The sequence below is a fragment of the Delphinus delphis genome, chromosome X (genome assembly GCF_949987515.2).
Source record: "Delphinus delphis chromosome X, mDelDel1.2, whole genome shotgun sequence".
Lineage (NCBI taxonomy): Eukaryota > Metazoa > Chordata > Mammalia > Artiodactyla > Delphinidae > Delphinus > Delphinus delphis.
Window position 1 is genome coordinate 110,367,574 of NC_082704.1, and position 120,660 is coordinate 110,488,233.

The following is a 120,660-nucleotide window of genomic DNA, read 5'->3' on the forward strand; positions in this document are numbered from 1 at the left end:
TCACTGTTGTGGCCTCTCCCGTTGCAGAGCACAGGCTCCGGACGCGCAGGCTCAGCGGCCATGGCCGCTGGGAGGATCCCACATGCCGCGGAGCGGCTGGGCCCATGAGCCATGGCCGCTGAGCCTGAGCATCCGGAGCCTGTGCTCCACAACGGGAGAGGCCACAACAGTGAGAGGCCCGCGTACTGCAAAAAAAAAAAAAAAAAAAGATGTAAAAACCGAGTATGTTCATCATCATCATCATCATCATCATCATTCTAGTTCCTCATCCCACTCTTTTGCCTTGCACCCAAGTCCCATGTTCTCTTTGTGCTCATTTCCCTTGGGAAATAATGAATCTGTTTGAGGCCATTGTGTAGTGTATTTTTAGACTAGCCACAGGTAAAGTTGCATTTCCGGTTCTAAGGAGAGAGCTGGGCCCTGAGCACTGGCGAGCTGTCCTCCTCTGCCACCTCCCTTTGCTGCCCACATGAAGGGGTCCAACCAGTGGAAGAGGGCAATGAGACAAGGACTTATGCCCTCCCCACTCAGTCTCTGCCATGTTTCCTGACCAACCGATGTCTGGGGATCAAACTCTATCACTGGTTCAAAGACCTTGTGGGGCAAGAGCCAAAATTGCCCGCTCTCCAATTGCTGGGACGTCAGCCCACGGGCTGTGGATGGTTTAGCCGCAAATCCTAAGCGGCCACGGCCTTCCTTCATGTCACCAGACAGTGCCTGTGTAGGAAGCGTGTGACCAGGGCCCCCTCTCTCGGAAAAGGCAGAGAGCCCCATGGCTGGAGGGGCCCCTCTTCAGCCCCAGCCTCTTTCCTCTTCTGTTGATCCTGATGGCAGAGTTTTGTTGATCTGAGCGTTTGTCAAGGAGAATGAAAGTTTGCCTGGAAGTCCATCAAAATAGGAATTTAAGTTTTAGGCAGTATCTCATTTGTGTATTTTAGATATAGTTCCCCAAAGTGCCTTTTTTTTAACGGCCAGGTTGTTTAAAGGAAAAGCATACTTATTCTGGTATTGCTGTTTAGAATTTCAAGCAACTTTTTTTTTTTTAACATCTTTATTGGAGTATAATTGCTTTACAATGGTGTGTTAGTTTCTGCTGTATAACAAAGTGAGTCAGCTATACATATACATATATCCCCATATCTCCTCCCTCTTGCGTCTCCCTCCCACCCTCCCTATCCCACCCCTCTAGGTCAAGCAACTTTTAATATGAGCTCTACATATATTAACTTTTTATTGAAGTAGAACATACATAGAGAAAAGTACACATATCATAGGTGAGCAGCTCAATGAATTTTCACGAACTTAACAGATCCATGTAAGTAGCACCCAGATCAAGAAACATTACCTGTACCCCATAAATCCTTATCATCCTTATAACTGCTTCCAGTCATCAGCTCCCCAGTGACCACCATTCTGACTTCTAACTTCACAGATCGGTTGTGCCTGTTTTATACTTTGTATAAATGGAACCACACAGTATGTATGCTTTTGTGCCTGACTTCCTTCGCTCAACGTTGCTTATGAGGTCCATCTACACTCAGCGTGGCAGTGGCTTGTGCATTCACTGTCTGGTATTCCATTTTGAGACTATACCACTGCAATGTTTTCAATCCATTCTACTGCTGATGCACATTTGGGGAGCTTCCAATCTGGGGCTATTACAAATATATGGCTATGAACATTCTCGTTCCTTTCCTCTGGTAGACATAGGCACTCATTTCTGTTGAGTATATACCTAGGAGGGGAATCGGGACATCAGGTAGTTGTGTGCTCAGTTTTAATCGATTCTGCCGAATGGCAGTGTATGAGATTTCTGGTGGCTCTACACAACATGAAGTCTTTTCTAACATATGCAAGTGTTAAGTTAATGCCAATGGAAACAATTTAACCCTTTGGAATAGCATTCAATCTATTTATTAAAATATACTATTTTACTCTTCATCACAATTCTGCCTCCAACTTGTTATGTAACCTGGGTGAGCTTCCTGCCGTCCACTCCCCCTTAATCCAACCCTTTCCATTCATTTATCTAGCTAGAATGTTGTGAGTGTTAATAAACTGGTGTTTGCAAAACAAAATCAACCCCCTCCTGCAAAGCGGAGTATACATCTCACGGGTGTTGTGTTTAATATGGCAGAGCCAGACAGGGGTGTGCTCTGTAGATCTGCACTTTATAAACATCCTCTCCAAAGCTCTGAATGCAATTCAGAATCTAGAATTTTGTTTTACTGGTAAAGAAAAATGGAATATTCTCCTGTAGATTTTAACGAAAGAAAGAGAATGGTGCTTTGAAAGTGATAAAGCATCTTGCAAATATTGGAGTTAGTTGACTACAAAGAGGAGGGCTGGAGAGGGTAGTGTGGGGATGGTGTAAAAGGGGCCAGAGAGGGAATTCAGAGCCCTTTTCCCCCTGGCCTGTACAATCAATTCTTATTGTAGAACCGAGCTAAGTTCCCCTGGGCCTCGGTTTTCCCATCTGTAACATTGGGTACTTTGACAAGCTGGTTAGGTGATCTGTAAATCTTATCCGGATCTAGTTTTTATTCTAGAATGTGCAGAGGCAGGAGATGCTGACAGAAAAGGTAGAGGGGACCAGGGACAACTCACTTCATATACTACCCCCCACCCCCCAGCAGTCAGAGCGCTGGGGATCCCAGTTTCTAGGTATCCGGTGTGCCAGGTAACCATGGAACCGAATTCGTTATCAGGACCCTTTCCTTTTACCGACCTCTGTAAATCCCCCTCCAAGCGGTCTGACCTCTGCATCAGGAATATTGTGGCAGAGGGGCGACCTCGGGGTTCCCACCCATCACAGTACACGGTGCTGAAAGTGGTGGGACACGCATTTGGGTAACAGGGCGACCCCTAAAGGTGAGCGGCTGGGTCTGGAGACTGGAGGCCCCTAGGAGCACGCCGAACCGGACGCGGGGCAGCGGAGGTGCTCGCGGTCCAGGGAGTCCAGAAGCGCCACGCGGGCCTCTGCAGGGTGGTGTGGGCCGCTCGGCCCGCGGCCCCTACTTCTCTCCCCGCCCCGCAGCCTGGAACTCCCCCCGGCTTCGGGCGGCCGAGCTACTCGCTCACACCCTCCCCCCTCCGCGCCCCGCCCGCTCCCCGCTAGCTCCCCACCTCCGCGTCCAGCCTCGCAGCTGCCGAGCGACGGACGCGCCGGACGCGCCATGCCGCGCTGGGCCGCTGAAGAGCAGGCCGGCAAACCGTCCGGGAGCGGCGGGGGCGGTGCCCAGCCCGCGGGCGGGAGGAGGAGGGCCGCGGCCCGAGCGAAAGGGAAAAAGGAGGGCTGGAGGGCGCCAACAGCCAGCCCGTCGGCGGGGACCGGCAGGTAAGCGCGCGGCGCCGGGATGGGTCTGTCTTTCTCGGGTTCCTGAGACCCGGCCGGGGAGCCGCGGAGCTGGCGACCAGCGTGGGCGGCTCGGGCGCAGCGCCTGGACCTGGAGTGCGACGGGACGGCGGGGCGAACGCTCCCTCCGCCCGACTGCGGCTCTGAGCCGGGGCCCTGGGCCGCCCTAAAAGGCGGAGGCTGAGGGCCGAGCTCCGGGAGCTGGCACCCCGACAGTGGGAGAGGGCGCGCCGTGGGAAAGGGGGCTCTGGCGACGCGTTCTCCGAGGGAGAGGGGCGTGTGTATCCAAAAGCTTAAAACGGGCTCCAGCTCTCCCCAACCCTCCGCGAAAAAGAGCCACGAGCTTTGTTCGCGCGGGCGGTCTTCGAGACCCGACTGGTGGGGACTCAGTTTGCCGCGCCGCGCGGTGGGTGCGGCGGAGCCTGCGGAGCGCGGACGCGACCTGGGCCCCAGACGACTTGGCGCGGCAGCGTCTGGCTGGACGCAGAGCAGGTGGCTAAGGGCGCGGCGGGATGGAGCGGCAGCCAGGAGCCTGAGGCTGGGGACAGGAGAATGGAGGTCTCGGGTGAGCGCTTTTCGACAGGGACTTGCCATTTCAAGGCTCCGGAGTTAGATACGTTTCAGGTGAGGAGAGGGAGCGCTGACGGTCTCCTGAGAGCCAGATGAGGCAGGCAGCAGAGGTTTTCCGTGGCTGCTTCGACAGTGACACTTATTTGTATGTACCGTCCACACGACTTCCCTGGGGATCTTGTAAAAGTACAGATTCTGATTCAGTAGGTCCGGCTGGGGTGGGGCCCGACAGTCTGCATTTCTGACAGGCTCTCAGATGCTGCTGCTCCATGGATCACACTTTACACCGCAGGCCCTGCAGAAGTACTTTTTGTCCAACAGGCTGAAAACCTTAGGAAAACTGGGACATTGGGAGAGGAGGTCCTAAGACTTTACAATCCCACCTCCACCCCAAATACACACATTTAAACGATTGCTACTCATTTAGTAGCAAAATGCTTTACTCTTCTTACTGGGTTACCAGCCAACTACATTATCTGATAGTAGAGCTGGCTTCATGGGCATGCAACCTGTATTTGGTTTAATGTTCTGCTGTTGCTGTCGAAATTCTGAATAATTTTTGAACAAGGGACTTCGCATTTTTATTTTGCACTAAGCCCCACAAATTATGTAGCTGATCCGTAGGCAGAAAAAGGACCCATTTCTTTCTTTGTTTTTTTTTTTTTTTTGGCTGTGTTGGGTCTTCGTTTCTGTGCAAGGGCTTTCTCTAGTTGTGGAGAGCGGGGGCCACTCTTCATCGCGGTGCGCCGGCCTCTCATTGTCGCAGCCTCTCGTTGCGGAGCACAGGCTCCAGACGCACAGGCTCAGTAGTTGTGGCTCACGGGCCCAGTTGCCCCGCGGCATGTGGGATCTTCCCGGACCAGGGCTCAAACCCGTGTCCCCTGCATTGGTAGGCAGATTCTTAACCACTGCGCTACCAGGGAAGCCCAAGGACCCATTTCTTTGATCCGTGTTCAGAGCTGGTGGGTGATGGAGAGTGAAGGTTTATTAAGCAAAGACAAGCTAGATGTTACAGTTCCTTCCATCTTTCTCAACTTCTTTTCAGTTATTTTAAGAGATAAGCCTATGAGTATAATTTCAGTTCTACATGGTATGACAATATTTATTTTAAAAATAATATTAATAACCTATTAAGAGCTTAATTATTAATACAGTTAAGTTCGATGTTGTAATAGTTTGTGAATTGAGTGACAAAGGCGTGTGCTATTTTCAAAGGATTTGGAGAGTTTTTATTTAGTGTCCCAAAGTTTTGCTTACTTAAGATCTAAAATGAGCTGGACATTGCTAAATTGGCTGCTTTTTTCAGCTCAAATGCAAAGCTGGAAAATAAAAAGTGGCCAAATTTTGAAGCTGTTCAGGGGTATTGCTTTACAGGGCCTCAGTGCGACGCCAGCCCCTATCGGATTCCCTCTGCTTTTATCATTCCCACATCCCTGCAAGGTGACTTTCATTAAAAGGGGGATAGAGCAGACTTTGCTATTGAAAAACACTGAAGAAATGCAGGGCCAGCATTAGTGTTTTCTGTGAATAATTCTTGCCCCAAACCCACAGACTGCAGGTGTGTGTACTTTTCTAGAGAAAAAATAAAAAATGTTGGAGACAGAGAAAAGAAAAAAAATGGAACTTTAATCATGGATATGATTTTGTTCCGCAGAGGGAGGAAAAAGCCTGGGAAATGGCATTTCATTGGCGGGTTTGGCAGGCAAAGGAGAGCTGCTGTGTTTCTGGTACCATGAACAGCCTTCCAGAAATGGCAAAGTGAGTTTGCTCAGGTGTTAGGGAGAGCCAGTAAGGAAGCTGCACTTCCACGGCTAATGTGGTCATTCTGGGTGCTCCAGTGTGGCTGTGGTGTGCCTGAGGCTGGTTGGGGACTCAGCGAGGGGGACATCACCGTGAGGTTCCTAGTGCTTTCACAGCGTACATGAAACTGACAAACATATTTTTCCATTTTGTTGCCTGAGAGTGCCAAGATAGTTCAAATACACACTACAAACTGGGAAGAGCACCATTACATTGAAAAGAAAGAGCTGGGGGTCGGGGAGAGGGGAAGAATGCATTTCTGTGGTGGTAATAATTCTGAAGATAGAAAGGAGAGATTCTGCCTTTAGTAAAAACCTGGGAGCTGCCTTTTATGCCTCACTGAGAAAGGCCTTCGCTACCTCAAGATAGAGGAGAACAATTTTTCTGCTAAAATGTTCATGGTGTTAAAAATACATGGGTCTTTAATCCACATGGAAATTATCTGGGGGTTGTGGTGTGAGGTGGGAGATGTTGGACGTTAAGAAATGGGGTAAACATTTGGGAAAAATTGTCATAAAATAAATCCCCTCAATCAAAGTCTGTGAACACTGTGTTCCATTTTATTTATTTATTTTATTTATTTTTTTCTTTTGCGGTACGCGGGCCTCTCACTGTTGTGGCCTCTCCCGTTGCGGAGCACAGGGTCCAGCCGCGCAGGCTCAGTGGCCATGGCTCACGGGCCCAGCCACTCCACGGCCTGTGGGATCCTCCCGGATCGGGGCACGAACCCGTGTCCCCTGCATCGGCAGGCGGACTCTCAACCACTGCGCCACCAGGGAAGCCCCTGTGTTTAATTTTATAAATCTGCTTAACTCTTGAGCCGATTCCATGTTTTAAAAATTGAAGTACAATTGTAAAGCAATTATACTCCATTAAAGATGTTAAAAAAAATGAACTACAGTTTATTTACAATAACATTCACCTTTTTTAGTGTACAGTTCTGTAAGCTTTGACAAATACATGTAATCATGTAACCACCCCCATGGTCAAGATATAGAAGAAGTCCATCACTCCAAAAAGTTCCTTGTTGACGCTTTGTAGTCAACCCCTCCCACCACTCTCAGCCCCTGGCAACCACTGATTTGTTTTCTGTCCCTATAAATTTGTCTTTTCCAGAATGTCCTGTGAATGGATTCATACACGATGTAGCCTTCTGAGTCTGGCTTCTTTCACCTGGCATAATGCACTTGAGATTCACCCGTGTTGTGTGAATCAGTAATTTGTTCCTTTTTATTGCTGAGTAATATTCCACAGTTTGTCCATTTACCAACTTTTGGTGATTATGAATAGGGCCAGTGTAAACGTTCACAAACAGCTTTCTGTGTGAACATAAGTTTTCATTTCACTCCAGTAAATACCTAGAAGGAGGATTGCTGTATTGTGTGGTAAATTTAACTCGATAAGAAACTGCTGAACTTTTCCGAAGTGGCTCCACCAGCGTGCACTCCCACCAGTGATGTATGAGAGGTCCTGTTGCTTGGCATCCTTGCCAGCCCTTGGTATTGTCAGCTTATTTTATTCCAGCCATTCCAGTAGATTTGTGGTGGCATGTCTGTCGTTTTAGTTTGTGCTTCCCTGATAACTAATGATGTTGAGCATCTTTTTGTATGCTTTTTGGTCATTTGTATATCTTCTATGAAATGTCTGGGTTTTTTTTTTATTGTATTGTGTGTCATTATTGAATCGTAAAAGTTCTGCGTACATCTGCACACAAGTCCTCTGTCAGATATATGTATTGCAAACATTTGCTTGTAGTCTGTGGCTTGCCTTTTCATTTTCTTTATTTTTTAAAAAAATTGTGGTAGGAATACCTAACATGAGGTTTACCCTCTTAACGAATTTTGAAGTGTCCAATACAGTATTGTGAACTATAGGCATGGTGTAGAACAGCAGATAGCTAGAACTTTTTCATTTTGCATGACTGAAACTTTGTACCCTTTGAACAGCAATTCCCCATTTCCCCCTCCCTCCAGCCCCTGGCAACCACCATTCTACTCTCTGTTTCTGTGAGTTTGACTCTTTTAGTTGACTCATACCTCATATAAGTGGAATTAATGATTTTTTTTTTGAAGAGCACAAGTTTTAAATTTTGAGAAGGTCTAATTTATCAGGTTCTTTTTCTTCTATGAATAGCACTTTTGGTAACCTGTCTGATAAATCTGTGTCTACCTCACATTTACCAAGATTTTCTCTTGTGCCACCATCTAGACATTTTATAGTTTTATCTTTTGTATGTAGGTTTATGACTTCATTTTCTAAAATTAATTAATTTATTTATTTTTGGCTGCATTGGGTCTTCATTGCTGCACGCGGGCTTTCTCTAGTTGTGGTGAGCGGGGGCTACTCTTCATTGCGGTGGCCTCTCTTGTGGAGCACAGGCTCCAGGTACACAGGCTTCAGTAGTTGTGGCATGTGGGCTCAGTAGTTGGGTCTCGTGGGCTCTAGAGCGCAGGCTCAGTAGTTGCGGTGCACGGGCTGAGTGGCTCTGTGGCATGTGGGATCTTCCCGGACCAGGGCTCGAACCTTTGTCCCCTGCATTGGCAGGCGGATTCTTAACCACTGTGCCACCAGGGAAGTCCCACGACTTCATTTTGAGTTAATTTTTGTATGCGTCAAGGTTCACTCTTTTCCATATAGATAGTTGCCAGTTGTTGCAACACTATTTGTTGAAAAGACTATACTTTTCCCTCATTGCATCCCCTTGGCCCCTTTGTCAAAAATGAATTTACTGAGTATGTGTGGGTTTAATTTTGAACTCTCTTCTGTTCCATCGATCTGTACATCTGTCCTTATGCCTATACCACACTGTGTAGGTGTTACACATTCTTTTTTTTTTTTTTAATAAGAGGGTATTTTGTTGTTGTTTTCTTTAAAAATTTTTTTGTTTCTTTTTTTATTTTTTGGCCGCGCTGCGTGGCATGTGGGATCTTAGTTCCCCAACCAGGGATGGATCCTGCGCCCCCTGCGTTGGAAGCTCGGAGTCTTAACCACTGGACTGTCAGGGAAGTCCCACACATTCTTGTTAGGTGCATTCCTAGACTGTTTTGTTTGTAATTTGTATTGCTTTTAGAAATTGTATCCTTTTTTGCCCATTTCATTTTATTTTTATTATTTATTTATTTATTGGCTGCTTTGGGTCTTCCTTGCTGCGCGGGCTTTCTTTAGTTGCGTTGAGCAGGGGCTACCTTTGTTGTGGTGCGTGGGCTTCTCATTGCGGTGCGGTGGCTTCTCTTATTGTGGAGCATGGGCTCTAGGTGCACGGGCTTCAGTAGTTGTGGCTCGCAGGCTCTAGAGCACAGGCTCAGTAGTTGTGGCGCACAGGCTTGGTTGCTCCACGGCTTGTGGAATCTTCCCGGCCCAGGACTCGAATCCGTGTCCCCTGCATTGGCAGGCGGATTCTTAACCACTGCGCCATCAGGGAAGCGCCCCCCCCCATTTTATTTTGTTGTGACTATACTATTGTATAGACAGGCTTTTTAATTTTTTTGTAGGTCTAGCATATTCAAGCCATGTTACTGAACTTTCATTAGTTCTCATAGTTTTTCAGTCAGTTTTCTTGAATTTTCAAGGTCGACAATCAAACGGGCTGCAAATGGCAATGGTATAGGGGTCCCTTCCCGCCCCCAATAGTTTTTCCTCAGTTTGTCTGGTCTCCTTAGTGGCTAGGCTGCCCTGTTAGAGCAGTGTTGAGGAGTAGTATCTGACTCAGGTGGGAACGCTTCTCATAGCTTACCACTAGGTATTCTTCTTGCTGTGGCGTTCTGACAGTTACCCTTATTAGTACCTTCAGGGGGTTTTCTTTCCATTTTTAGCTTTGAAATGTTCTAAAATTTAATTTAAAAATTTCTTGTTCTGCTTGGTTTTTTGTTTTTTCATTGAAAGCCTAACAGTTTAGAGGTGAGTCAGTCTTCCCAGCTTTGGGAGGTCATATTTTGACCTTCTTCCCTGGAGAAGAAGATAGTGTAGCAGAAGTCAATTCATTTTATTTAGACTAGGAAGAAACTACCTTTGGAGCTTTTTTTTATAATGTTCTCATTTGCGGGGGATGCCAGGTACAGCGAGGAAGGGAGAGAATAAAGGAACAGTTTATATATAAATAAATATCTTAAGTATAAATAAGATAAGATAGCTTTTTGTAGTGTTTTTCAAACTTTCCTGCCCACCATTCACAGTGAAAAGTATAGATCTCAACCCAGTATGAACATACCTGTATATAATTGAAACAGAATCTCATGAAGTATTATGCATTTTTCCTCTGTGCAGTGTATTCTGAAAATTTCAGTTCTCTTCCATCTGTTCTACTTCATTTAAGAATGATGATCATGACCCTCTGCATTGATCTGACACTCTTTCATATAACCCTGTTTTATAAAACTGTTCATTTAGGTTCTAAGCCCCCAAACTGCTGAACTGTGTCCAGGACAGATTCATTTTATATCAGATCCTGTTATGATACAAAGTGAGTTCATTCTTAATACCCTGAGATAGTGGTAGCTACCCAGATTTTTCTCTTGAATTAGGATATAGCCTCTAACCCAGTCTCCCAGCACCCAGTCTTGACCCCAGAGAATTGCCAGTAAAGGCAGTCTTGTAAATCCACTGCTCAAAACCTCTAACAGCCTCTACCACATTTACGCTAAACCCCCAGCTGCTCCCTGTAGCCTCTGAGGCCCTATATGACTTTTATCTCATTCTTCCCACACTTCTCCAGATATACCAGCCTTCTTGCTATTCATCACCCAAGCCAAGCATTTTCCTGCTTCCCAGCTTTAGTATTTGTGGTGCTACCTGCCTGGAGCACCATTTCACCAGGTAATCACATAACTTGTCCCTCTGTTTCATTTGGGTCTTCTCTAACCCTCATTCTAAATCAGCATTCCTCACCTACCACTACAAATGTCCACCCCTCATTCCACTTTTGTTTTCTTGTAACACTGTTATCTGCAATTATATTATTTAGTTATTCGTTCACTGATTCCGTGTCCTTTTTTTCCCTGCTAGAATATAGGAGGGCAGGGACTTTGTGTATCTTGCTCACCGTTGTATTTTCAGGACCTAGAACAGTGGGACATAGTAGGTGCTCAATAAATATTTGTTGAATGGATGAATGAGTGCACCTAGAATCTAGAAGAAATCAGACACTAATCCTAAGAGAAATTCAAATTCAGTTTTGGTGTGGAAATTTCTTTAGGTTAAGCATAGAGTATATTTTATTTGTATTTTTAATTAACTTATTTTTAGAATATATTTTAATGTAAGTCATTAATCAACAGACATCTGGTATCAACTACATTTCTGACTCTGATAATAATAATGATAACTAACAGCTAATATTTATTGGGCAGGCAGTGCTCAATTTACGTATATTAACTCATTTAACCCTCCCATCCTCTTGGGGCAGGTACTATTATTATCATTTTACAGAGGAGGAAACCGAAGCACAGAGAGGTTAAATACTTTGTCCAAGGTCATACAAATGGTAAGCAGTAGATCCAGGGTTTGAACACAGACCATCTGATTTCAGAGCCTGTGTTTTGTTTTTGTTTTTTTATTGAAGTATAACTGATTTACAGTATCAGTTTCAGGTATATAACATAGCGATTCAGTATTTTTATAGATTATGCTCCATTAAAAGTTATTACAAGGTAATGGCCATAATTCCCTGTGCTATACACTACATCCTTGTTGCTTATCTATTTTATACGTAGTAGCTTGTATCTTTTAATCCCATACCCCTAACTTGCCCCTCCCTCTTCCCTCTCCCCGGTTGTAACCACTAGTTTGTTTTCTATATCTGTGAGTCTTTTCTGTTTTGCCATATACATTCATTTGTATTATTTTTTAGATTCCACATATAAGTGATATCATACCGTATTTGTCTTTCTCTGTCTGACTTATTTCACTGTCCATCAACAGATGAATAGATAAAGAAGTGGTGTGTGTGTACACACACACACACACACACACACAGGAATATTACTCAGCCATGAAAAAGAATAAAACTCTGCCATTTGCAGCAACGTGGATGGACCTAGAGCCTGTGTTCTCAACCACAGTGCTCATAGGAACAAGGAGCATACACAATTCCTGATCTTCATAAACATGTAATGTTATGGTTAGAAGTAAAACAATAACTTTCAATGTTGATAAGGAGACCAACATTTGGTAAACAGTTCAGTTGAATTAGTAGGATGGATCTTACAAGCCTGATCCAGTTTCTTGGGTCATCTGCCTATCACTGCTGTTGTCTTCTTCTTGTCCTGATATGGGTATCATTTGGGGGTCAGCAGACCTTTCTATATATCAGTCCAATGCAAAGGCCCTTCTTAAGTGGGAAATATGAATTCAAGAGTCAATTCCCTTCAGTTTCTCTGCGTATGAGCTAGTTAATAGCACCTGATAAGGGTCCTTTTATCTAGGTTGGAGACAGTCCTTTAAATGATGCCTTTTCCAGTATGCATAATCTCCTGGTTGCAGGTCACGGGGCATCTGATCTTCATCCAAAGATAGATTGCTGTGATAAGCTTCAGAAACAAACTTTCAGTGTTCTTTTAATAATTCAATTAAACTTTCCAATAATATAACTTAATAAGGAGCTATCTGGGAAGTGAGTCTTAAGCAGTAAATACAGACCTCAATTAACAAACCTAGAATTTAATACTCACTGAAACGATCTTTTTCTCTCTAAAATTACCCTCATTTCTACCAAATATAGCCAAATTAAGACTGATTTGTTTGCAGAATAAGTCTGGCTAATTGACCAAATAGGCTCTTTTAAATTGGCTGTGCTGGAACTTTTCCTAAGGAATCTCGGGTCGAACTTTTAAAAGGCCTCTCCAGGCTGGGAAATCCATGGCAAGGGCTAGCCAGATTCCGCCTGTGATATGTATAGATTTGGGTGAATTCCTTTCTTCTTGAGGTCCACCAAACATCTTGAGATTCTTGTACATGTCAGGAGGTGACCTTCCGTATTCACCTGATAAGGCATCTGGGAACCTAAGAGTTTCCAATTTCTGGAGGGATTTGGTAGAGAGAAAATATAAATGTTTCGATTCCACTTACAAAGGTATAATTTACCAAGTTGCTGTATGCCGTAATTACCCTGAGGGGAAAGGTTTCCTTATATCTGGAAAACACAGATTAAAAGCCAGTAATATTTCAGACAAAAACCATGCAAATTATAATCATATTCACCAGTTCACTCAGTCCAATGTAACGAATCCTTTTTGTTAACAGTTTGGGAAGCCATCAGGTTTTCTGTTAGGATTCTTTAAATTTCTTACCTTGTTCAGCAGTATGGTCTGAAAGTTATTAGAAACCTGTACTTGCCAGAAAGTCCTTTCTATGAATCTTGAAGATGAAACATTTTTGCAAAAGGATCAGAGTAAAACAATAACTGTCTATGAATGACAAAAAAAACTTAAAAAGGCATGGTTAAACACATGATTACAATGCCATTGACAAAGAAACTTGATTACTGCTGTGACATACAACATTTTAAGATGATAACTAGAATTACGACTGATACCATTTTACTAGGATGTATTCAAATTTTAAGAATTCCATATAATTTCTAGTATATCTATATTAATAACATTTACCCATACAATATAACTTAAGGTTTATCCCTCATTTGACAATGCTTCCTATGTAATTTAACATACCAAGCAAGCCTAATTAGTTTAATATTTCTCTTTGATATGCCTTAGGGGCTCTTTGGAAAACTCAAAGTTAGCTAGAGGTCAACGGACTTTAATTAGAATTTGATCTTTGGGAAGTTTGTCAAAAATATCGAAAAGTTTCAAAACACTTGGTCAAACACATAGGTCACTGGGAAACAATACTTGTTCACTTAACCAAAGTGACAAAGATTTCAAAAGCAAATACAGAATGTAACAACAAATTACTTAAAAGGTAAAGAAAATTTACAATCTGATATCAAAAGCAGCTCAATAGTCCAAAAAACTTTGTTTTCTTAACAGAGGGAAAACCAAATTCCAGTCTTGTACCAGCTTACTTTTAATAACAAAATCAATTTACTTAATTAAATTCAATCTAATCTTAGCCAACCCTGACCATGCACAAAACACTTTTCTCAGGGTTCCTTTTTTACAAACCTTCCACAACTTTTTGTATCCGTATTAATTTGTCCCTTATTTTCTTTCCCATCCAGAAACAATTAGCTCTAGGACAAAATTACCACTTTTTTCCCTTAGCAAAATGTATTTCTATTCCTCATACCTTCTTTTACTGAAAACACACATCCTACTTTCCTTGCATACTGAAAAATTTCCCTTATTATTTCTAGTAGCTCTAATTACATATATATTAAAATTTTTAAAAATTTTTATTCATTGTGAACTTTTTTCTTATAAATTTATTTATTTTATTTTTGGCTGCGTTGCGTCCTCGTTGCTGCGCACGGGCTTTCTCTGGTTGCTGTGAGCGGGGGCTACTCTTTGTTGTGGTGCACGGGCTTCTCATTGCAGTGGCCTCTCTTGTTGCAGAGCACGCGCTCTAGGCATGTGGGCTTCAGTAGTTGTGACACGCGGGCTCAGTAGTTGTGGCTTGCAGGCCCTAGAGCACAGGCTCAGTAGTTGTGGTGCACGGGCTTAGTTGCTTTGCGGCATGTGGGATCTTCCTGGACCAGGGCTCGAACCTGTGTCACCTGCATTGGCAGGTGGATTCTTAACCACTGTGCCACCAGGGAAGGCCTATCCTTTCTACTCTTGATAGGCCTTTGGTTTGTTTCTAGTTTCTGGTTTTTATGAATAGTGTTGTGAGGATCACCCTTGTACATATCTTTTGATAAACACATATGTGCATTACTACTCGGTAAATGCTGTATTCCCTCTACCCTTCTAGGTTCTTGGCTGAGACACCCCTGTAATAAAAAGACATTAACAGGAGAGAAACAAGCACGTTTAGTAACATATATACCTCCTGTATGCATAGGAGAGACCCACGAAAACTGAGTAACTCCCCCAAATGGCCCAAGCCCAACCACCTTCAACACCATCTTCAGCTAAAGACAAAAGAGGATTTTGCGGGGGTGGTGGTGGAGGAGGCCAATTATAGGAATTATCAGGAAAAATACAGTAAACAAGGGTAAGGTTGTTATACAGATTTAAGTCCCCGCCTTCTCCATTGACAAGAGTTTCTAGAGATTTAGAGTCACCCTTCTCTTCCTGGTACAGAAAGGGAGACACCCTTAAAGTGGAGATTTCCCTTATAAATGTAAATGTCTCTTACAAAAGGGTAACTTCTACTCGGTTTTCAGAGCTTCTCCTTTGTGTGCCGTTTCTTAAAAATAATCAGCCTCAAGATAATTCTTATGCCAAAGAGACATTTTGGGGTGTCATATTGTGCTCCCCTTCAATACCTAAAAGAACGCTTCAGATATATTTCTACTCATTTTCATGGTTGTCAGTTATTTTCTTCTCTGAATGCAATTAGGATTAGTAACCACCTCTGCATAAACTTCCATATCTGTATCTATATACAGTGTTGAGGCTTTTTATTCATAACTTGAATTGTTTTAGCATCAGTTGTTTTTCTACTTCAGTTTTTTTCTAAGAGTGTTTCTATGTCCATTTATTACTTTACCAGCTTACCTATATCAAAATGTCATTTTTAAGTATCTCAAGAATTTTGACTTTTTCTTTTCCTGTGAGACACACACACACACACACACACACACACACACGTAATTATTTTGAAATGAAAAACACTCCTGGAACTGTCAAATGTATTTTGCAGATATTGAGGCAAAGGTTTACCCCACCTGAATAGTCCTGGAGTGGTACAGGCTTATTAAGCACTGATTCCTAATTTTGCCAAGGGGGGAAAAAGGGAAGAACAAAGTGAATGAAAGCGGTTTTGAAAAACTAAAGTATGCTTTATTGTGTTGTGATTACACCCAGGTCCGCAGGTTGACATTATTATCTCCCTTTGTGCCAGACTGCATTAACTTATTCCATTCAGCAAATCTGAAGTTAACTCGACAAACTGAATAGAGCAAATATAGCCTGAAATCGAGCAAATACCTTCCATCTGATTTTGGTAGGAGTCACAGCCGCCGAATGTACTCTTTATGTAGAGAACACAGCGAACACTATTATCTACGGCACTGCTTTTCAGATGTACACATCAATCAGCTGGGGATCTTGTTGAAATGCAGATGCGGATTCTGGGGTTCTGGGATGGGGCTGGAAGATGCCTGCTTTTTGGGGGACCACATTTTGAATAGCGAGGCTTTAGAGCACAGCCGGGTTTACATGAGACCTTGGTCGGTTGCCCATTCAGGGGTCATCCCTGCCCCAGTGCCTCTCGGGTTGGCCTCCCAGTGCGGGCTGAAGAACCAGGTGTGTGCAGTCCCCGTTAGAGCCACAAAAGCCCAGTGCTCTTTGGATGTTTCTTTAAATCTCAAGTAGCAACTCCTTTCTATCTCCCCTCACCTAGTCTCTCCTCAAACATTCCGAATACCTGAAGAAAAACGACTGCACTCCTCAAAAGCACGCCAAACCAACATACACACCCACCCACACCCCAACCCCCGCCCTTACGCGCGCGCGAGCACCCTTAATCCCAGGTACTGACCTGGAGGAAGAAGTGGGGCAGGGCAGGCACGAAGCCGCTCTCTTCTCCCCTGGCTTCAGTGCTTTGTACTTCCTTGTTCATTCCACAGAGACTGGGTGTCCGTTTCAACATCCCGGTGCCGAGCACTGCGGTACACACCAGCCCCCTTCCAGCCACTAGCTGTGCATTTCTCTGCCCACCCATGTGGCAGCCTGGAGGGCTGGGGAATTAGCAATCCCCAGCCCACCCCGGGAGCAGCCCTCAGCCAGCGCCTGATGAAAGCTGGTAGATAAAGAGCCCAGTTCTTTGCCCATGAGCAGGACCACTGAGATGGATGGATGGTCTGCGCTGGCTCCCAGAGCTCCCCAGGACTGAGACTCAGCTGCCCCCAGTGGTAACACCTGTATTAGCTGCCTTCCTGCCTCCGTCCCTCTTCCCCATTCTCCTGTGTCCTGGGATCACATCCTAAATAAATTGCTTGCTCTTGAATCTTTGCCTCGGAGTTACCTTCTGGAGGAACCCAAACTATGGCAAGGCTCTTTGAGGCCAACAGTCAGGAAGTACTTTTGTTTGTTTTAATAAGACCCCATTACAAGGAAACCCAGGAGCCCCTTGGGTTTGTCCTAGGGGGGTTTCACCACTGTCTAGTTACTTTGTTGGCATGACACCAACCATTCAGATGGCTGGAAATAAGCCCGATCATGGAGAGCGTGCTTCCGTGTTCCTGGACTGTCAACAGAGTTGATATCTGGGGTTCCTAGCAGAGCTGATTCTTGTCTTTCTGACTCCTGACCAGGGGCATGTATCTCTGAGTTCTGCCTCAGAGCCCTGAGCACATCCTGTGGCCCCTGCAACCCTCATCCTGGCTGCCTCCTACTTCCATGCTCCTTTCCGTAGGCCTCCTTCCCTGGGGTTCTCTGTTGTGAGTTCTCTGCCCAGCCCTTTGGGACAAGGAGTCCTTTCTTGGACCTTCAGTTTACTGCATGGAGGCTCCTGACTTTAAGTTTCAGGGACGTACCACCCCTGTCCTCCAAGCTTTGCACCAATGATCAGTGCTTCTCATAGCCGTGCCTTTAGCTTGTCCCCCTCCTCCTGCCTTCTTCCCCAGACTGGAAATGGATCCAAACCTTGGCATAATTTAAACTTCTGAGTGCATTTTAGAACTGCCTGTACCCAAATGGGGGATCTTAGCCCTTCTATATGTTCAGAAGTGCGCCTTTTCCCCTCAAGACCTTGTATGCAGCACTCCGCTTTCTGTGGTTCCTTGTATGATGGGAACCCCCACCAGGCAGGGATATTTGGGAGGGTAGCCTGACCTGGCACTCTAGAATGGATTGCTCACAATCTTGCTGTACCCCTGCCAGGGTACATTGCCCACCAGGCTGAACACCCATGTCTTTGTTTGGGCCTCTTGGGGTTCCTGATTAGAGACCCTTGTTCCTTTGGATTTGGTATTTTAAGAGTACACACGACATCAGTAGGACTGTCTTTAATGTAAACATCCATGAAAACATCAAGGATGGATGGCTAGGTGACTGCTTCCCTGAGAGAGAGAGGGGCGGGGGGGGGGGGGAAGAGGGAGGGAAGGAGGGAGGGAGGGAATCTGTCTCTTCTTATAAGGCCACAGCCCTATTAGATTAGGGTCCCACCCTTATGACCTCATTTAACCTTAATTATCACCTAGAGACCCTGTCTCCAGATACAGTCATGCTGGAGGTTAAGGTTTCAACATATTAATTTGTGGGGGGAGAGACACAGTCCAGTCCATAGCAGTAACTGTGCCCAGCTTCCCCCCCAACCCCTCCATTCATCTAGCTGTATCCTGAAATTCCACAATTTGAGATTCATTTCTTTGGTTTAAAGAGTTGTTAAAATGTAAATGGGCACAGAATTTGGTTGATGTGTCTTGATATGAGGTCGGCTCCTGAGAGCAGGTAGGGTTCAAAAAGTAGGAGGCCACTGGGTACCTGCAAGTTGGGAATGGGCCCCATCTAGAGGAGAGAAAGGGTACTAAAATGAAAGTTGGTTTTCTCGGAGCAGTGTCTTTTTGTTAACTTTGCCAAGGCCTGTTCAAATCCTCAGAATTATTTTATCAGTTCCTGCAAAATAACCCTTAAGATCAAAGAACTGAGTACTTAACGTTGCTTTCTTGGATCTATGAACAATTTGAAAGACATCGCCTTTTATTTTTATTTATTTATTTATAAATTTATTTTTTATTTATATTATTTATTTTCGGCTGCGTTGGGTCTTCATTGCTGCTCTCAGGCTTCCTCTAGTTGCAGGGAGCGGGGACTACTCTGTTGCGGTGCGCAGGCTTCTCATTGCTGTGGCTTCTCTTGTTGCAGAGCAACAAGAGAATGTTTAAATGTTGCAGCCAAAAATAAATAAATAATAAATAAAATTTTAAAATAATGATAAAGAGGGAGTCTTATTGTCTCTCTGCAAAGGGAGAATTAGAAGTACAACCTCTCACTGGTTTTTCCAGCCTTCTCTCAACACTTTTTTTTTTTTTTTTTTTGCTGTACGCGGGCCTCTCACTGTTGTGGCCTCCCCCGTTGCGTAGCACAGGCTCCGGACGCGCAGGCTCAGCCGCTCCGCGGCATGTGGGATCTTCCCGGACCGGGGCACGAACCTGTGTCCCCTGCATCAGCAGGCAGACTTTCAACCACTGCGCCACCAGGGAAGCCCCTCTCAACACTTTTTATTAGCCAACAAATTATGTGTAATGACAACAGCTGTTTGTAGTAAAGATTCTTATGTGTCATTGGAGCCTAAAGTACTTTTTGAATCATCAAAGATTAAGTTATGTATGGGATAATTTTCATATTAACTGTGATATTGATGAAGTCTTTTTTTAAAAATTTATTTAATTTAGTTTTGGCTGTGTTGGGTCTTTGTCGCTGCGTGCGGGCTTTCTCTAGTTGTGGCGAGCGGGGGCTGCTCTTCGTTGCAGTGCGCGGGCTTCTCCTTACAGTGGCTTCTCTTGTTGCGGAGCACAGGCTGTAGGCGCGTGGGCTTCAGTAGTGGTGGCACGCGGGCTCAGTAGTTGTGGCTCGCGGGCTCTAGAGCACAGGCTCAGTAGTTGTGGTGCATGGACTTAGTTGCTCCGCGGCATGTGGGATCTTCCGGGACCAGGGCTCGAACCCGTGTCCCCTGCATTGGCAGGTGGATTCTTAACCACTGCACCAGGGAAGCCCCGATATTGATAAAGTCTTGGTTACTGCTTGTTACTGAATGGTAATCCTTTACCAACCAGGATATTTCCATTTTAGTACTTCATCCTTCTCCCACGCTAACATCAAAATGGTACCTGAGGTAAAGTGAGCCCTTTTCGTGGCTTCTTATTGCTGGGATTGGCTGCTTGTGGATAATTAGCTCAGCTAATCAGCACATTGTGTATGAGTCGGGCATATGGTTTTGACCCCATGTGGCCTTTGCTCCTAGGGGGACCCATAGAGGGTGGGTCAGTGCTGTTTCAGTTCTGCTAAGGAAAGTGCATGGAATTCCATCTCCTTTGGACCTGCTCCATCAATGGTGTCATCTAGAAGTCTTTAACCCTGGCTGTACATTAGCTTTAAAAAAGTGCACAGAGGTAAGCACTGTCCTGAAACTGGTGTTCATTTTCTCATATATTTCTTTATACTTATATATGAATATGTCCCTAAGCAAGAGAAAATGCTACTTGCATGCTTTTGAACTTTATATGATTGGTATCTTTTTTACCCTCATATTATTCTGCAACTTTAATTTTCAGTGTCTTTTTTTTGTGAGATGTGTCCTCGTTGCTACATGTAGCTCTAGCTAATTTCTTTTTCTTTGCTCTGTAAGTAGTCCGTTGTGTAAATATATAATCTATTTGTACATTCTTCTATTGATGATCATTTAAATTGCTTCAGATTTTGTTGTTAAACATGAAGCTGCTATGAACAGCCTTGAACATGTTTCCTTGTGCTAATATATAAATGTTTCTGTAGGGATTATATTCAGGAATGGGAGTACTGGGTGGTAGGGTATGTGCCTCTTCAACTGTACTAGTTGTTGCCAGATTACTTTCCTAAGCAACCGTGTAAGAGACTTCCTGTTGCTCAGCATCCTTGCCAACACTTAGCATAGTCAGACTTTTGAATATCGCTAAGATGATAGGTATGATATTTATCTCTTTTTGTTGTGATTTGCATTTCTCTCAGTACTAGTGTTCACTGACTAAGTTTCATCTTCGTGAAATTCTAGTTCAAGTTTCTTACCTATTTTTCTCTATCAGTTTATCTGTATTTTTAAAAATGGATTTGTAGATGTTCTTTATATGTTCTGGATACTGATTTTTAGTGATATATGTTATAGATAATGTCTCCCAGTCTGTGGCTTATTTTTCACTTTTTATGGTGTTTTCTGATAAAGGTCTTTCAATGTAGTCAAATTTCTTCTTTTTTTCTTTTATGGTTTGCACTTTTTTTTTTTTTTTTGCGGTACGTGGGCCTCTCACCGTTGTGGCCTCTCCCATTGCGGAGCACAGGCTCCGGACACTCAGGCTCAGCGGCCACGGCTCACTGGCCCAGCCGCTCCGCGGCATGTGGGGTCTTCCTGGACCGGGTCACGAACCCGTGTACCCTGCATCGGCAGGCGGACTCTCAACCACTGCGCCACCAGGGAAGCCCTATGATTTGCACTCTTTGTGTTCCTATCCCAAAGACATAAAGATATTCTTCTCTATTGTCTCCTAAAAGTTTTAAATGTTGGCTTTTGAAATAATTTTAGTCTAATTGGAATTGAGGGAGGAAATCTGTGTGTGGATTGTTTGTCCATGTGGAAAACCAGTTGTCCCAGGATCATTTATTGAAGAGTTGATCGTTGCCCTCCCTGAGCTGCATCTACCCTGGCACCTCCTTTGCTGTATCAAGTGCCCATATATGTGTGAATCTGCTTCCAGGCTCTCTCAAATTTGGTTTCCTGGTATATTTTTCAAACCCTGAGTGAATACTACACAGCCTTGATTGCTGTAACTTTCTCAAGAGTCTTGGTATCTGGTAAGTCAAGCCCTCCTTTGTTATTCTTTGTCAAATTGTCTTGGCCACTTTGTTTTACATACACATCTTGCCCTCCATATCCATTGGTTCCATATCCGAGGATTCAACCAACTACAGATTGAAAATATTTGGAAAGAGAAATTCCAAAATGTTCCCAAAACCAAAACTTGAATTTTCTGCAAGTCGGCAACTATTTACATAGCATTTACATTGTATTAGGTAGTATATGTAATCTAAAGATGATTTGAAGTATACATCCTTTGTAGGTTATAGGCAAATACTATGCCACTTTATATAAGGGAGTTGAGCATCCTTGGATTTTGGAACCTGTGGGGGTTCCTGGAACCAATCCCCCATGGGTGCCAAGGGACGACTATACACCTTAGAGTTACCATCAAGTTCCATAAAGAACCTCATTAAGATTTTGAGTGAGGGCTTCCCTGGTGGCGCAGTGGTTGAGAGTCCGCCTGCCGATGCAGGGGACATGGGTTCGTGCCCCGGTCCGGGAAGAGCCCACATGCCGCGGAGCGGCTGGGCCCGTGAGCCATGGCCACTGAGCCTGCGCGTCGGAGCCTGTGCTCTGCAATGGGAGAGGCCACAGCAGTGAGAGGCCCGCGTACGGCAAAAAAAAAAAAAAAACAAAAACAACAGACAAAAAGATTTTGAGTGAAATTACCTTGAATTTGTAGCATTATATATATTTTTTCCAAATTCCTTTGATATAGATGATCTCATTTGTGTCTTGCAACAACTTGAGAGGTAGGTTAATATTACCCCCATTTCTCAGATGAGGAAACATATTAAAGAAATTAAATGCCTTGTCCACAGCTCACAAAGCTAGTCGATTGCAGGGCCTGGTCATTTTTTGTTTTTAATATCCCTCTCTTCTTTTTTTTGTTAAGAAATAATTCACATACCATAAAATTCACCCTTTTAAAGTGTACAATTCAGTGGTTTTTAGTATATTCACAAAGTTGTATAGCCATCACCACCATCTAATTCCAGAACATTTTCATCACCTGAAAGAGAAGCCCTGCACTCATTAGCGGTCACTGCCCGTTTTCCCCTCCTCCCCACAGACGCTGGCAGCCACCCATCTACTTTCTGTCTCTGTGGATTTGCCCGTTGTGGAGATTTCATGTAAATGGAATCGTGCAGTATTTGGCCTTCTGTGTCTGGCTTCTTTCACTTAGCCTCATGTTTTCAAGAGTCTTCCATGTCATGAATCAGAACTTCATACCTTTTTCTTCCCCTTCTTCATTTTTTCTTGGGTTCATTTCCTTTCTTCATTTTCATGTTCTTTCTTTTTTCATTCTATTCCTTTTCCTTCATTTCTTCAGTCCTTTAGCCAAGTCTTTTGACTCCAAATCCAGTGCTCTTTTTACAGTTACCATGTTAAATCAATCAGTAAGTGGAAATTCATTTCTTTAAGAAGTTAAGGATGAAATGAAATGATTACGCGTGAGCCTAACAACGAAGTTCTTCAGCCTCACTCCTTGCTGGCATGCGTTAGGCACTCAAACATTGAGCTGACTGCACCGGAATAGAGGGTTCAGCATCAGAGTTCTTTAGAAGAGTCTTGCCAGTGTTGTTTACGCTAAGCCAAACTTTCGCTAAGCACTGTGCCTGGGAAGTGGAATATTGTTTAGGTTGTGAGCTGTGCATTAGATATGCAAACTTGCTTTTGTAGAAGAGAAGTCGTATTTTCTTCTAGCAAACATCAGGTTGTTCAGTTGATTGTGTTACATAGATCTTGATTTGAAAGACAGCATAAAGCACTGTATATAAAGAACCCTTCTCTCTTTAAAAATGTACTAATTCAGTTAATCAATATTTTGACGTTAACCTTGAGCTTGAGTTGAACTATGAAGAAAAATCAGAAAGAATGACACTACAATTTGCCAAGCCCTGAACTAAACTAGGGACAAATATGTATGTTTCCCTGCCAAGTCTGCTGAATTAATTCCTTACCACTCCCCAGACCACTCCCAGTGAACAAACTGAACCCACATTTGGCAGGGTAGTGGAAGAGGAGAGATTAAACATGCACACACATGCACACACACACTCACACACACTCATAATTAGTTGATCTGCAGCAAACCTCAAGCTATTCTCTTAACTAAACTTAAATCAAGCCAATAATTCATTTAGATTTTAACCAGCTCTTTTGAAAATTGTTTTGTAAGGCTTTAGTTCTTCCAAATGTTCACAACCCACAAAATTGGTTTTGGAAATAATCCTTTTTCCCTTTGCCTACAAGGAACTGCAAAGTTGAGTTTGAGTTCATTTGCAGTAGTTTTTCTTTCCGTAGGTTTCCAGATATCATCCTTTTTCTCTGTTTCCTTTTTTAACTTGCCATGGATTTTCCCTTCTTCCCCAATAGTATGTCCAACTCCTTCAAAATCTCTCCATTCATTCATCCATGTACTCTTTCAACAAGTATTTCTAAAGTTCCTACTATGTGCCAGGCAACCTTCTAGTCACTGGGGACTCAACAGTGAACCCAAAGGACAAAACCTCAGCCTTCAACAAAGCTTATTTTCTAGTGGGCAAAGCAGATAATAAGTAAATAAAATACACATTATGTTAGATGGTGATTAGTGCTATCTATAGAGGAAAATGAATCAGAAAAGAGGCACAGGGAGCATTGAGGGGCTTCAGTTTTAAATAGCATTTCTCTAGGTCAGGAGTTGGCTAACTTTGGCCTGTAACCTTCCACCTTTTCCTGTGAATAAAGTTTTATTGGCACACAGCCACACCCATACATTTAGATGTTGTCTGTGGAGTTCATTAGTTGGAACAGAGACCATATGGGCTGCAAATATTTACTATTTGGCCCTTTGCAGAGAAAGTGCAGATTTTTATATATGATAACTTTTTAGAATTAATATGCATGTCACACTTTTCAGCTTCCAAATCATCTTTACAAACGCTGCCTCATTGGAGTGTGGTAGAGGTGTTGGGAGAGGTCTAAGTAGCTTTGTTTTATAGGTGACTGAACTGGAGAGGTTACTGAGGTTGTCCAGGGCTGCTGCGCTTGTAAAGTGGTGATGTTTAATTCTAAAAGCTGGTGCTTTTTCCAGCCTAATCACCTGCTCCTGATGATAAATAAAACCCAGCTTTTTAGCACCGGGAGCTTCCTAGCGTACACAACACAGAAAGGCAATACTACGTAGGCATCAAGAGTGTGGGCTGTAAAGCTTGGCTGCCCAAGTTCAAATCCTCACTCTGCCACTTACCTCTGTGACCTCTGTGCCTTGTGACAGTTTCCTTTTCTATAAAGCAGTTATAATAATATGCCTCTGGGTACGGGGGTGATACATCCCAGTTTGTCTGAGGCAACCCTGGTTTATGCCTATTTTCTCTGCGTTTATTAATAGTGTCTCATTTTACTCTCAGGTGCTCCAGTCTGGACATTAAATTATATACGTACCCTAGCCAGGGTTGTCACTGGGATTGAGTTAGTACAAATAAAGGACTTAGAATCCTGCCTGACCATAGTCTGTGGCAGTGGTTTCTTATCTCAGTGTTGTGCCTACTCATCACTTAGTTTTCTTCTGACTCATTTTTTGATTCCATTAAGTCCAGACTGGTTGCTGTCTGAAGCGACTTTGTCTGTCTGGGTTAACAGGTGATGGAGGATCCTCCTTCTAGGGCACAGAGCCCTCCATCTGCAGTGTTCATCCCCCCGCGAGCCTCCTGGCTCACTCCCTGGTCTCCTTTGGCGGGTCTTTGCTCAGATGTCATCTTCTCATGATGCTTTCACAGGCCACTTCTCTAATTTGCCATGCCCTCCCATACACTTCGTGTCTACTTCCCTGCTTCTACCTACCTAGTTTTCTACCTAATACTTACTACTGATAACATGTAGATTTTATTGAGCGGCTAATAATATTTTTAGTGTAGTTTTGTTTTGCTGTTGGATAGAAAGAAAAAAAAAACAAATACACTATGCCTGTGAGATTTATTTTTCTGTTTTTAAAAATAGTGTAGCTTTATTGTTAAAATTTGAGAAATTACAGAAAACCACAGTGAAACAAATATAATCCACCCATAGCCCCACCCCTCCCCCAGGGTTGTCATTTTGGGGTGTATTAAGAAGAAAGCAATTTTACACCAGCTCTAGAGGGAATGCATTTTCTAGTCTAATCATAGAACTTTAGCTAAACAACTTATAAGCAAATGAAGATTTCCTATGTTCTGTAAGTATTATAGTTTTGATTCCTTTAAGATAAACTTTTCTTCATATTTTCATCTGAAACTGGTCTGAGAGAAAATATCAAAGCAATACTGGTCGAGCCTGGTCTCAGCCCCAGAAGTAAAGAAAAAAACATGGCAGGGCAGCTGAGTGAGACGGCAAGTTTCCCCACTTGGAATTAAGGTTTCCTGGCGTGTTGGCAGTGCGTTAGTCCGACTCTTGCCAATGTAAACGCCTTAATAGAAAGGGTCATGTGGTGGCGTACTTTTTATTTGCTGACTTCCTTTATAATATAGAGCAAGTTGCACATTCTTTGTGTGTCACTCTCTCCCCCAAGAATATAATTCAACTCCGTGTTTGCTCCACAGCCCTCTTTAAAACTTGTAATTGTTTCATATATTTGTTCGTTTACATTTTTATTTGAGTGCCCCACCAGCATGTAAGTACCAGAAGGGCACAGTTGTATCTGTCTTGCTCACCACTGTGTTCCTAGTGCCTCACGTAGTGCCTTGCACATGGTACTCACTATACATTTGTTGAATGGGGAGTCCACTGAGCCTGGCGGCACACACTCGCCCACCGCGCAGGGGTCCAGGATGGGGACGACCCGTGTGCCGGGTTCTCAGCTGTGAGAGAATGAAGCCCTAAAAGATGGCCTTGGCCCCACAAATATCATCCTCACTTTCTCCCTCAGGCCGCCAATTCCTTTAACAAATGGCAGAGTCATCAATTCAACCATCTGAGTTGGTTTCAAGTACCAGTGCCTTTTGAGACAGGAAGCTCATTAAGATCTTCACACTCGGAGATCAAGAGGGATGTTAGCTGCGGTCTTGGGGGTAGGGGGTAGTGGTGATAGGGTGGGGATGAGGAGAAGAGCACAGGGCAGGGAGGGGGAAGAGGGCCTGCAAGGTGGGATGGCCAGGGAGGAAAGAGCGCAGGAAGGGCAGCGTGCCCGCCGCCCAGGCTTCTCTAGTCTCTGCTAGAGAAGCTCGTTCAGTTTCACGTGCCGCCCAGGCCGATGAAGCAATCAACCGAGTGCCTGACACACCTGAGCAGTGGATGATGGCAATAAGGCAATAGCTACATTTTTTGAGCATGTACTGTGAGCCATACTCTATGCTGAGCACTCTTCCTGTACTTACTACTCCTTTGCAAGAATTTTAGGACACAAATATGATGATTATTCCCATTTTATGGATAAGGAATCTGAGGTGGTGAGGCATTAAATATCTGAGATGACTTCATCCTGCAGCTTGTGGTAGGCTAAAATTTCATATTCATTCTCATCAGGACTCAGTAAAAATGTCTTGCTGTCCCCGCCCTCCCCCCCCCCAACTGTTGCTTGAGGTCTGGGTGGCAGAAGGACTTACAGGAGCTGCTTCTGCAGAGTGGCCTTTCTACTGTCAAGTTTGCTGACCCCTCATAGAGTTCAAGGTCAAACCAACTGGCCCACACATGATATCACATGGCTTTCCTTGAAGTGTATTAGAGAGTTACAGACCTTATAACAGGCAGGCCCAGTGTGCCTCATGGTTCAAGGAGACTTTGAGGTCTGGTGGCAAGTGAGTAGCTTTGGGACCACTCATGTGGTCTGCTCCAGTTTTCAGAAAATATCCGGGGAGTTAGACTCTTGCTGCAAGGGAAAAAAATAATACTCTCTCACCACTTGGAACACCTTGGTTTTGGAAAAATCATTAAAAAAAAAAATACTGCAAAGCCCCCGAGGCTGCATGATTGCTGGAGGGTCATTAGGGAAGAGGCAGTGTCCAGACACTTGTGGGAGGTAGGATTTTTTTATAGGCTGTTCGTGTGTCCAGTTTTGCAGTTTTTGGAGGAGGACTCCACTGGGGCTGTGAATGAAAACCATTGAATCTGTCACATTGTTGTTAGCCAGGTCACCTGGAAAAACACCCTGACAAATTGCAGCCCTGGGCGGGTCAAAGAGGGGAACACTAAAAAGAGAAGAAGAAAGAGCATGGCCCTGCTCTGGTTTGAGGCCAGGGCTCGGTGTCATAGCAAAATTCCCCAGTGAGAGAGGAGTTTCCACCATCGGAGGCTTTCCCCACCCTACTTTACACCATTAGTTTTTACAGTCTGAAAAAATAATTCCACTTCTGGTGGAGCCAAGTAGAGTCACTTGAAGGCAATGTAAACAAAAGGAACAGGTAGTGTTGATGCTTTAAGAGAACATCCTGATGAGGGAGGGAAAAAAATGAGAAGACCAGCTAGCAAGTGGGAGGTTTTCCTGGATGTAGGAGAGCTGCTTGGAATGGCACTGACTTCTGGTTTCTAAGGACCAGCCCAGCAAACCTAAACCTATAATGTAGGCAAAGCCTCCTTGGGGGTCTCTTCCCCATCCCTCTCCCTTTGCCCTCACTGAGCTAACAGCAGGTTCCCAGCTCAGTGCCCCCGTGTTGTCTGTGCCTGACCTCAGTGGGCTCTCCCCAGTCATCCCTGCCTGTGGGATCCCTACTCACCAGCAAAGCTGATCTGATCAATGGAGCCACACTCGTCTGTTAATGACCACAGTCATTGAAATTTGCATCTTTAATGGGTTGCAATGCCTTACAAAAAAAACAAGCCTTGAGAGGTGATCTTTTGGTTATTAATCAGAAATTAAGAACTTTGAGGGTAGGAGAGGAGTCCTACTCTAGGCAAGCTTTAACAGGGCATCCTCTCCTTCAGTCCCTTTGATATGGAACACATTTCTCTGTCTTCCACTTCCCAAACACAAAAAGAGTCAGTCACTCCCATCTTTGTGTCCTCAAAGCACTGCTCTTAGGACTAGAGCGCATTTTATAACACTGTTCATCTGCGCATAGGGGTTGAGTGAAGATGTTTCTTGCCTTCCCAGAACATACCCCTTTATCCTTTCCCTGTGCAAATGTGGACCGGCCTCCATTTAGAAGAGAGTCTTAATTAGGAGCCACAACTTCCTGTAGATGATGTGATCAAACGTCCAAGGCTGCTGACAGGAGGATTTAGCCTAGGACTGAGAAGTGACTGCTGGGTTAGGTGAGGTGGGAGTCCCGGGCGACCTTGATAAGAGTAGCACAAAAGCCTATTTGAAATCAGTTCGAGAGAGGCTGGAAAGAGAGGAAGTGGTGATCGTGAGTACGGCCAAGCCCTGAGCAGATTCAGTTAAAGACTAGTTACAAGGAAAAACTTTGCTTCCTTCAAGGATTGTGTTTTCTCCTCTTCATGGATGAGTTCGGCGTGGAATGTGATTCCTTTTCTCTCTGGGCACCAGAGAGCCATGTTTGTGGTTTGATATTTGATAATACAAATGTGAAGGCCTTATGACCGTGTTATTTGTTTTCTAATTCCCCTCCTTGGTTTTGATCTCCTTTTCTAATTTATATTCTCCTTGAACCTGCTTTCCTTTGTGTGGGGAGGGGACTACAGAATGCCATTTTGTCATCTGTGGTCTTGGTGGTTGATTACCTCTTGGCCTTTTGTCTACCATAAGTCACCATACAAATGGAAGGGATTGTTACTATCAAGAACAGATGAGAAGGAGGGCAAATAGTTCTCTTGAAATAGGGAGGTTCGGGCTTCCCTGGTGGCGCAGTGGTTGAGAGTCCGCCTGCCGATGCAGGGGACATGGGTTCGTGCACCGGTCCGGGAAGATCCCACATGCCGTGGAGCGGCTGGGCCCCTGAGCCATGGCCGCTGAGCCTGCGCGTCTGGACCCTGTGCTCCGCAAGGGGAGAGGCCCGCAACAGTGAGAGGCCCGCGTACCACAAAGAAACCTAAAAAACAAAAGAAAAACAGGGAGGTTCTATAGACAGTTTTGGAACATGGGAAGGGAGATATTGGAAGACAGTTGAGGCAATAAAGTCTTCCTCTGCTCTTCCAGAAGATGGCATTGAGAAATCGAGAAAAATCCTAGAAATGTGTTCCAGAGGGTATACTTTCGATTTATTCTTGTTGATGGAAGCCATTAAAATCTCTGTACCTGACAGACAGTTGGTGGTCAGTTTCAAAATACGTTCACACATGCACCTAGAGAAGAAGTGAACTTGTGCAGGGAGTCCTAGGGAGAAAAGAGTTCCATTTAAAACACCATTAAAAAAAAAAAGTGAACCTTTATCCAACCCTGACATCTCATTTGCCCTTCCTAAACATTAATGTTGTAACCACAAACAAATGACAGGTTCCAGGACACCAGGGAAAAGTAAGCTTTTAAAAAGTCTGAAAAAACATCATTCAGGGGAAAAAATAAGTTAGAGTGGGAATAAAGTACGGACTATAAATGTGGAAGAGGAAAGAAAGCGTTTTAAGAAATAACCTTCTGGCTTCTGAGTTGTACTGAGTGCTTTGATGTCATTAGCAAGATGATCCTATTGATTTTCTTTTATTCATATAGTAAAGAAATGGAAATCTAACCATTTTACCACTCACAGTGCGTTGTTTCCTGTAGTTATAAATGTATCTTCCAGTCGCTTAGGCTGGGCAGCCAGGTGAGGGAAGGGGGTTTGGGCTGTGCCCCTTAAACCTTGGGTGTCTGGCATGAAAGGCCTGTTTTCTTATTGTACTTCCCGTCTGGTTGCAAGGAGTTGACCGGTCAAGAGCGGAGGGCTAGAATGCTTCAGTAGTCTACTCAGCAGGTCACTGTGATAAATGACTCTCCCAGGGAGATTATCACCAACAAATGCCCGGAGACGGACTGCAAGCTCTGCCAGGAGTCCACCCTCTTGCCTGGCAGTCCCCAGAAACATCTTGCTGAATCACTTTATGAGTGAGTCCCAGAGACCGTGTCTATAGACTCTGCTTATGCGGGCTTCAGAGGGAGTGGGCTAGAAGGAAATGAGGCCTTGAATTTGAACTAGCCCGGGCCAGTGTCTTTTGTACCCAGTGGGTCCTTAAACGGGTACTTGTAGTACTTGCAGAAGGAAAAGAGGAAAGCAAGAAGCGTGGGGGGGATAATGAAAGGGAGGAAAGGTAGGCAGAGAGGAAGAGAAAGAATGAAGAGGATGGAAAGGAAGAAGGAAGGTACATAAGTTAGTTTTCTCTGTGTAACAAAACACCCCAACATTTGGTGGTTTAAATAAAGCCACAGCCATTTCATTTGTTCCCAGTTCTGGAGTGTGCAGTGTGGGCTGGGCTCAGCTGGATGGTCCTGCTGGTGTCAGTTTGCTCACTCACACCCCTTCAGTCCCCTGCCAGTCAGCTAGATGACTCTGTTCTGGGGGTTGGAACAATGGTGGTGACTGGGCACGTGCCTTTCACCATCCAGCAGGCTAGCTCAGGCTCGTTTCCCTGTTCACAGAATGGCTCGAGGTTCCAAGAGCAGCAAGAAAGTACAGACTTCCGCGGTCAAGCTCTTTTCGAGCTTCTGCTTGTATCACATTTGCCAGTGTCCCATTGGGCAGAGCAAGTGCAAGTCCGGCCCACATTCAAGGGGTTGAGAAGTAGACTCCGCCTTTTGCTAGGAGGAGCTGAGGTCACATTGCAAATGGACAGGCATATTAGCATAGGGAGAATTTTTGGCCAGTTTTGCAATCTCCCACAAAGGGAAGGGCTAGAACTTTATTTTGCTGGCAAGGTTGGCAGAGACACAACAGTATAGAGGCTGAGTTTGAGGCCCTCACCTTGAATTTTATTTTATTTTATTTATTTATTTTTAACATCTTTATTGGAGTATAATTGCTTCACAATGGTGTGTTAGTTTCTGCTTTATAACAAAGTGAATCAGCTATACGTATACATATATCCCCATATCTCCTCCCTCTTGCATCTCCCTCCCACCCTCCCTATCCCACCCCTCTAGGTGGTCACAGAGCACCCAGCTGATCTCCCTGTGCTATGCGGCTGCTTCCCACTAGCTATCAGTTTTACGTTTGGTAGTGTATATATGTCCATGCCACTCTCTCCTTTGTCACAGCTCACCCTTCCCCCTCCCCGTGTCCTCAAGTCCATTCTCTACGTCTGCATCTTTATTCCTGTCCTGCCCCTAAGTTTTTCAGAACCATTTTTTTTTTTAGACTCCATATATATATGTTAGCATACGGTATTTGTCTTTCTCTTTCTGACTTACTTCACTCTGTATGACAGACTCTGGGTCCATCCACCTCACTACAAATAACTCAATTTCGTTTCTTTTTATGGCTGAGTAATATTCCATTGTATATATGTGCCGCATCTTCTTTATCCATTCATCTGTTGATGGACATTTAGGTTGCTTCCATACCTCATTGTAGTTTTGTTTTTTTTTAAATTTCTGCATTCCATATCAACTGACCTTTATTAGTAAACAATCACCATCCATTGCTATAAGAGGTGTCCATTGAATTCTGGAGTTCAAAGAGACCCAATAATTTTTTATTTTTATTTTTTTACTCACAAATGACCTGTATATGTTTATTTATTAATTTTCTTATTAGTCATCCATTTTATACACATCAGTGTATACATGTCAATCCCAATCTCCCAATTCATCCCACCACCACCCCGCCCCCCACTGCTTTCCCCCCTTGGTGTCCATACGTTTGTTCTCTACCTCTGTGTCTCAATTTCTGCTCTGCAAACTGGTTCATCTGTACCATTTTCTAGGTTCCACATATATGTGTTAATATACGATATTTTTCTCTTTCTGACTCACTTCACTCTGTATGACAGTCTCTAGATCCATGATGTCTCTACAAGTGACCCAATTTCGTTCCTTTTTATGGCTGAGTAATATTCCATCACATATATATACCACACCTTCTTTATCCATTCGTCTGTCGTTGGGCATTTAGGTTGCTTTCATGACCTGGGTACTGTAAATAGTGCTGCAATGAACATTGGGGTGCATGTGTCTTTTTGAATTATGGTTTTCTCTGGGTATATGCCCGGTAGTGGGGCTGCTGGATCATATGGTAATTCTATTTTTAGTTCTTTAAGGAACCTCCATACTGTTCTCCATAGTGGCTGTATCAATATACATTCCCACCAACAGTGCAAGAGGGTTCCCTTTTCTCCACACCCTCTCCAGCATTTGTTGTTTGTAGATTTTCTGATGATGCCCATTCTAACTGGTGTGAGGTGATACCTCATTGTAGTTTTGATTTCCATTTCTCTAATAATTAGTGATGTTGAGCAGCTTTTCATGTGCTGCTTGGCCATCTGTATGTCTTCTTTGGAGAAATGTCTATTTAGGTCTTCTGCCCATTTTTGTATTGGGTTGTTTTTTTTTTAATATTGAGCTGTTTATATATTTTGGAGATTAATCCTTTGTCCGATGATTCATTTGCAAATGTTTTCTTCCATTCTGAGGGTTGTATTTTCATATTGTTTATGGTTTCCTTTGTTGTGCAAAAGCTTTTAAATTTCATTAGGTCCCATTTGCTTATTTTATTTTTTTTTATTTCCATTACTCTAGGAGGTGGATCAAAAAACATCTTGCTGTGATTTATGTCAAAGAGTGTTCTTCCTATGTTTTCCTCTAAGAGTTTTATAGTGTTCGGTTTTACATTTAGGTCTCTAATCCATTTTGAGTTTATTTTTGTGTATGGTGTTAGGGAATGTTCTGATTTCATTCTTTTACATGTAGCTGTACAGTTTTCCCAGCACCACTTATTGAAGAGACTGTCTTTTCTCCATTGTATATCCTTGCCTCCTTTGTCATAGATTAGTTGATCATAGGTGCGTGGATTTATCTCTGGACTTTGTATCCTGTTCCATTGATCTCTGTTTCTGTTTTTGTGCCAGTACCATATTGTCTTGATTACTGTAGCTTTGTAGTATAGTCCGAAGTCAGGGAGTCTGATTCCTCCAGCTCCGTTTTTCTCCCTCAAGTCTGCTTTGGCTATTCGAGGTCTTTTGTGTCTCCATACAAATTTTAAGATTTTTTGTTCTAGTTCTGTAAAAAATGCCATTGGTAATTTGATAGGGATTGCATTCAATCTGTAGATTGCTTTGGGTAGTATAGTCATTTTCACAATATTGATTCTTCCAATCCAAGAACATGGTATATCTCTCCATCTGTTGGTGTCATCTTTAATTTCTTTCATCACTGTCTTATAGTTTTCTGGATACAGGTCTTTTGTCTCCCTAGGTAGGTTTATTCCTAGGTATTTTATTCTTTTTGTTGCAGTGGTAAATGGGAGTGTTTCCTTAATTTCTCTTTCAGATTTTTCATCATTAGTGTATAGGAATGCAAGAGATTTCTGTGCATTAATTTTGTATCCTGCAACTTTACCAAATTCATTGATTAGCTCTAGTAGTTTTCTGGTGGCCTCTTTAGGATTCTCTATGTATAGTATCATGTCGTCTTTAAAGAGTGACAGTTTTACTTCTTCTTTTCCAATTTGTATTCCTTTTATTTTTTTTTTCTCTGATTGCTGTGGCTACGACTTCCAAAACTCTGTTGAATAATAGTGGTGAGAGTGGACATCCTTGTCCTGTTCCTGATCTTGGAGGAAATGCTTTCAGTTTTTCACTATTGAGAATGATGTTTGCTGTGGGTTTGTCATATATGGCCTTTATTATGTTGAGGTAGGCTCCCACTATGCCCACTTTCTGGAGAGTTTTTATCATAAATGTGTGTTGAATATTGTCAAAAGCTTTTTCTGCATCTATTGAGATGATCTTATGGTTTTTATTCTTCACTTTGTTAATATGGTGTATCACGTTGATTGATTTGCATATATTGAAGAATCCTGGCATCCCTGGGGTAAATCCCACTTGATCGTGGTGTATGATCCTTTTAATGTGTTGTTGGATTCTGTTTGCTAGTATTTTATTGAGGATTTTTGCATCTACAATCATCAGTGATATTGGTCTGTAATTTTCTTTTTTGTAGTATCTTTGTCTGGTTTTGGTATCAGGGTGATGGTGGCCTCATAGAATGAGTTTGGGAGTGTTCCTTCCTCTGCAATTTTTGGGAAGAGTTTGAGAAGGATGGGTGTTAGCTCTTCTCTAAATATTTGGGAGAATTCACCTGTGAAGCCATCTGGGCCTGGACTTTTGTTTGTTGGAAGGTCTTTAATCACAGTTTCAATTTCATTACTTGTGATTGGTCTGTTCATATTTTCTATTTCTTCCTGGTTCAGTCTTGGAAGGTTATACCTTTCTAAGAATTTGTCCATTTCTTCCAGGTTGTCCATTTTATTGGCATAGAGTTGCTTCTAGTAGTCTCTTAGGATGCTTTGTATTTCTGCAGTGTCTGTTATAACTTCTCTGTTTTTATTTCTAACTTTATTGATTTGAGTCCTCTCCCTCTTTTTCTTGATGAGTCTGGCTAATGGTTTATGAATTTTGTGTATCTTCTCAAAGAACCAACTTTTAGTTTTATTGATCTTTGCTATTGTTTTCTTTGTTCTATTTCATTTATTTCTGCTCTGATCTTTATGATTTCTTTCCTTCTGCTAACTTTGTGTTTTGTTTGTTCTTCTTTCGCTAGTTCCTTTAGGTGTAAGGTTAGATTGTTTATTTGAGATTTTTCTTGTTTCTTGAGGTAAGCTTGTATAGCTATAAACTTCCCTCTTAGAACTGCTTTTGCTGCATCCCATAGGTTTTGGATTGTCGTGTTTTCATTGTCATTTGTCTCTAGGTATTTTTTGATTTCCTCTTTGACTTCTTCAGTGATCTCGATACCTCATTGTAGTTTTGATTTGGCAGTTGGGATTGATTTAATGAGGTGGTAGTTATCTAAATTCAGTTTTCCTGGTGAAATGTTTTCATACCAAAGGAAAAAAGTTCACCTCTAGTTAACTTCGTATGAATACAGCTTAATATAAGACTGTCATTAAGAAAATCCAGTAGATAAGTGTTCTGTTTTTTAAAAAATTGTTTATTTATTTACTTATGGCTGTGTTGGGTCTCCGTTGCAGCGCGCGGGCTTCTCATTGAGGTGGCTTCTCTTTTTGCGGAGCACAGGCTCTAGGCACGTGGGCTCAGTAGTTGTGGCGCATGGGCTCTAGAGCACAGGCTCAGTAGTTGTGGCACACGGGCTTAGTTGTTCCGCGGCATGTGGGATCTTCCCAGACCAGGGCTCAAACTCACGTCCCCTGTGTTGGCAGGCAGATTCTTAACAACTGCGCCACAAGGGAAGCCCAATAGGTGTTCTTTTTGTGAAATAGAAAATTAATGTTCTGAGAAAGAATTCATTGGTATATTTATTTATTTATTTGGCTGCGTTGGGTCTTCGTTGCTGCATGCGGGCTTCCTCTAGTTGGGGCAGTGCACGGGCTTCTCATTGTGGTGGCTTCTCTTGTTGCGGAGTGCAGGCTCTAGGCATGTTGGCTTCAGTAGCTGTGTCGTGCGGGCTGAGTAGTTGTGGCACACGGGCTTAGTTGCTCTGCAGCATATGGGATCTTCCCGGACCAGGGATTGAACCTGTGTCCCCTGCATTGGCAGGCAGATTCTTAACCACTGTGCCACCAAGGACGTCCCAGCATGGCCTAAGTTTTGAAACACCTTTAGTTCCACCATGTTGGGTTGAGGCCTGTGGTAGCCTCACCCAGAGGGTTGGGTCTGCTGATCAGGGTCCTTCGAAACTGGGTCCCTCACTGTGTGCTCTTTAATACCCTCTTCTCCAGCTCTGGGCAGAGGTAACCAGCAGTATTCTATCCCCTGGGATACATTTGGGAAGCCTTAAGCTAGGTAAGGGGAGGGAAGGAAAAGAGGGAAACTGGGATCAAGGAGAGCAGAAGGGAAGAGAGGACGAGAAGACTGGAGAGAGGGGAGGAGAGGAAAGAAAGTGTTCAGTGCTGCAGAAAAGTAGCATCGGACCAACAGTTGCAAGAGGTCCACCAGCTCCTTTCCCTGGTCTGGTTCATTCCACCTCTGACGCAGCCTCATCAGGGTGACCAAGAGGTCATCTTCTTAGATGTTTCGGAAAGCAATTCCAAAAGCTCTCTTCGTCACTTCTACAGTTGAACAATGCTCCGTATCAGGACGTTCTTCCTCTTGTTAATTTAAATCCCTTGGAATGTAGTTCAAGCTACCTTTTAGACATCACCTTGTGCCCATGGCAGAGACGAAAACCACCTCGCTGCAATGGTTCTTTCTCAGAGGGCCTTGTATACATCGTGGATATTATTCATAATCCATCGTAACCTCCACCTGGACATGCAATGGGGATTGTTCCCAGTCTATTCACAGATTAAAATTTTAATACATTCCATCGGTTGTCTGCTCCTTTCCTCCAGGTCCCTTCTGGCCATTCTCTGATTTGCTTGTTATGCTTCAGCAACGTCAAGCAGATTCTAAGCCCTGCCTACTCCATGCCAGTCTTTGACTCTGTGTCTTGGTTCAGGTACTTTCCTCTCTTTGGAATGCCCATTCCCATCGCTTCACGTAAAGGGCGTTGCACATCCTTTAAGATGCAGCATGACTGTTATCTCCTTGAGGAAACTCTCCCAGATCCGTTTCCCTACAACAGGTTAGGTTCCCTTCCTTGGAGCTCCCGCTGTGCCTGTGACAGAGCCCGCTGCCAGTTCATCTGTGCTTCCAGAAAGCCTGGCCATCTGCATTCAGCCTCTAATGGTCCTCTTGGCCAAGTGCCCTTGGCACACCCAAACAGAGCGGCCCTGTTCTTTGGCACACAGTAGGCATTTGGTAAAGTTTTGTTGAATTAATTATCTTTGAAGTCTTTCAGAGCCATCTCACAATTTAACTCCTCTTGAATGGTGGCATCCAGAACTGAACAAACCAGTCTGTGCAGGTAAAGGTCCTTTTAGACGGGCTCCCATCAGTAATGGGGCCACCACAAGGCTTGAGAACCATTCTTGTTTGTTCCTCGATGGCCATACCTACCACTCTACAGCCAAGACCTGCATATCCCTGACCTTCTCCTGTATATGCCCACAAGCCTGACCTTCACCATTCTCTCCGTCTGTGCAATTTGCTTTTCCTACTAGTGTGGAGAAGCTTCTCCTTGCTTATTTCTACTCTCATTTTCAATTTATCAAGGCCTTTGTCCTCTGGTTCTTTCTTCCGTGGTGTTGGTGTCACTGCCTGGAAGTGTGAGCCACTCTCTGCCCCTCAGTCTGGGCCAGTGATTAATCATTAGGTTGTAAATGAGGCGCCGAGCCCTCAGGATGCTGCATGTCACTGGGTTTTGTTTTGTTTTGTTTTGGTTCCTCCTTGGACCAGCATCACATTACCCAAGAGGACAGTGGGAAACTGTCTGGGGCTGCTGTTACCTGTGCCCTTTGCCCGTTGTTTTGCTGATTGTTCCAGGATGTGTGGGCCCTGTGGTCAGCACCCAGGGCCCCTGAGCAGGCTGTGAGCACAGGAGTTCTAATTCCTGGATGCAGCCTCTCTGAGAGCTTCCTCTGTGCTGGAGCAGGGCTCTAAGTTCATACAGAGATCATTTCCTTCCCACCCAAACCACTTGTACAGTCTGCTTGCTTTTTTCTTTTTTTCTGGTTATGCTGGTATTACCCTGGGTTTTAGCCAGCTTGATAAATAGAGGAAGTTGGATGCCTTTCCAGACTTCCTGATGTCATGGTTTGGTGGAGTCTGCAGTTGTGGGAGGTTTCAGTTAATCCTAGCAATTGGTGAGTTTGCTGTTCTTCTCTGAGAAACTTCTCTGTCCTGTGCCATGTCTTACATAAGTCAATATGGCTCCTTTTGTGACTTGCCTTTTCCTTTCAATGATGTAAGAAGCCCAGACATTGGCAGGCACTCTGTCCTGCTCAGTTCCTCGCGGAGATAAAGGACGGTGGACGTGCTGTGGCGATAGTGGCAAAGAGGGATCCAGAGGCCGACGGATGCACAGTTCTTTAATTAAGTTTAGGCCTCTGTGTCCATCAGCCATTTTCACATCATAGCTTTTGACATTCTCTTCCACAACTTACTCAAGTGAGTTCTTGCTCCCTGGCTGGGAAGCTGGTTTCTTGGCTCTGAGACCAGAAGTCTGTGCTCTCAGTGGGGCCTTTCTAATTGTGTTAGAGCAGGGCCAGGGGAGGCGGTGTCCAGCTGAACAAGTGATGGCATTACCTCCTAGTGAGCCCCCCTCCGAGCTTGATTTACGAGTTCTGTTTGGAGAACCTGGATGGCTTGGCCCAGCCTCCCTCTGTTACGCATTTTCCTAGAAGAAATACATCTAATTGTATAAGTAATACATGAACATGTGCCGGTGTTCTTTTGGGCTTCGTCCTTTCCCCCATCACACGCCTCTCTGTGGAGGTTTGGTGGGTTTCCTTCCAGGCTTTTTTGTATGCAGCCATACTTGTCACTATATAAATAAGCATATATATGTATAGCTTTGTTTGTTTCTTAACATATCCTAGTATCTATATTATTAAGAAATTTGATTTTATTCACTTGACTTATATGTATTGACAATCTCTATGTGTCAACACATATAGATCAACTTCATTTTTTTTAAGCCTTGTATAATATTCCAGAATATGGATGGACCATCATTTTTTAACTGTTCATCTACTGATGGAGACTTAGGCTTTTCCCCCTTGTACAAAGCTGCAATGACAGTATTTGTTTGTATATTTTTGTGTATGTATGTCACTATTTCTGTAGGGACAATCTCCGGAATTAGAATTTCTGGATCAAAAGGTATGCACATTTAAAAATTCAAAACATAGCTAAACTGTTCTCTCAAAGTTTACATTGCCACCAGCAGTGTAAACAAGAGTTCATTTCCCCACATGCTCTCCAGCTTTGGGTATTATTAGGCTTTTTAATTGTTTCATTCAGTGGGCAAAACAGATTTCACTGTTGCTTGCCCTATTTTTCTACCTGAAAGTGTTCCAAGGGAGCAAAGAGAGCCTCATGTTGTTTATTAATAAACTTGGTTACCAGGAGCCACTCAGCATGCTTTATCGTGGTTATCCATAAGGTTTTGGAAGAGGCAATGTACTTGAATTGTGAAATTTCATCAAAAACCCCTATGTAGAAAATTCTCATTTGCACAAATACGAAGTGAAATTATTTCCATACTTGAAGTCACAGTTGATCTGTTTCCTTGTTTGATTATTTTAATGTTTTTCAGTTGTTGATCCTACAGTCATTCCACGTTGAATATTGGTACATGTGTTTGTAATTTGCTCATCCTAGGACAGGACAACATGCTCGGCTTTCATTTTTGCCTTCTTTAAACATTGCTTAATGAGGTTTTCCTGACATATTAGGCTTTATTAAAAACTACTTCTTTTTTCCTCTTAAAGAGCATATAATCAATAGAAACTCACCATGACTCCTTATTTCCTCTTTGAATTCATATTCTGGATCCTCCTTGAGCATTGAACTTCTGTCTTCACGGCTCATTGACTGAAGCCAGGAGTAGGTCAGTTGGTTCCAAGATCACCCTATAGATTGTTAACCTCTTGCACCTCTTTATCTTTATGTCTGTATTTCACATGAGGGGATATCATAGTGTGAAGTGACTGTCATCTTTGAGCTAAGAGCTGTACTGATGTTTTGGTTTTGAAGTGAAGCATGATGGAATATTCTTGAAGATACAAGTCAGGTTGTCAGCAGTGCTTTCTGTCCTGGGTGGGCACACAGTTTCCTTTCCCCAGCGTGCATCTGCCTTGTCCCTCACTCAGGTCATTGCCAATGCCTCTGCCTCCCCCTTCCAACTCTGAGCCAAACATATCAGTAGAGAGTTATTTTTTTAGCCCCTCCATGGAGAAAGAATTCTGCCTCTGGCTTTGGGGATACAAGAGACATAAATGACCGAATCCTTGATATCAAGGAGTTTAGTTTCTAGGGAAGTTAAGTCACAAAAACTGAAGAAATAGCTAATGAAGCATGGTCTCTAGAAGAGACCATCCCTCCTCAGATCCGATCACTTCATTGTCCAGTGCCCCTGTGATGCAGTTAATGAAACCTGAGACTGAGCAGTAATACATGCTACTAAAACATTAACAAGGTCAGCCCCCAAGCGGGCTTTGAGCTTGTCTTCCAATTTGTAATAAGTTCCTTAGGAGTTGTTGCGGTGCGCGGGCTTCTCATTGTAGTGGCTTCTCTTGTTGCGGAGCACGGGCTCTAGGTGCACGGGCTTAAGTAGTTGTGGCGTGCGGGCTCAGTAGTTGTGTCTCGTGGGCTCTAGAGCGCAGGCTCGGTAGTTGTGGCGCACGGGCTTTGTTGCTCCGCGGCATGTGGGATCTTCCAGGACCAGCGCTCGAACCCGTGTGCCCTGCACTGGCAGGCAGATTCTTAACTGCTGCGCCACCAGGGAAGTCCTCCTTATGCTAGTCTTGTTAGCCAACACTTATAAATCAGTGTGAATATCTCAAAGGCATAACATTTTCTAAAACACTTAGGGAGCAATTATCACACCTCTTGTTACTCAGGTCTAAAATATTGATAATTGCATACATCATTGCAGCCATGGTATAATCAGATTACATCAGTTAACCTGTGGTAGCACAGAATGACCCTCACCCAGACCTGCTCTGCAGTGGTATCAAGCTATTTCCCTCCTTTTAAACTTTATTCTATACCTAGATGAAGTTAGATTTATCATTTATTACCATTCAAGATTGCACCGATGGTCTACATTTTAAAAAATATGATACTTGTACTATTTAATGAAATTGAAGAGCTCCAGAATAATTTCTTGGAGTGGTACAAGCGGGGCCATGGCATTCAGTCATGTAGCTTATGTACTGTTCAACCCTAGGGGTTGCCATTTACATCAGAGTCTACAACCACAAAACATGAACGTGGGGTAATCGTTAATGAGTGGTTATCTAGTGTCAAGGTCTAGATTTTACTGTTTAAATGCTAGCAAATAGTTTTCTTTGTAATGCATGCTATCTCACAAGCCATCCTTAGCACCTTGAAATTTTGCTAAGAACCAGTGGCTATTCATCTTTGCTGTTGACGTAGATAGCATTGAAGCAACCCAACTTGCACCAGAAGATGAAGAGAAGTTCCAGCTGAAAAAGATAAAAATGACTTTTATATATAATGAGTAAGGGTTTCAAAATCTATAGATTTCCCTCTTTAATCAGTGATCCCAGAGACGTCATGACCCAGCAGGATGTCCTCTAGTTTATGCAGAAGGCAGTAGGAGTGGTTACTATTTTAAATACCATAACACTTCTTCTCCTATTAGGAAATATATATTCAGCCTTGAGGAAACGTATTCCAGGCTTGGAATATGGACAATGGAAAGCAGTCTTTTCAGTGGCGCCAGGTCTGTAGTAAGTTCTTCCTGAGCCATATTCTCTTTTCAGGATGGTTACTGGAATCACCCTTCGTTGTGCCCTTTCCTGCCGTCATCTGGGAGCTGAGTACAAGCTCTCTTCAGTGGAAAAGCATGGTTTATTTTGATCAGAGGCCCAAGTCACAGCACATATTAACCAGTCACCCAGTGCCATGACTAACTTAACTTTGACCATATCTTATACACCACTTAGGCCCTACCCTAGAAGTTGGCAAAGCTCAAGAATGGGTTTGCAGAAATTTTGAAAATTCTATAATAGCATTTTGAGTTTGTTGATTTATGTCACCTGACGAACTCAAAACAGTTTACTTCCAAGGAGATCAATTCCCAGGAGGCCAGCATTGTGGCCTGGTAGAAAGAGTAGGAGTCCCACCAAACAGCCAGATGACCTTGACCCATCCCCTAGAACACGCTGGGCCTCTTTCTACATCTGTAGAATAAGGGTCTCAGCTAGGTGAATTCTGAATTCCTTTCCAGAAACAGACTGCTCTGATACTCTTTCCAGAACTAAAATTAGATACTTGTGTAGTAAATCTTCTAAGTCAGCTCTGTGAATTCCAGGTAGAGTCAAACCTGAGGCATTTGTATAGGAGGGTTTTTTTGTAGAGGTTCATTAAGTATAGCTTAAAAAGAAAAGGGGGAATACTTTTGGAGGGGAGCTGAGTTAAAAACTAAAAATAGATTAATTTTTAAACTTTATATGAAAATTTCTCTTTTTTTGTTTTTTGTTTTTTTCGCTGTACGCGGGCCTCTCACCGTTGTGGCCTCTCCCGTTGCGGAGCACAGCCTCCGGACGCGCAGGCTCAGCGGCCATGGCTCACGGGCCCAGCCGCTCTGCGGCATGTGGGATCTTCCCGGACCGGGGCACGAACCCGCATGCCCTGCATCGGCAGGCGGACTCTCAACCACTGCGCCACCAGGGAAGCCCTATATATGAAACTTTTTATGACATATATATTAGTGTATAATTCAATGAATTTCAGAAACTGAACACACCATGTAACCAGCACACAGAATATTACCTGAACCTCAGAAGCCGCACTGAGCCCACTTCTAATTGTTGTATCCTCTGCCCGCTTCCAAGGATAAACATGCTCCCACCCTCATTCCATCGATTAGTTTTGCCTGCTTTTGTTCCTCATCTGAATGGGATCATGGACAACATGCATTCCTTTATGTCTGGCTCCTTTATCTAACATTGTATTTCAGAGATTCATCATTATTATTGTGTGTAGCTGTAGTAGACACTTAAATTTTCCTCCAGAGAGACGTTGCTTTATCTTTGCACGACGACGTTATCATTCAAGTGACTCATTCGGGAGGGTCGGTAATATGCCATTATGAACAGAGAGAGGATGAAAGTGCTGGAGAGAAACCAGAGGCACTTTATAATTTATTAACATAGTGTGTTATTAATATATAATACAATTTACAGTATTGATTTTAAAAATAGAAGTCCTCTTTGGAAGGAGAAGGATTCACTTCCTGCTCTAAGACGTTATCATGCCTTGTCCAAGGAAAGAATCATTCCTCTGGTACCGGCAATGGCTGTTAAATTATAGGATTCTTAAAGATTGCCAGCTTTTCCTGGAGACTGAGAAATCGTGATTTATTCCCACCTTTCTGTGTCCTTATCCCTGCAATCCCTGCACTATCTTACCCTGCACATATGAGGTACAAAATAGCTATTTGTTGGGCTTCCCTGGTGGCACAGTGGTTCAGAGTCCGCTTGCCGATGCAGGGGACACGGGTTTGTGCCCTGGTCCGGGAGGATCCCACATGCCGCGGAGCGGCTGGGCCCGTGAGCCATGGCCGCTGGGCCTGCGCGTCCGGAGCCTGTGCTCCACAACGGGAGAGGCCACAACAGTGAGAGGCCCGCGTACCGGCAAAAAAAAAAAAAAGCTATTTGTTGACTGACTGAAGGGTCTAGCTAGCATTTATAGTGCCTTCACAGTGCCAGCCCCTGTGCCCAGATCTCTTGTTTACTCACCACAGCGACACTATCAGGCTGGTGCTATTATCACAGTTCGCTAGATGGGGAATCTTGGCCATCGGAAATAACTTATCCAGAGTCCCTCAGACATTGTGTGGCAGAGCCAGGACCTTTGATCCCATGCTCTTTAGCCTTCACCGCGGTGCCTGCACACTCTATCTCAGGCCAACAGAAGCTGCGGTGGTGGCTAGGTGCTTGGATGCCCTGTGGCCAGGAGCTCTGCCAGCTGAGAACACGCGGCCTGGTCTGTCCCGGCCCCTTCCCCTGTGGCCATGTAGAAGGAGCCTGCTCCGTGGGCTCTCACTGCCCGAGCCCCGTGGGTGGCGTGTGATTTCCTCGCTGGCTTCTTCCTCCCTCAGTATCCCCCGCCAGCGCCTGCTGCTGGTGCTGACTGCCTGTCACGGGGTTCCGTTGGCCAACTCCTCCATCGGGAGAGGAACGGACGCAGCCTTAGCATCTGCAGTTTTCTCCACGTGCCGAGCTCCTCTCAGCCTCTGCCCCACCTCCCCCATGTGTATTTCATCTAGTTGCTGCCTAGTTAACCCACACATCTCATCTGGTATATATTGGCCCTTGATGATTATTCGTTGGAATGAAATGAATAAACGAATGGTAAATGAGACTTAAAAATTCAGTATTGATATAAATTTCACTTTTTGAAAAACGTTGACTCTGCCCTCCCCACTACTAAAAATGTAAGCGATGATAATGAATTAACATACAATAAAGAGGAAATGCAACACACCCATCCTTTTACGGTATGACATAAATGGGGATAGATCATTTATAAGATTCTGTGACCTCTTCTGATTCTTAGCATAGTTTTTAACCAGCCTTTATGTAGTGGTAATCATTATATATACGCAGCATTTTGTGTTTTTAAATTCTTTTCTTGATATTTTGCATGTGTTGATGTTTTCCATAAATCTACATGGACTACCTTGCTTATCATTTTTATTATAATATCCCACTGGATGGGCCTCCCGTAATAAACATGGGTTTTGCTTTTTGTAGCCAGTGCCCACCTGGCATTGCCAATTCTCTGGACTAGAGTAATTTAAAGGAAGCAGGTTGCAGGTTGTCTTGCTTGAGGAACTGGCCTTTTGGGCATTGTTGTGTCGTGATTATGGCAAAGCTGTGATGATGTGTCCCCCTATTTTATTCCAGGATGCTTTTCTCTGGCAGGCAGTGTGGCCATGTTGGGAGACCTGAGGAACTTTTACTGACGTTCAAGATATTCCTTGTCATCATTTGTCTTCATGTCACTGTGGTTACATCCCTGGAAGGTAAGGTGCCCATTTTCCTTCATCTTTTTCCTATTTTATCTGTGTGTGTGTGTGTGTGTGTGTGTGTGTGTGTGTGTGTGTGTGTGTTTATTTGGGATTGTTTTACTGTGGTAAAAAAAACATAACATAAAACTTACCATTTTCACCATCTTTAAGTATATAATTCACTGCCATTAAATGTATTCACAGTTTTGTGCAACGATCACCACTATCCAGTTCCAGAACACTTTCATCATCTCAAATAGGAACTCTGCACCCATTAAGCAATAACCTCCCTTCCCCCCTCCCCCCAGGCCCTGGTAACCTCTGTTATTTCTGTCTCTATGATTTTGCCTATTCTAGGTACCTCATGTAAGTATAAGGAATCATACAATATTCATCCTCTTGTGTCTGGCTCATTTCCCTTAGCATGTTTCCAAGGTTCATCCATGTTGTAACATGATCCAGAATTTCATTCCTTTTTAAGGCTGAATAATGCTCCATTGTATGTACATATTTTGTTTATCTCTTCAATGTTGATGGACATTTGGGTTATTTCCACCTTTTATAAATAATGCTAGTGTGAACATTGGTGTTTAAGTATCCGTTTGAGTCCCTTCTTTCAATTCTTTGGGGTATATATACCTAGGAGTAGAATTGCTGGGTCATATGGTAATTCTGTGTTTAACTTTTTGAGGATCTGCCAAACTGTTTCCCACAGAGGCTGCACCATTTAACATTCTTACCAGCAAGGCACAGGATTCCAATTTTTCTATATCCTCACCAACACTTGTTATTTTCTGTTGTTTTGATAATGGATGTGAAATGGTATCATTGTGGTTTTTATTTGCATTTCCTTAATGATTAGTGATTTTGAACATGTTTTCATGTGCTTATTAGTCATTTGTGTATCTTCTTTAGAGAAATGACTATTCGAATCTTTGGTCCATTTTTGAATTGGGTTGTTTGGGGTTTTCTGTTTTCATTGAGTTTTAGGAGTTCATTATATATTCAGGATACTAATCCTTTATTATATATATGATTTGCAAATATTTTCCCCCTTCTGTGAGTTGTCTTTTCACTCTTTTTTTTTTTGGCTGCATTGGGTCTTCGTTGCTGTGCATGGGCTTTCTTTAGTTGTGGCAAGCGGGGGCTACTCTTCATTGCGGTGTGCGGGCTTCTCATTGTGGTGGCTCCTCTTGTTGTGGAGCACGGGCCCTAGAGCACGTGGGCTTCAGTAGTTGCAGCACATAGGCTCAGTAGTTGTGGCACACAGGCTTAGTTGCTCCACAGGATGTGGGATCTTCCTGGACCAGGGATCAAACCTGTGTGCCCTGCATTGGCAGGCGGATTCTTAACCACTGCGCCACCAGGGAGTCCCTTTTCACTCTTTTAATAGTGTTCTTTGATGCACAAAAGTTTTTAATTTTGATGAAGTCCAATTTGTCTATTTTTACTTTATTGCCTGTGTTTTTGCTGTCATATCCAAGAAATGTCATGAAGATTTTTCCCTATTTTTCTTCTAAGAGCTTTATAGTTTTAGACCGGGGCACGAACCCGTGTCCCCTGCATCGGCAGGCAGACTCCCAACCACTGCACCACCAGGGAAGCCCCTATTTGTTTTTAAAAGTACCTACTCGAAGGCACTTCTGCATGGAAATTTAAGGGAGATAGAGAATCACCCTAATGAAGCAGCATCCATTTCAGAAAAGAGGATCCTTAGAAGCTTATGTGGGAATGGGAAAACGTACCTGAGGAAGGCGATAAAAAGTCCAGAAACCCCAGGGCTGCAATATCTTTGAGTACAACTGCCAAAAGAATACAGTGCTATGCAAATATAAAAAATCAGTATTTAAGAAGACATTATTAAGGACATACAGAGAAATACCTTACTTATTTAGAAGAGAGTTGCAAGACCAAGGAATCTTTGTTGGATAAAGCAAATATCTACTAGCAGCAAACAACAGCATAAATACAACAGACACACAGATGCACACAAACTAAATGGAAAACTTGCAACAGATTAAAACACAGTTGAGGGCTTCCCTGGTGGTGCAGTGGTTGGGAGTCTGCCTGCCGATGCAGGGGACACGGGTTCGTGCCCGGGTCCGGGAGGATCCCACATGCCGCGGAGCAGCTGGGCCCGTGAGCCATGGCCGCTGAGCCTGGGCGTCTGGAGCCTGTGCTCCGCAACGGGAGAGGCCATGGCAGTGAGAGGCCCGCGTACCGCAAAAAGCAAACAAACAAACGAAAAAACACAGTTGACAGTCCTTCAAAAGTAGGCACTGGGGCATATTGTCAAGAAGCCATGATACTTTACACAAAGAAATAAGAGCTAAATGTGTATTGACTGCTTACAATGTGCTGGGTTCCTATGTGCTCTATATACATCCACTCTCTTAAGCTGCTCAACCAAATCTATTAAGGGGAGATCCTAGTCTTAGCACCATTTCTCAGATAAAGAAACTGAGGCTCAGAGAGATAAGTAACTTGCTCAAGGGAGTGGCCGAGCTGGGAATTGTACCCAACTTGGAATTTCGTGCTCCTAACCGCAAAACCAGAGTTCTCAAACTTGAGTATGCATCAGAATCACCTGGAAGGCTTGTTAAGCCAGATTCCTGGGTCCTTCCCTGAGAGTTTTTGATTTAGTAGCTCTGGGGCGGGCCCTGAGAATTGACATTTCTAACAAGTTCTCAGGTGATGTTGATGTGACTGGTTCAGAGATGATACCACTACCTACACAACTGGCAGAAGACATAAGTAGGGAGAGAAAACTCCTCCAGATATATATCATGGGATACAAATTCTTTTATGGCCATGTGATGTTCATGTAAGCTGTGCTCAGACACATCATCTCCTTGGGGCATTAAGACACCACTGTGGGGGCTTCCCTGGTGGCGCAGTGGTTGAGAGTCCGCCTGCCGATGCAGGGGACACGGGTTCGTGCCCCGGTCTGGGAAGATCCCACATGCCGTGGAGCGGCTGGGCCTGTGAGCCATGGCCGCTGAGCCTGCGCTCCGCAACGGGAGAGGCCACAACAGTGAGAGGCTAGCATACCGCAAAAAAAAAAAAAAAAAATTATGAAAATGGGGCAGGTAAACATGAGAGTTTCATGGCTCTGAAACCAGCCTGAGTAGGGAAAACCTGTGTGGATGCTAAGGTCGCTGAATGTATTTCTTGCTCTGGCTCTCTGATGAATTGATTTCTTAAGGCAGTGGTTCTCAGAGTGTGGCCCCCAGACAAGCAACATCAGCATCACCTGGGAGCTCTTTAGAAGTGCAGATTCTCAGGCCCAGCCTAGACCTGCTGAATTGGAAACTCTGAGGGTGGGGTCCAGCAGTCTGTGCTTTAACCATCCCTCCAGGTGATGCTGATGCATTCTCAGAGAGCCACAGTCTTAAAGAATTGGCTGAAACATTACTGTGCCCCATGATATAGTAGAAAGGTGGTGAGATCTAGAGTTAGAGCCCTCCCCGTGCCTGCCACCTGCTATTTGTATGATCTCTATTTGCCAGTAGACTGACATGGGACTCTATTTCCTCATCTTCAAAATGGGTGTAATCCTGAGCTCCCCCAGTGGGCTCTTGTTTTTTGTTTTGTTTAAACATTATTTATCTTTTATTTTTTTAAATATTTTATTTATTTATATTTGGCTGTGTTGGGTCTTCTTTGCTGTGCACGGGCTTCCTCTAGTTGCGGCGAGCGGGGGCTCCTCTTCCTTGTGGTGCACAGGCTTCTCACTGTGGTGGCTTCTCTTGTTGCGGAGCACGGGCTCTAGGTGTGTGGGCTTCAGTAGTTGTGGCACGTGGGCTCAGTAGTTGCGGCTCACGGGCTCTAGAGCACAGGCTCAGTAGTTGTGGCGCATGGGCTTAGTTGCTCCACGGCATGTGGGATCTTCCCAGAGCAGGGCTCGAACCTGTGTCCCCTGCATTGGCAGGTGGATTCTTAACCACCGCGCCACCAGGGAAGCCCTGGGCTCTTGTTAAGGCTCAATATATGTTTTAAAAAAAGAACCTCCATGATGGCAAAGGTTTTTCTTTTTCTTTTCTCTGTTTCTTTTTCCAGCTTTATTGACATATAACATTTAACATTGCATATGCAAAGGTTTTTCTGAATGAAGTGTTTTGGGATCTGGAAAGGGCTAAATAGGAGTTCGTTATTGTCTTTCAGAACTCCAACTAAGAGTATTCATGTTATTTAATAATCACTTTGATAATATTTACCTGTGCCAGCCGCTGTTCTTTGAAGTAGGCACTAGCATTAGGCTCCGTTTTACAGACTTACAGGAAACCGAGGCGCAAAGAAGGTAAGCAACTTGCCCTAGGTTAAACATTTTGGTTGCAGAGTTGCAATTCGAACTCAGGCCATCTGACCCAAAGTTTGTGTGTTTAGCCACTACGCTGTCCTGTCTTCAGCATTCTTAACCTCTCTGCTACACTAGGTTGTGTACTGTGCTTGGTGGTTGTGTAGCTGTAGGTTAAACGTCAAGGTGGAATCCACTTCTGGACTGGATATTGGACTGGATCATCCAGACGGCTTATAGGCATCATCTCTCTGAATAGCTTTGGACTGAGGCAGGTTCTTTTCGGTTCAGGATGGCTTAGGTCTGGTCTTTGATGAAGGCCAAGGGGACCTGCTACTTCTACATTGGATAATCAGTTGCGTGGTAATGAGTGCCTGCTGTGTGCCTAGCATTACTGGCTGCTGAGAGGACATCATCTCTGACTCCAGGAAATTTACACTCCAGTTGGAGGGACATGACTATGACACATGAGAACAGTACAAACTGTAACTAAATCCTGAAGCGTGAGTCAGTGCTATGGGGCTTTAACATATGGCCTTCGGCCAAATCCGTGGGTGAGTCTAGTTAAATGTTAAGCCACCTGTAGCAGATGCTATTGGTGCGCTGCCCATCTCCCTTGGCCCACCCAGAGGTCACCTAGAGACGGATCCTGCACATGCTGGTGGCTCCCATGTCTCCCTGACTGAGAATGATCTGTACCCATGCACCCATGCTTGGCCTGTACATGGAACAAGCTAGTAGTGCCGGGGAGTTAATACCCCAAAGCAGTGAAGAATGGGAGTTCGTGTTTACCTATGCCAGCTTCCTTGTCCCTTGGTGGGACAATGCTAAGGTGTGTTCTATACACCTAGGAGATTGTTGGATTGGGCCACAGTTGCCCATAGTAGCAGTGTGCTAATTAATGTACCCATTACTGGCTTTACTCTCTTCCCTACCTCACTCCCCTACTCCCTCCCTCTGCTTCCTGGGATCATCCCCATTTGGAAACACACTCATTTTCCAAGTCTAGCCCAGTATTACTGCCTCTATGAAACCTCCCCTCACGTCTTCATAAGAATTAAATCTCTTCTGCCAGTGCTCCCTTTTCTGTTTATCCATGTCTTTTTATGCTTGTCACTTTGTATCATGTCATGATGTACTTCCTTTGCATCATGAGTCGTTTCAGCACATGGTCTGTGCCAGGTGAGAAGGGAGAATGAAGGTTTGGCAAGGTGGGTGGGAAACTAATGGGGTGAAAGCAGGCAGAGGGCCTGCTCTGGGGCAGGCCATGATGTAGATCATCTCATTTAATCCTCACAAAAACTCTTTATGGTAGATATTTTAAGTCTCAGTTTGCAGATGAAGAAACTGAGTGTCAAAGAGAGTAAGTCGTTTGCCCAGAGTCACACAGCTTGGAGGATCCCCCATTGGAATCAGTAGCCCGTACTGTTCATACTATACCAGGTTGCCCAGTAAGTGAAGACTGAATGAACGTGGCACTGAGGCACGGAGAGAAGAGGGAGAGGGAGCCTGAAGGACTGCCAGGGAGCAGCCGTTGCCCCTGGCTCTGGGGTATCTGGACTGCAAACACAGTAGCTTCGCCCTGGAAGCCTGAGAGATGACTCAGTGGCTCTTGACAGTGAGGAGGGATCGGACTGGCACTCCCTTTTTTTTTTTTTAACATCTTTATTGGAGTATAATTGCTTTACAATGTTGTGTTAGTTTCTGCTGTATAACAAAGTGAATCAGCTATACATATACATATATCCCCATATCTTCTCCCCGGACTGACACTCTCTTGTTAGGCCACTGACCAATAGAGAAAACCGTTAGACCTTGACACTTCCAGTTGTGTAATTTGGTGATGTTCGAGGGAGTCATTCGTGGTCTACCAGAAGCCCAAATAAGTTTTGGCGGGTAACTTACCTCTAGCCTCTAGCTCTCTTGGGCTGTGCCAATACCTCTTTTCTTTTCTTCCTCCCTCCCTCCCTTCCTTCCTTTCTTCCACTGCTTTTTTTTTGTCTTCCAAGAAGGTCTTCTTTTAGGTACAACTGTTTTCCAGAGCGTGAGATGACATATTAGTGGAAGATGGTTATAATTTCATTCTTGCAGAGTTGTCGTCCCCATTTGGAAACAAGTACACATTTGAGCCAGTTTGGTGACCTCATGAGCTATAATCCCAACTTACTGTCTTTCTGGGCTGGATCTAGATCTTTCTGTGCTGAAGGCATTTCTAGTGATAGATTTCTCTCTAATTCCCCTTGTCCAAGGCCTCACTGGCTTGTCTCCTCTTACCGTCTCATACTTTGTCCATCCAAGTCTTTGTTCTTCTTTCCAAACCCAGTGCTGGTCTCCTTGTCTCTCACTTTTCTATCTGTAAAATTGCGATTATAAATACCATAGTGCTGATCTGATACTCAGCCAATTTCCCAAGCCCCCAAAATTCCACACAGGCATGAGGTCACTTCTGCTGGGCCCTGACTCTTTCCCTGGCAGGTAGAAGTGGTGACAAGGAATGATAGAGAATCTAGATGGGTTGAGGGGGAAACTGAAAGCAGAGGACATTGTGTCCCACTTTCCACTTAGAACTCCGGATGAGAACCCCTCACAGTGGACTGTAAATCAACGTGGGGCAGTGGCAGAGATGAGAAATGGTGGCACAGTGTGTTTAGGCAGAGTGAAGGCTGGAGGTGGTGTCCTCTCCAGGTCTTTCTCATCTCTTGTGTGACAGGGAAGGGATTCAAAATTGCCCTCGTGTTCCTAGTGGGTAGCTCTGTTGAGAGCCAGGGGCAGGGACAGGGCTGCAGAGATGACGGTGTGGACAGCTGAGACCAGGGGCCAGATGGAGGATGTGACAGACACCCAGTGGTGAGAGCTGAGAGGACCTAGGTCAGCGAGAGAGGGACCCCCCAGGCCAGGGTGGGATTCTGAGAGACTAGAACATGGGGTGCACTGGACACAGCCTTCAGCAGTGGATGCCAGCTGGACCCCCAGGAACCCTGCAGGGTGAGGGAGATCCCTGGAGAGACCCTTGAGAACCCAGTGCTCAGCACGAGGTGATGTAGGTCCTTTCTCCCTGCTGTGCAGAACACTGGCACCCCATTCCTAACCTGGAAGCCATCTTGACTACCAGAAGGAAGAGGAGGGAAAACGAAGATTGCGCATTTATCTGGAAGACATTGAGTTACCTAGAGACCATTTTAGAGCGGAAGAGAGAGCTACCTTAAATCATCAGGTTTAAGGATCCCTTTCCTGTACCTCTGGAATGGAGGCTCCAAAACAAGATGGAGTCATCCTAGACATCAAAGGAAAGCTCAAGGATTTCTTTTTAATTTGTTTATTGTCACTATTGTTTGTACATCTAAATTATGTCTATACATTTTATAAGATTTTTTTAAAATTATTTATTTATTTATTTTTAGTTTTGGCTGTGTTGGGTCTTCGTTTCTGCGCGAGGGCTTTCTCTAGTTGCAGCGAGCGGGGGCCACTCTTCATCGCGGTGCGCGGGGCTTTCACTGTCACGGCCTCTCTTGTTGCGGAGCACAGGCTCCAGACGCGCAGGCTCAGTAGTTGTGGCTCACGGGCCCAGTTGCTCCGCGGCATGTGGGATCTTCCCAGACCAGGGCTCGAACCCGTGTCCCCTGCATTGGCAGGCAGATTCTCAACCACTGCGCCACCAGGGAAGCCCCGTATGTCTATACATTTTATACTAACTCTAAAACATCCATACCGAACAGTTAGGATGTGTCAGGACACTGCTAGCAGTGGTGAAGGCCATCATGATATCCTGAATTCTGCTCCTCCTCCTGGTTTTATCTTTGCAGGTATGAAGGAATATCTGGTCAGGTCCTGTCTATATCCTCCATAGTGTTAGCACATAGTAAGTGCTCAATAAACTGGCTGGTTGGTTGGTTTTGATTTGCGGCTCTAGTCTAAAGCCTAGAGATACACTAAAACATGGACTGCTCTCCTCAGCTTACACCACCAGCATTATCCTTATCTGAACCCAATGAGTTCTGATACAACATATATTCCACTAAACTTTTGTGTAGACCTCAGTGAGGTGGCTGTACATTGGCTCCAATTACCCTTAAGGAATGTATTTCCTTTCCTCCATGTGATGAAGGGGCTCGGCTGATTGCCTGTTAAGAGTCCTTCACACTTTGACATTGTGAGTTCGATTACCCAGTAGGATCAGTCTTTGGATTCCTGATTTGTTGTCCTGGGATACCGGGGATCCTTGAGGTCTGCCTCGAACTAAGAACCACTCATCTCTGCAATCCCATTTTAAGGCTGCTCTCCTATTCAAAGTTCCTTATATGAAACTGGAAACAATTTAAAAGTCCTATTTTCTCCAGACTACTTTTTTTAACTTGACGTGATTTCGAAAGCTCTTAGAGTTACTGTGAAGCCAGTGAATCTCTTGATTTCCATATTGATAAAAGCTCCAGACATGGCTTTTGCTGACTGGTAAATCTCCCAGTTGCCAGTGCTATCCTTGCCTTGTTGTACATGGAAAAGTCCCAGTGTCTCTTCGTAGGATCCAGTGGCAACAGCACATAGCACTGAACATTAAGAACAGCGGTAGCAACCCATCTGGACATTTCTGTAGGTCTTCATGGTCTACAGAGCGCCTTGGCATATACATCATCTCCTCATGTCCCCCTGAGGTGGGTGGAGAAGTTTGTATTATCCCCACTTTGCTGATGAGAGGACTGAAGCGCAAAGCAAAGGATACTTTTCTAGGTTACCCAGCAAGAGACAGTATCAAGGTGCTGAAAGCAGCTCTCCAGAACTCTTTCTTGTACACCAGCCTGCACGAAGTGCTTGCTTTTGGTTATAGGAGTATGTTTTATCCAAGATCTTTAACAAGGGTGACTTTAACCATGAGGAATGTCCCTCTAAATGAGGAGTTGGCAAACTTTTCTTTAAAGAACCAGATAATAAATATTTTGGCTTTGTGATCCTTATGGCCTCTGTGACAACTACTCAACGCTGCCCATGCAGCTCAAAAGTGGCCCTAGACAATATGTAAATGAATAGATGTGGCTTTGAGCCAGTGGAACTTTATTTGCAAATACAGTTGGTGGGCTGGATTCGGCCCATGGACTGTAGTTTACAGACTCCTTCCTGGTCTAGACAGTGCAGAAGTGGTGCGGCACTTACTACTGATCATTTATATTACACCCATTCCTTGCTTTTCTTCTTGCTGGCTGAGCCTGGCTTCGTAGGGTGCTCCCCTCTTTCAGCACTCAGGAGTAAATCCTGATTATTCTAAGCCACCCGTGGAAATGCTGTTCCTTGCCAATATTTGATTTAGGAGTGGGTATGTGACTGAATTTTTTTTTTTTTTTTTGCGGTATGTGGGCCTCTCACTGTTGTGGCCTCTCCTGTTGCGGAGCACAGGCTCCGGACGCGCAGGCTCAGGGGCCATGGCTCACGGGCCCAGCCGCTCCACGGCGTGTGGGATCTTCCCGGACCGGGGCACGAACTGGTATCCCCTGCATCGGCAGGCGGATTCTCAACCACTGCGCCACCAGGGAAGCCCTGTGACTGACTTTTGACCAAAAAGCCACCTGGGAAAATCTGCTGGGGGACTTCTAGGAAAACATCCCCACTCCTGAGACTCAATGAAAAAGAGTTTCTCTTCTTACTCTGGGCACGCACTGTCCAATATGATAGCCACTAGGCACATGTGGCTATTTAAATTTAAATTAATTAAAATTAAGTGAAATTAAAAATTCAGTTCCTCAGTCACACTAAGTCACATCTCAAGCGTTCAGTATTCACGTGGGGCTAGTGGTTGCCGTACTGGACGGTGCAGATATAGAATATTTCCATCGTTGTAGAAAGTTCTCTTGGCTAGTGCTGTGCCTAGACATTTTCATGTTTGGATTTGATGCCTGAAACAGTGGTAGCCATCTTAAAAACACTGAGAGGAGCTAGGGAGTGCAAGTAGAAAGTGGAGATAACCTGAGTTTTTGAAAGGTTGAGTCCCTGAACTAACTGTATCCTGAGGCTGAATGAACCGACGGCTGGAAAAGGCCTGGCTCTTTGTTGCCATCACTGAGCTGTAGGACCAGCCTTAGAACTGTCCGCTTTTGGAGTTCTTGTTAGGTGGCTTAATTGAATGTCCTTAATGTTTGTGATACTTTTAACTGAATGTTCTGCGACTTGCCTCTGAAAGCATTCTAACACATCTAAGTTAACTTTACAAAGGTTTACTGTGTGTCACATCGTTTTAAATGCTTCGTGCGTTACCTCCGTGAATCCTGATAATAGTTACGGTCAGGTGTTAATCCTTCATTTTCTAGATGAGGGAACTGAGGCTTGGACGGTTTGAGTCACTTCCAAGTTCACACAGCTGGAAAGTAGAAGTGGTGGCATTTTAGAACTTGTGTCCTTAACCACTTCCTCAGTGTTTAGTCCCTGAAGCAGTTGAAAATGTTTTTTTACACGACTTTGACTGAAACTTTGCCATATTCATTTATCCTGGGATGGGTTTGTACCTCCAAAGGACTAGATAAAGATTAAGAGAGATCTGAGGAACAAAAGCAATAGTTCCGCTGATTTAATCTGTTAAGAAGTAAGTTGTTCCAAGAGAACATGCTGTTGAAATGTACCTTGATGTGGGTACAGCTTTCCTTCAAGGAAATAACAAGAAACAGATTGATCTTGGCAAGAAGCCTCATGTTCACAAGATGACAGCGCTGTAAAAGAAACCCATCAAGATAGATTGAGAGTGCTTTTGCAACAATGTCTGTGGCAATTGTGTTTGTTTTTTTGTGTGTTTTTTTTTTTTTTTTGCGGTACACGGGCCTCTCACTGTTGTGGCCTCTCCCGCTGCGGAGCACAGGCTCCGGACGTGCAGGCTCAGCGGCCACGGCTCACGGGCCCAGCCGCTGCGCGGCATGTGGGATCCTCCCGGACCAGGGCACAAACCGGTGTGCCCTGCATCGGCAGGCGGACTCCCAACCACTGCGCCACCAGGGAAGCCCAATTGTGTTTGTTTTTAACATCAGTGTCCTATTTGACCTATACCCTTCCCTCTTCTTTCCCTTTAGGAATGCACACAGCATAAAGTAAAAGTTACTCTCTTGTTGCTCTAGTATTTAGTATAGTATAGAATTTTGTTAATTTAAGGACGAGAGAAATGAAAACTATCAAATGGGTGGTGGTGTTGCTTTGGTGAATAAATGAGAATTGCTTATAATTATCTGATTAATTGAATAAACAAGGACTGAACACATAGCTGTCTTGTGTCTCAACTCTGTAGCCTTTTTTGCCTTGCTCCTAATGTAAAATAGGCCTTGTCATTACACTGGTTACTGGTTTGGATTCACAGTAAAGGCTAACCAATTCTGGGTTTTGGTGTACAGGCAGGAGGGATGAGTTTGAATTAGTGAAGAACTTTCAGTCATAGGATTTTTTTTCAAAGTAGAATTTTAAAACTTTCAAGTGAGTTGCATAATATCACTAAAATGTAAACTCTGTTTGAGGCCAGGGGTTTGGTTTTATTCCTGCTATAACCCCAGTGCCTAGCATACAATTGGCCTTCAAAAATTGGAATAAGTGAATAAGCTTTGGGCAAATCCCTTCATGTTCTGAGCTTCTTTCCTCCCTTGTAGACTGAGGGGCTTGGACTAGTTTGGTATTTAGTCTTTTCCAGACCTATGGCTTATGTTGTAATTCTTTTCTTCCAGTGAACTCCAAGTCCTAAAAGATACTATCTTTCAGATGGTTTATTTAAGTAAAATTTTCCTCCCATTTTTGTGCTGAGCAAAGACAACAAAGATAACTGCATCCAGTGTTTGTGATCAGTAGTAGAAAACCAGGAGAGATGTAATTTCAAACAAAGCAAACATCACACTCTGTTTTCTCATGCAGTCTATTGTGGGTAAATAAACCATTTTTGAAGTAAAGAAATATAGTATAAGTCACTACCTTTGCCACTTTTCTGGATTTACAATATTATACTAGGTCATCTTCAAGTCTCCTTCGCCTCTGAAGTGGATTTCTATGAACTTCCATTTCCTGATGTGTGATACAAAGTGATGGAACCCCACGGTCTTTCTAGGAGATGTCTTCCTATGATGCTAACCCATGGAAACTTGAATTAGACGAACACAGTTTTGTAATAGATAATTCTCACTAATCAAGCATTAGTGAATAGATAGGAATGTTTTAAAGTTAGAATGGAAATCACATACATGCAAATCTTGGAAAGAAACTATCTTTATGATTTTTTAAAAACGCCCCTCTGCAAATTACTGATATCACGTTGTTTGTTTTAAGGGAAAAAAAACAGTTTATTACATAAAGGTAAACTTTATCCAAAGACACAGAATCATGCAGAGTGAATTAATAATAATTACAGGGACTTCCCTGGTGGCGCAGTCATTAAGAATCTGCCTGCCAATGCAGGGGACACAGGTTCGAACCCTGGTCTGGGAAGACCCCACATGCCGTGGAGCAACTAAGCCCGTGCGCCACAACTACTGAGCCTGAGCTCTAGGGTCCACGAGCCACAAGTACTGAGCCTGCATGCCACAACTACTGAAGCCCACGCACCTAGAGCCCATGCTCTGCAACAAGAGAAGCCACCATGATGAGAAGCCTGTGCATCGCAATAAAGAGTAGTCCCCGCTCGATGCAACTAGAGAAAGCCCATGTGCAGCAACAAAGACCCAGTGCAGCCAAAAAAAAAAATAAATGAATTTAAAAAATTAAAAAAAATAATAATTACAACTTACTGTTGGAACTGTGATAAAAATACTTTGTAAATGTAATATAATTTCCTTCAAAGCAAGCACCCCCATTTTTACAGTTGAAGAAATATAAGCAGAGAAATTTCAGAAACCTACTCAAGGCAGAGCAAGGATTTGGACCTCTCTCTCAAGAGCCTAGTCTCTTAATCACATTTAAAGTTGGTTAAGGAGGCTTGCTCATTCATCCATTGGAAATATATGGACATGGGCCTTTTATCCACATGGAGATTACTAACTCAAGAGTTACACATTATTAAAAGTGAGGAGTTCCAGATCAGACTTCAAAGCTCATGACAAGCCAAAGACAATAGAAGGGGAAAACAGTAGAACAGGAGCCGCCAACATACAGAGGCCTAAGGGCCTCCTAAGCATCTTCTACCCAGAAGTGCTACAGCAGAGGTTAAGGTTTACACGGCTTCAAAACAGAGGGAACTCAAAAATACAACTTTTTCACCTAAGGATGCAGCAAGAATATCCATAATTCAGCCGTTCTCTGTGGCTTTTACTAGTATGTCACTGTTTACGGAACTGGTTTGTCACACAGGAGTTCTACAGTTGGGGGTCATGAAAAAACATGATATGGATGTTAGCTAGGAGCAAAGCTGGGGAAGTGAGTCACAAAGAAGGGGGGATTCATATTCAGCCTCAGAGTGGCAAGGACTCCCCCTCCTCTGATTCATATTGATTCCCTGACTTTTGACCTAGTCAATATGAGGGCAAAGAACTGGAGAAAAAATGACTGGGGAGAGTGATTTTAGCATTAATTTTGACCTATCATTAGTTTAATGGGTATCATTACTCTACAACACTCAAATTAAGTCTGATGTGGCAGAGACTGGCTGGCAGCTCACCAAAGCTTTCTTCCTTAGCACACAGCTAGACTACATTTCCCAGCCTCCCTTGCAGTTAGAAGTGGCCATGTGGCTGAGTTCTGGCCAGTGGGTGTCGGGAGAAATGATGTTTGCCACTTCCGGGCTTAGCCATTAAAAATCTCTCACCTGGGGCTTCCCTGGTGGCGCAGTGGTTGAGAGTCCGCCTGCCAATGCAGGGGACACAGGTTCGTGCCCCGGTCCGGGAAGATCCCACATGCCGTGGAGCGGCTGGGCCCGTGAGCCATGGCCGCTGAGCCTGCGCGTCCGGATCTTGTGCTCCGCAACGGGAGAGGCCACAACAGTGAGAGGCCCGCGTACCGCAAAAAAAAAAAAAAAAAAATCTCCCACCTGTTTGCCTGGCTGGATGTTGCTCTCCAGAGCAAACTTGGAATCTTCATGTTGAAAATGGCAGTGCCTCTGTCAGCCTGGGTTCCTGAATGATTGCATGGAGCAGATGCTGCTCTCTCTGTCCCACCCTACCCTCCACTCTAGGCTGCTGATTGGACTTCACACCTGGAAAATTAACTTTTTTTTTTAAGTGTCTGAGATTTCAGCGTTTATTTATTGTAGCAACTTGCCTTACCTTAACTAATGAGGCAGGGTAGTTGTTACATCTCATTCATTCTGCCATTGGAAGGTGGGGTGGGATGGGCTAGGCATCCCTTCTTTCTTGAGATCATGTATGAACCCAGGTTCATACAATCTAAGAAAGCTGGAGGAGGCTGTTCTGGGCACTACCAGATTATCACTGTCCAATCAGGAGAGTCATTTGTAGTCAGGGGACTCCACCAGAGCTGCCCACTCCCTTTGTGCCAACCCAGGCCACTGGGACCTCCACAATGTGGTATAAGGTTAAGACTACAGGCTCTGGACTTCCTGGGGTCAAGTCTTACCTCTGCCATTTATTAACTCTGACTGTACCAAGGTATTTAATCATTGTGCTTCAGTTTCCTTATCTGTAAAGTAGCAGTATCTCTCTCATAGAGTTATATGCAGATTAAATGAGTTAATGCATGTAAAACAGATGGCTGAAATGCATTTGACACGTTGTAAGAACTCCGTAAAAACTATAGCCGTCATCACTAGAGACCAGCATGATCTAATAGAAATTTTTGTGATAATGGAAGTGTTCTATATGTGTCCAGTACGGTAGCCACCAACCACATGTGGCCACTGACCACTTGAAATGTGACTGAGAAACTGAATTTTAAATTTTATTTAACTTTAAATTTAAATAGCCACACGTGGGTAGTGGCTACCATATTGAACAGTACAGCTATAGGCCATTTGTTCTAATTGCTTCAGAATTTTTTGAATTAGTGGTTTTGGGGTTTTTTTGGATATATACCCAGGAGTGGAATTGCTGGGTCATATGGTAGTTCTATTTTTAGCTTTTTGAGAAACCTCCCTGCTGTTTTCCACAGTGACTGCACCAATATACATTCCCACCAACCGTACGAGGGTTCCTTTTTCTCTACATCCTCGCCAACATTTGTTATTTGTTAACCTACCTGCCGCACTTGAGGGATTCAGAGCAATGTCATCTGCACTGTTGGGGTTTGATAGGTTAACTATTCTGCTTCTCCCTCACCGCAACGTCCCCTACATCCTCTCATCTTACCTTAGAAGTGTCTGTTGAACCTCTCTTTTCATGCCAGCTTCCCAAGCACCGGTTCAAGTCGTCATCATGTCTTGGCTAATCTACTGCAGTAGCCTGCTGTCTGGCCGTCCCACTATAGATCACCCTCCTCGTTTATTTCATAGCTATGTAAAAAAAATATTGTTCTGTGCCAGGGGCTGGGGAGGATGGGGAGTCCGTTGTGCAGCCAAGTCCTTACCTTAGGCTCCGCACCCCCGGAGGACCTAAGCTAAGATGCCAAGGGGGTCACTGCTCACCTGTGAGCTGGCAAAGAGTGGCGTGATCTGAGGGAGACTGGAAGAGTTTCTGTACCCTACCCACTGGTGCCCCACCCCCCCACTTCCAGGTGCTTCTGCACTTAAACATCTACCACAGGGAACTCTCACTACCCATAAATGACAGGTGCTTTGGAGTGAAAGAACATGTCAGCTGACTAACAGCAGAATCACCCGAGACACTAGTGGGCATCCGGGAGGAGAGGGGCACCCAGGCAAATGTTGCTTTCCTTAAGCTGGATCTCTTTGGGAGGAAACGGAGATAGCCCTGGAGTGTGCATTCTCTATGGGGGCCACTTCGCCCCCATGGGAATGAAAATTGGTTCTTGGGGGCCAAAAAAATTTATTTGTTTTTTTGGCTGCGTTGGGTCTTCATTGCTGCGTGCAGGCTTTCTCTAGTTGCGGCGAACCGGGGCTACTCTTCGTTGTGGTGCACGAGATTCTCATTGCGGTGGCTTCTCTTGTTGCGTAGCACGGACTCTAGGCGCGTGGGCTTCAGTAGTTGTGGCGCACGGGCTCAGTAGTTGTGGCTTACGGGCTCTAGAGCGCAGGCTCAGTAGTTGTGGTGCATGGGCTTAGTTGCTCCGCGGCATGTGGGATCTTCCCGGACCAGGGCTCAAACCCGTGTCCCCTGCATTGGCAGGTGGATTCTTAACCACTGCATCACCAGGGAAGTCCCAAAATCTTACATATTACACAGGGCTGGGACTTGGATGAGGCAAGTGAGGGGTCTAGGGCACAGAATGTTAGGGGACACCCCCTCTTAGGGCTGTGTGTGTGTGTGTGTGTGTGTGTACACACATACATAAATACACACATACATAAATATATACATACTGTTTGGATGGCAAGGAGTGTTATGGGTAAGGGGATGGAAAGGGTCGGGCAAAGGGGGAAAGTGTTGTGATTTTAAATAGAGTGGTCTGGATCAGTCTCTCAGAGAAGGTGATATTTGAGCAACATTTGAAAGAGGCAGCAGGGCAAACCAAGGGGTTCTCTGTGGGAAAAGTATTTCAGGCAGAGGGAGCAGCAAGTGCAAAGGCCCTGAGGTGGGACTATGCCCAGTGTGTTGGAGGAACAGCAGGGACACCAGAGTGGTTGGGTGAGGGGAGAGGAGGGGGAGATGAGGTCCGGATAGAGGGCCATGTTTCACGGGCATGTGGGGAGATTCCATGAAGAAGCATGGGTATAATGCCACTGTAATAAGTGTTCAATAGAGGCCAGTTTGCCTCTCTCCCTCCCTGCCCCCTGAAACACTAAGCAGTATTTACCTTTCAGACTGAAAAAGCTCCAGAAGCTACCAGCCTTCAGAAGTAGAGTGAACCCAAGTTGTGGCTAGCATTTTATAATGGAAAGCACAACCCAAATACTCCATTATCTGCACCGGCCTTGACGGGCAGCCTAGATTACTGTCTATGTGTCTAACTTCAGGGGGGCTGGGAAGGGGGGATGATGCCCTAAAACCCCCACCTGTCAGAAACAGTTTATTTCAAGGCTCTCCTCCTTCCTAAAGTATACATCCCTCCCAGTGGAATGGGGTGGGTGGCCAGCAGGTCAGTGGCTCTTCACTGTTTTAGACCACAGCCCAAGATGAGAAGCAGCCCAGTATAGTGGGGCTGGAAAGCCTAGGCTCAGATCCTAGCTCTGTCCCTTTACTACACAGGTTATTTGACCTCCCTGTGCCTCGGTTTCCCCATCTGTAAAATGGGGTAACTTGCCTCGTATTGTTGTTATGAGGACTAAATGAGTTAATATTTATGGAGTGCCTGGTCACAGTAATGCTATATACATGCTTGTTAATTTAAAATAGAGTCCCTTTTGGGACTCTACTGTTCCCAGAAAAAAATACATATGAATACACACAAATTTGCATTCTATTCTAGGGCATTTATGGACACTCCAAAATGCATCTCCTAGATCCTCAAGGGAGGGGCTGTCTGTTAACCTCTGAGAGAGGCCAGATCAGTTCTGGAGGGGTTAAGGGGCGAGAGGGCGGGTGAGTGGTACCGTGTGAGGACGGGAGAGGAGCAAGACCCAGGGGCTGGGGAATCAAGGCCACGTTTCACCCACTTCCCATTTTGGCCACGGCCCACCTAGAATTGCCAATCGTTTGCACTTTGGGAAATTCCACCAGCTAGGAGGTGACGTTTTCTTTAGGGATGTCATTATCAATTGTTTAATAAAAACGTTGTGTCAGAGTATTTATTGAGCACTGTGACGTGAGATGGTCACAGCTCAAGTAAACACATTTTGGCTGTGCCGAAGTAGAAATGTTTTCAGTCATTTTGTTGGTTCTGTAGTAAAATCTGAAAAATACAGTTCTTGTAAGAGTGTCTGTTGTCCCAAGCCCTGGAGAGCCACTGTCATAATAATTTTGTTTTGTTTGGGGTTCCTGTATAAGAGTGCCTAGGCGTGGCACCTTGTTTTGAATCATCTCTCTATGGAACAGTAATTCAATCCAGAGAAGGACTGTCACCGGATTACAAATTTTAGTTGGTTCTAAAACATTCATGCAAGGGGGGCTAGTTGTATTCTCTTTAGATCCACTCCTAGAAGATTAAGCCTTTATCTTTCCCATCCAACTTCGGGGAGAATGTGCTGGGTGTAAAGAGAACCAACTGTCTGACGTTTTAAGTCTTACATCTCCCACATATCAAATAGCAGAAGAAAATTGAAAACCTCAGAACCCTCAGACATGACCTTGTATGTCTTGGGTGCAGGTTATTTGGGAGGTGATCCCAGGAATCAGGAGTGAGCGAGCAGGGAGAGGGCATTAGGAAGAGGAAAGGTTGATAAAGGGTACGGTATTGAGATCATTGCTGTAGGCAACGTTTGTGATACGGCAGTTGAATGGCCATTTTAGTATACGTTTAGAAGATCTGTTAAGCAAGCTACCTGCTGTGATTGGCAGTTATAGCTATGATTCCAAAGTACAGATTCTGAACCATAGCCATCTAAGAAGTATTCTCAAGTCTTTCCTTCATGGACTCTGCCTCATTGCTCTCAGATCTTTTGCCCATCTTTCCCCTGCTGTGCTTTGTATCACAGGGACCTGACCCCTTGCAATATTTGCATTAAATTGATGCTCTTGAACTACCTGTCATATATTCATGACTGCTGGAGACTCCTTAATGATGTCATCAGTCAATGCAAAAATGCAAAGCCCTGCACTGGATTCCTGGAGGATAGTAAAGAATCAGGCAGCTTAGCATTTAGTTGGGAAAACAAGACATACAGTGGAAAAAGTTAAATAACAGTGCCTAACAGTATATGTCCAAATGCCAAGTGAATGGTGTAGCCAATGAATAAACTTTAAGATACTAAGAGGAAAGAGCCGTCTCCATCAGTTTCATGCCAGGGCATGCTTTAGGGGGCTGGAGAGCTGACAGAAAGGGGTCATCTAAAACTTCCAATTTTGGAAGGGTAAGAATTTGGAATTTTATTTGAAATCTCCTAATTCTTAAATGTTGGTAAGAAATTCAAACTTTCAAAAACTTCAGTGTGAGTTCCATCGTGTGGGCAAGATAGAACTCGTCGGGGAGCTGAGCTGGGATTGGGAGCCAATGGTGTGCGTGCGGGGGATGGTTTACTGAGTTGGGTGAGAAGTCAGACGCAAAGAACGTTAAGATCCTTGCCAATGAGAAGGTTCTGGGTTCTAATATTTCACTTATATGTGAGGCGATCAAGATCTGGGCTTAGAAGGGGGCAGTGGGCATGGGAAGAAAGGAGAGGTAAGAGAGAGATTAGGGAATATTAATACCCTCCATTTATGTACTAGTTTATGGTCTACACAGTTTGTCATTGGAGGTAGGATAGAATAGAGGCCCAGAGGGCAAGCTTTGAAGTCAGACTGCCTGGGTTCATATCCCAGCTCTACAGTGAATTCCCACGGAGACCTGGAACAATTCACGGAACCTCGCGCAGCCTCAGTTTCTCAAGCGCTAAAAAGGACTGATGCTAAGGAATCCACATATTTCACAGAGTCGTTGGCTGATTTTAAATAATAAAATGTGCAGGAAGCTCTTCGTGCGTTAAGCCTGGCTCACAGGAAGCATCAATCAGTGTTCACTCTTACTGTCATCACACACATCATTTCTCTTTAATCCTTGCAACAGCTCCCTGTTAGGGTGAGAAGAATGCACAGGATGGATGACGGAATCTGGGGGTGGGATGGGAGGTGGGGAACAGGAGGAGTCAGGAGCGATGGCCAGAGCGTTGGCCTTCGGTTTGTAGACTCAGCTGTATTGCTGAAACTGACTCTAGTTTTCTGGGCCCTTCACTTAACCCCTGTGGGATTTTTCTTCCTAAAGTGTGGTTCCTTGCAAGTCATATTCTCCATAATTTAAAAAAACCTGAATTTTTGAGTATGTAGGAAGAATAATGGCTCCCCAAAGATGTCCCCTTCTAATGCCTCAAACCTGTAACTATGTTGCCTTACATGACAAAAGGGATTTTGCAAATGTGATCAAAGCTCAGGACTGGGAGATGGGGAGGTGATCGTGGATTGCCTGGGTGCTCCCGGTCTAATCACTCGAGTTCTTAAAAGTGGAAGAGGAAGGCAGAAGAGTGAGTCAGACGGATGCTGCATGAGAAGGACTCCCCCTACCCCATCCCACTGTTGCTAGCTTTGAAGATGGAGGAATGGGGCCAAGAAATGTGGGTGGCTTCTAGAATCGAGGAATGGCCCTCAATTTATAGCCAGCAAGAAAATGAGGACCTAGGTCCTCCAACTGCAAGGAACTGAATTCTGCCAGTTATCCAAATAAGGAGGACACAGGTTCTCCCCCAGAGCCTCCAGAAAGGTGTGCAGCCTGTTGACACCCTGATTTTAGTCTGGTGAGACCCATGTTGGACTAATGACCTACAGAACTCTAACGTAACAAGTTTGCATTGTCTTAAACCACTAAGTTCATGGTAATTTGTTACAGCAGCAACAGGAAACTAATATACTGAATTTTCCAGTTTCAGTTGTTTGGCTGGTGTTACCAGAGGTCCATCAAATTCAAGAATGATATGGAAATGCTGTGGGGCGATGGGGGACAAGGTCTTGGATATATGGAGTTGGAGAGGCAATGACAGTAAGGCATTCACATGGCAGTGCTCAGACCACACTTGATCATGTGGGATTGGATTTGGGGAGGTGGTAGCAGTAAATTTGAAAGAATGTGCCAGGGAGGCGATGTAGGGAAAGAGACCCCGTCGAGGGGGGCCGCTTTCTTGAGTTGCCAGTTCCTCTGTTTGGCGTCCATTCGAAGCTTAGGCATGCCAAACTCCTGGTCATCATAATTGCAATATACGGACTTTGTTTTAAAAAATCACTAGGGGGTCATATTGAGTAAATTTTATAGACAGCTCACAATTTTATTTATGGATTTATATCGAGACTTCAATAAATGAATAATGCTTTAAATTTTGCTCTTTGTAAGTTTCCAAAGGAAAATCTGAAAAATTTAAATGTTTTTCCTTTCTTTGCTTGCGAATCTTTTTTTTTTTTTTTTTTTTTGCGAATCTTTTTAACAATGGAAATGTTTTGTCTCCTAAGAGTGACATGGAACTCAAATATATGACTCACTGGAAATGCCGACCACCTCCTTGGTTTTAACAAATGAGAAGTGAGTTAGGAGAGAGCCCAAGAAAAACAGAGGCTGATACTCAGGAAAATGTAAGGCCTATGGGACGTCTCTATGTGGCACCAAGAGGAGTGATGTGGAGCGTTATAATGAGAGACAGAAAAAGTGAATAAAATGTTAGTCACTGAGTAATCGGGCCCCTAGAAGAAAAAAAATGCCAAAAGACAAAAAGCGGACAATAACAGTTTAAAAACCTTTAACTTTTATTTACTGGGTTCCCTCCCTTCATCAGTGTACGTCTCTGCTGGGAGCCCTGTAGGCTGGGCTGGGCTGGCCCTTGATCTATGGTTTTTTTTTTTTTTTTTTTTGCTGTACGCGGGCCTCTCACCGTTGGGGCCTCTCCCGTCGCGGAGCACAGGCTCCGGACGCGCAGGCTCCGCGGGCCATGGCTCACGGGCCCAGCCGCTCCGCGGCACGTGGGATCCTCCCGGACCGGGGCACGAACCCACGCCCCCTGCATCTGCAGGCGGACTCTCAACCACTGCGCCACCAGGGGAACCCTGATCTATATTTTGATCAGGTTTTACCTCTTGATTGTGAATCCATGCCTATCAAACCTGTCTACCCAGAGATGGCCAACCAGGAAAGTTCCTTCTCTGCTCTGGCTCTCCTATTACCCTTGAGTTGTCCATTTCCTCTAGCATCTAAGAAAGAGGTGAAACTCAGATGAGCCCCTTTCCCTGTGGGTATACAGCTCTTGTCAAAGGATTTAGCAATGGAGAAGGTTGAACAATTGGTGATTCTGGTCAGCCACTGGGCAAAATTGAAAAGGAAGCAGTATTAGCCCCTGTTGCCCTTCAACATCACTCTCCATCCCTCTTCCCTGGTACTCAACTCTTCCTCAGTGCCTTCATGCTGTTCCCTGCCTGTGCCACGCTCCCACACCACTCTACCTCACCTGCCTAAACTGATGTGTCATTTTCAAGTAGCCCATATTGAATGTTGATTCTTCCCGGAAATTTTCAACATGGCCCAGTATGGTAGGTCTTTGCTACATAATCAAAAGACTTCAGCCAATTGGAATTAATTCATACTAAGCTGTGAATGACTGATTTCCCCTTAATGCTCCCAGGAGCATTCTCAAAATTAAACTCCTGTTAATTCAACAGACTCTTTGATTGGTGGGATATTTAAGGTAGCATGAGGGATATATTGAAGGACAGAGACTAAGAAGAGGCAATGCCAATTAAATTAGGGCATCAAGACACTAACTACTCTGCGCCAACCACTGGAGCACTCATTCAGTCCTGCTTTCAAGAAGAACTGTGTTTTAATTATACCAGAAAATAATCAGTACCCTACCACCATTTAAGGAAAATAGGCTCCTGGAAGCTACCAGGTATGTTTCACTGTGCAATTTTAGTTTCTAAGTATACTTATTCTTTCTTTTTAATTGTATCTCAAGATACCACTATGGAAATAACCATTCCTTTGTAATTAAAAACAGTTTAAGAATTTATAAGGTAATATCCCATTGGGTGAGAGTTTGCGAAAGTAACACTCTGATGTACTGCAAAGAGTGGTATAAATTGGTTTGTTTTCTGTAAGGCATCTTGGCAATCAAAATTCATGGAATTTCTGAAAGAAATAGCAAGTATGTATGCAAAAATTTACCAAGAGGATTTCTTGCAGCGTTGTTTGTAATCATGATAAACTGTGCACAGTAAAATGTCCATCAAAAGGAAATTTGTTATATAAATTAATGGTACATCCAATCAATGAAATGCTATGCAGTCATTACAAAATGGTATTGGGGAAAATTATTTAATGATATAGAACAATGTTCAGGATATAGTGTCATGAGAAAAGCCAGGTTACAAGTAGTTTTAAGTGACATGATCTTTCTTATCGTACGTATAAGTACATATGTATACACATACATTCATACATTTATATTCATATGTAGATATACATTAACACATAGAAAGAGAAAAGAATATATGTCACGATGTTAATGTCATTTATGTCTGGGTGGTGAAATTATAGGTGGTTTTAATTTTCTTCTTTTTGTTTATCTGTAATTTCTGAAGTTTCTCCAATAAGTGTATTATTTTTCATAGAGAAAAAAATAGAATTACTTTTCTTTCAAGGAATCTAGCATCCTCCCAAAATAAATAACACAACAGTTCTTGTAGTTTATATACCCAGAGGTGTCTGATTGGCTTAATTAAAGGTATAAAGTCTGCGCTAATAGGTATAAAAAGAAGTACAGTTACGGGAAGTTTAATTTATGCAGATGTATACATTTACACATTCTAATGAACATTTGCCAACAACCGAAGTTCTTAGTCATCATTTTTATTTTAAAATGTACTAAACCATTATATAACAAAATATATAGAGTACCATCAACAGTTAAATTGGAAGAATTGCTTCACCAGAGATATGTCTTTGTGGAGAATTGAAAGAACTGATTAGGCTGTTGAAAATAATAGTAAATTAACATACTGCCCTCTTTTGGTAGCTATTTGCAACTCATTTTACATTCGCTGCCGTTAAAGATGTTAATCTCCTACAAATTCATGTACAAACTAATTTTATTTACTTTTACATTTTTTAATTGAAGTATAGTTGATTTACAATAATGTCGTGTTAGTTTCAGGTGTACAGCACAGTGATTCAGATATATATATATATATATATATATATATATATATTCTGTTTCAGATTCTTTTCCATTATAGGTTATTACAAGATACTGTAATAATTCCCTGTATTATACAGTAGTTCCCTGTTGTTTAATCTACAAACTAAACTAACTTTAAATCACCTTTTTCGTCAACAGAGCATGCTGATAATTCCAGTTTGTTATCACCTTCTGGTAAGATTGTTATTTCATGACTTTGGGGGCATTTCAGCAAAATATTCTAAAAGTTCTCCATGCAATGTCAGATACAGAAAAATTGTTTTCTTCTATAAAGCTTAATTAAATTCTGTCATTAAACCTACTCCCGAAAAATCAAAGCAGACACAGACAACAGGATAGTCTATCAATCCCCCCCAATTGCTAAAGAAAGCTAGGGACTAAGTTGTGGGTTTTCATCATGGTAACTGCTTCAGTTCTTCAGTGTTATTTTTAGTATTCTAGTTCATGTCTCCTGAAGAGTATCAAGGACATAAACATGCTAAATGTTTCTATATTTGAGGGTTGAGATGTTCTCTTAAATATACTTCCTCAGCACCCCACTGAATTAATATTTTTCAAAAGGCTTCTAAAGGCTTAGCACTCATGAGAATGGGAAGGCAAATCAATAAAGAGAAATTTATAACTAGGACCCGTCTTGGCAGGAACCAGGAGCTGAACCTGCATTCCAGACTGCTGGCTACAACGGGACCTCAGGGATAAAGTGGTCCCACCCCATCCCTTAGTTAATAACACGGTGCAGCCTGGAGAGGCTGAGTAACTTATCTAAGTTCACACGGCTTCTTGCCCTACATCACAGAGGCAGCACATAGCTTCTCTAACTCCTACTTCTGTGTTTCATTCTGTGATATATATACCATATAGTACAGAACAATCTTTTACGGTAAGGAGTGAGTCAACTCACATTGTCCTTAGTTGTGTGAAAATGAGCTTCTACTGTTATTAATTCATTTAACTGAAATTAGTAATGATCGCTATTACTGCTCATGCACATACTAAATGTCTGGGAGTCTTCCGACATCTCTTTTTGCTTCCAGTCTTGCAGTATAGGGATCGTTATATTCATGTTATAGATGAGGAAACCGAGGGTCAGAGAGGATGAAACTTGCTCATGTTCACACATTCTCTGGAGCCGCACTACTTGGGTTTGAATTTGGCCACCCCCCCCGCCCCCCCACCTCCATTGCTATCTGTGTGGCTTTGGACAAGTTCCTTCACCTTTCTGTGCCTCAGTTTTTTCATCTGTAAATTGAAGAGAATAACAGTACTCGCTTCATAGGGAAGTTGTGAAGATGAAATGAGATAACACATGTGCCTAGCACAGAGTAAACCCTCAGTAAGTAATAACGATCATTATTATTATGTTTTACAAATTTACTTATTTAGAATTTTATTTATTTATTTATTTTCGGCTGCGTTGGGTCTTCGTTGCTGCGTGCGTGGACTTTCTCTAGTTGCGGTGAGCAGGGGCTACTCTTCATTGCAATGCACTGGCTTCTCATTGCGGTGGCTTCTCTCGTTGTGGAGCACGGGCTCTAGGTGTGTGGGCTTCAGTAGTTGTGGCGTGCAGGCTCAGTAGTTGTGGCGCACGGGCTTGGTTGCTGCATGGCATGTGGGATCTTCCCAGACCAGGGCTCAAACCCGTGTCCCCTGCATTGGCAGACAGATTCTTAACCACTGTGCCACCAGGGAAGTCTCTGATCATTATTATTAAGTTATTAAGTAACAGGACAGAGATTCAAACCCAGGACTGCAAATCTCCAAAGCCCAAGCTCTTTTAACTAAGCCAGTTTGCCCCCTTGTTATTAAACTTCTAGGATAAAATGAACCACTGTATTTTTCTTCTGCTGCAGTAGCCTTCTCAGACTTAATCATGGTGATATCTTTGCAAAACTCTGTTTGCATGGAATGAGGTCGAGGGTTTGGAGGCACACAATGATGCCAGGCACAGCCCCAGGGCCCCAGGGGAAAGCCAGCACACATCCAGGGATGGACAGGCGGCTGTGCCTGCAGGCCTCTTTGGATGGTGTCACCCATTCCTCTCCAATCAGAAAAATGAATAGCCATTGATTAAAAACCACCTTTGGGCAATTGTATTGTTCTGCCCCAAGAGCAAAGGATTCCATACCCAGGCTTTGAATCTTATTGCTCAGGAACTGTCTTACTTCTCAAGAAATATACTTGGTAATTTAAAAAAATGACAAAATTTGGAAGGAATAATGTAGGACAGACAGGGTGTGTGTGTTTCAGCCAACGCATGATTGGTCTAAAACAGACAGGCCAGCCAAGCGCCTCGACACACCCAAATGTTGTCCTTACCAGCTGAATATCAGGCTCCCTATTGCAAAGCTCAGTTTAGTTGTAAAATGTTTACTTGTCCTGTGTATACGGAGAGGTCAAGCCATTGGATCTTTTTAATATTTAAACATGCAAAGTGTGTGCAGTAGACTGACCTCTTAGCATAAATAGAGTTATTCCACAGGAAATTTACAACCTGATTGTCTTAATAGCAGCCATATTTTATTTTATTATTTTTTTTAATTAAAAAATATTTTAGCTATGTTGGGTCTTCGTTGCTGTGCATGGGCTTTCTCTAGTTGCGGCGAGCGGGGGCTACTCTTCATTGAGATGCGCGGGCTTCTCGTTGCAGTGGCTTCTCTTGTTGCGGAGCGCGGGCTCTACGCATGCGGGCTTTAGTAGTTGTGGCATGCGGGCTCAGTAGTTGTGGCGCACGGGCTTAGTTGCTCCGTAGCATGTGGGATCTTCCTGGACCAGGGCTCGAACCCGTGTCCCCTGCATTGGCAGGCGGATTCTTAACCACTGCACCACCAGGGAAGTCCCAGCAGCCATATTTTAAAATAACTTACCAGGAAGTTGTGTTAGGTAGTACAGTATTGAGTGATAGCAGTGTCATTTTTTTAAATCTTAAATTCATTATGAGAAAAGTTACCAGGTGTCATTATAAACAGAGTAGAACCTATGTGCCAATATGTTTCATAATTGTAGTGTGACAAATTATTAAACTATAAAATGTTTTCTAGGACTCTGTGGCTGAAAAATTTTGAAAGTAGTATGTCTCTATTTTGTTGTGGTTCCTAAAGTTATTTCCATAATATTCCATAGGTCAGAGCAAGCTTCGTGGTCATGAGTCTCATATTCTTTACCTGTAAAATGAAACAGTTGTACTCATTTCATCTCTTGGGTTCTTTCTTTATGATTTTCTGATTAAATGTATACTCACTGAGTGATTATGGGACTTGCAGATTTAACTACATGTTGGTCTGATAGCCTGTTTTCTACTTTTCATAATTATATCTCAAAAGTTTAACTCCTTAAAACTCAATAAATAATTGTTTCAAAGTATTAATTGGAATTTTTTTTTCTCCTGCAGCTGAATCATCTCTTGTTGGTTTTGTCCCCTACTCCAATGGTACTCCAGGCAAGATTTTGAAAAAATTTAAACCTATATTTACCCCAATTTGTTAAGTTTTTGATTTAATCATACCTTTGTCTTGTCATTTTTCCTTGGGTCAAAAGAGGTTGAAACTACAAGCTTAAATGGTAAGAATTTTTCTGTAGCAAGTGAAAATTGATAACCCTTAATATGAATATAAGTATAATGAATGGTGTTGAAGGTTTCCTTATTCAAATAACAAACACAAACAAACACAAAAAATCCCCCAGACCATCGACCCTGGAGAGCAACCTAAACTTTCTGGTTAAATGATAACATTCTTATTGTGGAAGGAGGACAGCCGTACACCATTCTAACTGTGCTGTGAAAGGAAAGAAATATCGATCACATTTTGAGAGCTCTACTTGCTCTCCAACACGATGTGAACACACTTTACAGGACAGATTGTTTAAATGGGAAAAGCACATCCAGTGACTTTAATGTGATTCACCGTAGATTTAGAGGCACAAAGTGTTCAGAGACAGCCTTTTTTTTACAGATGATTTTATCAATTTTTAAATAGTATGAAATGAAAAAAAAATCTGGCTTCATGCTAGGGAAAAGGGCAAAGAATTGGGCTATAATCGAGGGAGGTGGGCAGGGCAGCACATTCTGTTCCCTTTCTCTGTGGGTAGACAGCCTTCCATCTTATTGCAGTCAAAAACCCAACACTTTTCACAATCCCTTAGTTAAGATGAAATCTCACCATGTGGTTGGTGGTTAAGGAGCTAAACAATCATAGATGCAACTCATGCCAATCAAAACTGGTTTAAATTCACATTTGGTCCAGTGGAAAGGAAAGACATTATCTTTTTTTTTTTTTTTTTGCGGTACGCAGGCCTCTCACTGTTGTGACCTGTCCCGTTGGGGAGCACAGGCTCCAGACACACAGGCTCAACGGCCATGGCTCATGGGCCTAGCCGCTCCGCGGCATGTGGGATCTTCCCGGACCGGGGCACGGACCCGTGTCCCCTGCATCGGCAGGTGGACTCTCAACCACTGCACCACCAGGGAAGCCCAAGACATTATCATTTTTATGTGCAATTACTTTTTACAGTGAAAAAACATCTTTAAAATAGCCTTGGCAGTAGTTTTTGGATCCCATTTGTGTGGGGTTTTTTTTTTTTAAGTGCAATAATATATTACAGGCCTTTTTTTCCCCCTTAAAGTTTCATCCAGAATAATAAATTCTAGAAGGATTTTCATTTAAAGAAATACCAATAGGGTAGATTTTAAATTGGATTTTAAGTGAAACGATCAAAATGAGATTTCCTTAAAAGTTCGTTGAATATCATGTTCAAGAACTCCAAATTTAAACTAGAATTTGTTAACGATTGTTTTATAAGAGTATACCTTTAGGTACAAATGCATTAAGCATCTATAGGGCTATGTATAATATTAAAGTTACTACTAACTACGGAAATGTCATATCCCTTAGAGACTTTCATTATAATAGAGAAAAAAAGGGGACAGAATATTAAACAACATAAATAGGTTTATTTAAATCTAATGATTATAGGAGTGCTGCTATGTTTTAGACACGTAAAACGTGTTCAGGAAACACATTTTTAAATGAATGAATACTTGCTGAGGAATGGTCTACGCGGGTTGGGGAATGGCTAGTGTCGTGAGGGGGTGGACCAGTTGGCTTTTGCAAAAGTCTCTAACTTCTCCAGGATTTGGGGAAAAGTGAAATGTTTAAGGAACTTAGGAAGATGCATGTATTTGTTAACCATGTCAATAGCCGTGCTAATTTTTATCATTTTATTTCAGATGCTGCTTCGAGCGTATTATCTACTTTGAACAAAACAGGTAATGTCAAGTTATTTCTAAATATAATAACTTGTCTTCTGTGGCTTCTTGAGTTTCTCACTTGTGTGGTCTTCTGGGTTAGTAAAAGTTATCTCCTTGCCCATTTCCTATGACTCCAACTGTTGATTTATTACTCGTTTTACTTTGACATTGAACTATAATTGGTGTCACCACACTCCTGAACTTCCAAACTCTTATGGCTATAGCACTCCATTTAAAATAACATTTACGATTTTTTTGATTACAGTAGTAATACATCTTAGCTCATAAAAAATGGGGAATATAGAAAAATGCAAAGAAGAAAATAGCAATCATCTTTAATGTTACTTTCCTACGACTATTACTGTTAATAATTTGGTATATTTCCATTCAGTATCATATATATATATACACACTATGTATATATATATAACAAAATAGTCATAGTTTACATACATTTTTGTATCTTACCCTTTTGACTTCATATTAAATTATAAGTATTTTCCAGCATCCCTTACTATTAATGACTTGATAATATTCCGTCGTGTACCATGTGTGAACATTAAATTTGTTTCTACTTGTTTTTTTGTTGTTGTTGTTGCACTGCGCAGCATGCGGGATCTTAGTTCCTCAACCAGGGATGGAACCCGTGCCCCCTGCAGTGGGAGTGCAGAGTCTTAACCACTGGACTGGGAAGTCCCTGTTTCTGCTTTTTAAATACAAATTGCTGCAGTGAACATCCTTGTGCCAACATCTTTGCATTTCTCCCTGATTTTTGTAGAATGCTCTTCAAGGATTGGACTTATTTGGGTCAGCATTATGAATATTTTAAGGCCCTTGATACCAATTGCCCAATTACCTTTTAGAAAAGTTGCACCCAACAACATTCCTGTCTGCAGTGGATGAGAATGTCTTTGTAACCGTACCTTTGCCTAGAGCTGAGACTATGTCATATACTATTAGATTTTCCTCTCAATTCCTTAGGTTCTATTTTGCATGTTTTCATATTTGTGAGGTTGAACACTTTTCCCCCAAAGATTTTTTTACTGGAATCAGAAGTTCATTTCACAGCTGTGTTTTGTTTGCTCTGGAAAGGAAAGTGTCAGGGCAAAACAAAATAATATATTAAAAGGATTCTTAATAGTAATGCAAAATGCTGTCAGCTTTTATAATTACCACCGATCATTGCCCATGGGTCTTTCACACACTGAAACAGAAGCTTGTCAATAACACATACAGACATGAGATTTCTGAAACTGTCAGGACAACGTCATCATTCTTAAGTGTTTCTCCAAGATCTGAGCTTTGTGTTTTCTTCAGAACTTGCTACTCACCCTAGGAGACAGACCTTCTTTGTAAGTCTGTGCCCGGAACACAGTCTCTTCTAACTGGCCATCCTTACAGTAAGGATTTCTGAGCCTGGTTCTCTATTATCTGGGAAATAAGCCATGGGCTCTGTTCCCAAAGCGTGTCGGGAAGATATTTCTAAGGTTCGTTTCTTCAGAGTGTGTTAATATTTGCCTGTGAGTCATGGACTTGGAATAATTCTGTCCTGGTTCTGCTGTGAGCTTGTTGGATGACTGTAGTTGGATAGTCTCAGCCTCTCTGAGAATAATTTTATCTATCAATAATATTATATTATTATTATTAACTCCTAAAGAAGGTAGGAGGACACTGTTGATATTCGGGTATAGTAGCAATATTTTGATAGTAGATCCTGTGTTTACTATTTCCATTCATTTTTATTCTGAATCACCTGCTCCTTACAACCTATCACCCGAAGGTCCTGATAGTGACTTAATTCTGCATATCTGAAGTGTAAGTTCACATTAATTTGTCTAGCAGCAGCGCATGGAAACTGCAGTAGAATTATGCAGGCAGTGGGGTAACAGGAATGATCTAACTGGGTAAATGTAGGAATCTGAATCCAGACCCACCCTCTGCCAATGCTATATGATCTGAGTATGTAATTCTCATTCATTCTGCTGCTGAGATGACCAATAGTGTCTTAAATGTGTCAACGGTTTGATTTTCTTAGCAGTTCACTAAAATGATACTCATGGCAAATTGTTTTTAAAAAATAACAATTCTGCTCTAATATTTAAATTGCTTCTTTGCAGAAAAAACTAAAATCACTATAGTAAAAACCTTCAATGCATCAGGTATGACTTATTATCAATATCAAGACTTTCTTTTTTTGTAACTAAAGTAAAATTAAACAAATGGCTGGTGTTTATGTTTTCTTTCTCTTTTTTCCTGTCTTTTAAAAATCAAATCTGTTCTTCACGTGTAGGTGTTTATGCACTGGGTACCTTAAATTGTACTAAGTGTTTGGGGTTATATAATAATGATCAGACACAATGCCCGCCCTCTAGAATCTTCTAGTCTATGAGGAGAGACAAGGCAAACAGGTAACCAGCATGAACATGTGTGCAGATAAAGGCAATGATTTCACAAGTGATTCTGACATGGATAAGAATCATGAGAGATAGAAGGGCTGGTGCTAATGATTATCAGTGAGATGCAATTTATGAAGGAAAGATTCTTAGAGGAGTGAACCTCAACCTCTTTTTAAATCAAATAAGGGATGTACTATTAAGTGCCTATTATAAGATTAAGGATACATGATTTGCTTAACAAAGGCTTCCAGTTGATTTAAAGCAGGGGTTGGCAAACTATGGCCTGTGGGCCAAATATGGCCCACCACCTGTTCTTGTAAATAAAGTTTTATTGGAACACTGCCATGCCCATTTGTTTACATATTGTCTATGGCTACTTTCCCGCCACGAGGAATAGTAGAGTAGCTGCAACAGAGACTATATGACACACAAAGCCTAAAATATTTACAATAGGGTTGGCCCATTACAGCCAGAGTTTTCTCGCTCATGATTTAAAGGCTGACTTGTGGCCATGTACTTGGAGGGAATTATGGATAACAGCCCTAACAATAGGAAAGAAAATTCTCAGTATGAATGAGTAGCAAAAGATACGCATCACTGGAAACAAAGGTGCTACTAAAATTTCAAGAAAGATGAGAGATGGAGATGAGAGAATGAAAAGCTTAGTAAGCAATAGAACAATGTTTGACCAAGAACATTAAAGCATTACTATCCATAGTAATCTATAGTATTTGCATAGTGTATGTTTCCAGTGAGTTATGTCCATAAGCAAGTATATTTAAAATGAAATCTTTCTCTTTTGGTGTGGGTAACATTGCTGCAGAACAATATAGAAATCTACATGTCAGGTAACTTTTGGCACCTAAATTCAGTTCGCTCACAGAATCAAAACTCTTAGCTGAAACGTGATGCCTACACACCAAATGTCAACTAAATCATTCTGGCAGGAACCACATCGCATGCACTAACTCAAATTATAATTTTAGTTTGTGTCCAAACTAGTTCTCTTAGGGAAGAATTAAGCACTCATAAAGTACTATAGAAATAAAATAGCAATCAGGCATTGCATACGTTAATTCTGACCAAACCAGACCTAACAGGGACATCAAAATATGACAACCTTCTCCCCTTGGCAGTCTGCTAATACATTATCAGCATTTGCCTCTCACACTTATTATAGATTTCTTATACTTTGCCAAAAGGATGAAATTAATGAAGGGAAGATTCTCAGCAGAGTAAATCAAATCAAAGAAGAGATGTACCTCTCCTTTCACCAAAGGAGAAAGTATTTCTCAGGTTAATACGTATGAAGTATTTTTTCTAACATGGCTTATTTCACCTCCCATTCGTCTCTGCCTCCTTTGTATGCCTACGTCATCTGTTGTACTGTCCATCACTCCATTTTGCCCTCACTGTAACTTTTTATTTACTGGCCAGTATCACTCACTAGATTGTAAGCTTGTTGAGGGCAGGGTCTGTATCTGGAACCTCCCAAAGCCTATAGAATAAGGTAGGTGCTCAGCAAACATTTTTTGCATTTTGTAGTTTTTGCCCATGTGAAATGACATCATGACATTGATGTTATTTCATACATACATTTGCATAAGGAGCTAAGACCAGCGTTAGAGTGTTCATGGAATCCCCTGCCTAGGAAAGGAAGGAGGACCTATGAGTAGGGAAGGGCTATTTCATTTAAAGTCTCTATACTCGATTGTATTCATGCTGTTCCTTTTATATTGGACAGAAGAGGGATTAATTGGGAATGGGACAAAGAAATTTTAGGGAGTAGGGGATCAGACACTGACATACTAAAGAATAGTAGAGTCCAGTTCCATAATTGAACTACTAAGAAATGAAAATTCTCATTCCTTTAGTCTTTGTGGAATTCATCCAGCCAATTATATCCAACATGTAATATTTTGGGTACACGCTTAATGCTTGAATTTGTGAATTCTCTTAATGTAGTATGTAAGCGCAGGTGTTTACATGCTTAACCCGCTGTGTTGTGTTTTCTTTGCAGGTGTCAAACCCCAGAGAAATATCTGCAATTTGTCATCTATTTGCAATGACTCAGGTTAGTTCTTGTGTACACTACACATTACCGGGTAAATTAGCTCCACAGAGAAACGGTTTGTTTTCCTGCCGTTGAGTATGTGATGTGTGCCCCTCTGATTTATCTCCTTTCATCACACCTGGCTACTAAGAGTCTCGAATGAAAACAAAAGCAAATTTTAGATCAGGCTGAAAGTGAGATAATGGGTTAACTTCCTTAATATGAGAACGTGAAGCTCTGCACCAGATATTTTTCACCATAGCTTTAAATCCATAGCTAATGCCCTTAGAGTTGATTTATGAACATAATAATGAACTTAATTATTGAAAGCCAGTTCTTATATATAATATCCTCAAGGTTCTCCATAGGACCTTAAGTATTATAACTTAGAAACAGGATGTTGTCTTTTGCTAAAAATAAAACAAGCCACTCTACTAGAATGTTGCAAATCTTACGTACACCTAGTTTAATTGGACGCTAATTGCAGTAGTGCCCATAGTGTATTTTGCCATCTCTAACTAGACTGTCCACTATTTTTAAAAATTAAGATGGCAGTCGCTTGAGAACATGCTATTTTTGAAATGGGAATATTTTCCCTTCTGCCATGGGCCAGAAGGAATGAAACAACCACTTTTCTGACGTTGGTTTGGCTCTCTGGGGTCCCTTCCTTATTAAAACCAATGAAAGAGATGTGAAAAACAGAAAAACATGGTATGGCAGGTCAGAACTGGACCATGGGAAGAAAGAAGAGGAAAGTAACGAAGTATTTTATAATATTGAAGTCTTAGTGTAGCTCCAGTGATACCAAAAAGCCAATCATTATAGGAATGTTTTCCTTTTATTCTGTTCCTTTTAACAGTTTAATAATTTCTTTGAAAAACATAGGAAACAATTTCAAGTGAAGTAAGTTAAGGTTGGATAGTTTAGAAAACTTCCATTGAAAGAATGTTCCACAGACACTTTCTGTTTATGTGATTGTGAGGTTTACTTACATCAGCTTTCTGCTGATAGTATGCTCCAGGTCGAATATAGCAGGAAAGTGTTAGCTGGCTTTGATTAAAGGGAGCAGAAACTTGTTGGATACGTTTCACTTTTATATATTGTGGAACTCTCTTCTCTCCTCCTTCTCCTCTCCCTCCTCTCTTACCCTTCTCTTCACGGAATTCTCCATAATTTCGTTATTTTCGTGCTTCATCTATGTTTTGGACTGGTGACTAATGTCTAGCTTAGTGTTATGTCTACATGATGTTTGATAACTGAAAATTGAACATTAAGTCAAAAAAAAACCTGGTCATCTTGAGTAACAGATGCCAGGAAGCTGGTTAGAGTAATGTTTTCCCCAGTTAAGCTACTGAATTGACCATCTGTTTTAGTGTCTGGTGAAAACAGCCTCTTCAGGGGACCTACTGTTTTGTCACCAGAAATTCCACGATATCCTCCCAGAAACTAGAAACCTTCACTTCTTGCAGTTTCCAATCTGGATTCATTAAGGGAAATGGAGGCTGGTGAAAAAACTGAGAGCTGACCAGGTAGAGTTAGGCTGAGGGTCAGAAGGTGGTTGCTTCCTGGTTGCTCTGCTACCCCTGTGCGCCCAGCACATTCTTGAAACTCAGCATGTGCTGAGTAAGACTGAGGGATGAACTTGGAGAATGGAGAGGTGAGGGAGAAAAATTGTGGGTGTCAGCACACACACACAGGCACTAAATAAGTTTTTAAAAGCTAAGATTTTTGCAAAAATGTACGAGTAATTCTATGCATGTATCAATTATCTTTTCTTTTTAAATTGATTTTTGGCCGCGTTGGTTCTTCGTTGCTATGCACGGGCTTTCTCTAGTTGTGGCGAGCGGGGGCTGCTCTTCGTTGCGGTGCGCGGGTTTCTCATTGCGGTGGCTTCTCTTGTTGAGGAGCACGGGCTCTAGGCACGTGGGCTCAGTAGTTGTGGCACACGGGCTCAGTAGTTGTGGCTCGTGGGCTCTAGAGCGCAGGCTCAGTAGTTGTGGTACACAGGCTTAGTTGCTCCGCGGCATGTGGGATCTTCCCAGACCAGGGCTCGAACCTGTGTCCCCTGCATCGGCAGGTGGATTCTTAACCACTGCACCACCAGGGAAGCCCCATCAATTATCTTTACTTTTAATAATTATGTAGTGCATTAATTGAAATTTCAGTATCAATATGCAGAGTTTGAGGTTCTCAGTAGAAAGGTTGCTGGAATAGATAAATCATGTTAATCACTGGCCTAGTGGCGTTGTCAGCCATTTTAAGGGGAAGTGGACCACTGGGTCCTTGGCTGTGGGAATCAGTTGTACTTTGTAGTGCAATAAAAGATGAGACGGGGTGGCCTTCCACCCTCTAGCTCAGGAGTTGGCAAACTACTACGCATAGTCCAGATAATAGCCTGCCACATGTTTTCGTAAATAAAGTTTCATGGGAACACAGCCATGCCATTCATTTATATACTGTCTATGGCTGCTCTTACGCTACAACCGCAAAGTTGAGTAGTTTCGACAGAGAACCTATAGCCCACAAAACCTCAAATATTTACTTTCTGATCTCTTACCAAAAGAGTTGGCTGCATCCTGCTCTTGTTTATATGATATCCTTGCCCTTCTGATCAGGAGGCCAGTTTTTTGTCTCTGTAGATTATGAAGTGCACACAGTGTACTTCTGTTAAGGAGTCTCTGTTTTGTCTCCAGATAGAGCCAAAGCCCTTCCCAGTATACCCTGCAGGAAATGGCATTGACTGAAATTGAGTTGTGTTTCCCAAGGAGAGCATTTTCAGAACAGGGTTTTCTGGTGTTTCTGGGACGAAAGCCACAGTGAGTTTTTCAGCTGAAGAAAGGATTTGCTCTGCATTCTGTTCAGGTTTCAAAGCAAAATCTCAACTTTGCTCCTAGGAAAGATAGTGCATTTGGTAGCTGTATTTTATTTTATTATTATATATATATTTTTATTTTCATCTGGTAGCTGTATTTTAAAACAAAAAAGAAAAACCCAAAATGGCAAGGAATAAATAGACTTTCATAAGGCTGTGTAACTGCTGAGAAATCCTTTTTCCCTCCCTCCCATGTCTCCCATAACTGCAACTATAACAGCTTAAAAAGATTTGCAGTGTTAGAGCCACAGTTCCCCAGTTAACATCATTAAGGGAAACAAAGTCCTGATGCGAAGCACATAGATAGGGATAAAATTTCTTGACAAGGGGACAAGTCTTTTGTTTTTCTGCATTCCCACATAAAATGTATAGTTGATATTTTCTGAAAATTATACTGATTGATAATCGTTGGGTAACTTTGTGATAGAAAAGAAAGTAAATGTGAATAACAAAGAATTTGATGAAATTGTTTATAAAGTAATCTGATAATATTTTTCTGTATTGTATTAATCCTCAAACTCTAAGGATGCAAGTTTCAAATTGCTTTTTGAAAATTTATTTTTAGCCTTTTTTAGAGGTGAGATCGTGTTTCAATATGATGAAGAAAGCAATGTTACCCAGGTAGGTTTTAAAGACGTTTTAATTGCAATTTAAAAAGTGAATTTTCATGTATTTAAAGATTTAAGGTTCAAATTATTTCTGATATTTAGCATATTTAATCACTAAATTTAAATAAAGTACGTGTTGTTGAAACATTAGCTTTGTTGGGAGGGCTTGACTTCATGATAATCATGGTATTTTGTTAAAAATTATATTTTAGTTTTCACTAGGCTTGATGCTGAATAGAGTGTTTATATGATACAGTTCTATTGCCAGTCAAAATTTGAAATTATATTAGAAACTCCTAGCAGTAAGAAATGTAATATATTGAACCTAAAGATTGTCTTCTCAATCTGATCCTGTTCACCCCATGGGGGATTCAGACACAGTAGTATCAGCCTTCCCATAACCTAGATTGGTTCAGAAGATCCCAGCTAAATATGGTTTGTTAATTCAGTAAATATTTCCTGAGCACCTACTATGTGCCAGGCAATGAGCTAGGTGCTAGAAATGCAGTGATGGTTGCTACCAAGTGTCCCTGTTTACATTCACATAGAGAACTTTAATAGTGTTCTTTTGGGGGACCCCTTGGAACAACAAAAGATAGAAATTAGCACATCAGACTTGCTGATTCAGAATATTTTTTTAAAGAAAACATAAAAACAAAAACTGACTCAGCCAATATATATTTGATCGTTTGCTAGACAATATTCCATGCCGTTAGGAATCACAGTCTTTGGGGTGTAGTTCTTTGGATGCCCAACAAAACTGAAGAACAGCTTCTTCTTAGAAAGTGTTATAAAGCAAAACAATATTTGTTGTATTCTTAATGATTTTGTGCTTCTAGCAGAATCAAGTTATGGCTAATGGCACCTCAACTGGAATCCTGTCTCTAAGGGAATTGAAGTGAGTAATCAATCTGCTGTTTGATTTAAAACTTAAGACATCAACTACGGAAAGATACTTGTTGCGCTATCTATACTTTTGGAAACTGAGAATAGGAAAGAGACAGACCCCAGAGGTCATAAGGAATTGGTTCTTGAGATCTTTGCAAACTAACCATAGTCGCCTGTCTTCAACTAATATCCCTGTGAGGCTGTTCTCTTTGATGCTATCGAATATGTAAGAGTGTCACCAAACCAGATTCGTTTTGCCCAATGCACAGCAAGCCAAAACACTGAGAGGCCAAGGTTTGCAGCAAAGAGAAGGGTTTATTCCCAAGGCAGCCACATGAGGAGGACAAGTCTCAGATCTGCCTCCCCAAAGGCCAGGGACTTGGGGTATTTATGAGGTAAAGAATAAAGTGGCAGGGCAGTCTGAGGCTGGGGAGCGTGGGGAGCATGGGGAAAGGTGATTGGAAAAAGGTGGGTAAGCTTTGTTCTGTGCAGGTGTTACTAAGCTACAGACCTCTGCACGTTCAAAAATGGAGGCGCTTAGCACCATCTGAGGGTGGAGTTTTCAGCCCTCTGATGCCAAGGACATCGGACACTCGCGCATGCCCAGTTGGAGGGTCGGGGGTCCTATCCCGTCTTAACCAGTTCAGCTAGAACTAGATACAGCTGACTCCAAGTTCCTGGAAAACAACTCGGGAAAACATCTTATTGTTTAGGCTACATGCTGCTTGGAGGACATGCAGGTCTTAAAAGGACTTTGATTAGTGAAGGCAGGTTATAGGCGAAATGGATTTGACTAATAATTACCCACGGTTTCAAGAGCTCCATTTGAAATGGTATTTGGGTTTTAATATGATTTGGTAGCCAGCCAGGTTGAAATAAGAGTTCAAGGTAGGACTCCATGTATACCATTTACTCATGCTTTCATGAGGCATCGGTCATTCGAAAGTCAGAGAGAGGTCTTTGTTAAGTAGACCTCAGTTTACAAGGGTAAGCACAGATAGTGAGAAATGCATTACAAATAAATGCTCCTAGTTAGACAATAGGTCAAAATGTCGGCCAGCAGACAGGCTCACCTGGACTGTCACAGGTGAAATTCATCCACTCTCAACCTTGCTATTATCTTTCAAAAGAGATTTTCGTAAACTTTTGAACCAAATCCAGAAGCTCTGAGGAGTATCTGTGATGACACTGAAGAGAAAAACTTTTCCAAGTTATCAATAAAAAAAAAACACACGTGATAGGAAACATGTTTTTAAACTCACAAGTTCGTAAATAGAACACAACCTAGCATACTTGTAAGTAATTCGTTTTAATTGCTAGACTTGAAATATAGATGAGTTCATTTAAAGCCACCAAGCATTTGTTGAACACCTACTGTGTGCTAGGCATTGGGGATACAAATGGGGATAAACCCAACTCTCTGAGATGGAAAACTGGGTCTAGGGCAGTGGTTCTCAACTCTGACTGTATATTAAAATCACCTGGGGAGCTTTTAAAATGCCTGCTATCCAGGCACACTCCATAACAATTAAATGGGTATTTGGGGCCTGAGTTGCAGGCATTGGTGTTTTTGAAAACTCCCTAGGTGGTTCCAGCACGAGGCCAATTTTGAGAAGCAGGAATCTAGAGTCTGATGGGAAAGAAGCAGGAAGCAAACAAATGATAACGATACAGTATAATCCCTGCAATGAAGGTGACACGTACAGGCTACCAAAGGATGTTCTGAGTGTCTGAATATCGAGTAGGCAGAGTAGTTGGACATGACTGGAGTGGCCAGGGAAACCCCAGAAAGAAGGTGGCCTCTGAGCACAGTTCTGCAGGAGCAGCTCCTGCCAGCTTGAAAAGCTAGCTGACTACCGTTGCCACGATACTTCTCTTCTCTCCAGACCTTCCCTGGAGCCAAGAACTATTGCCCAGTCCTTAGAGCAGGATTTCTCAGCCTCAGCACTGTTGACATTTGGGGCCTGATCATTCTTTGTTATGTGGGGCTGTGCTGAGCATTGTAGGATGTGTAACAGATCCCTGGCCTCTACCCACTAGATGCAGGGAGCACCCTGCCCCCAATTGTGACAATCAAAAATGTCTCCAGATATTGCCAGATGTCCCTGGGGGGGCAGAGTCACCCCAGTTGAGAATCGCTGCCTTCACGTGAGTTCTTTAACTAGCTTTCTTTCATCCTAAGTTCATGTGAAGCTCTGCCACATTGAAGAAATAAAACTGTTGTTGGAGTGGGATTGGAGGAGAGGAATGAGGGAAATTCCTAAAGAGGAGTTGTGAGGAGAGGAAGGCAGGGCTGGGGAGTGCTAGAGGGCAGGTGGGGTCAGTTGGAGAGAGAATGAGTAAGAAATCAGAGACAGACCCCAGGGTGAGTGGCTGGCCCCTCTCAGAAATTTTGCTTCCGGCCGGCTCTTCCTCTGGCCCTTTGCCAGAAGCAGCTGCCTGGGGGTTGCAGTAGCCTAATGAAATAAGATTGTTCAACCATAATTTATATCTTGCTGTTGGCTAGAACCGATACAGCTTCTGTCTGGTTAGTTTCCCTTGTCATATAAATAATGAATTTTTCCCACCTAGGAATCTCTTGTTATACCCAGTATTTCTTCAGAGTGAGCACTGCAAGCAATAAATACCATATGCTTAATTTAATTGCTAAAAGTCTAACTTGTTTTGAACTTAACATCACCAATGATCTCCTTCATATCAATTTCTCATTTTTTTAACAGACGATCAGAACTCAACAAAACCCTGCAGACTTTAAGTGAGGTAATCATAGTACATCCTGTATTTGTTTATAATTATTGTTATTATTTGGGGGAGAGCATGGAGTTCTGTACTCCTGAGGAGATATGTGTTCAAATTACCCCAGATCTGTCATGTATAAGAATGAACGGGCTAGTTCCATTACTCCAAAAATCAGAACTAGGCTCAATGGATGGACATTACAAGGGGGTAGATTTTCCTGTAAGTAAAACCAAGTTTCTTAAAACAAGGGCTCCAGGAGAATGAGCTCCCTTGTGTGGTAATGAGTTTCCTGACACTAGAGGTATCCAAGTAGAGCCTGTATTGGCCTGAATAGCTTTGATCATATGTCGTTAATCTGGTAGGAATGTGAATTGGATGATTCCTAGGGGTTCTTGTGGTTTTAAGATTCTGTGATGCTGTGATTAGTCCTGGGTCATCTTGCCTGACATTTTCAACTGTCAAACTAACATGGATTTTTTTTTCTTTTGTTTCAGACTTATTTTATAGTGTGTGCTACAGCAGAGGCCCAAAGGTCAGTCATTTTTAATACTTTTATATAAATAACCTTATTTCGCTACTCATGAGAAATAAAGTCCAAGGAGTCTTAGGGTGCAAATTCAAAAGCATTCCTCTAAAATAAATACACATTAGTGACATTTTGGATATATAATTTTTTATTCTTCCAAACACATATCACTGTCATATCCATATTCTCATTTCTTTATGAAGCACAGAGGGGTGGGTGGTGTTGGGCCATTTGCCTCTGGTTCTATGAAGCTAAGGGTCATCAGTTCCCTTAGCCCCATAAGGCCACCAATAGGAACAATAAATGGCTCCCAGTGGTCCAGTCAGGGTGAAGGCCACACAGAGAAGAAGGAACTATGGAGCTAGGAGAGAAAAGGAGAGAGGGGGAAGGAAAAGATAGGAAAGAAAGAGAAAAGAAGAAAATAAAAAGTGTGTGCAAGGGTCGGGACTTCCCTGGTGGCGCAGTGTTTAAGGATCCACCTTCCAGTGCAGGGGACACGGGTTCGAGCCCTGGTCTGGGAAGATCCCACATGCCGCGGAGCAACTAAGCCTGTGCGCCACAACTACTGAGCCTGTGCTCTGGAGCCTGTGAGCCACAACTACTGAAGCCCACACGCCTAGAGCCCATGCTCTGCAAAAAGAGAAGCCATCACAGTGAGAACCCGGCACACCGCAACGAAGAGTAGCCCCCGCTCTCCGCAGCTAGAGAAAGCCCGCGTGCAGCAACAAAGACCCAGTGCAGCCAAAAAGAAAGAAAGAAATTTATTTAAAAAAAAAAAAGTGTGTGCAAGGATGAATCAGAGATTGCCTGACAGCTATTTGAGGTTACACAGATTATCATTTGAAATTATGTCCATTGGCTGTCCTGGCTGCATAAGCCAATGGCTTTTAGGTCGATAATCTCACTACCCGAATCTTGAGCATTCTGTGAGAGTAAAAGTCCTAGAAAATAACAGTTTCTACTCATCAGACGGTTCATTGGTACAAATAAAGGCAAGCCTTCCGTGAAATTGTAGCTAGGATTCCTATTCACTGTATGTATCTGGTTATTTCACTTTTCATTATTTGCAACATTAAACCAAGACGAAAGTAAAAAAGAAACAGAATGTCTTAAATTCCTGGTTATCTGATGACCTGAATTGAACTGCCAGAAAGATTTTGGATTTAAGAGACCTTGCTATTCATCTAGGCTGGTATGTGAAAGGGCTCTCCTGATGGAAACGCAAATGCCTCCAGACACCGGGTGGTGTGGGTGGGTGGTAAGACTGTAGATGTCAGGACGCTTGTCTTTGCAACCAGGTTTCACCCCTGTATGTTCATGATGCGGGCAGGCAAAACGACTCAGCAGCTGTGTGTGGTCAGAGGGTCTCTGGTTTGCAGTCCCTGTGAATGTAAACCTCTATAAATTCTTCATCCTAGAAAGTCTTTGGGGTAAAGTTCAGCCCTTGATAGGTGGGTGTTTACAAGCTTATTGGGGTGACATTGCAGGTTAACAGTATCAGTGCCCCCTTTCCTCACTCTAAGCTTGAAAAAGCAATTTTTCCAGTTTAGTAATACTAAAGTAATACTAAAGTAGGTTTCCAGTTTAGTAATACTCTGGTTATATATATTTCTCTTTATAGCACATTAAATTGTACATTCACAATAAAACTGCATAAGACAATGAACATATGTACTGCGATGGTTGCTTGGCAAACAGTAACGATTCGACGGATGGGTAAGTTGTCTCTGTCTTTATTGCTGTGTTCATTTTCACATGACTTTGATGTGTTCTTTTCAAAATTGAAAATACAATGAATAAATTTACATATGTTACAGCTTTCTGTTTTGACTCTTTTGTCCTTGGGCAGTTTTTAAGGAGCTCGAAAAGGTGATTTGTCCTGCTTTCTCAGTAAAGTTTCAGTATGCCGTATTGCAAATCATGATAAAACAAACCCTACTGAGAGGGAGAATTCTATTTGGAGTGCTCGATCGATTGCTGCTGGGATATATTTACTCCTGAATTTCTCTTAGGAGTTGCTGAAGAGCGATTGATACTGTGTGCATATAACCCCAAATTATTCACTCAATAGATATTTTTGAGCACCTACTATTTATATATAATTGTCAGTATAATGGAATCCAATTTATTTTATCACCTGTTTTAGACTAATGCTCTTCAAAATCCCATCAGTGTAAGAACTGTTATACTTGACGGAGCTGAGCTTCTACCTTGCCTTATTCTTGACCAATGCATTTTCTTCTTTCTTTTCTTTTTGTTTCCTGCAGAACAGTGCTGCTGTTCTGTCAGGATCCCCTGCCCTTCCTCCCCGGAAGAGTTAGAAAAACTGCAGTGGTATGTAGCAAATATGCTGACCCTTTTCCTAATAATAATAATAATAATACTTAATCGCCATGCTGGCTAAGGAATTTGAAATTTTGACGGTGAAGAAGGGCTTTCAAGTTTAGGGAAAAAGCACAGTTTTCTTTTGTATGAAGTTTCCTTCACTTTAAACCAATGGTTTGCAATCTTGGTTGCACATTAGAATCACCTGGGGAGCATTGACACTATTCTGACTTCCCACAGCCTCACCAACTGACCGTGTCCTCATACTGAAAAATTTTTCCAGTGTGGTAGATAAGGAATGGTGTCTTAGTGTTATTTGTACTTCTCTTATTAAAACTGTTTGAACATTTTCTTTTCATATATGTGGGGCCATTTTTTGTATTTCTGTGAATTGTGTGTTCATATCTTTTTCCCACTAGATATTTAATCAGTTTTTAAGAGTAATTTATATATTTCTATATTGTGGATATTAGCCCTTTGTCTGTGGTATATGTTGCAAATATTTTCTCTCCAATTTGTCAGTTATCTTTTGACTTTGTTTATGATGTTTTTGTCATGCAAATGAAAATTTTTTTATGTAGTTAAATTTACCAATCTTTTATTTTATTGCTTGTGAATTTGGAGGCATTATTAGAAAGCCTTTCCCTACGCCTGGCTATAGAGGAATTTACCCTTGTGTTTTTACAGTACTTGTATGGTTTCTTTTTTTGTTTGTTTGCTTTTACATTAGATCCACTTGGAATTTATTCTTATGTGGTGGGAGGTATGGGTCTAATTTAATCTTCTTCCAATGTCTATCTAGTGGTCCCAGCACCATTTATTAAAAAGTCCACCTTTTGGGGCTTCCCTGGTGGCGCAGTGGTTGGGAGTCTGCCTGCTGATGCAGGGGACAAGGGTTCGTGCCCCGGTCCGGGAGGAACCCACATGCCGCGGAGCGGCTGAGCCTGCGCGTCCGGAGCCTGTGCTCTGCAGCGGGAGAGGCCGCGACAGTGAGAGGCCCGCGTACAGCAAAAAAAAAAAAAAAAAGTCCACATTTTCCTCAGTTACCTGAGATGCCACCTTTGTCATATGCTAAATTTTGGTAGCTATTTGGGTTAAACTCCAAATGTTAGATATTAACATTGGGGGAACCAGGTGAAGCTGGTTCATGGACCCCACTTTGAGTAGTGGAGTTCTAGACTGTAGAACAGTGGTTCTCAACCCTGGCTGTATGTTGCAATCATCTGGGGAGTTTTAAAAACAGCAATGCTGGGAATTCCCTGGTGGTCCAGTGGTTAGGACTTGGCACTTTCATTGCTGGGGCCCGGGTTCAATCCCTGGTCAGGGAACTAAGATCCCACAAGCCACGCGGCACAGCATGTACATACATGCATACATACATACATGCATACATACGTACATGCGCTGATGCCTGCCTCCCACCCGCAGAGCTAGGGATGTCATTGGTCTGGGGTGCAGCCTAGGTTTCTGGACTTTTTAAAAATTAGGCTAGAATTAGATGATGGCCCAGTGTCTTTCCAATGCATTGGTTCTTAAGAACCAATTAGAAGCACATGGGGCTCTTTTAGAACTGATGTGTCAAGGTCTCCTTCTGGGTGCTGGAAATACTCTATATTTTGATCCGGGTGGTGATGATAGAGGTGTATACATACTACAATTACAATTTTTATAATCCTTCAAGCTCTAAATGTAAGATTAGTACAGTTTACTGTATTAGGCTAGGCCTCGGCAAAGAAGCACATTAAAATGAATATGGATGCCTGCACCCACTGAGGAGATTCTCGCTCATTTGGTTTGGGTTGGGAGCCCCGGCACTGGTGCTGAAGTGCTCCAAGGTTTCTAACGTATAGGTGGCGTTTCCCGCCACTGCTCTGCTGCTCACCACGTACGTCACCCAGTGGGTTAAGGGCTCTGATTAGCAGAAGTGATGAGAGCAATACAGGGCAGCCTCTTCATGGTTGAGCCCAGCGAATGGGAGCCCCATGCTAAGGGGTCCGGCTGCTGCAGCCCCCAGATAATATGAAGGAAATTTAATTTACACTTCTCAAAGCACCTTTGCCACAGCTTGGCCAGATGGGTTGCCGCATTATACAATTTAGGGAATGGAGGCTCAGAGAAGTTGGGTGGATTGCCCAGAGGAGTAGTGAGAGCTGGAGCCCCAGCCAAGGCTTCGCGACTCATCATCTTTCTATCTGGCACCCCTTTGTCCATACTGCTTCCCGAACATCAGGCCGTGGGGAGAGGCTTCTCGCTGGGTGCCTGGCCCAGACTGGGTTGAGCCAGCATTTCTTTTTATGGATATGACTTTCCTTAGGTCTCTCAACCTGATATTCCTCCCTCCTCTAACCCAAGAGAAGCTCCAGGAATACATTCTCACTGGTGTTCTAAGTCACCATCTAAAACTGGATCCACCAGAGTCTTCCCTGAGTGATAATTTGTTGCCTTGTCCCCTGAAGACTGGTGGATTTTATGCCAGATGGTAGATGAGTTCTTCTCAGTCTTCCATGTCATGAAAATACATGGGCCTGGGAATCTCACCCCCACTCCAGGACCAACTGAATCAGATACTTAGGAGAAGGCCACAGAAATCTCTCTGTTTTTTAAAAAAAGTCCTCTACGTAATTCTCAGGCACAGCCAAGGTTGAGAACCACTGGGCTACAGTAACATTGAGGGTGTAGCTGATGTACAAGCTGGGGACCACCCCTTTGGCCCCAGCTTGATCCATGTTTTCATTCAGCAAGCATTTCTTGTTCACATACTACGTGCTAGTTAGGACCATGGCAGGCTATAGCAGTATAAAATTGATCCAGACAGATTCCTATGCTCATCAGTTTCACAAAAATTTATGTATTGTTAACTCCAATTCGAGATTTTCTTGAAACAAAATTCAATACGTTGAAGAAAAAAAAATGGCAGTGTGATTTACCTTTCCTAGCCAGTATCACCAGTGTGCATGTGAACGACCTAAATTTGAAGTTTCTTGGAAAGGAAAAGCTTATTTGTGACCCACCAAGACCAGTACAAGAATTTGCTAGAATTAAAAATTCCATTCTACAAATTAATAATAGTGATTTCTACATATTTTTCTCTTCTATCAATCAATATGCAGAAGATTGTAATTGTAATTGACAGAATTATGTACTTCGGTTGCAAAAACTGTAAGAAAAATTTGAAGAACATTTTGTTGTTACTGGTAAATTTAGAACTGCTTTTCAGTTTACGCCATACCACTTTGAAGCCGTTGTTAATACTGAGTTGACACAAGAGTTAGTGGATCTATTATGGACAGACATAGTTTTGAAATGGGTGTGCTTTAGCTTCTAAGTCAAATCAGTTGTTCCAAAAATGATGAGCCAGTTTTGTCAGTGTGGATTTGAATATTAAAGGAAAATGGTATTTTGGCATTTGATTCAGTTTTTAGAAAAATTTTAAGTATGTTGGGCACAGTTTGGGCATGTGATTCCATTTTCTTTGAGAGTAAATTTTGTAAAATAAAAAAAAAACACCAAAAAAGACAGATTCCTAGTATATGGAAACTACCAGTTGGGTCGCAGGGCGTTTAATAGCTCCCCTCTGCAAGAAGCACCTGGAAATGTTACAAGATCTCCTCAACTGACTGATAGAGTCAGGGAGCGGCAGTGAACAAGTGAAGCAGAACTGGGAGTTCATGAAAGAGCATCCCTCCTGGCTAATTCCCCTCCCAGGGAGAAGGTGGTGGCAATGGGCAGGGGCAGGAGGCCAGTAGCAGGTCCACAGAGGATGTGCAGTGGCAGGTCCCTGGTGGAGCCATGTCACAGTGGTGGTGTCAGATGGTTGCCAGAAGAAGAGATTAGCCTCTGTAGCTCATTCGTGTCTCACGTGCATCTCTCTGACTCTTCCCTTTAGTGACGTGCAGGATCCCGTTGTGTGTCTTGCTGGTCATCCACATGGTACACCATTTTCTTCTTCCAGCAATTCCATCGCAGTTGCTCCTCAGGCCACCATTGTGTCCCAGGCCTCCAGTGCCTTCTCTTTTACTGAGCCTCTAGCTCATCCGTCTGTAATCCAGAGCCCTCACTCTCCAACAGGGGTGATTCCCCTTTCTTCTCCCCAGCCTTCAGCTCCCATAGCTTCCAGCCCTGCCATTGATATGCTCCCCCAGTCTGGAACTATCTCTTCCCCTGTGCCTCCAACTCATCTTTCCCACACCCTGCCACCTGTGAAATCCTTACCTCCCTCTCGCACCACGTCTGCCCCTGTGAATGTCAACACGACCAGCACACCTCCTGACAAGACAGGTAAGTACAGGGAGCAACGCTGCTCCCACGTTTGTTGTAATTCTGGTCACGTGAAACCCAGCTGCCAGCCTGCCAAATCAAAATACCTGTAATGAAACCACGTTAAGCCTTTGCTTTTGTGATGCCTACTTGATTTTGAGAGCTTTCCTTTGGGCATTCTTAGAACATAGATAGGGCTGAGTTTGATTGTTCGGCCAAGAGAAATAGCTCTGAGGCAAACACAGATCTCATTTTGTCAAGATGAGTTCTTTTATAGGTTTCTTTCTCCTACAAAAGGTTGTTGGGTCACTGTTTTCGACATTCTGAAGAGAAAGATTTTGAACTATTAAACACAGTAACTCCATTTAGACAGAAGACAAAAGAAAACATTGATGTTCCTGAAAACCAGTCAGTCACAGAGTGCCAGAGCTGGGGCTGAGCCACAGTAGCCGTGAGGAGGAGAAGAGAATTCAGAAGACCTAGGGGTGGGTCTGCCCAGGCCCTCACAGGCGGTGGGATCCAGAATAAGCCATTTAGCTCCCCCTGACTTAGCCTGCTCTGCCTCAAGATGGAAATAATCCCACTATCCTCATAGGTTTGGAACCGTGGCGGACATGAGAATGCCATGGAAACTGCACGGGGCTCCCCGGACACAAAGTAGGCTTAGGGTTAAAAAGATAAAGGGAAGAGGGAAGGAAGCAGAGAGAACTCTGGTTACTCTCTGGAGTTTCAAGCCAGTGAGTAAGAAGCAGGCCTTCCTCTAGAATTTGGAGGGTGGGAGGCAAAGCCAACTTCTTGGCGACATGAGATTGGAGCTCGAGTTGTGGTCCTGCCTCCTCTACGCCGGGCAAGCATCCCCAGGAGATCTGGAGCCAAATGACTGGAGATATTTTTGAATTCCACAAGAGAGGAATGATGAAATATGATATGCCACCTCAACAAAATGTCTATTACGCAGCTGTGCATAAGAACAGCTAGACAGAAACTTGGGGCATTTTTCAAGTCTTGAGTGAAGTGAAAATAACGCGACAGTAAATAGTTTGCACACCATGTTTGTAATAGTAAGTTATAACAGGTGGATAAAGATTAGAAGGGAATATGCAAAATAAGAAATAGGATGTTAGGTGGTGAAATTAAGAGACTTCTTTGTTAGAAGACATACAGGTGGCCAATAGGCACATGAAAAGATGCTCATCATTGCTAATTATTAGGGAAATGCAAATCAAAACTGTAGTGAGGTATCCCCTCACACCGGTCAGAATGGCCATCATTAAAAAGTCTACAAATAATAAATGCTGGAGAGGGCGTGGAGAAAAGGGAACCCTCCTACACTGTTGGTGGGGATGTAATTGGTGCAGCCGCTATTGAGAACAGTACGGAGGTTCCTCAGAAAACTAAAAATAGAGTTGCCATATGATCCAGCAATCCCACTCCTGGGCATATACCCAGACAAAACTAAAATTTGAAAAGATACATGCACCCCCTGTGTTCATAGCACTATTTACAATAGCCAAGACATGTTAACAACCTAAATGTCCATCGACAGATGAATGGATAAAGAAGAGATATATATATATTTTTTGGCGGTATGCGGGCCTCTCGCCGTTGTGGCCTCTCCTGCCGCGGAGCACAGGCCCCGGACGCGCAGGCTCAGTGGCCATGGTCCACAGGCCCAGCCGCTCCGCGGCATGTGGAATCCTCCCAGACCGGGGCACGAACCCGTGTCCCCTGCATCGGCAGGCGGACTCTCAACCACTGTGCCACCAGGGAAGCCCGAAGATATGTTTTTTATATATATGTGTTTTATACATATATATACAATGAAATATTACTCAGCTATTAAAAAGAATGAAATAGGACTTCCATGGTGGTGCAGTGGTTAAGAATCCTCCTGCCAATGCAGGGGACACAGGTTCAATCCCTGGACTGGGAAGATCCCACATGCCGCCAAGCAACTAAGCCCATGTGCCACAACTACTGAGCCGGCGCTCTAGAGCCTGCCTGCTGCAACTACTGAGCCTGTGTGCCACAACTACTGAAGCCCACGTGCCCTAGAGCCCACACGCCGCAACTACTGAAGCCCATGCACTCTAAGGCCCGTGTGCCACAACTACTGAGCCCACACACCGCAACTGGAGAAAGCCCACACACAGCAACAAAGACCCAACGCAGCCAAAAAATAAATAAAAATTAAAAAAAAAAAGAATGAAGTAATGCCATTTGCAGCGACGTGGATGGACCTAGAGATTATCATACTAAGCGAAGTAAGTCAGAAAGAGAAAGACAAATGCCATATGATATCATTTATATGTGGAATCTAAAATATGACACAAATGAACTTATCTACAAAACAGAAACAGACTCACAAGACATAGAGAACAGACTTGTGGTTGCCAAGGGGGAGAGGGATAGGGGAGGGAAGGATTGGGAGTTTGGGATTAGCAGATGCAAACTAGTATATATAGAATGGATAAACAACGTCATACTGTATATAGTGCAGGGAACTATATTCAATATCCTGTGATAAACCATAATGGAAAAGAATATGAAAAAGAATATATATATGTATAAGTGAGTCCCTTTACGGTACAGCAGAAATAAACACAACATTGTAAATCCACTATACTTCAATAAAATTAAAAGAGAGACTTCTTTGTTGTTAGACAGGTTTATATCATTGTCTCCCAATTAAAAACATTACTAAAAATCAGGCTTACAGCTGGTAGTCCAGCTGTTGATTTCATAATATTCTCCTTTCCTAAGCTTTTGGTTACCCACATAACTAAGTTACCCACATAACTAAGCACATAACTAAGCTTTTAGTTACCCACACAAAGTTCTGTATTCATGCTGTAAATTAAATACATGTATATTTATGCTTATACAGATATACACTAAATACACTAATGTGCTTTTACATTTTTTTTTAGTTAGGTTTCTTGAAGTATAATTTACCTACAATAAAATTCATCCAGTTCTATAGATGTTCTATGAGGTTGGATAAATGCCCACAGTCACGTAACCACCATCATGATATATAACGTTTCCACTATCCCCAACGTTCCCTCGTGTCCCTTTGTAGTCAACTCCTACCTACTACCCCAAACCTCTGGGCACCACTGATATGTTTTGTTTCCCTATGCTTTCAGTTTTTCTGGAATGTCACATGAAGAGAATCATACAGTATGTAGCCTTTTGAGTCTGGCTTCTTTCATGTAACATAATACATTGGACTGTTGGAGACCTGTCCATGTTGTTGCATTTATCAGCAGTTCATTCCTTTTTATTACTGAGTAATAGTCCACTGTATGGATGGACCACAGTTTGTTTCCTCATTCTCCAGTTGATGGACATTTGGGTTGTTTCTAGTTTGGGACTATTATGAAAGAAGCTACTATCAACATTTATGAACATGTCTTCTTAAGACAGGTTTTCATCTCCTTGGGGCAAATACCTAGGAGTGGGTTTGCTAGGTCACAGAGTCTATGTGTGTTTCTTCATTAGTGATTTTTCCATTATGTGTTCAGAAAGTGATTTGGCTCTCTGTTATAGAAATTGTTCACACCAGCAGCGTCAGTGTTTCTGAGCTTGAGAACCAAGTGTCCCGGATGGAGAAAGTTCTTTCCTTAGGCAGCTTGGAGCCTAACCTCGCAGGACAAATGATAAACCAAGTCAGCAGACTCCTTCATTCCCCGCCCACCTTGCTGGCCCCTTTGGCCCAAAGGTATGACTTAGCAAACTGATGTGGTCATGAGAGGGGACCCTCTAATGATAATGATGCTTCTATATGATTAATTAAAGCCAAGTATTTTTCTCTCACGTACGAGGTTCATGATGACTTGTTAAGTTTCTACTCAATATTCTGCTTAGACTGGGGAAAACAAAGTGGGAGTGAATTTGAACGGCTACTTCTCTTTACAGATTGCTAAAAGTAGTGGATGACATTGGCTTACAGCTGAATTTTTCAACCAAGACCATAAGTCTGACCTCCCCTTCTTTGGCTCTGACTGTGATCAGAGTGAATGCCAGTAATTTTGACACAACTACTTTTGCTGCTCAAGACCCTGCAAATCTTCAGGTACATCCTAATTTATTGTGGAAAAGACCTTTTTTTGTATATGATTATAGTCCTTGTGTACTTCATGATTGAGGCAATTACTGCTATACTCAGGGGTGATATTCAAAATATTTAACATCTAGAACAATGGGGCGCCACAGAATCAAGAAAAAGGACATTGGTCTTGCCTGGAGCAGGATCTCAGAGGCCCTCGTTGTGCCCAGTGTTAACCCTTCAGCAGCTGGCTTGTGGAAGTTTGCGGGGGGGCAGTCAAGTCGGGGAGGTGTCCAGCGGGTTCTAGGCAGTTGGGAGAGAGCAGGGACACCGGCTACTTCGCTTTTTCTTTTTTTTTTCTTTTAACATCTTTATTGGAGTATAATTGCTTTACAGTGGTGTGTTAGTTTCTGCTGTATAACAAAGTGAATCAGCTGTGTGTATACATATATCCCCATATCCCCTCCCTCTTGCGTCTCCCTCCCATCCTCCCTATCCCACCCCTCTAGATGGTCACAAAGCACCGGACTGATCTCCCTGTGCTATGCGGCTGCTTCCCCACTAGCTATCTATTTTACGTTCGGTACAAGCTACTTTTCGACCCATTTCAGTAATTTTTTTAATATATAAATTTATTTATTTATTTTTGGCTGCATTGGGTCTTCGTTGCTGCGCGCGGGCTTTCTCTAGTTGCGGCAAGTGGGGGCTACTCTTCGTTGCAGTGCGCGGGCTTCTCATTGCGGTGGCTTCTTTTGTTGCGGAGCACGGGCTTCAGTAGTTGTGGCACGTGGGCTCAGTAGTTGTGGCTTGCAGGCTCTAGAGCGCAGGCTCAGTAGTTGTGGCGCATGGGCTTAGTTGCTCCGTCACATGTGGGATCTTCCTGGACCAGGGCTCGAACCCATGTCCCCTGCATTGGCAGGCGGATTCTTAACCACTGTGCCACCAGGGAAGTCCCCATTTCAATATTTTAACAAGTGTTACGACTACACTGGTGTGAATAGTGGTGCTGTATATCAATCCTGCTTCTAGTGTTTTCTTTTAGAGGGATTGGGGACTGGAAACATGCAAGTAAAACCAAGTCTCGCCTTTAAACTTAATTTGTCTAGTCTTCCCTTTACAAGTTTAGTGCATGTGGTTCTATGATGACTTTGCCCTAACAGGTCACCAAGTTGGTGTGTCTGCTGCTGTGGTTTCCTTGGGGTCTGCAGTTATCCTGAACTTTCTCCCCTCCCACCCTAGCTTTATTGAGATATAATTGACATATAGTATCCTGCACTTTCTGTTTCTGTATATCCTTTATCCTTAAAATGTTTCCTTTCCTGCTCCGAGGCCTCATCTCCCTATTACACATCCTCTAATTTCATAGCAGTCAGAGAAAAAAGAAGAACCAATTGTACATAGAGACACCACAAATAAATGCCCTTACAGGATCCTCCATCTTAATTAGGTGTTGTGTTTTCCATCTCTTCATTATACTAGCCCCAGGTGTCTTTATGATCTTTTACTTGATTTTCAGGTTTCTCTGGAAACTCAGGCTCCTGAGAATAGTATTGGTGTTATTACTCTGCCTTCTTCGCTGATGAGTAATTTACCAGCTAATGATGTGGAGCTGGCTTCCAGGGTGCAGTTCAACTTTTTTGAAACACCTGCCCTGTTTCAGGTAAAGTTGCCTCTAATTGCTTTTGGTTTCGGTTTTGGAGGGGACTGAGGGAGTTTTATTTCTTTTAATCCTCACATATTCTTAAGCCTGCTATAAGTCACATGAATTGCTGAAAAGCTGTAGTTTATTTTTTTCTCTCTCTCTCTCTCTTTTTTTTTTTTTTTTGCGGTATGCGGGCCCCTCACTGTTGTGGCCTCTCCCGTTGCGGAGCACAGGCTCCGGACGCGCAGGCTCAGTGGCCATGGCTCACGGGCCCAGCCGCTCCGCGGCATGTGGGATCTACCCAGACCGGGGCACGAATCCGTGTCCCCTGCATCGGCAGGCGGACTCTCAACTACTGCGCCACCAGGGAAACCCTGTAGTTTATTTTTAAACAGGACCTAATGATGCTGCTGAGGATAAATAACAATAACTGACACTCACATAGCATTTATCACCTGCCGTGCAGTATCATAAGCACTTAGAAATGTTAACTCTAATCCTCTCAACAACATCATGAGGGAGGAACTATTGAATTATCCCAGTTTTACAGATGAGGCTATGGAGGCACAGAGAGGTTAAGTAACTTGCTCAGGAACACACAGCTTAAATGGCTTAATGTTATGTTCCCTTTAAGATTCATGAGGGTCTCGTTGTGTCAATCTGTGAAATTTAACTCAGCATTTAGAGCATTGTATAGTGGAATAAGCTCTGCCTCTCATTATGGTCCTTGGGAAAGTCACTTTACTCCCTGCCCCTGAATTCCTGACCCAGGTAGTAAAATAAACCAGTGTGGACTAAATAGTCCTTAGGGTCCCGTCTAGCTCTAAAATTCTCTGATAACATTTCATTTTCCCTTGCCATCTTGTTGATTCTTTGGTGTGCTAGGACCCTGCCTTGGAGAACCTCTCTCTGATCAGCTATGTCATTTCCTCGAGCGTGGCGAACCTGACAGTCAAGAATTTGACAAGAAACGTGACGGTTACATTAAAGCACATCCACCGGAGCCAGGTGGGCGGGGCCTGTCTGGTCTGTTCGTTGACCAGAAACACCTCATGCAAACTATGGCTGTAAGACTTTGCCTGAAAAAAGTAGATTCAGCAGATCCTTAGACCCAGTTAGGGCAGCGTGTAAGACTAGAATCACATAGTCACTCCGTTGGGTTTTAACATGCCTAATAACTGCCTTCCTAATTTCCAAGAAGGAGCAGTGTAAAAAGCAAGCTCTTCTTGCCAGTTTTCAGTGCTTTATATCTGCGGCTACAGGTCTGATTCTCACCTCCAAAGAGGAAGCATCTTGGTTCAGTTCACATTGAGCATCATCTATGACCTCGCTGCTCAAAGTGTGGTTTGCAGACCTGCAGCATCAGCATCACCTGGGAACTTGCTAGAAATGCAGACTCTCAGGCCCCACCCCAGACCCACTGAATCAGAATGTGCCTTTTAGCAAGGCCTCAAGGTGATTCCTATGCGCAATTGCTGAGTTTAAGTGCTGACGTATATGAGACTCACTTGCTTCTAGAGACCAGTGTAAAATAAGAACTCTCCTAGAATCAGGAACGAGATTCTGAAATTTTAAAATACCGTTTTTTTTTAATCGCTTTCCAGTTTTTTCAGTTCTGTAAATTAATTATTTGTAGTTTATCTTTCTGTTACAGGATGACTTAACAGTGAGATGTGTATTTTGGGACTTGGGCAGAAACGGTAGGTTCCAGACATAACTTTTTCAGTCTTGAGTGGGAAGGGGAGGGGGAGCAGGGAGGGAGGAGCAGTGATTGGCGCAGTGGCTTTGCTGACGGGGCACTCTTTCCAATGCCAACAGGTGGCAGAGGAGGCTGGTCATCTGATGGCTGCTCTGTCAAAGACAGGAGGCTAAATGAAACCACCTGTACCTGCAGCCACCTTACAAGCTTCGGCGTCCTACTGGTAATATCCCCACTCTACCTGGCCTTGGATTTGGGTCTGAGGGTTAGCTGGGGATCCTACCATGATGTCTAATCTGATGGATAACTTTGATAGATCAGCAGGTTTCATGATATTGTGGCAAAGTTATAGACCAATGAAATGACTCTTCTAATAAGCAAATGTACTTGAAGGAAAATACTTGAACGTAGAAGTATTTTTTCGCATTCTATTTTTACATTTAAGTTTTTCTTTTTAAGATAGCTATAAGAGGACTAGGGAATTCAGATTAAAATGGGTAATAAAATAGTTTTAATGCACTTTAAAATTTTATAAAACATTTGACATAAATTATTTTATTTAATCTTCCCAACAATCCAGCAAGATAGGTAGAATAGGGAGTTGTTATTTTCATATTAATGAAGTCAGAATCAAGACTCACTTGTTAGGTAATTGTCTACAGTCATAGAACTAAGAAATATAAGAGCCGGAAGCCAAATTCAAGTCTTTTGACGTCTAGCCTGGTGCTTTTCCAGTGCACCATAATGCAGTGATCAAGTACATGGGCTTTGGAGTCGGCCAGACCTGAATTTGGATCCTGGCTCCTCTACTTTGTAGCTGTGTGACCCTTGGCAAATTACTTATCCTCTCTGGGCCTCAGTTTTATTATCTTTACATGATGATAATAATTGCGCCTATCTTGTAGGTTTGTTGAACGAACTATGGACGGGTACCTGAATACCCAATAAATGTAAATTATGACTCTGTTATTTATTTAAAAATATTTGGTCTTGAAAGCAATATTTTATTTTCCAGGACTTGTCTCGAACATCCTTGCCACCGGCTCAGATAATGGCCCTGACATTTATCACCTATATTGGTTGTGGGCTTTCATCAATTTTTTTGTCAGTTACTCTTGTAACCTACATAGCCTTTGAGTGAGTATCCACAACTGGAAACTTGGATTATATGACGTACCACCTCAATTGCCAAAGTCTATTAATTAATTAAGCATGCTCCTTGGCCTAGCTTATCCTGTCCACCCATCTAGTGGGGCCACCTATATGTAAAACTTCATGGGACTTTTTGGTTTATATACTTCCTTCCTTCCACTAGTTCGTGCCCTCACTGAAGGCAGGGGTTGTGTCTTAATCATCCTTGTACCCTAAAATGATGCCTGGTACCTAGCTGGCATTAAGTGAGAAATGAAAGATGGGTGCAGACCCCGAAACCCAAGAGCTTACAATGTGAAGTAGACCATAGCTCCATGTGCAGCACAAGAGCTGTGTTTAATATGTTAAGTTTCTAAATAATAGTGAGCAAACACAAAAGATTCAATGCATTAACGGGTGTGGGGATGAAGAAGAATAAAGTGTATCAAGTGTCACTGAAAAATACAGATACTCAGTGAGTGTGGCTTTGTAGGTCAAAGCAAGAATGACATTCCAAATGACAGCATCTCCTTCTTGCCTTATCAGAAGGGTCCCTTTGGTCACTTCTGGGGGGGGATTCCAATAAATTCTGTCGGAAAAGAAATATAGGCACTTTTATTGCATTAACTAAATGAAATAATATGTAAGTTCTGGGATTTAGATTTTGGACACTGATCAGGAAATGCACAAATTTACTTTTAGTGCCAAACTTAGGGTCCAGCTGTGACCACAGATCTTCTAGTGGACCTTTGGAAATACGATTAATGAGACTAAATTACTATAAGGCCAACCATTACTCAGAGTGATCTCACCAGATCTAATTTCACACGCATAAACATGTACGTGTCATCAGTTAGCTGTATTTTCCTACGGCTGTTTCATTTAGCTATAGTTTGAACTCTTCTTTCCATGATCTCATTTTAACTACTAACATAAGATAAGAGGAGAATCTGGCTTTTTGAAGATCTGAATAGAGGAGCCTATTGTATGAGAAGCAGCACAATGCTTCTAGAAGTAGTTTGGGAGAAGTGGAGGTGGGTGCTCAGAAGATTCCACTACAAACTATTTGAAAGGATGGGTCAATAGTCGGCATGTATTAAAAGGTTCCACTGAAATATAAACATGAATTTTCCATATGGTTATCACAGATGATTCGGTTTCGATTTTCCCTTTGTTGTTATTGTTGGCTTTAATGCCTCCCCCCACACACACATACACACCCACGCTCAAAGAGACGAAATTTATACATATAGACATTTACCAAAAAATACAAATAAATTGCTTAGAACACAGATATGTTCACATAAACGTTGGCAGATTGTGATGCTAATTCTTTTTTTGTCCTTTCCTTTTAGAAAGATCCGGAGGGATTACCCTTCCAAAATCCTCATCCAGCTGTGTGCAGCTCTGCTGCTGCTGAACCTGGTGTTCCTCTTGGACTCGTGGATTGCTTTGTATGACATAAGAGGCCTCTGCATCTCAGTGGCTATATTTCTGCATTATTTTCTCTTGGTCTCGTTCACTTGGATGGGCCTGGAAGCATTCCATATGTACCTGGCCCTTGTCAAAGTGTTTAATACTTACATCCGAAAATACATCCTTAAATTCTGCATTGTTGGTTGGGGTACGTATAATTTTTGCTCACACAGTGCCTGGGTTTTCTCTGCTTTTTTCTCCAGTGTTTTGATTTTTAATCAGATAGAGACATTGATGAAGCAGGTCATACTTGGCAGGTTTCTAAAACAGCTTTATTCTCCTTTTCATGTTTCACTGCCCAGAGAGCAACCTCGTCAAGTCTCTTTCTAGAACACCTGTATATTTACCCTGGATTGGTTATGACCACAACACTCTGAGGTTAGGGCTATGAATCCTCTTTGTATCTCCAGTAACTAGAACTGGGGCTGGCACAGAAGGTGCTCAATCAATTGAAAATATTAGCTTGGTGATAATGAGGCCAGACTGTCAGTCCCCAAGCTCCCGGCCAGCCTCACTCTGCTCTGTACCTCCCAGATTCACACATGTGCACGACAGTGTGCTCAGCAGGGCAGAGCGAGAGAACGTACAGATAAAACCTAATGTAACTTCATCACCACACCGGCCCGGTATTTCAGATCATGCCACCTGTCAGTGGTGGATCACAAAGTCTTAGACGCCCCCAAGATCTTGAAGGTTTATTCATTCAACTCCCCACCAAATGTAGGAGCCTCCTGGACTTGACTTACCCTTGACTAAAGATAATTTAACCTCTGCTTGAATTTTTCTATTGTAGGGGAGCTCATTACCTTCATTAAAAAACAAAATTCAGCTGAGTACATTTGAAAGATCTTACTGGCTTTATTCACAACTCATGAATCGGGCAGCATCCCGTCTAGCAGATAGAAAGGAGCTCTGAGGAGCTGTACCAAGTGAAAGACTTTTTATAGGCAGAAGGAAGCAGGAATAAGGAAGTCATTCTGGGCAATAAAACGGGTTGGTTATTGCAAGGTTACTTTCCTTCAGGGGTGGCAGGGGTCTATCAGGCAGGTTACCTACCTAGTGCTGATAAGGTGATTTCGGATTGACTGGTTTAAGATTCCATTTCTGGGAGAGCCGAAGACTTAACTCTGTAATGGAGTTAAGTCTCAGTTTGGTGACCTGTGGCTAGCATAAGCGAATCCATTTTGGGCCTGTTGTCTCGTTTTCAATACCTTACAAGGCAGCCAATGCCCATCTTCTAAAGCTCCGCAGGTCTGTTTTTCCATTAAGTTCACTTGGCTCTCTGGTGGCACTCCAGCGGTCTTGGTTTTGCTCTCTCAGGAGAAAAAATAAGAAGCTGATACCTCTTCTGCCAAAGAGTCCTTTAGATAATCTACATGTAATGTATATGTATAATGCTCTATTTCTCAATGTATTTTCACACAAGTAACCCCATAAGAGACAAGTCAGTGAAGTTAGCAAGGCAGTTACTGCTAATACCAGGTGAAGAACCTGGCTCAAAGTGATGACGTAATTTACCCTAATTTCCACAGCTCGAGAACAGCCGAGGCTGGCTTTCTAATTTCCTTTTTTTTTTTTTTTGCGGTACGCAGGCCTCTCACTGTTGTGGCCTCTCCCGTTGCGGAGCACAGGCTCCGGACGCGCAGGCTCAGCGGCCATGGCTCACGGGCCCAGCCGCTCCACGGCATGTGGGATCCTCCCGGACCGGGGCACGAACCCGTGTCCCCCGCATCGGCAGGTGGACTCCCAACCACTGCGCCACCAGGGAAGCCCTCTAATTTCTTATGCATATCCCTTCCACTGTATTATAGCCGCCATCCCTCCCAGACTCCCTCCTCTTCTTCAGGCTAAATATTCCTTCAGAGACTTCCCCTGGCGGTCCCGTGCCTAAGACTTCGCCTTCCAATGCAGGGGGTGCAGGTTCAATCCCTGGTTGGGGAGCTAAGATCCCACATGCCTCGGGCCAAAAAAAACAAAAAACAGAAGTGATATTGTGACAAATTCAATAAAGACTTTAAAAATGGTCTACATCAAAAGATATTTTAAAATATATGTATATTAAATAAATATTCCTTCAGATATTCCCTATGCAATAGGATTGCAGACCCTTTTCCTCCCTTGTCATCCTGCTTGTTATTATATCTTTGTGAAGAACAACACCTTTCTAGAAAGTCACTTATTCCCAGAAAAAGAAATCCCTGCCTCTGATCTTGGGCACGGATTCCGTCTTCTTTGTACAATCCTGAATGGTCAGATTCCCTTGTCAAGGAAAAGCTCCACACCCCCAGTATTTTCTTTTTAGGAAGGTGTCTCGCTTAGGAAGTCACCGTATGTCAGGGTCTCCGTAAGGTACAAATACAAAAGAATTAAATGAAATATTATGTTAGATGGTACCAGGTAGCCCAGCCTGGCTGTGAGAAGGAATTGTTTTTTATTTACCAGAGCCTTGAGATTGTATGCCAGGCTGGTCTGTGTGCACAGAGTGTGAAGTGTCAGCGTGGGGTGGGGAGTGATGGGGTAGAGGGGTGAGACGGACTCCTTCCCAGCCCAAGGTCACTTTAAGCGGGGAGGAGCCTTTTCATTATGCTTCCTCTTAGCCCAAGCGCCCTGGGAGAGCCAGTGAGAGAGCCAGTGTAGTGGCAATCAACACCCCCAAATCAATCAGGTCAGGCATCTCAGTCCATCAACGGGTTCCAGATAATCAGTTGAGGACTTTGGGGTTCATAATGAAAGATTTTCCAGAAGTTGCTGGTAACCCTAACAGGTTGATTCTTTGGTGTATATTTTGGAGTCCTTCACTTTGCCTGCCACCTGACCCTTAAAATTACATTCCAGATGGGTGTAAGTTAAGGCTAACACTAGCTACCATAGCAGACAAACCCTGAAATGTCAGGAGCAGGTCATTTCTTACTCATGTGCAGTCCAGTTAGCAGAAGTGGAGGGGTCTCTGGTCTTGTGATTTTTCAGGAGCCAAGCTGCTGGAGACTCTGCCTCAAGACAGGGCTTCCGAGGTCGCTCTGAATTTGGGAGAAAAGAGTAGAGAATCTCACTGGAGGTTTTTATGGGCTAGGCCAAGAGGTGGAGCAAATCACTTCTGTCCATGTTCCATTGGCCAAGACTTAGTCAAGTAGCCACATACACCTAGCTGTAAGAGAGGCTGGGAGATGGCCAGCCACATGCCGGGAGGAAGAGAAACTGGGTTTGGTGAACAGCTCACAGTCTCTGCTATTTCAGAAGAAAATAGAACGTGATCTCTATTCTTTCTTCTCACCACCTTTGGTTATTAGAACTGTGTGTGACCAATGTTTCCCATCTTCCAGGGGTACCAGCTGTGGTTGTGACTATTGTCCTGATTATATCTCCAGATAACTATGGACTTGGATCCTATGGGAAATTCCCCAACGGGTCACCTGATGACTTGTGAGTACAAAGCCCCCCTCGGAATGTTAAGTGAACTGGAAAGCAGAATTCTCCAAGAAAATGGAGGCTCTAATCAGCATATCAACTGGCTCTCATCCTAATAAAATCCAGTAACATTTACAGCAGGCTTTGCAGTTATATATGTAATGAGATCAGCTAGTTAGAAAAGCCATGCTACTATGTAAGTATTAAAAAAATGAATTAGGAGGAAGTATTTCAAAAATACTTTTATAAGCCTCTGATAAAAATAAAATACCAGCTACACTATGTTAGTAAAGACTCATGGAATAGAGTTACTAGGATCTAAAGGGGATAAAATCTTTTAATGACTTCAAAGAATATTTTTTAAATACTTTCAATCACCAAGTGTCCTAAAATAAACCCTCTTGGAGTTTTCCCCCTAGAGCTATAAATGGCTGTGGAGATCAGAGGTTTTATCTTTTTTTTCTCTTGTAATTGTAGGAAAATGTTTCAGTAAAACAATATAGATTCATCGTTATCATTTTCAACCATATTTCAGCCAAAAAAAACCATAATATGTTTTCCCTGTTTTTTCCCCCCAATTCCAGTTGCTGGATCAACAGCAATGCTGTATTCTATATTACGGTTGTGGGATATTTCTGTGTGATATTTTTGCTGAACGTCAGCATGTTCATTGTGGTCCTGGTTCAACTTTTTCGAATTAAAAAGAAGAAGCAACTGGGAGCCCAGCGAAAAACCAGTATTCAAGATCTCAGGAGTGTCGCTGGCCTTACGTTTTTACTAGGAATTACTTGGGGCTTTGCCTTCTTTGCGTGGGGACCAGTTAATGTCACCTTCATGTATCTCTTTGCCATCTTTAACACGTTACAAGGTAAGCTCTACAGCACTAAATACACACTGAATGACCCAGTCGAACTGAAAAATATTGCTACTAATAGTTAGAGTATCTGCAAAGTGGCTTACTTAGTAGCTTAAGATATAATCATGGAAAAACAGATTTAACTTTGAGAAAGGGTGCTCTGAGAGCCTTGGAAGAAAGGCTAAATTCGTTAAATTCAAGAAGTGGTCCTTTTTTCCTCCTTATCCATCACTACCTCCTGGGAGGGAACAAACATATCAAGGGGAACCTACCAGGGAACTGTTTCTGGGAGAGTCACTCACTCTTCCTTCACCTGGTTCCTTACCTTTTTTCCCTTTAACTTTTTTATTGAAGTAGAACATGCATACAGAAAAGTGCACATACCCATAAGTGTCCCCGTGAGGTCTCACCACTCTGACCTCCTAGGTCTGTGTTTGATTAGAAGACAATGATAAATGTGAAGTCAATGGCAGCAGCCTGGCCCAGTGCTTAATCCCACGCAGTTGCTCTGCCCTGACATGCAGCGGGAAGGGCAGGCTCTGTGTGTGACCCTTGACCTTGGAGCTTCCCCTTAGCTAATGAAGCCCAGCCGCAGTCATGTGGGAGCCCTCTTCCATTGTATTCTTTTTTTTTTTCCTTTGGTCTCATTGTATTCTTTAGGAAAGCAAATTACTCATTCTTCTAGATCAGCATTATAAAAGAGTTGTCAGCTGTGATTAATTTTTTTTCTTTTTTTGGTTGCGTTGTGTCTTCGTTGCTGCACATGGGCTTTCTTTAGTTGCGGCGAGCGGGGGCTACTCTTCGCTGTGGTGCCCGGGCTTGTCTTGTTGCAGAGCACGGGCTCTAGAGTGCAGGCTCAGTAGTTGTGGCGCACGGGCTTAGTTGCTCTGCAGCATGTGGGATCTTCCCAGACCAGGGATCGAACCCATGTCCCCTGCATTGGCAGGCAGATTCTTAACCACTGTGCCACCAGGGAAGTCCCAGCTGTGATTAATTTTTCATGGACGCACTTTGGCATTAAAAGCGGAGCAGGCTAATAAGTTTACGTGTCCCTTGGTTTCCTTTTACTCCAAATCCTCTGTGTTGATGCCTTTAACTGCATTCTCATCCACTCGTTTTCATCTTTTGCTGGTGGCTTTTAGCTCCCAGAGCATTCTCCTGTAGTTCTTTCAGGCAATATAGTTCATTAACCTGAGATTGAATTCAAATGCCTAATTTGGCTACCGGTTCTTATTTTATTCGGAGGAAGCCAGTTAACGTGCTTGCTGGGTACATACAGTTGTTCATTTTTACCTACAATGTACAGTTCCTGAACTGGTATATCCAGGTGTTGGACAACTTATAAAAGTTTTATTTGCCAACAATGGCATGCTAAAAGTAAGAGACACTTATTTTAAAGAGAAAAAATATATGCCCAAATCACACTAATCGTAAACATGAAAGCAAGGTACCTCCCCTCGCATATTTACCGTGGAAACCGAACCTGCCTCTTTTTCATTTCCCTAGAATGACTTCTCATTAGAATATGAGTGGACAGAAAGAATGTATTGTTTCATTTATAAAAGGGAACTAAAGCCTAATTCACAGGGCTTTGGGGTTGATAAAAGGAGAGATGTATACAGGTTCTGATTTGGGCCTTGGGTACCCCCATTTTGATGTCTCCCCTAATGCAACCAAGTGTAGCTGCCCAGGGTGGCAGGTGGACAAAGGTGTGCAGTACTCGAGATATCAGTCTTCAGGCTGGGCACGTGTACCCTACTAGAGGCAAACCTGATATTTTAACATGAAGGTTTTAAAGCAGATAGCTTGGGGGCTGGGGAGAGGGAGAACTCAATTCGCCCATTCATTCTGCTAATATTTGTTCGCGTTCAAAGCCTTGGGGAGTGGTAGCGAGGGGGCTGTGTGGGGAGCCCTGCGCCGGCATGCAGTGGGGGGTGGAGGCAGAGCCTGAGGGCCTCTTCCCGTCTGTAGTGTTGTGGCCAGGACACCACTGGAGAATTTCCTTGAGCCTGTCACAGGGAGGCTGGAAGGTAGACAAGGCTATGGCTGCAGTGCCCCAGGCTTCGCAGGAAGGCCCAGGGAAGGGATATGGCTGTGGACTGGAGAGAAGCAGGGAGGGGTGTGAGACAAAGGAGGAGATGGCATTTGACAGAACTTGGAAACCGATTACGCATATGGAGGGACGGGGAGGTAGGAGCTGTGGACTGAAAGTAAAAAAGCACAGGGACTTCCCTGGTGGCCCGGTGGTTAAGACTCTGCACTCCCGATGCAGGGGCCCTGGGTTCAATCCCTGGTCAGGGAACTAGATCCCACCTGCTGCAACTAAGCCCTGGTACAGCCAAATAAATAAATATTAAAAAAAAAAAAAAAAGCACAATGTGAGAGCTGTGAGTTTCAATTTTCTTTGGGGGAATAGAGTCCGGGAGAGAGCCGCTCAGAAAGCTCTGAAGAACTGCTTCGAAGAGGTAAGGGGGGAGATCAGCATATGTGTGAGTTTGGAGAAGGGGTATGTACAGTCAAGCACACATCTCGGCAGAAGGTTACTGCTTGTCACAAGGCACAGATATCTTAGTTAATGCTTTTAGTGCTTTTCTAAGTGTGGGAAGATGCAAGAAACTGGGTTCATAAAATTTTCTCCTGAAAATACCTAACCATCCGAAGGCCTTTTCTACCAGTTTTCCCCGAGCACAGAGCGCCTCATGCCTGATCTCCATCCTGAAACCCTTTTAGGGTGTGTTGAATGTCAGTGACTGCAGTGGCTTATGACTCGATCCTTGTAGAGCTGGATGGCCAGCAACATTCTTTAGCTGGCAGAGCCTAGGTCTGAGCTGGCATCCTGGGTAGATGGCTCGTAATTCCAAAGATAGGGAAGGCCAATGACAGGATGTGAGAGGTGAGACAGTGAGTTTAATTTTGGACATATGGAGTGATATTCTTTTTACAAGTATTTTTTTAATCTTACAAAGAGAGTCCTCCCAGGGTGCCTTTCGAGAGCAAACTTTCCCAGGACTTCGGGCTTTATTTTCAATCTGCAAAATTTCATTTTGCCTATGGCTGCCAAAGGTTTTATCTTTTGTGCAGAGTAAGCTCATGACATTCAAGTCTTAGTTTGGAATTCATTGTGTTATGTTTTTCCCCCCCTCCCCATAGGATTTTTCATATTCATCTTTTACTGTGTAGCAAAAGAGAACGTCAGAAAGCAGTGGAGACGGTATCTGTGTTGTGGAAAGTTACGACTGGCTGAAAATTCTGGTACATATTTACCTTACTTTTTCTCCTTCCCTTAAAGCTTGAGGAAAAGACTGTATAAGCTAAGATCCAAAGCAATTAATGCCAAAGGAATATCGGGTCTGGAAATCAATGAATGGAGCCTGCTCGACACAAAATATCCATTGTGAACATTAGGGGAAAAAACCTAGTGAATTAAAAACCAATTACTCACATCTGGGAACTTAGTGAGCAATAGAATTAGTGGCCTGGCTGCTTCCTGAATGAAGCAACAGTGAAATTTTTAGAATTCATTTCCTTTCGAGTGCATGCTTTCCATTTGTCCAAAGAAATTTTTAATATTTACCTCCCTAACTTTTTAAGTCTTGACTCAACCTTTTTTCCACAGGTCCTGGTTGTCAGTGACTTCATTTATTTGTTATTGGGCCAGACTTTATATATAAGCCTTAGCATACATTTGGTTATTTTGAAGTTATTTTCAGCTATGCCCTCCTGGGTTATAGAGCAAATAGCTCATTTTTAAGAAAATAAGAAAAACGAGGTACTCTTTGAAAATCTAAATTCCTTTTGCATAAATATTACCCATGAATACAGACTTTGCAGTATTGCAAAGATCTGGTTGCACAAGATTGGAAAATGGCAGTACCTAGAGTTCCATCATTTGCCTGGATTGAAGAGCCATTAGTCATCACAGCAGGTCGATTTGTGTTCTTGTGAAGACAGTCCTTGGCTCTGAAATATTACCTAATTCAGAGGATATTTATAGACACAATCAAATTAGCTTGGCCTTTAGTTCCCAGAGAACATAGGTTACTTTTAACCAGGCAGTCATTTAAAGGACGAATGTATACAGTCTTAAATGAAAATACATTTTATCACACCAACCTGTGAAATGTGGGATTCTCTGTAAGATCTGGAAGCGAGAGATCAGTTGCTTAGAATGAGTTATGCTGTGACCTGTCTCCTGCATCTGAGTTTCAACATTCTGCCCTGTTTTTCTGTAATGCTTACCCTACTGTAGACTGGAGTAAAACTGCTACTAATGGTTTAAAGAAGCAGACTGTAAACCAAGGAGTCTCGAGCTCTTCAAATTCCTTACAGTCAAACAGTAACTCCACCCAGTCCACCACGCTGCTAGTGAATAACGATTGCTCAGGACTCACGAGCGGAAACGGTACGTTATGTCTCAATATGGTATTTCTCAAGCTAGTGCTTGTTGTATTAAAGCACTTTTATCCTTTAATGGCATTTTTGCTAAGCAAAGCGTATAATTACATGTATGACTAGTGGATCAAAATGTGGTTCCCTTATAAAAGAGAAAGTTTATTAATCCAAGTTCATTCATTTTAGAGCAGTTTTTTTTTTTTAAGATTTAGGGGTTGTTTTTTTTTTTAAAGATTTAAGTTTTCACGATGGGAATTGATGACGACCTAAAAGTTTTAATGTGGCAAATCCTGACTTAAGTATTGCCCAAAGACTTCAGTCCTATGCTGTTTCTGTGCAAGCAGTACCTAAAATACTCAGTAAGACTACATCAATTTTTTAGTATATCTATAATTATACACATCTTCAACACTTTTAAACCTGCCTATTTTTTGCTTGTCATGTTTGTTCATTCTTTTCCACAGCGTGGCTGCCTTGTGACAGTGCCCAAATCCCCATGAATATATCAAATACTGGAAGATGAATTGTGACCTGTATTGGTGACTATATATGTCTCCAATATACATACAGATCATTGCTGCTGTGCCTCCTTTACTCATTAATTCTGACATTTCTAGCTAGAACTTCCATTACGTTTTCTTTCTTTCATAAGACTGGGCAGTTCATTTCTCATAAAAACTTATCTGTTTCTCTCTTCTTTGGCTTCTTAATATGTCTTTTGCATTTTTATAAAAACTTAAATTCTGCTGGTATACTTTCTCCTTTCCTGGAGAATTTGCCTTTACTTATCATTTTAGAATATTAGTTATTTGCATGACAAATTCAGATAAATTTGTGAGAAGGTTCATATACTTACCAGATAATTTTCTAGCCTCCCAAAGGTGGGAGGTCCTACTGGTTTGTATAGACTTTTAAGATACAAGAGGAGGGACTTCCCTGGTGGCGCAGTGGTTAAGAATTCACCTGCCAATGCCGGGGACACGGGTTCGAGCCCTGGTCCGGGAAGATCCCACATGCCGCGGAGCAACTAAGCCCGTGTGCCACAACTACTGAGCCTGTGCTCTAGAGCCCACGGGCATCGCAATGAAGAGCAGCCCCTGCTCGCCACAACTAGAGAAAGCCCACGTGCAGCAATGGAGACCCAACGCAGCCAAAGATTAATTAATTAATTTAAAAAGTTGTTTTTAAATAAATAAAATACAAGAGGAGGTCTCTAAATCAAGGTTTCTCAACCTCGGCACAGTTAACATTTGGGGCTAGATAACTCTCTGTTGTGGGGCCTGTTCTGTGCATTTGAGAGTGTCTAGCAGCACCCCTGGTCTCCACCCACCAGGTACCAGTAGCACCCAGCCGTTCACCGCCCCCCCCAGCTGTGACAACTAAAAATGTCTTCCAGTATTGTGGAATGTTCTCTGGGGAATAAGATCGCCCCGCCCCCCAGTTGTTGAGAACCATTGCCGTATCAGATGAGAAACAGTTGCCATGGGGCCTTAGCTCTTTATTGTAGATACCAGAGGGAGAGCTGGGCTCGGTGCCAAGTTGCTATAGCGGGAGTGACTCAGTGCAGGTAAACAGAGTAGAGGCAGTGGCAGTCAAGGCTGATTCATAAGTTAGTGGGAGAAACCGAGTTCAACGTAGAGAAATCAGAGGTGTGAGCTGAGTCATCAAGATCCCTCAGAATCACAACGTATCAGTCAAACCTACTGGTTTGGATAGAAGTGTTTGGGGCTCCTAAAGCCATACTTTTCCATATTCTAGAAAGAACTCAGAGACGAAGCCTCACTTGCCTAGCCTGCCAATATGTTGCCATCCTTCGGGGAATCGGATTGAATGGAGGCAGCACATTTTGCACAACTGTTTGACGTGGCTGACTTCGCTGACTTCGCTGTCAGAAAATAGCTGACAGCTATTTTCCATGGCTGACAGTGAGGGCGGGGTACATTTTAGGTCAACAAAATGGCCACGTGTTTAATACCACATAACCTGCACATCAGGATCTGGGATGGATGACAGAAAAAGAAGCTGGAAGTTTAACGGTTTGTTTATTATACCAGGTCAAATTGTTCCTGCACAAGAATGTCCTCGAACCAAAATGCCTAAATCAGAAGAGCAGCCTCGGACAGTCACTTGCCCATCGCTATGCCCAGAGGTGGAGCTGTGTTAGCCACATCCGTCACCTAGTGTGTGTGAATACTACCTATTTCAGTTATGCCTTGGAGGCTTGGCTACTAGCAGCCATGTCACTCAGTACACAGGGCCACAAGCTCACAGCTTGGAAGAGACATCACATGTTGACTCTTTCGCTTCTGAGCCATGTAACCTTAAGCAAAGCACTTACTTTCTGACACCTTAGTTCCATCGTCTGTGAAATGGGGATAATAATAGCACTCATCCCGTAGGGTAGTAAATGAGATAATTCTTATAAAGTTCTCAGCACTGTCATTATTAGTATAATTATGGCATGAACTAACAGTTGGGCTTATTATTCAGCTTTCTACATTGTCTTCAAATGGTGTAACGGTCAAAAAGATGGTGCCAAGGAGCTAGAGGATCTCAGCAGCTGTGCCCACCCCACCCCTGCCCACACACACACAATTCAGGGCCTGCCTGGGATTGGGGAGGCCCACCTGCTCCCTGGCCTGGACTCTGAGGTTGGACTCTGTTGTTTCCTCCTGGGAATCAGTCTTATCCTGATTTAGTCAGAGGGGCTGGTTTAGTGTATGAGAGATGATTTTTTTTCTTGCCAGGACTGTTGTCACTCTGGGTTTCTCTGGTACAAAGTTTTACTTTATAGGAATCTTAGGGAACTGAGAACCTTGTGAGGGATCTCTGCTAACCTCTGGGAGAGACCAGAATATTACCTTAAGTTAAATTATACATACGCTACTACTTGAAGGCAATATATGTTCAACCAGAGTTAGGAAATGGGCCTTTTAAAATGAAAAGCATTGCTTTGCTTCATATTTTGACCGTTTCATTTAAAAAAAGCTGCCATAGAGAGCTGGTTTCTGAATCATTCTCCAATTTGTTTTGCTTACTTTGAGTGGTCTTAGGAAAGGAATGAAAAGTAAATAAAATATGACAATATATCAGACTTTTTTTAAAAAAAGACATGCTCTACATGTGCATACTTAAGAATAAAGTGACGTTTGTTTATTTTGAAAATGCTTGCTATAGGAGCAGTTCCACGTGTAGATGTATTTCTGATGTATCTGTGGGGAGGAAGGTGATCTCCGCGTCCTACTCTTCCGCCATCTTCTCCTGTCCCCTGAAAATGCTTTCTGTGGATACTTTATGACGCTGATTTTGTTTTTCCTCATACAGCGAATGCTTCTACCGAGAAGAATGGTTTTTCTTTCAGTCTTCAGAATGGAGACGTGTGCCTCCATGATTTCACTGGAAAACAGCACATGTTTAATGAGAAAGAAGATTCCTGCAATGGTAAAAACCGTATCGCTCTAAGAAGGACTTCAAAGCGGGGAAGCTTACACTTTATTGAGCAAATGTGATTCCTTTTCCTAAAATCAAAGCATGTTGCTTGACAGTGTGAAAATGTCCAATCTTATTTTTTACACAATGTGAGTTGTATGAAAATCAACTAATTTTATACTCAGCAACTTCTGGAGGAGCATAAGCTAATTGAGCGCAATGGTTGCTATTGGAAGAGGAAACCAAGACGTTATACCATGGTTCTTAGACATTTGTGATTTGGTTTCTCATCCTTCATTTTAAAAGAAGACTGGTTTTAAACAACACACTAAGAATAAGACTCATTTTTAAAAAATCAAAGTAGTTCATTTCCAGCCCCAGTTAAAGATGCCAAGTTATCTTTGATAACATATGAAGCCACTGTTGGCTTCAGCCTGTTGGTGAGTTTCGTCGTGCATGCCTTTGTTGTAAATAAGATAAATTCTAGTGACCCACATGTCAAAAATCTTACTTCTCCATTTTTGGTATTTATTTTCTACTGTGTAAATTTCTTTCTTTGTAGAATCACGGTTGTGCTGTTGTGTCTAATGTGATAATTCAGAAAATCCTTGCTGATTCAGTGACCTCTAAAGCTCCTTTTGGAGATTATATGGGATGTGAAATACAGGAACTTCACTGAAATCAAGAAATAATGACGCCAGCCAGACTGGAAAAATGTAAGCAGATAGTGCCACAATTAGCTCATATAGTGCCTTGGAGTGAGTTAGAAAAAGGTGCCCCCACTGGGCAGACACAGCCCCATGGGCTCGTGATTTGGCAAACAGAATGAGGGCCATATTTTCGCCCCACTCACCCTCTTGGATGCACCGTTGTTCAGGGTGGCACCTGTACAACCGTACATAGCATCCGATACTGACACCCATCTCCTGACCTCTTCCCTAATCATCAGATTATGGGAGCTGCACCAAGGTGTTTAGCTGAATACCTTGGGCACCGAGAGGGAAGGAACTGTAATCTAGACCATATGGTAGAAAAATCATGATGTGGAAGCGATACATACACTGCCACTTCTCAAATCCCCAGAGCCTTTCAGAAGAGGGGAGTAGAGTAGGATTACTTTTTAAAAGAGATGTACATTAAAAAAAAATCATATTGCTGTTCTTTAAAAAGCAACTGCATGGTACTTTGTTGATTGCTATGACTGGTACACTCTGGCCCAGCCAGAGCTTTAATTATTTTTTTTTAAAGAATTGTCTTGATGAGTGTATAGTGACAAGGGGGAGCAGCTATTGGGAACAGTGAACTATCCTGCAATGCTATTGTTTCCATATGTATCAAACCCTGATTGGTCCTAGTCATAGCGAGTCTGTCTTGCTTCCTACCTACAACTGCTTGAGCAGTGCCTCAAGTATGTCCTTACTAGGAACATTTCAAAAACCTTTAGTTAGGTCTTTCGCCAAGGTTCCCTTGCATATATTTCAAGTGAATGTTGTATCCCAGACTAACCACAGTAATAACGTAATACACTTCTGTGAGTGCTGATTTGTCTTTGCAATATTTCTTCTCCGATTTATTTAATTGTCTTGTATTTATACGTTAAAATTGACAAAAATGTTAAAATTGCCAAAATAAATTTGCAGTTAAGCCCTTTAAGTTCGAGAACTTTCACAAAAGGAAAACATTTGTGATCTCTTTCCCTGGTGGTGGAGCTTGGAAGCGGTAGGACCACCCTGAGGAAGGCAACTCGACAGTAGCATCCTTTGGCAGGCGGCAGGCACGCTGTGACCGTGAAGTCGGAGCAAGGATTGTCCTGCCTCCCGCGATTGCTTTCTGAGGTCTCTTTTTCATTTTCCTCTTGCTCTTTCAAGATTATCTCTTTAACACACGTTGACATTGGCTCACACAAGCCCCAGATTTGGATCCCCTCCAAGTGTCTGCTTCCTCAGCATCAAACAGTAGGATTTCAAGAAGGTGAGGATCGGAACTGGGGTTTCTGGGGAGCTGATTAGCATATAGGAGCCACAAATGGGGAAAGCTGGCCTCAACTCCACAAGAGGTGTCTGAGCAATCTCTCCTTCCACGATGCTCAGTTGCCTCAAAGATGTTGAGTACTAATTTGATGGGAGAGGTGGTGAGATACTCTAGATTTGGGGGTGAGATATCAGAAACCAAATCTCCCAAAGCAGATTATGTAAACAAAGTGTACACAAAAGGATACACAATGTCTGACAACCTTTAGGTCCTGCCCCCCACCCCTTATTTTTCCTATTGTGTTTTGTGTCTGGCTACAGTCCTTAAGCCAAATTCTCGTCTGTATTTTTACTTCAGACAGATAAGGGGCAGGACAGAGAGAATGTTCCTGAGAAGCACCCTCCTTTGGCTTTCAAATTGGTCCCACAATCTGAGACTCTACTGAAGGAGACAAAGGTGGTGGCAATATGAGGAGGCAAGGAGTATCACAACAGTGGCCAGTATTTGAAGGAGTATTTTCTCAGAACATTCGAGAATTTTTTTTGTTTCGTTTTGTTTTTCCCCCAAAACACTGCATTCATTAATCCCACAAAGTAACTCTGTTAACTTCAATGAACAGCATCATGATTGTTCTCAGTAAAAAGGGTGAAATGTCTTCACTGGAGATACTGGGTTGTGTCTAACGAGGTCACCTAGGAGGCAGGTTAGTTTGTTGAAGGTCATTTCCACAAAGAGCTAATTTACTGAACAAGCAATTTATCAGATGGACTAGTGCGTTGTCACTTTGTCTCCATAAGAGCATTTTAAGGACTATTGAGTTTTTCTCTGCTTCAGCTCCTCGCTACTGCGGTTGGAGTCTGAAGGACGGGCAGGAGAAAGATAAGACTGAGTGGACATAAGAACATCATCTTGAACGGGAAGAATTCTTAGCAGTATATTCTTTTTTCTTTTCACCTTAGTCTCTAGGTACAGCATCAAAAAGTTGGGGTGGGGCTTCCCTGGTGGCGCAGTGGTTGAGAGTCCGCCTGCCGATGCAGGGGACACAGGTTCGTGCCCCGGTCTGGGAAGATCCCACATGCCGCTGAGCGGCTGGGCCCGTGAGCCATGGCCGCTGAGGCTGCGCGTCTGGAGCCTGTGCTCCGCAACGGGAGAGGCCACAACAGTGAGAGGCCCACGTACTGCAAAAAAAAAAAAAAAAAAAAAGTTGGGGTGGACAAAAATTGAATACATTCTTCCAGAATGTGTTCTTTTAAATATATTTATAGGACTTCCCTGGTGGCGCAGTGGTTGAGAATCCGCCTGTCAATGCAGGGGACACGGGTTCGAGCCCTGGTCCGGGAAGATCCCACATGCCGCGGAGCAACTAAGCCTGTGCGCCACAACTCCCGAGCCTACGCTCCAGAGCCCGCGAGCCACAATTACTGAAGCCCAAGTGCCTAGAGCCCGTGCTCTGCAACAAGAGAAGCCACCACAATGAGAAGCCCGTGCACTGCAATGAAGAGTAGCCCCCGCTTACCACAACTAGAGAAAGCCTGAGCGCGGCGACGAAGACCCAATGCAGTCCAAAATAAATAAATAAATAAAAATAAAATATTTATAGATATATACCTCGCTGTGAAGAAATCTTATGCTCCCTGGCGTTTCTCTCTTTACCTCTCAGTCTCAAACTAGCTGCAGGAAGCTGGAGCAGAGATATATTCAGCATTCTTTAAAATATTGTGATAAAAAACAAAATGATCTCCAGTCAACTAAAATTAAATTGTCATAGAAATTATTTGGCAAATTGGCTATTTTCAGCAAATTAATTCAGAACGGACCCTCTCTTCTGTGTCAAAGATGGCGTGCTTTTCTTTAGAGTCAAAGACCTGAACCCTCCAAGAGAAACATTTGTTGGTTTCCACCTTGGATGGTGACATGTGGCTCCCTGGGAACTTCCTTGGCAGAAGCCCCCCATGGCAGGACAAGGGGCAGACCCTCTGGTTGGGGTCAGAGAAGTTATACATGGTGCTACCTAAGGGTCTAGTTTCAGACTTTCATCTTTATAAAGATCATGAATCAGCTTCAGAAACAACAGCATACCCCATCACATTCCATATCTGATTCTTAACAAACATTTGAGAAATGACTCGGAGATGGGTTTCTATTGGGACACAACCAGAGAACGTTTTCATGGATATAGGGACCAAGATATGGAGGTTTTATATCTCAGGGACATAGAAATCTAAGATATGAGTCTGATTTTTATATAGCAGAGCTTGTAGTCCAAAAAGAATCACTGAAATTTGCTTGGAGATTTAAAAGTTAAAAAAGTAATAGCCTTCCTTCTTTTTGGTTTTATTCCTGAATTTCAAGCTTATTGAAAAATACAGCTTATATGATAATATACATTAAAGCATAGACCAAAGCCTAAGAATGTAGGCTGGCTATGCACCAAAAGAGGTATATGTGTGTAGCAGAATTTACAAAGAGACCAAGAGACTGAAAATGTTTCTATCCTGGATGGAAATGTCAGGTAATATGTAAAGGTCATCAGTTATTTTCCCCTATGGCTACAAAATGGACCCTTGAAGAAGAACTCACTGTGAACAAAGGCAGTAATGAAAGGAAGCAATAATCCCAGCTTTTAGTTACAGTATATGTGAGAGTTCTGTAAGAGTACATATTCACATTCCAAGAGATTTAATGGTGATAACTTAATGTCTAGTTTTATTTACCCCTTGACCATAGCAAATTTTGCATGGAGGCGCATCACGTGGATTGCTGCATTATTTAAGAGCCAATAGTAAGAAAAAGTGAGATAATGGGTTTGGTGCTTTAGTCGAGTGACACAGATTCATGTTATGGAATTTTGAAAATGAACTTGGTTAAGGATGATACATAGGGGACCCAGCTGAACATGACTTATTTTCTTTCATTCATTCATTCATTCAGTACCAATTGAGCTACAACTACATGCTCAACACTGTACCAGGTAAGGTAGGAGATACCAAAACTGTTTCAATGAGTAACTTACAATCCAGTTAGAAAAACATGCCTCACGTGAAAACAATATGAGCAGTACATTGTTGTCAAATGATGATGGAACCAGCTGTGATTCATGAAGTACTTTCCTGTGAGCCAAGCATGGTGCTGACTGCTTTATATTCACCCTCTTGTTCAAAGCCACCCTAGGAGGTAGGTGCTATTATTATCCCCATTTTACAGATGAGAACATTGAATATCAAACAGCTAAAACATCCCAAAGCTCGCACCACTTGTAAATGGCAGAACTGGAATTTGAACTCAATTTGAACTGACTCCAAGACCTAAGTTCTTACTAAAGAAATTGTTATGGGAATTCAGAGAATGGGGAGGGCTAATAGAGAAGAGCCGAGCAGGCCCTTAAACCAAAGACAAGCTTCAGATAGGCAAGGAGGAGGAGGCCTACTGGGTCAAGCATACAGTAGATGCATGGAGACTAGCAAAGGGCTTGAGTTAAGGATATTAGCTGAGCTGTCCTCTGGAATTAATATGGGACCAGATTTTGGTGGAAAATGAATAGTGGGCAGAAGATTGTAAACACTGTGGGTAATGATAGGCCACCAGAAACTGTAATGTCGAGTTTCAAGTTGCAGGTCTGGAGATGGACTGCAGGCCAGGCTCGGTGAGCTTCTGCCAGGTGACTAGTG

The 120,660-nt window shown here is 43.0% G+C and overlaps 1 protein-coding gene across 1 annotated transcript; it reads left to right on the forward strand.

The window, feature by feature from the left end:
- The first annotated feature begins 3,282 nt into the window (after positions 1-3,282).
- Positions 3,283-116,668, forward strand: ADGRG2 (adhesion G protein-coupled receptor G2). Its single transcript, XM_060002365.1, has 28 exons — positions 3,283-3,337; positions 44,821-44,939; positions 69,170-69,205; positions 72,420-72,458; positions 72,566-72,589; positions 74,256-74,294; positions 76,394-76,435; positions 78,693-78,746; positions 82,163-82,218; positions 83,045-83,103; positions 85,814-85,853; positions 86,327-86,364; positions 87,980-88,074; positions 88,626-88,692; positions 92,570-92,961; positions 96,493-96,664; positions 96,862-97,018; positions 98,508-98,651; positions 99,519-99,641; positions 100,270-100,333; positions 100,452-100,555; positions 101,348-101,469; positions 102,819-103,087; positions 106,260-106,359; positions 106,929-107,212; positions 110,351-110,452; positions 111,450-111,602; positions 114,917-116,668. The coding sequence occupies exons 2-28, from the start codon at positions 44,822-44,824 to the stop codon at positions 115,099-115,101; spliced, it is 3,078 nt and encodes a 1,025-aa protein (XP_059858348.1). The 5' UTR covers positions 3,283-3,337; position 44,821; the 3' UTR covers positions 115,102-116,668.
- Positions 116,669-120,660: the final 3,992 nt, after the last annotated feature.

Excerpts from the sequence above, each read along its gene's own strand:
- ADGRG2 (XM_060002365.1), top strand. The coding sequence starts at position 44,822 with ATGCTTTTCTCTGGCAGGCAGTGTGGCCATGTTGGGAGACCTGAGGAA. Across the intron at positions 88,075-88,625 it reads AGTAACGATTCGACGGATGG|AACAGTGCTGCTGTTCTGTC; the intron begins GTAAGTTGTCTC and ends TGTTTCCTGCAG. Across the intron at positions 92,962-96,492 it reads CACACCTCCTGACAAGACAG|AAATTGTTCACACCAGCAGC; the intron begins GTAAGTACAGGG and ends TCTCTGTTATAG.